This window comes from Manihot esculenta, chromosome 1 (genome assembly GCF_001659605.2).
Source record: "Manihot esculenta cultivar AM560-2 chromosome 1, M.esculenta_v8, whole genome shotgun sequence".
Classification (NCBI taxonomy): Eukaryota; Viridiplantae; Streptophyta; class Magnoliopsida; order Malpighiales; family Euphorbiaceae; genus Manihot; species Manihot esculenta.
In genome coordinates this window covers 4,320,569-4,464,405 of record NC_035161.2, presented here as the reverse complement: position 1 = coordinate 4,464,405, position 143,837 = coordinate 4,320,569, and the positions used below count along the sequence as shown (strand labels likewise).

Sequence of the window (143,837 nt, the reverse complement as noted above, 5' to 3'; positions counted from 1 at the left end):
AACTTATCTCTGTTTTGGGACCCTTTTGCAGTACCTGAGATGAAGATGAGTCAATTCAAAATTTTTGAGGATTGAAGGTTACCTCTAAGGAGTTTGAACGTTGTTTCGGAGATCCTTCTGGTAGGGCGGTCGATGGGTGGGACCATTCGGCAAGTTGCTGAAACTACTTCGTCCAGGACTTCTGGTCGACCTCCCCCCCTGTTATCTTCTTTTGATATAAATGGAAGTGGCGCAAATGCTCAGCTTATTGTTCCTTTTGATGTGAAGTACCAGTATTATTGCTCCCTTCGATGTGAAGTACCAGTATTATGTGAGACTGAGATCTGCTGCACTCAGTCAAGTCTCCAGCGATTTCTTCGAATGTGTACTTCGCGATCTCTTCGGGGCCATAGCCCGAAGACTTATGTTTTTCATGTGTGGTGCACGGCCGGCATACAATATCTGAGCTTGTTCGAATGTACCGTGCATCACATTCGGGTAACCGAACGTTTGCCCAGGGGGACAGTGAGAAATGCTTATGGGAATCAACTTGTTCAGTTCCCCTATAATAGCGGGACAGATCTTGGCCTTTTCTGAAAAACTCACATTCCGAGCTGCGAGAAGTCCTCCGAACTGAAGACTAGAATAGTAGGGTAGGTGATAATCGTAGATGATGAAGTATCCGGATATGTAAATCCTTTAAGGGTGGTCTTCCATTCTGTAATGTAGGCCTTTGTAACGTGCTGTAATGTACTTTTCCTTTAATGAAATGCTTGTTTTTCATACTTGAGCTTGTTCTTTTCTTTGTCATGGATGAAGTACTGATACTGCTCTTCTTCGTAGCTTTAGCCAACTAACTTTTGTTCCGTTTTTTCCGAGCTGAATCGACCGTATTTCGCGAACTTCTTCTTTTGGTCGATGAGCCGAGCCTCAGGCCTACTTAACCAATTTGACGGGCGGTTTACTCTTCCGAGCTTGACTAACCGACCCGTGAGCTCGGTCTTTTCTTGATGGATTGAGCTTTGAGCCTCCTTTAGCCGACCGAGCTCTCAAGTTATGTTTTCCGAGCTGGACTAATCCGACCTGTGAGCTCGGCCTTTTAATCCTTGAATTAATTTCTGAGCTCTCAGCTCTGTATGATCCCGAGGTGCTCTTGGCGCCTCTTTCCGATCTCACAGCCTTTGTTTAACGATAAATCAAATCTTATAACTTTTTAAGTGATGAGCAAGTCTGACCTTTATCATGCTCCCATTTGCTTGTACTTTTGAGTCTTTTCATGACTTGCCCCTCTGTTTCCTCGGCATTTACCATAGGGGTGGTAAAGTAGTAGGCTAAGTTGCTCTGACTGATGAGTTGGGCTTGTATTATGTGGATGGCGAATGGGCTTTTAAATGATGGGCTGTCATCGTGTACTTGGCCCTTGATAGATGTAGATAAGCCCAGCGATCATCCTTTTGCCCCTTTACCTTCTCGTCGGGTATTACCTAACCGTTGAGAGGGTAAACTTCGAGAACAATTAATGATCGCGCCGCTCCAAGACAAAACTGTTCAGATCAACGCTCTGCCTCATAATTGCCTTTATGTTCGAATTCCTTCAGTCTTTTGAAGAACTAGCTCTTGTCTGCTCTCTGTCTTCCTGCGACTCCTTCTACAGTTTTTCATCCCATCGTGTTCTCAGGTACGCTTCCTTGTTCTTCCATGGCAAGTTCAAAGCTTCTTGATGTTTTTGACCTTGAGTCGCATATTACACCTTCCAACATAACTAAGCATATTTCCCGGAGGCTCTTAGATACTCCACTGTATCTTATTCGAGCGCCTCTTCCCAATGAGAGGATAGTTCTTCCTTACCCTCCCCCTCCTGGTTTGATCGATCCCCAAGAGAATCGCCGTATAGTGTTCTTTCTAAAGCAAAGGGAATTCGGTCTGCCATTTCCTTTTTCCCCTTTCTTTACTGAGGTCTTCGAATACTTCGGGGTAACTCCTCGGATGTTATCCCCAAACTCTATTTTGTTCATGTCTTGTTTTGAGTGTATCTGTTTGGGTTGGGGTTTTACACCCACGGCCTGTCTGTTTGTCACCTTTTCCCGCCTGGTTAGGGCGAAGCAAAACTTCTATTACTTTTCCCCCCGTAATGGGTTATCTCTTCTCACGGGTTATAAGGATTCTATAAAGGGCTGGGTAGAGAATTTCCTTGTGGCGGAGCTGAAATTAGGGTCCTGCCGATCATGGGAAGTAGATCTAACGTGGGGAGAGATTTTACCGGGCTGTAACGATTTGCCCCAATTGAGTTTTATTGAGCAGGTGGGGCTGCTTCGACTGACTTCCGTTAAGAGGAAGTATGACGTCGAAAAGTGTATGTTTGCTTTAGGAATATCCGTGACACGGGTATAGTGCTTTGTCCAGTTATTCTGTTTCCTCTTTGCTCGTAATATCAGAAAATATGCTGACTCTTTGTAACTTCTTGTTTTTTGCAGCTTCTGAGGTGAAAATGGATGGCATCAATTTCCCCAAGAACTTTGACCTGTCTCGAGAGAATATGCATGCAATTTTTGACGCCTTTGGGGATGGGCGTTCGGTAACTGAGATTGCTGCGGAGCTGGCTCAAACTGCTTCCTTCAAGAAGGTCAGCCGACCTCCCGTCAAAGCTTCTTCTCGAGCTTCCAAGCCGAGCTCTCGCAGCACCAAGTCAGCTCGGCCATCTAGCCGCGGTGGGTCGAGCTCAACTTTGTCGCTTGCTGAAGGGTCTAGAGCTGCTCCAGCCTCCTCAGGGGTCGTGAGGGAAACTTCCCTAGATATTGTGGAGCAGACCCAAGTTTCTGAACAAGTGGAGCAGGGTGCTGCCCATTCTACTGAGGTGGTGTCAGGGGGAAAGTCTGAGTCCCCTGTTGAAGACAAGGAGACCTCTGGGATAGGGATGGAGATCATCGTCCTAGAGGGTCAAAGCCCAGAGGTTTCTGCTGAAGGTGCCCCTGCCCCTGTGAGGACTGAGCCTGAGGGATCTGAGGGCGTCCCATCAAAGACCGGGGGCAAGCGTCCAACCCCTTCTGGAACGCCTACCCCATCTCCTGTTCGGAAGAAATCCAGGACTGCTGCGGGTCCTTCCCCACCTCTTCCTCCCATTGGGAAGGGGAAGGGTGTTTCTGCTGTTCCTTCGTCGTCCCCTACTGACAACATTCTGGACCTGTCAGGCATTTCCTCTGAGTCTCCGGCCTCTGCTGTTGCCGCACTTCTCCGGGAGTGGATGTTCGGCGGGATAACAGAGGCTTCGGATCCTCGTCTTCTGGCCTTGACTGGTCACTTGGCCAGTTCTACCAAGGAGCAGGTGTCCTTCCAATCTCGCTCACGTGAGGAGCTCGGATCCACGATTAGAGAAATGCTTCTGATGGTAAGTTATTTTTTCACTTCTCTTTGAGTTCGCTTTGTTTCTTTTCTTGACAATTGTTCTTCCGTACTAGGTGTCGGGCCTATTTATGGAGGTGGATGCCCGTGACCTCTCTCTCCGGGAGTCCGTGGATCGCCGGATCGAGGAAGCGCGTCGCGATGAAAACCTGACTGCCACCAGCGACGCGAGGGGCCACCTGGCAGCCGCCCGGGAGCAGATCCAGTCTCTCCAAATGGAGTTGCATTCTGCGCTGGAGGCCTCTAAAAGAGCTGAGGACAGAGCGGCTGAGGCGGCAGAACATAGCAAATCCCTGGAATCAGAGCTGTCTCGTACTCGCAGGGTTCTCCAGGAGTCCGATGAGAGGGCAGCTGAGGTGGAAGCTCGTTGTGTAGAGGTTGTAAAGCAGCTGTCCTCTATGACAGCGGCCCTTCAGGAGAGGGATGAGGCTGTAAGCCAAAAAGCTGAGGTCCAGCGCCAATATGAGGCCTTGAAGGCCGATTTTGAAGGGCTTCAAGCTCACCTGAATGAGGTGAGGGCTCAGAGGGAAAGTGCCCTAGCCCGGGTGGAGGTCCTTGAGCAGGAATTGGGCACAAGTTCTGAACGTATCAAAGATCTGTCTTCATCGGCTGAAGAGTTCAACCTTCGCCAACAACAGCTAAAAAATGAAGTCAGGGCTTTGGAGCGTAAATGTTTAGCCCTGCTCGAGGTGATAAAGTATGCCGAAGGGAAGGCTTAGCTAAAGCGTGAACAGTGTATAGCGGAGTATCAGGAGTCTGATGAGCTGAAGGTTAAAATTGAACAGGCTTGTGAAGCTCATCTTCAGGACTACAAAGACTCTTCTGAGTTTAAGGAATTTGTAGCTGAGGCTTGTGAAGAACATCTTGATGAGTATAAAGCTTCTGGTGAAATGAAACAGGCTATCATTGATAAGGCCTTCCGTATGTATGTAACTGGCTACAATCGCGGTTTAAGAGAAGCTAGACAGGCTCCTGATATTCCTTTGGCCAAGCTTCGTAGGCGCGAAGTGGACTCAGATGGCGAGTCAGTGCTATACGGGGAGGATGATTTCCCTTTGCCCCGAGGAGATTCCCGGAGGAACATAGACCGGCCAGCTGAGTCTTCTTCAGGGGAATCCGAGCTAGGGTCGGAGGAAGATGATCCTGATTCTGAGAAAGAAGGCCTCCACCCTGGGTCAGAAGTTGCCCCTACTATTAATGTTGAGAGCTCTGGCCCAAGGGACACCGGGCTTCCTTCGGAGGTGACTGTAAATAGAGATAATGCAGGCGAGGGTGTTCTTACTGATGTAAGTCCTTTAAAGACTATTTATCCTCCCACCTCGCCGGAAAGATAAATTGTAACAGTCATTAATGAAATATCAGTTTCCTCTTTTTTGTTTTTCATATTTCTTGAAATTTATCTTTTGTATTTGTGATGTAAACTACATATTTTCATTCATAAGCTCTGAATTAAATTTGCGAGCTCAGCTCTTAGTTGATAGTCTGAGAGATCAAATCTCGTACCTTTTTAATGGCAACTATCATGTCTGTTTTTTGCTTTTAGTCCTTCCTTCTTGGTTGTGACTTTGTATATTTGTTTTATATAAACTGATTTAGGCTTTGATTATAGCCTTTTTATCCTCCTAAGGATTTCTTCATTTATGAGTCCTTTTGGAGAGAGCTCGGCCTTTTTTATTAGCCTTTATACCTTCAGCTTTTGAGGATGTAAGTCTATCCGTGCTGGGAGCTCGGTCTTCAGCCTTGGTGAACATAGATCTATCCGTGCTGGGAGCTCGGTCTTCAGCCTTGGTGAACATAGATCTATCCGAGCTGAGAGCGAGGCCTCTGGCTCTGTAGCTAAACTATTATTGTTAGCATCTATTTTGAGATCGGCGCTTTTTTAGCAATTAGGCCTTGCGCCTTTTTAGTAGGTCGGAATCTGACTATCCGAGCTGGAAGTTCGGCTTCTTCCTTCGTACCTTGAGTTTTTGAGAAGATAAATCTATCCGAGCTGGGAGCTCGGTCTTTTTTAGTAGGTCGGAATCTGACTATCCGAGGTTTTTTTTTTTTTTTTTTTTTATAGCTCTGGGCTCTTCTCTTTCTGAGGTTGGAATTGGATTTTATAAGTTGTCCCTGCATATGGTGTGGGGAAATTTATCATTTCGGGAGGCTCTTAAGTCCTTCACCGACCTATTTTTGGTTCCAAGAGATTTTACGGGATCCTGGTTTTCTTTGAATTTCCGGGACGACCTCGGGGCCTCGCCGGTTGTTTTTGACTCCAGGAGATCTTACGGGATCCTAGTTTTCTTTGAATTTTCGGGACGACCTCGGGGCCTCGCCGGTTGTTTTTTGTTTCCAGGAGATCTTACGGGATCCTGGTTTTCTTTGAATTTCCGGGACGACCTCGGGGCCTCGCCGGTTGTTTTTTGTTTCCAGGAGATCTTACGGGATCCTGGTTTTCTTTGAATTTCCGGGACAACCTCGGGGCCTCGCTAGTTTTTTTTTATTCTAGGAGATCTTACGGGATCCTGGTTTTCTTTGAATTTCCGGGACGACCTCGGGGCCTCGCCGGTTGTTTTTTGTTTCCAGGAGATCTTACGGGATCCTGGTTTTCTTTGAATTTCCGGGACGACCTCGGGGCCTCGCCGGTTTTTTTTTATTCCAGGAGATCTTACGGGATCCTGGTTTTCTTTGAATTTCCGGGACGACCTCGGGGCCTCGCCGGTTTTTTTTGTTTCTAGGAGATCTTACGGGATCCTGGTTTTCTTTGAATTTCCGGGACGACCTCGGGGCCTCGCCGGTTGTTTTTGACTCCAGGAGATCTTACGGGATCCTGGTTTTCTTTGAATTTCCGGGATGACCTCGGGGCCTCGCCGGTTGTCTTTGGTACTTACTTTGGGGTTTTGTACAACATTCAGGCTCATTGGCCTTACTGTCGCTTCGTCATCTCAGCTGGTTTTGTGCCTAACTGAGGCCTTGTTTCAGGGGATCTTTTTATGTAGAACGTTATTCATAAAGATAATCACATTGTATAAACAATTTTTATTTACTCATGTCTGTCAAAATACAACGTTTTTTCTTTACGAATATTTTAAGGAAAATACCTTTTTAGGTGCTGGATGTTCCAAGCGTGGGGCTCGAGGTTTCCTTGCATGTCTTCGATTCGGTATACCCCTGGCTTGACCACTTTTGTTACCTTGAAAGGTCCTTCCCAGGTTGGTGCTAGTTTGCCTGCGGCTGCTCTTTTTCCTGTAGCTTCCAGGTTTCTCAATGCCAAGTCCCCTACCTTCAAGCTTCTTTCCCTGACCTTTTGGTTGTAATATCGTGCTGCTCGTTGTTGATAAGCAGCAGTCCGGACTTGAGCTTCTTCCCTGACTTCTTCAAGAGCATCCAGGTTGCTTCTTAACTTGTCTCCATTAGTGTCCTCACTAACAAATTGGACTCGATGAGTGGGGATCTGCAACTCAACTGGAACTACGGCCTCTGTGCCGTAAGCGAGTGCGAACGGTGTTTCTTTAGTGGGTGCTCTTGGAGTAGTTCGGAGTGCCCATAGGATGCTATTGAGTTCTTCTGCCCAATTCTCCTTTGCACCATCCAGCCGCTTCTTTAATCCTTGGAGGATTGCTCTGTTAGTGACTTCTGTTTGGCCATTAGTCTGAGGATGAGCCACGGAGGAGAACTTATGCCATATGCCCATGTTCGTCGTGAAGGTTTTGAAAGTGCTGCAGTCAAATTGTCTGCCGTTGTCTGAGATAAGCACTCTGGGTATGCCAAATCTGCAGATGATATGCCCCCATACAAAATCTATCATCTTTCTGGCTGTGATTGTGGCAATTGCTTCTGCCTCTGGCCATTTCGAGAAGTATTCCACAGCCACTACTACAAATTTTCTTTGCCCCGTAGTCTTGGGGAAAGGTCCCAGGATGTCAATTCCCCACTGTGAGAAAGGCCATGGACTGGATATGCTTGCTTGAGGAGTGGCAGGGGTCCTGATGGCGTTAGCAAATCTCTGACATACGTCGCACCTCCGGACAAACTCTTCTGCTTCTTTTTTAACAGTGGGCCAATAGTATCCTTGCCTGAATATTTTGTTGGCTAATGTCCCTGCTCCCTCGTGAGCTCCACATAGGCCTCTATGTATCTTTTCCATTATCCTCGTAGCCTCTTCCGGGCTCACACATCGGAGCCAAGGGCTGGACTTCCCTTTTCTGTATAAGGTTCCTCTTATTACCTGGTAATTGGCAGCTCGAGCTGCTATCTTTCTGGCTTCGTCTTTATCTTCAGGGAGCTCACCCTTCTCTAAGTATTTTAGATAAGGACTTATCCATGTTAGGCTCTGTTCCACCTGCAGTGTCGTGTTTGCCTTTTTGAAAGCAGGTGTACGGACATGCTGTATATATACTTCATCGGGAAGCTGCTCTAGTTCTTCTCTAGACAACCGACTAAACAGGTCTGCCTCCTCGTTTTCATCCCGAGGTATCCTTTGAAACCTGACGATAACTCCCCGACCCGTAAGCTCGGCCTCTATAGTTTTCACTTTATCAAGATAGTTCTGCATGATAGGGTCCCTAGCCTGATATACTCCCGTCACCTGGTTGATCACCAACTGAGAGTCGCTATTTACTTCGAGGTCGGTTACCCCCACTTCCAAGGCTACCAACATCCCATTCACCAAGGCCTCATATTCGGCCATATTGTTGGAAGTCTTGAACTCCATCCGTAAAGCATAACATAATTTAAAGCCCTCCGGCCCTTTAAGCATTACTCGAGCGCCACTGCCCTCAGCACCTGATGCTCCGTCTACATATAGCTTCCAGCTAAATTCTTGGGAAAGCTCTCCCTCTCCCTCCTTTCTTGGTATCTCCGAGGATGATCCTTCCTTCTCCTCATTGAATGAGCATTCTGCAATGAAGTCAGCCAGCGCTTGAGATTTTATAGCTGTCCGAGGTCGGTATTCCAAACAATAGGGGCTGATCTCTACGGACCAAGCCAACATTCGCCCTGAAGTTTCCGGCCTGCGTAAAATCTTCTTTAGGGGTTGATCTGTCATCACAACTCCTTGATGGCCTTCTAGATAAACTTTGAATTTTCGGACTGCCAACAGCAGGGCATAAGCCGATTTTTCTATGTTTGAATATCTGACTTCGGTATCTCTGAGCACCTTGCTGACGTAGAAGACAGGCTTCTGCTCTCCTTCTTCCACCCTTACTAGTACTGCGCTGACTGCTTGCTCTGAGGCTGCCAGGTATATCAGGAGTTCTTCCCCTTTTATGGGGCTGCTGAGCACGTGAGGCGAGCTGAGGTATTTCTTAAGCTCTGTGAAGGCTTTTTGGCAGTCTTCTGTCCATTCAAAATTCGGAACCTTCCTCAATTTTTTGAAAATTGGCAAACACTTTTCTGCCGACCTCGACATAAATCGGTTAAGCGCCACTACTCTCCCAGTTAATCTCTGGACGTCCCTTACACAGGTCGGCTCCGGCATATTTAATATGGCTTCTACCTTCTCCGGATTGGGCTCGATGCCTTTTCCGCTTACCATGTATCCCAAGAACTTTCCTCCTCTGATGAAGAAGGCACACTTTGCTGGGTTCAACTTCATTCTGTACTGATCTAATACCTCAAATACTTCCCTCAAATCTGCCGTGTGTTGTTGGAAAGTTGAACTTTTGACCACCATGTCATCCACATACACTTCCACATTTCTGCCGATCTGGTTTCTGAAAATTTTATTCATCAACCTCTGATAAGTTGCCCCCGCATTTCTTAACCCAAAGGGCATAGCCCTATAACAGTATGTTCCATCTTCAGTTATAAATGAGGTTTTCTCCTCATCCGTCTTTTCCATTGGGATTTGGTGGTAACCAGACATAGCATCCAAAGAGGACATATAATCAAATCCGGCCGTTGAGTCGACCATTTTATTAATGTCAGGGAGGGGGTAACAATCTTTAGGGCAGACCTTATTCAGGTCAGTAAAATCTATGCATATCCTGTATTTGCCATTTGCTTTTTTAACTAACACAGGATTTGCCAACCACTACGGGTACATAACTTCCCTAATAAAACCTGCCTCTTCTAGCTTCTGCACTTCCTCCCGGGTGGCTTGCTGCTTCTCTCTTCCCACTACTCTCTTCTTCTGCTTTACAGGTTTGGCCTCGGGGAGGACATTCAGTTGGTGTGTCATCACTTTGGGGTCAATTCCCGGCATGTCCGAGGGCTTCCATGCGAAGGTCGGCGAGTGACTTCGGATCAGGGCCATGGCTTCACCTTTTTGTTCTTTGGTGAGGCCGGCATTGAGACTGAAGACCTTACTCGCTTCTTCTTCTGATAGGGAGAAGGTCTCCAGCTCTCCAACGGGCTCTGTCCGGGCTTCCTTTGTCTCATCCCTGACCTCCAAAACTTCCGAGTCAAGCGCTTCTCCGGTTGAGCTCGGTTCCGTTACTGTGGCCAAGTATACTGCCCTTGCTTCTTCCTGGCTGCCCCGTACTATCCCCACTCCTTCCTCCGTTGGGAACTTGAGTGCCAAATATCTGATGCTAGTAACAGCTTCAAAGTTGAACAACGCCGGTCTCCCCAAAATCGCATTGTAACTCAGCGGGAGCGTGACCACCAAAAACACCTCATGATGGGTGCGAGCTCTGGGCGCTTCTCCCAAGGTAAGAGCCAGCTTCACTTTTCCTTCTACGAGTACCGGTGCTCCTCCGATCCCCTTGATTGGTGCCTGGTCTCGGACTAGCTGCTCTTCCGGAATCCCCATCTGCTGGAACACTCTGTATGGCAGCAGGTTGACCTTGCTCCCGTCGTCTACCAAAACCTTCTTTACCCGATAATTATGAATGACGGCTTCAATGAAAAGCGCGTCATCGTGGGGCATCTGAATGCCCTGAGCATCTTCTGAGGAGAAGGTGATGGTCAGGGGAGAATGGTCAACGATCTGCATGACTTCCGCATTGCTGGTCTCTCCTTCCCGGTTTCTTTTCTTGCCTCGACGGCTCATCCGTCCTCCCGTTCCTCCAACAATCATGTTGATGGTCCCACTGGACCCATCATTCACTGGACCACCTCCAATTCTTCTCGGCGTCTGAGCTGCCGGACAGGGCTGAGGCCTCTGCCCCTCCGATTTCTTCACAAAATTCTTTAGGTGCCCCCTCTTTATCAACCTCTCGATTTCTACTATCAACTGGAAGCAGCTGTTGGTATCGTGGCCATGCATCCGATGATATTGACAATACTTGTCAGGATTCCGTTGGTCTGCTTCCGACTTCAAAGGTTTAGGCCACTGGAGAAACTCCTTATCCTGGACAGCCATGAGCACCTCGGCTCTGGATGCATTTAATGGAGTCGGTTTCTCCGGGACCCAAGGAGGAAGCACTCTTGGTTCAAGAACCCGAGGAGGAGGAGGCCTTTGATCCCTTCTTTCCCAGGCCTGCTTATACGGCTCAGGCCTCTTTCCACGCTTCTTCTCGTGTTTCTCCGGCCTCCCCTCCTCCGGGGCTTTCTCTTTTCCTGCCACCCCTTTGGCAAATCTACTCGTTACTAAGGCGTCATCCTGCCTTATATACTTTTCCGCCCTCTTCATCAACTCGGCCAGTGAGGTCGGAGGTTTCCTGCTCAGTGAACCAAAGAACTCGGCAGAGGTTGTTCCCTTTTGCATGGCCTCTACCGCCCTTCCTTCGTCGAGCTCGGGAATCTGCAGGGCCTCCGTATTGAAATGGGCGACATACTCTCTGAGGGATTCACTAGCTTTTTGTCTCACTGTTTCCAGATAGCTCGTCTTCCTTTCTGCCGGCACCCCGGCTACGAACCGGTTGATGAAGCGGGTGGCAAGATCTCTGAAACTTTTAATGCTTCCGGCCTCCAGGCTGTTGAACCATGCCCTCGCTGGTCCCGAGAGCGTTGTTGGGAACACCTTGCACATCAGAGCATCTGACAGAGTTTGCCACTCCATGAAGGTCTTATAGTTCATGACATGCTCTCTCGGGTTACCAGCCCCATTATAGGCCGCCATCGGCGGCATCATGAACTTCTTGGGAACGGTCTCCTGCTGCATTAACTTTGAGAAGGGAGAAGAAGTAGGCAAGGAGGTTTGACTCTGATCTTTCTTACCTAGCTCGGTTAGGAGCTGCTCTTTCAACCTTTTCAGCTTTTGGTTCATCTTCTCATCTTCAGGGCTGGTGCTTTTGCCCAAGCTGCATTCCTCCTCCTCCGTTTCAGTTCCCGTTTCCCTGGTTGTTTCGGCGGAATAGTTGTCCGCCTCCTCATTTTCTATCAACTCCCTTGCCCTCCTCCCATGGATTTGGGCCTCCGGTTCTTCTTCTTCCCTGGCGTCATGGCTGTTAGTTTGGAGGCGGTCAGGGGTGGGTCAGGGCTCATTGGTTCTAGGTTCTTCCACCACTGGGAGTGTATTCATTGGGGTGCTAAGTCCCCTCTGTTGCATTGTCTGCCCCAACCAGTGAGCAGTAGTCTGTAGCTGGAGAGCCATAGTTTGAATGTCCTGGTTGGACAGGATCATGGTGGGAGTATTCCCTGCCAAGCTTGGTGAGGGATTAAGAGGAATAGGCGTTTGGTTATTCAGCGTTGTAGGGCTAGAAAAAGAGAACTGCTGCCCTTCTTGGGCAGAGCTCAAGTCATTTGGGGTGTTAAGGTTACTTTCTTGGTGGTTTGCCATCGTGGATCTCAGTGGGTTTTGAAAGTGAAAACTCCGGTGATGAAAAGATCTCCTTCGTTTCCCACAGACGGCGCCAATTGATGATCTGAGATCCAATAGAATAGGGTTTTACAAGGGTTTATGTATTACGGAATAAAGCTTAAGTTTCCTGAGGAGGGGACTCCTCTTTTATACATTGTCTTGCTTGCTGGTGACGTGTAAAGGCCTCTCCAGGATTGGGCCACGCGTCTCTGCCATGCGGATTCGGAGGTACTAGGGTATCAGCCGCCTGCTCCATGCATAACGGCCTCTGATTCTCCTCGTGCGTACGTTTAAGCGGATCTGCCAGGCTGTCTGGTGAATATTATTCTGGATCCTGGGTTGGGCCGAGAGTCGGGCCGGACGCTAGGCCTGAGAGGAGAAAACATGCTTCGTGTGGGCTGGGTCGTTATGAGTGAAGAAGCTGGGCCGAGCCCAGTCTTGAAGGTTAAATGAGCCAGGCTTGTTGGGTATATCAGATACATGGGCCTCTATGTTATGGGCCTTTAGCTGTGGTTAAGCCCCTGGTCCGGGGTGAAAGAATCCAGCGGTCATCAAAATTTATAATTTTTTTAATATATAATAAAACTGTTAAAATTTTAAGAGAATATAGTCAGTAAGTTGTATTTGAAATTTAAAGAGTTGATGATGCGAGTTTAGTAGATCTGAAAAATATTTCTTTTGTTCAATTTGAATTCTTCATCGAATACAAAAATAAATAATAATTAAATTGAAGTCTATTCTTACTAATTATTACTAATTGTTCTTTTTATTTTACAGTATAAATAAAATTATTGTTAAATAGTTTAAATATTTATACTATACATGTTTTAATATTATAAATTTATATATTAATTAAATTTTATTATTTTATAAAAATTTAATTATATTTTAAATAAATAATGATTGATAATTTGAAATCTAAAAAATAGGGTTTACAAAGGGTTCTGTAAGCTTAGAAAAACTTAGTCCACGAGGAGGATGCCCTTCCCCTTTTTATTTGTTTTTTTCGTTTGCTAGTGACGTATAACAAACTTCTCATCATTGGACCACATCAGGCGGACGGGCTGGCCACCTTCCTTCAGGTTGGACTGATAGAGGAGATCAAGACTAAACCCAGGAGAGATCTAATCCCGGAGCCGGATAGGTTGGGCCGGTCTGATTGAGAGATCTAAAGGGAGCTTGATCTCCAAAATGAGCGGGCTAGACTCGATTCATTCGGGGGTTTAGAAGCCTTTAGATCATGAGCTGTCATTATGGGTTTGGCCTCATAACGGAATAGTGAAATCCAACTGTTAACAATGATTATGTGCGATTAAATTTATAGTTTAATAATGAATGTAAATTTTATATATTATAAGATTTTAATTGTTAAATATTATAAATATTATTCGATTTACCATAACATTTATTTATTTTAAATGAATTAAGTTTAATTTTTATTTTTTAATCGAACTAATTTATTTTTAAAATATGAAATTTATTATTAAACTTATTTTTATTTGTAAACAAATAAAAATTATCTCTTTTAAATTTGTTACACTATATATTAATATTTTTTATATTAATTAAAAATAATAATATAAATTTATCTAATCATAGCATATTTTATTTTATTTTTTATTAAAAAATTAATTTATGCCACCCATTAATTTAAAATTTAATATTATACAATATATTTATAATATATTTCTGAACTACAATGTAAAAATTTTATAATTTTATTTCTAAATATAATATATCATAAAATTTTGATTTTCAATATAAGATACTAATTTTTATATGTGATTTTTTTAATTCATTGTTTTTTTAAAAAATAATTTAATTTATGATAAAATTTCAATAAATAATATTTAAATGTAAAAAAAATATTCCATAATAAAATTTAATCAAGAATAGCTTCAATCAATTTAAATTTAAATAGACTAATAATAAAATTAAATAATTAAATAAATTTTTTTAAATAATAACAAACTATTATTATTTTTTTAAAACAAATTTTATTTTAACTTATAATAAAATTTGAATACAAATAATTTAAATATTAAGAGAATACTTTTTTAATAAAATTTAATCAACTATAATTTAAATATTAAAAAAAATTAATTAATTTAAATAAAATAATAATATAATTAAATAATTAAATTAAAAAATTTTAAATAATAATAAATTTATAATTAATAAAATATAATAGTAGTTTAAGAAGTCTTAATATTGTTAGCTGTTTCCACATTGGCAATTTCTTTATAATTAAATAATAATTTAATTTCAAACTCTACATTAATTAAGTAGGCTATCTCAGTTGACGGGTCGTCGCCCAGAGTTTTTGCAGCCAAGTGCAAGGAAGCATCCTCTTCACTGAATCAGCTTCAAAGCCTCTATTTCCACGCTATTCGTAGTCATGCTTAATTTTCGGTGACTTAAATTTTCCACGCATACACTTTCCGTCTTCAATGGGTTGGACTTTCAATCTCTCTCTTCCTAATATTTCAAGAAGCTTTGCTAATCCATTCTGCTATGGTTTACACTCCACCTGAGTCCTTCATGCAAGAAACGAATATGAGTCTCTTTATCCACTTAGCTCTCTGGTCATTGTTGGTTACTGCTGCTTTCACCACTGAAACTGATATTGCTTGCCTGAAGTCGATTAAAAATTCTCTTGAAGATCCTCTAAATATCTTGAAGTCTTCATGGAACTTCAATAACAGTACTGAAGGTTTCCTCTGTTATTTTAAAGGAGTTGATTGCTGGCACGGCGATGAGAATAGAGTCTTAAATCTTAATTTGACAAACATGGGGCTCAGAGGAAACTTTCCTCGGGGGATAGAGAACTGTACATCAATAACAGGTTTGTATCTTTCAGGAAATCAACTCTCGGGCACAATCCCATCTGATATTTCCAAAAAACTCAGATTTTTGTCTGTGCTTGATCTCTCCAACAACAACATCTCTGGTGAAATCCCTCGTAGTTTAGCAAACTGTACTTATCTTAATGTCCTTAGACTCAACAACAACAAGCTAACTGGGCAAATCCCAGCTGAAATCGGCTTGCTTAATCGGCTCAGGATCTTTAGTGTTTCTAACAATCTCTTGTCGGGGCCAGTACCTAACTTTGAGTTCGTTTTTGGAGCTGATAGTTATGCAAATAATCTAGGACTATGCGGGGGACCGTTGGATCCTTGTCTTCGTAGTCCTCCTCCAATTGAGTTCTCTTCCACCTTCATCACAGGGTTTGTGGTCGGTTACATGGTTGCTATAGCTTTGGTTTTGTATACTTGTTTTTGGCTTTCTGTCCAGAAGGGGTCAAAGAAAAAACCGATAGAGAAGAAAACCAAAAAAAGAAGGGAAACTATTGTCGGAAGAAGGATGGACATTATTAAGGTAAAACTCCTCTCTGCTCCTTTCTTTTTTGAGTAAATTAATATCAACTCCCAAAATATTTATGAAAATCAACTAATTCATTCTCATTTAAAAATCACTCGAACTAAAATATTTTTTTATTTTATAAAACTCAACTCTTTAATCATTATACTAAAAATATATGATAATTAATTTAAATTATTTATATCTTAACACAAAATCTCAAAGTTACTGTAAAATTTAATGTGTTCTTAAATTTAATGTGTATTTTATCTCTGAAAAAAATTGATTGAATTTATATTTTATAAAAATTTGATAATTTTTTTTATTTAATTTGCCAAGCAAAACAATCAGTCCAACATCTCTAGTTATAACACGAGGGTACTCTGTTTTCAATATAATTAAGAGAGACCTGAATTTTTCTACAGATTTCTACACTGGAGACGCTGGTTACCAGAATGAGTTAAAAAGAAATTTGTGAAGTAACTTCAAACTTCAGCAAACAAAACGTCATCGGTTCAGGAAACATGGGGACAATGTACAAGGCAACACTTCCAAATGGTTGGTTTCTTGCTATTAAGAAGCTACACAACTCCCAAGGTTTCATGAAACAATTTGTCTGTGAGATCATGACTTTGGGTAGATTAAGACACAGCAACCTAGTCCCCCTTATAGGATTCTGCAAAGACAAGAAGGAAATGCTTCTGGTTTACAAATACATCTCAAATGGAACCCTCTACGATTGGCTACACCATGCAAATCCCATTGACTGGACGTTGAGGATCAAAGTGGCCATTGGCATAGCAAGAGGCTTGGCTTGGATTCATTACAACCCTCATGTTCAGACAGCCCATCTTAACTTAACCTCGAAATGCATCTTACTTGATCAGAAATTTGAACCCAAGTTATCAAATTTTGGTGGGGCACTGTTCATCAATCCAAATGAAACTCAATCAACAGAGGATCACTTCATTGTGAATAGAGATTTCTGGGATATTGGTTTTGTTAAGAAGGATGTTCACAGCTTTGGGATGGTTCTTCTTGAGATTATTACAGGGAAGGATCCTGACAGGACTGTAAAATCCGTCAGCATATTTAATAGGATTCCAAAAGAATCGTTCACTGATTTTTCGACCAGTTCTTCTGGGTTCTACGATGCTATTGAGAAATGTATTGTCGGGCAAGGAAATGATGGGGAGATCTTCCAGGTCCTGAGAATTGCATGCGACTGTGTTCAGGATGTTCCAGAACGAAGGCCGACAATGCTTCAAGTGTATCGAACGTTGAGGACCATTGGAGAGAGACACGGCCTTGCTGATGATTCTGATCTTTTGTCACAAACTGAAATTGCTATGTTTAGATTTGATATGAAATAACTAAGGTCATTAATGTTTTCTGGGGATCATTCTTTGTTCCCGTAACATCAATGATATATCTGCTGTTGAAAAATATAATTTGAGGTTTAACTTTAAAGAAAAAACATAAATGAAAGTAAGAAGAAACAGAAGAAATATTTGCTGATAAATATTTTTCATTGAACTGAAATAAGGTTTAAATTCAGAAAAAATTCAACAATTTGAACTTAAAAGTAACCAACTAGATTGATTCTATAAACACGATTCTATTATTAATAAACTCCTAAAAAACAACAACATAGTTAACAACAATGGATAAGGAAAATATGAGAAAAAACAATAAAGTTGTTTTGATTTATTCTTGCAGAGTAGCTGAGGCAAATTCTTTAACGCTCCTCCTTGCTTTAATTGCTGTAAATTTCAAGCCTCTCTTGAGAAATTCAAATTTTCTTCTTGGTAAAGTTTCATAAATATATCTGCTAGTTGAAGATTAGTCTTCTAATACTTTAATCTAACAGATTCTTCCTTCTGTACGTCTCTGAAAAAAATAATTTAATATTAAAATGTTTTATTTTTTCATGAAAATGAGATTATTTGAGATAGTAATAGTTGCTTGAATATCCACAAATACTTTAGTGCATTCTTCTTGCTTTAAATTCAGATCAAGCAACACTTTTTTAAACCATAAGACTTAATTTGCAGCAGCTGTTACTGTAATGAAATCAGCTTCAATTGTGGATTGTGCAACAATCTCCTACTTTTTAGAACACTAAGAAAATACCCCTGAACTAAGATTGAAACAATAACCAAAAGTGCTCTTTATATCATCAGAAAAACCAGCCCTTAACACTATTAGAATACCCTTTCAACACATACTTCTGGTTTATACAGAATTTGATTCTAAAGTTCAATGTTCCTTTAACATACCTTAACACTCTTTTAGCTGCTCAAAATGAGTGTTAGTTGCACAATTGGTGAATCTAGATAGAAGTCTTACAACATGTAAAATGTCAGGTCTAGTTGCTGTAAGATACATGAGACAACCAACCATACTTCTATAAAAAGTTTCATCCACTTTTTTAACTTCATCATTCTTGCTCATTTCTCCTTCTCACACATTGGAGTAGTTGTTTCTTTGCAATTTTCCATTCTGATTTTTTTCAAAATCTCTCTTGTATACTTCTTTTGGCATAAGAGCACTTCATTTTGCTTTTGCTTGATTTCTATTCCCAGAAAATAAATCATTTCTCTCAAGTCTATCATCTCGAAAGTATTCTCATATCTTCTTTGAACTTCTTAACAAGTTCATCAATGCTTCCTGTAACCAACCAGCAAGTCATCTACATATAATGAAACAATAAGAAAATTGATTTTATCACCTTTAATGTAGAGAATAACTTCACTGAGGCTTTTTCTAAAATCTAGTTACAATAAATGCTCATCAATTCTACTGAACTAAGCTCTGGGCGCCTGTTTTAGTCCATATAAAACTTTCTTGAGCTGATAAACTTCATTTTCATGCCTTTAACTGCAAATCCTTTAGGTTGCTCAACATAAATCTCCTCCTTAAGAAAGCCATTCAAGAATGTAGATTTAATATCTAGCTAAAACACTTTCAAATCCTTTGTACAGCAATAGCCAACAATAATCTAATGATTTTTAATCCAGCAACACGAGTAAATATATCAAAAAAATTAACACCAAAGATTTGAGCATACCCCTTTATAACAAGTTTGGCTTTATGATTGTTGATAGAGCTATCTGCATTCAGTTTAGTTCGAAAAATCCACTTCACTCCTATGACTTTTCTATCTGCGAGTCTTTTCACAAGTTTCCAAGTTTGATTCTTCTCAATCATGATGAGTTCTTCCTTCATTGCAACTCTCCTTTTTGGCTCCTTTTCAAGTTTACAAAAATCAGCTAGCTCAAGAATAGCTATATTACAACTCTGATAAATGTCAGAGAGTGATGTTGTGCCTCTTACTGGATAATCATCCACTAGTTCATCTTCTTTCAATTGGAGCTTTGTAATTTGATCTGAAATTGATATTGTTTGTGCTTCTTTCCAGTTCCATTATTCATCCTCCATGAAATGCATATCTCTACTTATTAGAATTTTCCTTGTATGAGGCTGAAAATTTTTATAAGCCTTGGAAACTGTGCTGTAACCCACAAAAATTCCAGCTTCTTCCCTTTTATCTAGCTTATCTCTTTTAGTCTGTGGCATATAAGTAAAGCACAAGCATCCAAACACTTTAATATTTTTTAAAAAAGGTTTATAATCATACCAGACTTCAAATGGTATCTTTCCTTCCACTGCTTTTGATGGAAGCCTATTGAGTAGAAAGACAGTATATACAACTTCTGCCCAATACTCTTTCAGCAAGTATTTCTCATGCAACAAACATCTAGCCATCTCAATTATGGTATGATTCTTCCTCTCACTAGATCCATTCTGTTGTGGAGTATATAGAGCATTGAAGTGGTGTTCAATGCCAACTTCTTCACAAAAAAGATTGAATTGATCAGATGTGTATTCTTTGCCATTGTCAAACTTTAAAGCTTAATTAAATCTTATAGCCACTTTGAGTTTCAATCTACTACTTGAATTTTGAGAATATAAGATGACTTGAATCTGAGAAAATAAATCCAGCACATTCTAGTATAGTCATCAATGAAAACCATGTGATACTTACTCCCTTTGAGTGATGGAGTTTTGTGAGGTCCAATTTTCAATAGCTCTCCAGGTTGAATTCTTGAAAGGAAGCCTTGCTTGTTTGCCAAATTGATAAGTTTTGCAATTTGGTATATCAGCTTCAAGGTGAGATAGCTCCTGAACTAGTTCTTTCTTTTGTAGATTTTTTACAGCAGTATGATTGAAATGTCCTAGCCTTTTGTGCCAAATTTCTGCGTTGATCTTAGTTACAGAATAGGCTTTTTGCTCGTGCTCTAAAGGATCTAGTGTAAAGCTTTTCCCTTCATCATTAATTTGAATACATCTTTGCCTTCTACGTCTTTGATTTTACAATAATCAGTTTTAAAAACAACTTTGAAACTTTCTCAATTAACTGGCCAACACTTAACGGATTTTCATATATATATTAGGTATAAAAAGCTCTGAATAGCAAATAATGTTGAGTAATCTGTCAGAATATCTTTGACTATATCTGAATCCTTCATTTTCTAAAGTTCAAATTCTCTTATCAAGTTGAGAATACGCATTCCCTCGATCCTTTCATCTCCTTCATATTCTTTCTTTAGAAAATTTCGGATCTCAAAGGCTGATTTCATTGTCATAATCCTAACAAAGATTGATGGTGAAAACAACATCAAATAATGTTGCTCTTGCCTTTGACTTTCTTATTTTCTTCTCTTTGTGATTCTTTATCTGCACCATAGTTGGATTCCCAGGCATGGAAGGAACTTGATAGTCCTCCTCAACAGCTTCCTAGAGATCATTTGCCTCCATATGTTCCTCCATCCTTACTGCCTAGACATGATAAACTTCACCATTGAAGATAAGTGGGGCAAGTGCAGTGAAAAGAGCTTCTAAATCCACAGAAGAAGAAAAAAGATGCGTTTCTTTTTTAATTACAGGTCCCTCAAGAAGATTACTCTGATACCATTTTGTTGAAAAATATAATGTGAGCTGTAACTTGAAAGAAAAAACAAAGATGAAAGTAAAAAGTATGTTTCATTGAACTGAAGCAAGGTTTAAATACAGAAAAATATTCAATAACTTGAATCTAGAATAATCAACTAGATTGCACATGATTCCATGATCAATAAACATGAGTTTATGATTAATAAACTCCTAAAAAACAGCAACTTAGTTAACAATAATAGATAAAACAAACATGAAAAAAAATAGCAAAATTGTTTTGACTTTTTCTTGCAGTAACTGAGGCAAATTCTTCAATATCTGCTAACCAATTTTAATGGAATTTATATGAAAAACTATTAAGATTTTTTTCCCAAATGGCAGCCATTTGTAACTACAACTGCAAAGTAAAAATGTAATCAAGAAGGATGTGCAAAGTAGTCTTTTCTATGGACAAAAGGGCAATATGAGTACAATCAACAATCCTTGCTTTCTCAAGGCTAATTAGTTAATAAAACTTATGATGAGCTAACAAAAGAGGATCTTATTCTTTGGGGCACTTTCTAGTTCTAAATTGACTTTTACAACACTTGGTAAGGATCTTAAATATGCTTTTTAGCAGAAGAATAAGCACTCCTTATAGTAATGACATCATTCATTGATGGTCTCCAGTAAATGGAATCAGTCCCTTGAAGAGGTAATGGTATTGTTAGATTTATGACTCATAATTCTAATAGTATACTATTTTCTAATCAGAGTGGAAGACCTATTATTCAATAGGTGGAAACTTAGATAAGGTAGATATCTTATTATATTTTATTCTTAAGTTCGCTGAATGAGATTTCTAATCAAATTAGCACTAAAACATCTAACAATATAAATAGAAGTATAGTTGATAGAATAATAAGTAGTTGCTATTGGCTCATCATGCATGGACACCACTTGTCCTTTTTTGAAGTGCAAACAATTAGGGATGTAAATGAACTAAACTGTTCGTGAGCTACTTAGGACTCCGCTCAATAAAAACTCAATCGAGCTCGACTTGATTTCTAAATGAACCAAGGTCGAGCTTAAATTTTAGTCTCATTTAGTAAATGAGTCAAAATTAAACTCTATAGTATTCTGCTCGTTAAGACTCGTAAGCTCGGCTCATTTCTGAGTTCATAAGCAAACTCGCGAATAGACTCGCGAACAGTCTCGTAAGCAGACTGAAATTAATATTATAAGAGAAATAAACTCAAGTCCTATATATGCTTTTATGATCCAAATCTAAATTTTCTAAAATTCAGTTCTACATAGTCTAATTACATTCTTAAAACTTACATATATTCGAATCATTAAAACTTAAGAACTCGTTCTTTACAAATTTGTAAGCTTGTTTATATATATACTTATTTAACTAAAATTCATTATACATGTAAATAAATTGAACTATTTGTAAAATATTCGAAACTAAACTCGATAAAAACTCGACTTGTATAAACTCGTTTACTAAACAAGACAAACTTGAGTTTATTAAAGCTCGACTTGAATTCGAAATGAGTAAAGTTTGAATTCAGCTAAATTCAAAAAAATTTTAACAAATCAAGGTTGAACTCTTCAAAGTTCGACGAACTCTTCAAAGTTCGACGAACTCTTCAAAGTTCGACGAACTCTTCAAAGTTCGACGAACTCTTCAAAGTTCGACTTGACTCAGTTCATTTACACCCCTACAAACAATCTGGTACAAAGTGATTTAGTCTATATATGTTTGCTAACCTATGTAGCTTGGCTTTAGCAATGAGTTCTCTAATCACTACAAAAATCTGTCGGAATAGTAACGGATATTAGTAACGGGTTTAAATCCGTTACAATACAGATTTTATATTCTGTTACTAATTTTTATTATTTAGTAACGGATTAAACATTCTGTAACGACCCGAAAATCGGACCGCTACCAGCGCTAGGATCCAGATCGGCTTAAGGCCGCCGGGACCCGTAGCAAGCCTGACATGCAAACTGTAAACCTGTTTAATCCCATACATAATCAACGACATACATAAAAATTAAAACTTTTCTTTCATTCAAACACCAAACTCAACCTGATATATCACATGGCATCCGTGATGCATGAACATGCTCAAAACTGATTTATTTTCTTGAAACAATAAGAGTTCTTCTACTCACCTCTGGCTAGCTCTAACACTGACTGAAGCAGCTGACTCACTGCTGAGGTCCTCGGTTCCTCGGGTCCGAACCTACACAGGTGGACTCAAATGAGGGACCAACATACTATAACATGACTCTGAAAACATCCCCCAAAAACCCTCTAAAACACCTCAAATCATCCATGCAAGAACATGCAAAGGAAGGCTGGACAGGGCACTTTCGGCGGCAGGTTCGGCGGCCGAAAGTCCCTCCAGAGCCAAAAGTCAGGCAGGTTCAGCGGCACCTTCGGCGGCCGAAACTCCCAGACAGAGGCGAAACTCATGCATGTTCGGCGGCACTTTCGGCGGCCGAAACTCCCAGACAGAGACGAAAGTCTCCTTTCGGGGGCAAGCTTCGGCAGCCGAAGGCTGCCTCCACAAGCATGTTCGGCGGCCGAAAGTTCCTTCGGCTGCCGAACCTGGTTTCTCCCATAGTGGCAGAAACTCAGCTCTTCTATGCACATACGCCTCCCATTCCATCCAAACATGCATAAACCTATTTTACAACACACATACACAAGCATACAAGTTCCTAGGGGCTTCAAACTATCTAAAACCCCATCTACAACACATCAATCATGCATTTGCAAGCCACATTGTTCAAAAACACATCATAAACTCATAAACCTAACCATAAGCTAAACATGCCTTCTACCCCATAGATCTTTATAAAACTTACTTAAAACATGCAATGAGCTTAAGATCGGCTCTTACCTCTTGAAGATCGAGAGAGAGACGACCTAATCTTGGAGATGGGAGATTTTTAACTTCCTTGGGTCTCCAAGCTCAAAACTTGCTCAAAACTTGAAAATCTTCAAAACAAGATGAAAACTTGTGAAAATCGTGAAAGATTTGAAGGAAGAACTCAAAGATTGGTGAGGGACGGCGGAGAGCTCACCTTGGCCGAAAAGGGGGAGAAAAACTCGCCCGTTTTCTGCTAAATGACCCTTTTATAGTGGCTGGCCAGGCCACGTTCGGGGGCCGAACGTGCCTCCGCATGCATGCCATGTTCGGCGGCCGAACCTGGACTTCCCTCACTTATGCTATAATACCCGGCTAGATTCCGGCATCGGAATCCCTACCTTCCGGCGGAATCCCCGTTGGAATATGGAATTTTGATTGTAATACCCGGCTAGACTCCGGTATCGGAATTCCTACCGTCCGGTGGAATCTCGGATGTCGGAGACCTCTAGAAGGGTAGAACCATGTTTTATAAAAATGATTTCATGCATTTTAAATGATTTTAAGTGTGAATTAAATGAGTTTTTGCATGAAAATAGCATTGGAGGAAAACCCAGGTTCGGCCGCCGAAAGCCAAGTTCGGCCGCCGAACATGCATGCGTTTTGGAGGCACGTTAGGCCCCCGAAAGCATGAGTGAGGGAAGTTCAGGTTCGGCCACCGAAAGTCAAGTTCGGCCGCCGAACATTGCATGGATGCGGGAGCGCATTCGGCCCCCGAACATGGCCTGGCCAGCCACCTATAAAAGGGGCACTTAGCCGAAATGGGTGAGTTTTCTCCCATTTTCGGCCACAGCAAGCTTCAGACCTTCCCTTTTCAACTCTTGTGTTCTTCCTCTAAATCTCTTCCATTTTTCTTGAGTTTTAAACTCACCTTGCAAGTTTTGAGCATTTAAACCAAGTTTTGGAGCTTTGGGAACTCAGGAGCTCATTTTCGTGGATCTCCAAGTTTAGGTCGTCTCCCTCTCGATCTTCAAGAGGTAAGAGCCGATCTTAAGCTCCTTATGTGTTTTAAGTAAGTTTTATACAAGATCTATGGGTAGAAATGCATGTTAGGTTATATGTTGAGTTTATGGGTTATATTGATGTTTTGAACAATGTGTGTGGATTTTGTGTGTTTGAAGTGTTGTAGATGGGGTATATGCATGTTTGAAGCCCCTAGGAACTTGTATGCATGCTTTGGTTGAAAAATATGCATGTTTGGAAGGTTTGGAGACGAAATGTGCAAAGGGAGCCAAGTTTCTGCCCTTTGGCAGAAACCAGGTTCGGCAGCCGAAGGTACTTTCGGCCGCCGAACATGGCTGGGGAGGCAGGCCTTTCGGCTGCCGAAGTTGCCCCCGAAGAGAGACTTTCGTCTCTGCCTGGCACTTTCGGCCGCCGAAGGTGCCGCCGAACCTACCTGAGTTTCGTCTCTGTCTGGGACTTTCGGCCGCCGAAGGTGCCGCCGAAAGTGCCCTGTTCAGCCATTTCATGCATATTTTCATGTGATGTTTTCATGATATTTTAGGGGGGTTTTGGGGGATATATTAGAGTTATGTTTATGTATGTTTGGTCCCTCATTGGAGTCCACCTGTGTAGGTTCGGACCCGAGGAACCAAGGACCCCAGCAGTGAGCCAGCTGCTACAGAGTTTGTCAGAGTCAGCCAGAGGTGAGTGGAACTAAACTTAACCTTTTAAATTAAGAAATGAAATGCTTTTATCATGCTTCATGCATCATGATCATATTATAGGTTGTTGCACTAGAATTCACGAATATGCCGCATTGCATTGTTGTGATAGATGTTAGTGGATGGACATTAGGATGATTCATTAGCCTTCTGAATACGAAGTCCTGTGGTGCCCATAATAGGGCCGGGCAATAACTCCGAGTACGAAGTCCTGTGGTGCCCATAATAGGGCCGGGCAATACGAAGTCCTGTGGTGCCCATAATAGGGCCGGGCATGGAGTTGAGGGATTTTTGAATCAGTCCATCCGTGGTGTGATTTGTTTGCGCAGTGACGCATTTCATGATGGCATGTTTTAAATATTCTTTTTATAGTTCTACTCACTGGGCATCTAGCTCACCCCTCTCCCCTAACCCCCAGGTTTGCAGGTACGGGATAGATAGAGAAGGCAAGAAGAGGAAAAGAAAGTCATATGCATGTAATAGTTAGATTGTGGACATGACAATTGTATTATGATGAATTGTAAAACTATTCAGTATGTTATGTAATGAGGTTATTGAGGATAGAGTTGTGCTTGACCATAGTATATTGTTAATCCCTTTTTGTTTGTACATGATCTTATGTTATGATGTTTATGTAAACTAACTCAACACAGGTTGTTTTGCCTTTAAGGCTTGATGAGATCCCACAGAGGGACTATGTTATGTATATGTTCAGAGTATGCACAGGTTGAGTTAGTTGATGACAGTATGTGTGAAGAAAAGTTTAAATTTTTATGTATGTCGTTGATCATGTATGGGATTATACAGGTTCACAGGTTTTATGTCAGGCTTGCTACGGGTCCCGGCGGCCTTAAGTCGACCCGGATCCTAGCGCCGGTAGCGGTCCGATTTTCGGGTCGTTACAGAGTGGTATCAAAGCCCTAGGTTCATATGGTCGGACCTAGAGTGTCGGGCTCATAGAGGTTATAGAAGGTCAAGCACAATAGGAAAGATCATGTCCACTAGGATAGGATGTGGAGTCCTGTCTTGCATCATGATGTGAAATGCCATGATTATATGCATGTGCATTAATGATATGCTATGATATGTGATGTGTGTGATGCGGGTTCATGTGTGCCCACATGAACCATATGATGCTAATGTTTGCTTGTTATGTGCTGTTTTCAGAAAACAGGATGAGGGGAACTCGTCGATCAGCAAGATTGACTGGAGTACCACCTGAGGATGAGGGCATGAGCGCCCGTCCTCCAGCATTGCCTAGGGCAATGTCTAGCAGGTCCAACAGGGACAGAGTAGTAAGAGACCCTAGAAGGTCTCTGGATCTGGGTAGGAGCAGATCAGTCAGAGGGACAGTTCAGGGAGGAGCGTCAGAGGATATGGGGGATGATATGGACGTAGAACAGAGGAGGGATGGCAGTTTGGGAGTCAATATGTCAGAAGAAGGAATGGGAGAGTCCCAAGGAGGCACTCAGGCCTCGGGATTTGTACAGCCACCTCACTACCCACATTTCTCACAACATCCCGGGTATTCGATGGGAGGTACATCGGATTACCCTAGTTTCACCCCTTATCCCACACAGATGCCATACCCACCATACTACCCACCGTACTCTCAGTACCCAATGTATCCACCTCCACCCTACTATCCAAATCCAGAAAACCCTACCTCAGAAAATATCGCACCACCTCCACCACCTGCAGAACCAGCAGCCCCAGTTGCTCAACCTCCTAGATCTAGCTCAGCCAGTGGGAGCAAGGTCAAGATGACAGACTATATGAAGCTGGGTGCTCCCCAGTTCGAAACCGGTAATGATCCGTTCGTGTACTTGGAGCGGGTCAAGGCAATTACAGATGAGATTGGGGCTGATGACAATAGAGCCATTCAAATGGCCGGGTTCACACTCAAGTGCAAGAAGGCACGGGAGTGGTTCAAAAATTATGTGAACCCGAGAGTGGACAGCATGACTTGGGAGGAGTTTGCTAATGAATTTGCAGGATGGGCTTTCCCTGATAGTTCAAGGGAATTGAAGATGATAGAGTTCGAGCAGTTGAGGCAAACTGATGACATGAGTGTGGACGAATATACTGATAGATTTATGGAGTTGCTGCCATTTGCTGGGCAAGACCTTAGCACAGACCAGAAGAAGTCGAGGAGGTATATCATGAAGCTCCATCCCAGGTATTCCTCCTTGGTACAGTCAGCAGATAGAGAGAGTTTTCATGCCATAGTAGACATGGCTAGGAGAATGGAGGCTAGTGCTATCGTTCAGGGGACAATTAAGCAGACAGTGGCACAAGCTTCTGGTTCCAAAACTCCGGGTGGGGGAAGGTTAGATCCCTCTACCCTGAGTGCAGCAGCTTCAGGCAGTAAGAGATGGAGTAAGCCCAAGGGTAAGAAGAATAAGTTCTGGAACAAGGTCAAGTCTAGTCTGGGATTTGGGAGTGGCTCAAGCTCTGGTGCGGATAATGCAGTTTGTGCGAGGTGTGGTAAGCCACACAGGGGAGCATGTCGGTTTGGGACGAACGCCTGTTTCAGATGTGGTCAGGAGGGGCATATGGCTCGAGATTGTCCAAGAGCAGTCCCGATGGCTCAGTCCCAGCAGACAGCTTCAGGCAGTGTAGCGCAGCCAGCAGCTCCAGCCATGACTCAGGCCAGTGGCAGAGGCAGAGGGAGAGGAGCAGCCTCTTCTTCAGCGGGTTTCAGAGGTGAAGGTCCGTCAGCCCCAGCACGGATCTTCACAATGACACAGCAGGAGGCAGACGCATCCAACACCGTGGTGGCAGGTAATCTCGTCATAGGTTGTTCGGATGTTTATGCATTGATGGACCCTGGTGCATCTCATTCTTTTATAGCTCCGAGAGCCGTGGGGAGGTTAGGTCTAATGACTTCTGGGTTAGAGTGTCCTCTCTGGGTCAGTGGACCCAAGTGTGATCCATCAGTGGCAGAGTCAGTCTGTCAGTGTAGTCCAGTTTTTGTTGAGGGGAGATGCATGTCCGCCGACCTTGTGGTTCTAGATTTGACAGACTTTGACGTCATTCTAGGGATGGACTGGTTATCTACCCATGGTGCTACCTTGGACTGCAGGGACAAGGTAGTCAGGTTCAGAGGTCAGGATGGGTCTGAGGTTATCTTCAGAGGAGACAGGAGGGGTACACCTAGAGGTCTGATCTCAGCTCTTCAGGCTCGTAGGTTGCTTAGGAAGGGATGTCAGGGGTATTTGGCTCATGTGAGAGAGCTTAGCAGTCAGGTCAGAGAGCCCGCCTCGGTGCCAGTGGTTAGAGAGTTCTTAGATGTGTTCCCAGACGAGCTGCCAGGTTTACCACCTGCTAGGGAGATAGAGTTCGAGATAGAACTAATGCCTGGAACCCGACCGATCTCTATCCCTCCCTACAGGATGGCGCCAGCAGAATTGAAAGAGTTGAAGGAGCAGTTGCAGGAGCTGGTAGACAAGGGTTTCATCCGACCGAGTACCTCACCCTGGGGTGCTCCAGTTTTGTTTGTGAGAAAGAAGGATGGATCCCTTAGACTTTGTATCGACTACAGGCAGTTGAACAAAGTCACTACCAAGAATAAGTACCCATTGCCAAGGATCGATGATCTATTCGACCAGCTAGCAGGAGCGGGTTGTTTCTCCAAAATAGATCTGAGGTCCGGGTATCATCAGTTGAGGATCAGGGAAGAGGATGTGCCAAAGACGGCTTTCAGGACCAGATATGGGCATTTTGAGTTCCTTGTAATGCCGTTCGGGTTAACTAACGCCCCTGCAGCATTCATGGACCTCATGAACAGAGTGTTTAGCCAGTACCTGGATCACTTTGTTATTGTCTTCATAGATGATATCTTAGTGTATTCCAGGAATGCAGAGGAGCATGCCCATCATCTGCGGTTGGTTTTGCAGACCTTGAGGGAACATGGCTTGTATGCCAAGTTCTCCAAGTGTGAGTTCTGGCTAAGGAGCATTTCATTCTTGGGGCATGTGGTGTCAGAAAATGGAATAGAGGTAGACCCCAAGAAGGTAGAAGCTGTGGCTAACTGGCCTAGACCCACTTCAGTGACGGAGATCAGGAGTTTCTTGGGTTTGGCAGGTTACTACAGGAGGTTCGTTAAGGACTTCTCGAAAATTGCAGCTCCTCTGACCAGACTGACTAGGAAGAATCAGAAGTTTGTGTGGACCGACCAGTGCGAAGAGAGTTTCGAAGAGCTTAAGAAGAGGTTGACTTCAGCACCAGTTTTAGCTCTGCCATCTAGTGATGAGGACTTTACAGTCTTTTGTGATGCATCCCGTGTGGGACTGGGTTATGTGCTTATGCAGAATGAGAGGGTGATTGCTTATGCTTCTAGGCAGCTAAAGAAGCATGAGTTGAATTACCCCACCCATGACCTTGAGATGGCAGCAGTAATCTTTGCACTCAAGATGTGGAGGCACTACCTCTATGGGGTAAAATGTGAGATCTTCACAGATCATAAAAGTTTGCAGTACATCTTGAGTCAAAGAGATTTGAATGTGAGACAGAGGAGATGGGTAGAGCTGCTAAGTGACTATGATTGCAAGATTCAGTATCATCCGGGTAAGGCGAATGTCGTGGCGGACACCCTAAGCCGGAAGTCACTAGGCAGTCTATCCCACATCACGGCAGAGAGGAGACCAGTGGTGAAGGAGCTTTACAAGCTCATTGAGGAAGGTCTACAGTTGGAGTTGTCTGGTACAGGTGCCTTGGTCGCTCAGATGAAAGTGACACCCGTGTTTCTGGAGCAGGTGGCTCAGAAACAGCATGAGGACCCAGAGTTAGTGAAGATTGCCAGGACTGTTCAGTCAGGCAAGGACAGCGAGTTCAGATTCGACAATAAGGGGATCCTCCGCTATGGGAGTCGATTGTGTGTACCAGATGACATAGGGCTAAAAGGAGACATTATGAGAGAGGCTCATAATGCAAGATACAGCATTCACCCCGGAGCCACCAAAATGTATCAGGATCTGAAGAAAGTTTATTGGTGGCCAAATATGAAGAGAGAAGTGGCACAGTTTGTGTCAGCCTGCGAAGTTTGTCAGAGGGTGAAGCTGGAACATCAGAAGCCGGCTGGAATGCTTAACCCGCTACCTATTCCAGAGTGGAAATGGGAGAATATAGCTATGGACTTCGTAGTGGGGTTACCGGCGGCGTCCAACAGATTGGACTCCATATGGGTGATTGTGGACAGACTCACCAAATCTGCTCACTTCATCCCTGTCAGGAGTGGCTATTCTGTGGACAAGTTGGCGCAGGTGTACGTTGATGAGATAGTCAGACTGCATGGGGTTCCTGTTTCTATTGTGTCAGATAGAGGGCCCCAGTTCACCTCCAGGTTTTGGCAGAGTCTGCAGGATGCCATGGGTACTAGGTTGGATTTCAGCACTGCCTTCCATCCACAGACAGACGGACAGTCAGAGAGGACCATCCAGACCATAGAAGATATGCTGAGAATGTGTGTGCTGGACTTTGGCGGTTCTTGGAGGCAACATCTACCTTTGGTGGAGTTTGCCTACAATAACAGCCATCATGCTAGCATTGGGATGGCTCCATATGAAGCTTTATATGGAAGGAAGTGCAGGTCACCTGTTTGCTGGGAGGAAGTTGGAGAAAAGGCCTTGGCAGGGCCTGAACTAGTAGAGATCACCAGCAGGGTGGTACCCTTAATCAGAGAAAGAATCAAGACTGCTGCAAGCAGACAGAAGAGTTATGCAGACATCCGCAGAAGACTAGTAGAGTTTCAGGAGGGGGATCTGGTATTGCTTAAGGTGTCTCCAATGAAAGGAGTGGTTCGGTTCGGAAAAAAGGGTAAGCTGGCTCCGCGGTACATCGGACCCTTTGAAGTCTTGCAAAAGGTTGGGAATGTATCGTACAAGCTGGATTTACCTGCTTCTATGGCAAGAATCCATCCCGTTTTCCATGTTTCTATGTTGAGAAAATTCGTGTCAGATCCGGGCAAGGTTCTTAGTGAGCCGGATGTGGAGATCCAAGAGGATCTCACCTATGTTGAACAGCCAGTACGGATCCTAGACACCCAGATCAGGAAGCTGAGAAACAAGGAAATCCCGATGGTGAAAGTCCTGTGGAACCACCACAATATAGAGGAATGCACTTGGGAGACACGGGAGTCTATGCTCCGGCAATATCCTCATCTCTTTTAAGGTTAGCCTCCATATGTTACATGTGTACGTTATGTTGTTTGCTATGCATGTGCTAGTTGAGGAACATTCGGGGATGAATGTTCTTAAGGGGGGGAGAATGTAATACCCGGCTAGACTCCGGTATCGGAATTCCTACCGTCCGGTGGAATCTCGGATGTCAGAGACCTCTAGAAGGGTAGAACCATGTTTTATAAAAATGATTTCATGCATTTTAAATGATTTTAAGTGTGAATTAAATGAGTTTTTGCATGAAAATAGCATTGGAGGAAAACCCAGGTTCGGCCGCCGAAAGCCAAGTTCGGCCGCCGAACATGCATGCGTTTTGGAGGCACGTTAGGCCCCCGAAAGCATGAGTGAGGGAAGTTCAGGTTCGGCCGCCGAAAGTCAAGTTCGGCCGCCGAACATTGCATGGATGCGGGAGCGCATTCGGCCCCCGAACGTGGCCTGGCCAGCCACCTATAAAAGGGGCACTTAGCCGAAATGGGTGAGTTTTCTCCCATTTTCGGCCACAGCAAGCTTCAGACCTTCCCTTTTCAACTCTTGTGTTCTTCCTCTAAATCTCTTCCATTTTTCTTGAGTTTTAAACTCACCTTGCAAGTTTTGAGCATTTAAACCAAGTTTTGGAGCTTTGGGAACTCAGGAGCTCATTTTCGTGGATCTCCAAGTTTAGGTCGTCTCCCTCTCGATCTTCAAGAGGTAAGAGCCGATCTTAAGCTCCTTATGTGTTTTAAGTAAGTTTTATACAAGATCTATGGGTAGAAATGCATGTTAGGTTATATGTTGAGTTTATGGGTTATATTGATGTTTTGAACAATGTGTGTGGATTTTGTGTGTTTGAAGTGTTGTAGATGGGGTATATGCATGTTTGAAGCCCCTAGGAACTTGTATGCATGCTTTGGTTGAAAAATATGCATGTTTGGAAGGTTTGGAGACGAAATGTGCAAAGGGAGCCAAGTTTCTGCCCTTTGGCAGAAACCAGGTTCGGCAGCCGAAGGTACTTTCGGCCGCCGAACATGGCTGGGGAGGCAGGCCTTTCGGCTGCCGAAGTTGCCCCCGAAGAGAGACTTTCGTCTCTGCCTGGCACTTTCGGCCGCCGAAGGTGCCGCCGAACCTACCTGAGTTTCGTCTCTGTCTGGGACTTTCGGCCGCCGAAGGTGCCGCCGAAAGTGCCCTGTTCAGCCATTTCATGCATATTTTCATGTGATGTTTTCATGATATTTTAGGGGGGTTTTGGGGGATATATTAGAGTTATGTTTATGTATGTTTGGTCCCTCATTGGAGTCCACCTGTGTAGGTTCGGACCCGAGGAACCAAGGACCCCAGCAGTGAGCCAGCTGCTACAGAGTTTGTCAGAGTCAGCCAGAGGTGAGTGGAACTAAACTTAACCTTTTAAATTAAGAAATGAAATGCTTTTATCATGCTTCATGCATCATGATCATATTATAGGTTGTTGCACTAGAATTCACGAATATGCCGCATTGCATTGTTGTGATAGATGTTAGTGGATGGACATTAGGATGATTCATTAGCCTTCTGAATACGAAGTCCTGTGGTGCCCATAATAGGGCCGGGCAATAACTCCGAGTACGAAGTCCTGTGGTGCCCATAATAGGGCCGGGCAATACGAAGTCCTGTGGTGCCCATAATAGGGCCGGGCATGGAGTTGAGGGATTTTTGAATCAGTCCATCCGTGGTGTGATTTGTTTGCGCAGTGACGCATTTCATGATGGCATGTTTTAAATATTCTTTTTATAGTTCTACTCACTGGGCATCTAGCTCACCCCTCTCCCCTAACCCCCAGGTTTGCAGGTACGGGATAGATAGAGAAGGCAAGAAGAGGAAAAGAAAGTCATATGCATGTAATAGTTAGATTGTGGACATGACAATTGTATTATGATGAATTGTAAAACTATTCAGTATGTTATGTAATGAGGTTATTGAGGATAGAGTTGTGCTTGACCATAGTATATTGTTAATCCCTTTTTGTTTGTACATGATCTTATGTTATGATGTTTATGTAAACTAACTCAACACAGGTTGTTTTGCCTTTAAGGCTTGATGAGATCCCACAGAGGGACTATGTTATGTATATGTTCAGAGTATGCACAGGTTGAGTTAGTTGATGACAGTATGTGTGAAGAAAAGTTTAAATTTTTATGTATGTCGTTGATCATGTATGGGATTATACAGGTTCACAGGTTTTATGTCAGGCTTGCTACGGGTCCCGGCGACCTTAAGTCGACCCGGATCCTAGCGCCGGTAGCGGTCCGATTTTCGGGTCGTTACATTGATGATGCCAGAGTCTTCTAGAGGGGTAAAATGTGATTTCTAAAATGATTTTTACTGATTTCATGGTTTTAAATGAAAAAGAAGTGAGTTTTGAAAAGAAAAGACTAAGGAGGTTTTTGCCAGGTTCGGCCGCCGAAAGTGAAGTTCGGCCGCCGAACATGAGTTGGTTTTGGGAGTGCTTTTGGCCTCCGAAAGCCTTGTTTGAACAAACCAGGTTCGGCCGCCGAACCTCAAGTTTGGCCGCCGAACATGGGGGTGTTTTGCTTGCACGTTAGGCCGCCGAAGGAGGTTTGGCTGGCCACCTATAAAAGCCCCTCAGACCGAAAATGGGCGAGATTTCTCCCCATTCTCAAGCTCAGGTGTGTTCATGTCCTCCTCTAGTCGTTTTCTTGCTTTCTCTTCAAATCCTTCACGTTTTATAAGCTATATGGTTGTTTTTGAAGAGTTTTAAAGCTTGGATCAAGGTTTGGAGAGCTTGGAGACTTTAAGAGTTTGGGTTCTCCACATCTCAAGCTTTGGGTCGCACCAACCCTCGATCTTCAAGAGGTAAGTGTGGATCTATGCTTTCTTTTACGTTTCATGAAGTTTTAAGTGAGTTTTAAGAGGTTTTGATGGTTGAGTATGGGTAGATATGCATGTTAGGGTTTATGTGGGTTTTATGCCCAATGTATGATAATGTATGTTCATGTGATGTTTGTGTTGGGGTTTAAGTTAGTTTTCAAGCCCCTTGAGCATATGGGAGAGAGTATGCATGATTGGGAGAGAGTATGTGAAGTTTGGTTTGTTTTGATGGTTTTGGCCTATGTGGGTCATAAACTATCTATGTATGTCTTGATGTTGTTTTTGGAGTTTAATCAAGCTATTAAGCTCCTTTGTGCATGGTTGAGGATGTATGCATGTGTTTGAGAAGTTGGATGCTTGTTTTGGGGTGTTTGGAAGGTTTGGGAGGCTTGAAATGCACAAAGGCTGAGTTCTGGATGAACTCAGGTTCGGCCGCCGAAGGTGGTTTCGGCCGCCGAACCTGCCTGAGGATGCAGGGATTGGCCGCCTAACCTTGCCCCCGAAAGTTGGGTTTTGGCTTGAAAGCAGACTTTCGGCCGCCGAAGGTAATGTTCGGCCGTCGAAAGTGCCTGACTTTCGTCTCTGGAGAGAGAGTTCGGCCGCCGAAGGTGCCGTCGAACTTGCCTGACTTTCATCTCTGGAAGGGACCTTCGGCCGCCGAAAGTGCCCTGTCCAGCCTTTTCATGAGTGTTTTCTATGCATGTTTAAGTGATGTTTTAGGGGGTTTTTGGGGAGTTGTTTATGTATTGTTTAGAGTATGTTTGGCACCTCACTGGAGTCCACCTGTGTAGGATCGGACCCGAGGAACCGAGGTGTTTAGCAGTGTTAGCTGCTTCAGAGTTAGTCCAGAGCTAGCCAGAGGTGAGTGGAACTAACCCTTATGTTTTAAATCAAATGTTTTCAGCATGTTCAAGCATGTTCATGCATCATGAATACCATGTTATGTAATAGGTTGTTTGCATTAGAATTCACGAATATGATGCATTGCATAATACGATGATGATGATGTGGATGGATACTGGATGATCCTCTAGCCCTCAGTATGTTATGACATGATGTGGAATGATATGATATGGCATGTACGATATGATATGAGATGAGAAGTCCAGGTGTGGCCGTATCGCCCCTGGTATAGAGCATGAGAAGTCCAGGTGTGGCCGTATCGCCCCTGGCATAGAGTATGTGAAGTCCAGGCGTGGCCGTATCGCCCCTGGCATAGAGTATTGTTGACTTGTTATGGTTCGAGATTGATATGTAGAGGGCTATTGGTGACAGATTCATCCTTGAGGTGATATATTTGTGATGTGACGCATTCCATGATAGCATATGTTAAAATGAACTGTTTTCTTTTATGGTTTCTGCTCACTGGGCTTTTAGCTCACCCCTCTCCCCTAACCCCAGGTTTGCAGGGTCAGAGATAGTCAGGAGATCAGCAGGTTACGTCCATGGTCATGTTTATGTATTAGAATAGTGGTGGACATGATGTAATGTAAGGTTATGTATTGATGTAAAAAGAGATGTATTGCATAATGATATTATGTTATATGTTCAGAGTTATAGTATTGTGCTTGGCCCGAGTTGGATAATCCCTTTATACATGAGTTTTATTTCATGTCGATATATGTGTTGGACCGAGTTTGACATAGGGTATGCTGACCCTAGGGGTTCTATGAGTTCAGTCATAGTGCATACGCAGGTCATACTGGTTAAAGGTAAAGTTTTAAATGTTTTATGGATATGTTTGAGCATGTATGGGATTATACCAGCTGTACAGGATGCATAGTAGGCTTGCTACGGGTCTCGGCGGCCTTATGCCGATCTGGATCCTAGCGCCGGTAGCGGTCCGGATTTCCGGGTCGTTATAGAATGGTATCAGAGCCCTAGGTTCACATAGTCGGACCTATAATGTGTCGGGCTCATAGAGGTTATAGTAGGGCAAGCACAATAGGAGGATCATGTCCACTAGGATAGGATATGGAGTCCTGTCTTGTATGATGATGTGAAATGCCATGATGATGAGCATGTGCATTAATGCTATGATATGTATGTGATGCAGGTTCATGTGTTTCCACATGAACCGTATGATGCTTATGTTTATGTGCTATGTTATGCTTTCAGAAGTCAAGATGAGAGGAACTCGTCGATCTGCGAGATTGACTGGAGCTCCGCCAGAGAATGAGGGCATGGATGCCCATCCCCCTGCTCTGCAGAGGGCAAGATCTTGTAGGACGATCAGGGAAAGTACATCAAGAGGCCCTAGAAGGTCTTTTGATGCAGGTCGGAGGAGATCAGTTCATGAAGGTATGTCAGCGGATGTGATGGAAACAGAGGAGGATAACCAGAGGAGAGGTAGTAGTTTGGGCATGAGTATGTCAGTAGAGGATATGGGAGAGTCCCAAGGAGGCACTCAGGCCTCGGGCTTTGTTCCACCACAGTGTCCACCCTACCCGCAAGGGCCAGGGTATCCGATGGGAGGTACATCGGATTTCTTTAGCCATAACCCATATCCCACCTTTATGCCCTATCCTCCCTTTTACCCACAGTACCCCGTGTTTCCATCCTCACCCTTTTTTCCAGGTCCAGCAAACCCTAACCCAGGGGATGCTGCACCTCCTCCTCCACCAGCAGAACCAATAGTCCCTGATGTCCGGATACTCAAACCTGGTTCATCAGTTGGGGGTAAAGTAAAGATGACAGATTACCTCAAGTTGGATGCCCCCAAGTTCGAAGCAGGCGATGACCCTTTTGAGTATCTCAGAACGGTAAAGATGATAACAGATGAGCTAGGAGCAAATGACAGTAGAGCCATTCAGATGGCAGGGTTCACATTGAAATGCAAGAAGGCAAGGGAATGGTTCAAGAACTATGTGGACCCAAGGGTGGAGAGCTTATCCTGGGAGCAGTTTGCCAATGAGTTTGCAGGATGGGCTTTTCCAGATAGTTCCAGAGAATTGAAGATGATTGAGTTTGAGCAGCTAAGGCAGACGGAAGAGATGAGCGTAGAGGAGTTTACAGACAGGTTCCTAGAGCTGTTGCCGTTTGCAGGACAAGGTCTTGATACAGACCTAAAGAAGTCTAAGAGATATGTTATGAAGCTTCACTCCAGGTATTCCTCGTTGGTTCAATCAGCAGAAAGGGAGAGCTTCCATGCTATAGTGGATATGGCACGGAGAATGGAGGCTAGTGCCATTGTCCAAGGGACAGTTAAACAGTACGTGGTACAGTCTTCGGGTTCCAAAATCCCGGGGACAAGTGATGTTAATCTCTCCCCTCTGAGCGAGGCTGTCACAAAAAGTAAGAAGGGAGACAGAGGTCTCAGAAGATCAAAGAAGAATAAGTTCTGGAATCGGATAAAGTCTGGTCTGGGATTAGGAGGTGGCTCGAGCTCAGGCACAGAGGTTGCAGAGTGTACGAGGTGCGGTAGGCCGCACAAGGGAGTCTGTCGGTTTGGGACTACAGCATGTTACAGATGCGGCCAGGAGGGGCACATAGCTCGGGAGTGCCCTAAGGCAGCTTTTATGACACCGTCCCATCAGACAACTCCAGGCAGTATGGCTCAGCCATCAGTTCCAGTCATGCTTCAGGGCAGTGGTAGAGGCGGAGACAGGGGGACAGCCCCTTCTTCAGCAGGTTCCCGTGGGGAAGGTCCATCAGCTCCAGCGCGGATCTTCGCCATGACCCAGCAGGAGGCTAACACATCGAACCCGATGGGATCAGGTAATCTCACTCTGGTATGTTCTGGTGTGTCTGTTTCATGAACCCTGATGTTTCCCTTTTCTTTGTTTGCTTGTGAGCCCTTGTGAGGTTGGGTTGATAGCTTATGGGTTAGAGTATTCCCTTGGGGTCAGTGCACCCAAGTGTGATCCATCTGTGGCAGAGTCAGTCTGCCGGTATAGTCAGAGTATGTGTTGTGAGTAGATGCCTTCCAGCTGACCTAGCGGTTCTAGATTTGACTGTTTGACGTCATTCTAGGGTTGGATTGGTTCTTCTACTAGCGGTACTACCTAGTCTGCAGAGACAAGGTAGTCAGGTTTTCGAGGTAAGGATGGATCAGAGGTAGTCCTTAGAGGGGACAGAATAGGGATACCTAGAGGTTCAGTATCAACCCTATAGGCTCGTAGGTTGTTCAGGAAAAGTTGTCAGGGGTTCTAGCTCTTCAGAGAGAGTATAGCAGTCAGGTCAGAGAGCCCGCCTCAGTGCCCATTGTTAGAGAGTTTTAGATGTTTCCCCAGACGAGTTCCCAGGACTATCACCTGTCAGGGAGATAGAGTTTAAAATAGAAGTAATGCATGGAATTGGACCAATCTCTATTCCTCCCCACAGGATGGTATCAACAAAGTTTAAAGAGATGTAAGAGCAATGGTATAAGTTGGTAGTTAAGGGTTCCCATCTGACTGAGCACTTCGCCTTGGGGTGTTCCAGTATCGTTATGAGGATGAAGGATGGATCCCTAGGACTTTGTATCGACTACAAGTCATTGAACAAAGTCACTACCCAGAATAAGTGTTTGTTACCTCAGATCGACGGTCTATTTTAAGCCAGCTAGCAGGAGCTAGTTGCCTTTCCAAGATAGATCTGAAGTCCAGGTACCATCAGTTAAGATCAAGGAAGAAGATGTACAGAGAGCAGTGTTTAGAACCAGATATGGGCACTATGAGTTCCTAGGAATGTTGTTCGGGTTAATGAACGCCCCTACATCATTCATGGACCTCATAAGCAGAGTTTTAGTCGGTTTCTGGATCACTCCGTTATTGTCTTCATTGACGGTATCTCGGCGAGTTCCAGAAATGCAGAAGAGTATGCCCATTATCTGAAATCAGGATTGCAGATCCTGAGAGAACATGGCTTGGATGCCTAGTTCTCCAATGTGAGTTCTGGTCGAGGAGCATATCCCTCTTGGGTCATGTGTGACGGAGAAAGGAAAGTGAAGTAGACCTGAGAAAGTTGAAGTTGTAGCCGACTAGCCCAGGCCCATGGTAATGACAAAGATTAAGAACTTTTGGGTTGGGCAGGTTACCTAATGGAGGTTCATCTAGAACTTCTCTAGAGTTGCCGCTCCTATGGCCAGATGAATCAAGAAGAACCAGAGGGTTGTGTGGTCTACTCAGATTGAAGAGGGCTTTGAAAAGCCAAAGGAAATGTTGATGTCAGCACCAGTGGTAGCTCTGTCCGCCAGTGATGGAGATTTCACAGTGTCCTGTGATGCGTCCCGTGAGGGACTAGGTTGTGTGTTAATGTAAAGTGGTAGAATGATTGCTTATGCTTCTAGGTAGCTGAAGAAGCATGAGTTGAATCATCTTACACACGATCCAGAGATGGCAACGGTAATACTTGCACTCAAGATGTGGAAGTGGTACCTGTATAAGGTATGTGGACAGATCCTTACAGATCGAAAGAGCTTGCAATACATCTTGAGTCAAGGGTGAAGAACATGAGGTATAGGAGATGGGTAAAAAACTGCGTGGTATTCGCGACTTCAAGGTTCGGTATATTCGGCTGAGGCAAATATTTCGATAGATGCCCTCAACCGGAAACCACTTGGCAGCTTACCCCACCCCTTAGTACAGTAAGAAGAAGGCCAATAGTCAGAAGATGAGAAGAATCAGAACTGCTGTGAGTCAGCAGGAGAGTTATGAAGTCGTCCGCAAGAGGCATGTAGAGTTTCAGAAGAGAAGAAGAGTTTTGTCAGAGTGCGCAGCGGAAGCGAGTTGAGGTTTGCTGGAGGTGTCTCCTAAAGAGAGGGTGAGTCGTTATGGGCAGAAAGGTAAATTAGCTCTCAGATACATTGGACTCTTTGAAATCCTGCAAGGGATTTGGGAATGTATCCTACGAGTTAGATTTACCCACTTCTATGGAAGAGATCCATTCGTTTTTCCATGTTTCCACGGTATATGAGTTCGTGTCGGATCCGAGTGAGGTTCTTAAAGGAACCAGAGGTGGAGACCGTAGAGGATCTCACCTATGTTGAGCAGCTAGTACGGACCGCCGACACACAAGTCAGAAAGTGTGGAAACAAGGAAAACCCGATGGTGAAAGCCCCTTAGAATCACCTAAAGATGAAAAGTACACCGGGGAGACCGAGAGTTTATACTCCAGCAATGACCGTGTCTCTCTTTTAGAAGAGAGGTTTTTAGGTTTTGCTTGCTTGTTGCTTGCTTGCTTATGTATGTTAGATGCTATGTTTGACTTGCCTGTTTGTTTGTTTGAACATTCGAGGATGAATGTTCTTGAAGGGGGGAAGAATGTAATACCCGGCTAGATTCCGGCATCGGAATCCCTACCTTCCGGCGGAATCCCCGTTGGAATATGGAATTTTGATGATGCCAGAGTCTTCTAGAGGGGTAAAATGTGATTTCTAAAATGATTTTTACTGATTTCATGGTTTTAAATGAAAAAGAAGTGAGTTTTGAAAAGAAAAGACTAAGGAGGTTTTTGCCAGGTTCGGCCGCCGAAAGTGAAGTTCGGCCGCCGAACATGAGTTGGTTTTGGGAGTGCTTTTGGCCTCCGAAAGCCTTGTTTGAACAAACCAGGTTCGGCCGCCGAACCTCAAGTTCGGCCGCCGAACATGGGGGTGTTTTGCTTGCACGTTAGGCCGCCGAAGGAGGTTTGGCTGGCCACCTATAAAAGCCCCTCAGACCGAAAATGGGCGAGATTTCTCCCCATTCTCGAGCTCAGGTGTGTTCATGTCCTCCTCTAGTCGTTTTCTTGCTTTCTCTTCAAATCCTTCACGTTTTATAAGCTATATGGTTGTTTTTGAAGAGTTTTAAAGCTTGGATCAAGGTTTGGAGAGCTTGGAGACTTTAAGAGTTTGGGTTCTCCACATCTCAAGCTTTGGGTCGCACCAACCCTCGATCTTCAAGAGGTAAGTGTAGATCTATGCTTTCTTTTACGTTTCATGAAGTTTTAAGTGAGTTTTAAGAGGTTTTGATGGTTGAGTATGGGTAGATATGCATGTTAGGGTTTATGTGGGTTTTATGCCCAATGTATGATAATGTATGTTCATGTGATGTTTGTGTTGGGGTTTAAGTTAGTTTTCAAGCCCCTTGAGCATATGGGAGAGAGTATGCATGATTGGGAGAGAGTATGTGAAGTTTGGTTTGTTTTGATGGTTTTGGCCTATGTGGGTCATAAACTATCTATGTATGTCTTGATGTTGTTTTTGGAGTTTAATCAAGCTATTAAGCTCCTTTGTGCATGGTTGAGGATGTATGCATGTGTTTGAGAAGTTGGATGCTTGTTTTGGGGTGTTTGGAAGGTTTGGGAGGCTTGAAATGCACAAAGGCTGAGTTCTGGATGAACTCAGGTTCGGCCGCCGAAGGTGGTTTCGGCCGCCGAACCTGCCTGAGGATGCAGGGATTGGCCGCCTAACCTTGCCCCTGAAAGTTGGGTTTTGGCTTGAAAGTAGACTTTCGGCCGCCGAAGGTAATGTTCGGCTGCCGAAAGTGCCTGACTTTCGTCTCTGGAGAGAGAGTTCGGCCGCCGAAGGTGCCGCCGAACTTGCCTGACTTTCGTCTCTGGAAGGGACCTTCGGCCGCCGAAAGTGCCGCCGAAAGTGCCCTGTCCAGCCTTTTCATGAGTGTTTTCTATGCATGTTTAAGTGATGTTTTAGGGGGTTTTTGGGGAGTTGTTTATGTATTGTTTAGAGTATGTTTGGCACCTCACTGGAGTCCACCTGTGTAGGATCGGACCCGAGGAACCGAGGTGTTTAGCAGTGTTAGCTGCTTCAGAGTTAGTCCAGAGCTAGCCAGAGGTGAGTGGAACTAACCCTTATGTTTTAAATCAAATGTTTTCAGCATGTTCAAGCATGTTCATGCATCATGAATACCATGTTATGTAATAGGTTGTTTGCATTAGAATTCACGAATATGATGCATTGCATAATACGATGATGATGATGTGGATGGATACTGGATGATCCTCTAGCCCTCAGTATGTTATGACATGATGTGGAATGATATGATATGGCATGTACGACATGATATGAGATGAGAAGTCCAGGTGTGGCCGTATCGCCCCTGGCATAGAGCATGAGAAGTCCAGGTGTGGCCGTATCGCCCCTGGCATAGAGTATGTGAAGTCCAGGCGTGGCCGTATCGCCCCTGGCATAGAGTATTGTTGACTTGTTATGGTTCGAGATTGATATGTAGAGGGCTATTGGTGACAGATTCATCCTTGAGGTGATATATTTGTGATGTGACGCATTCCATGATAGCATATGTTAAAATGAACTGTTTTCTTTTATGGTTTCTGCTCACTGGGCTTTTAGCTCACCCCTCTCCCCTAACCCCAGGTTTGCAGGGTCAGAGATAGTCAGGAGATCAGCAGGTTACGTCCATGGTCATGTTTATGTATTAGAATAGTGGTGGACATGATGTAATGTAAGGTTATGTATTGATGTAAAAAGAGATGTATTGCATAATGATATTATGTTATATGTTCAGAGTTATAGTATTGTGCTTGGCCCGAGTTGGATAATCCCTTTATACATGAGTTTTATTTCATGTCGATATATGTGTTGGACCGAGTTTGACATAGGGTATGCTGACCCTAGGGGTTCTATGAGTTCAGTCATAGTGCATACGCAGGTCATACTGGTTAAAGGTAAAGTTTTAAATGTTTTATGGATATGTTTGAGCATGTATGGGATTATACCAGCTGTACAGGATGCATAGTAGGCTTGCTACGGGTCCCGGCGGCCTTATGCCGATCTGGATCCTAGCGCCGGTAGCGGTCCGGATTTCCGGGTCGTTACATATGCCTTCGGGGGCCTAAGGCACACCCGAAAAGCTATGTTCGGCGGCCGAACTTGAGGTTCGGCGGCCGAACCTGGGTTTTCCTCCAAGGTTGTTTTCATGCAAAAACTCATTTTCCTTTTTACTTAAAAACATCAAATACATTAAAACATTTTATGAAAACATGGTTTTACCCTACTAGAGGTTTCCGACATCCGAGATTCCACCGGACGGTAGGAATTCCGATACCGGAGTCTAGCCGGGTATTACATTCTCCCCCCTTAAAAACATTCGTCCCCGAATGTTCCTCAACTAGCACATGCAAGTCATACAACATATCATACACATAAAACACATGAAACATATAAGAACTAACCTTAGAAAAGATAAGGGTATTGCTGGAGCATGGACTCCCGTGTCTCCCATGTGCATTCTTCCAAATTGTGATGGTTCCACAGGACTTTCACCATCGGGATTTCCTTGTTTCTTAGCTTTCTGATCTGGGTGTCTATGATCCGTACTGGCTATTCAACATAGGTGAGATCCTCTTGGACCTCCACATCAGGCTCACTAAGAACCTTGCTCGGATCTGACACAAACTTCCTCAACATTGAAACATGGAAAACCGGATGGATTCTTTCCATTGAAGCAGGTAAATCCAGCTTGTACGACACATTCCCAATCTTTTGCAAGATTTCGAAGGGTCCGATGTATCGCGGGGCTAGTTTACCTTTCTTTCCGAACCGAACCACTCCTTTCATTGGAGACACCTTGAGCAATACCAGATCCCCCTCCTGAAACTCTACCTGCCTTCTGCGGATGTCTGCATAACTCTTCTGCCTGCTTGCAGCAGTCTTGATCCTTTCTCTGATTATGGGTACCACCCTGCTGGTGATCTCTACTAGCTCAGGCCCTGCCAAGGCCTTTTCTCCAACTTCCTCCCAGCAAACAGGTGACCTGCACTTTCTTCCGTACAAAGCTTCATATGGGGCCATTCCGATGCTAGCATGATGGCTGTTATTGTAGGCAAACTCCACCAAGGGTAGATGCTGTCTCCAAGAACCGCCAAAATCTAGCACACACATTCTAAGCATATCCTCGATAGTCTGGATGGTCCTTTCTGACTGTCCGTCAGTCTGGGGGTGGAAGGCAGTACTGAAATCCAACCTGGTACCCATGGCATTCTGCAGACTCTGCCAAAATCTGGAGGTGAACTGGGGCCCTCTATCGGACACTATTGAAACAGGAACCCCATGCAGCCTGACGATCTCATCAACATACACTTGCGCCAACTTGTCCACAGAATAGCTACTCTTGACAGGGATGAAGTGAGCAGATTTGGTGAGTCTGTCCACAATCACCCATATGGAGTCCAATCTATTGGACGTCGCCGGTAACCCCACTACGAAGTCCATAGCTATATTCTCCCATTTCCACTCTGGAATAGGTAGCGGGTTAAGCATTCCAGCCGGCTTCTGATATTCCAGCTTTACCCTCTGACACACTTCGCAGGCTGACACAAACTGTGCCACTTCTTTCTTCATAGCTGGCCACCAATAAACCTTCTTTAGATCTTGATACATCTTGGTGGCTCCGGGGTGAACGCTGTATCTTGCATTATGAGCCTCTCTCATAATGTCTCCTTTTAGCCCTATGTCATCTGGTACACATAGTCTGCTCCCATAGCGGAGGATCCCTTTGCTGTCGAATCTGAACTCACTATCTTTGCCTGACTGAACAGTCCTGGCAATCTTCACTAACTCTAGGTCCTCATACTGTTTCTGAGCCACCTGCTCCAGAAACACGGGTGCCACTCTCATCTGGGCTACCAAAGCACCTGTACCAGACAACTCCAACTGTAGACCTTCCTCAAAGAGCTTGTAAAACTCCTTCACCACTGGCCTCCTCTCTGCCGATATGTGGGATAAACTGCCGAGTGATTTTCGGCTTAAGGTGTTTGCCACAACATTCGCCTTACCTGGATGATACTGAATCTTGCAATCATAGTCACTCAGCAGCTCTACCCATCTTCTCTGTCTCAAGTTCAAATCTCTTTGACTCAGGATGTACTGTAGGCTCTTATGATCCGTGAAGATCTCACATTTAACCCCATAGAGGTAGTGCCTCCACATCTTGAGTGCAAAGATTACTGCTGCCATCTCCAGGTCATGTGTGGGGTAATTCAACTCATGCTTCTTCAGCTGTCTAGAAGCATAAGCGATTACCCTTTCATTTTGCATTAACACACAACCTAGTCCCACACGGGACGCATCACAGAAAACTGTGAAATCCTCATTGTTAGCTGGCAAAGCTAACACTGGTGCTGACGTTAACCTCTTCTTAAGCTCTTCAAAACTCTCTTCGCACTGGTCGGTCCACACAAACTTCTGATTTTTCCTGGTTAGTCTGGTCAGAGGAGCTGCAATCTTTGAGAAGTCCTGAACGAACCTCCTGTAGTAACCTGCCAAACCCAAGAAACTTCTAATCTCTGTCACTGAAGTGGGTCTAGGCCAGTTAGCCACAGCTTCTACCTTCTTGGGGTCCACCTCTATCCCATTTTCTGTCACAACATGCCCCAAGAATGAAATGCTCCTCAGCCAGAACTCACACTTGGAGAACTTGGCATACAAGCCATGTTCCCTCAAGGTCTGTAGAACCAACCTCAGATGATGGGCATGCTCCTCTGCATTCCTGGAATACACTAAGATATCATCTATGAAGACAATAACGAAGTGATCCAGGTACTGGTTAAACACTCTGTTCATGAGATCCATGAATGCTGCAGGGGCGTTGGTTAACCCGAACAGTATTACAAGAAACTCAAAATGCCCATATCTGGTCCTGAAAGCTTTCTTTGGCACATCTTCCTCTCTGATCCTCAGCTAATGATACCCGGACCTCATATCTATTTTGGAGAAACAACCCGCTCCTGCTAGCTGGTCGAATAGATCATCGATCCTTGGCAAAGGGTACCTATTCTTGGTAGTGACTTTGTTCAACTGCCTGTAGTCGATACAAAGTCTAAGGGATCCATCCTTCTTTCTGACAAACAAGACTGGAGCACCCCAAGGTGAGGTACTCGGTCGGATGAAGCCCTTGTCTACCAGCTCTTGCAACTGTTCTTTCAATTCCTTCAACTCTGCTGGTGCCATCCTGTAAGGAGGGATAGAGATCGGTCGGGTTCCAGGCATCAGTTCTATCTCGAACTCTATCTCCCTAGCAGGTGGTAAACCTGGCAGTTCGTCTGGGAACACATCCAAAAACTCTCTGACCACCGGCACCGAGGCGGGCTCTCTAACCTGACTGCTAAGCTCTCTCACATGAGCCAAATACCCCTGACATCCCTTCCTAAGCAACCTACGAGCCTGAAGAGCTGATATCAGACCTCTAGGTGTACCCTTCCTGTCTCCTCTGAAGACAACCTCTGACCCATCCTGACCTCTGAACCTGACTACCTTGTCCCTGCAGTCCAAGGTAGCACCATGGGTAGATAACCAGTCCATCCCTAGAATGACGTCAAAATCTGTCAAATCTAGAACCACCAGGTCGGCGGACAAGCATCTTCCCTCAACAAATACAGGACTACACTGGCAGACTGACTCTGCCACTGATGGATCACATTTGGGTCCACTGACCCAGAGAGAACACTCTAACCCAGAGATCATCAGACCCAACCTCTCGACGGCTCTTGGAGCAATAAAAGAATGAGATGCACCAGGGTCCATCAAGGCATACACATCTGAACAACCAATGACTAAGTTACCTGCCACCACGGTGTTAGATGCATCTGCCTCTTGCTGTGTCATTGTGAAGATCCGTGCTGGAGCTGATGGACCTTCACCTCTGAAACCCGCTGAAGAAGAAGCTGCCCCTCTCTCTCTACCTCTGCCACTGGCTTGAGTCGTGGCTGGAGCTGCTGGCTGCGCTACGCTACCTGAAGCTGTCTGCTGGGACTGTGCCATCGGGGCTGCTCTTGGACATTCTCGAGACATATGTCCCTCCTGACCACATCTGTAACAGGTTGTCGTCCCAAACCGACATACTCCCCTGTGTGGCTTACCACACCTTGCATAAACTGCATTATCCGCACCAGAGCTTGAGCCACCTCCAAATCCCAGACTGGACTTAACCTTGTTCCAGAACTTGTTCTTCTTCGACTTCCTAGGGCCTCTGTCCCACTTTTTACTCCCTGAAGCTGCTGCACTCAGAGAAGAAGAGCCTGGGGTCTTAGAACCAGAAGGCTGTGCCACTGACTGCTTGACTTTCCCCTCGATGATAGCACTAGCCTCCATCCTCCTAGCCATATCCACTATGGCATGGAAGCTCTCCATATCTGCGGACTGAATCAAGGAGGAATACCTGGAGTGAAGTTTCATGATATACCTCCTTGACTTCTTCTGGTCTGTGTCAAGAGTTTGCCCTGCACTCATTTCCTCTGTCTGCCTTAACTGTTCAAACTCAATCATCTTCAATTCTCTTGAACTGTCAGGAAAAGCCCATCCTGCAAATTCATTTACAAACTCCTCCCACGATAGGCTGTCCAACCTCGGGCTCACATAGTTCTTAAACCACTCACGGGCCTTTTTGCATTTTAATGTGAACCCAGTCATCTGAATGGCTCTACTGTCATCTGCCCCTATCTCATCTGTAATTGTTTTGACCCTCTCAAGGTACACAAACGGGTCATCTCCGGTTTCAAACTGAGGAGCACCCAGCTTCATATAGTCGGTCATCTTGACCTTGCTCCCACCAGATGAGCTAGGCTTAGGCACCTGGGTTGCTGGAACTGAGGGTTCTGCTGATGGTGGAGGAGGTGCAATATTTTCTGAGGTAGGGTTTATTGGATTTGGATAGTAAGGTGGGGGTGGATACATTGGGTATTGTGAATATGGTGGGTAGTAGGGTGGGTATGGTATCTGTGTGGGATAAGGGGTGAAGCTAGGGTAATCCGATGTACCTCCCATCGAATACCCAGGATTTTGTGAGAAGTGTGGGTAGTGGGGTGGCTGAACAAATCTCGAGGCCTGAGTGCCTCCTTGGGACTCTCCCATGCCCTCTTCTGACATGCTAACTCCCAGACTGCCATCCCTCCTCTGCTCTACATCCATATCATCCCCCGTGAACACAAGGGGACAAATCCTGCCCAGAACCCGTGAGGGTGAAGGGATGTTAAGAGCTGTTCATACGCCAGTGGAAAGCCCGAGGTGGCAGAGGCCAGGCGAGGGATAGCCCTGAGTGTGAACGGTAACAGTGCCGGGGTTCACGTCCGGGCTGTTACACCGAAAGTCCCTCCAGAGCCGAAAGTCAGGTAGGTTCGGCGGCACCTTCGGCGGTCGAAACTCCCAGACAGAGGCGAAACTCATGCATGTTCGGCGGCACTTTCGGCGGCCGAAACTCCCAGACAGAGACGAAAGTCTCCTTTCGGGGGCAAGCTTCGGCAGCCGAAGGCTGCCTCCACAAGCATGTTCGGCGGCCGAAAGTTCCTTCGGCTGCCGAACCTGGTTTCTCCCATAGTGGCAGAAACTCAGCTCTTCTATGCACATACGCCTCCCATTCCATCCAAACATGCATAAACCTATTTTACAACACACATACACAAGCATACAAGTTCCTAGGGGTTTCAAACTATCTAAAACCCCATCTATAACACATCAATCATGCATTTGCAAGCCACATTGTTCAAAAACACATCATAAACTCATAAACCTAACCATAAGCTAAACATGCCTTCTACCCCATAGATCTTTATAAAACTTACTTAAAACATGCAATGAGCTTAAGATCGGCTCTTACCTCTTGAAGATCGAGAGAGAGACGACCTAATCTTGGAGATGGGAGATTTTTAACTTCCTTGGGTCTCCAAGCTCAAAACTTGAAAATCTTCAAAACAAGATGAAAACTTGTGAAAATCGTGAAAGATTTGAAGGAAGAACTCAAAGATTGGTGAGGGACGGCGGAGAGCTCACCTTGGCCGAAAAGGGGGAGAAAAACTCACCCGTTTTCAGCTAAGTGACCCTTTTATAGTGGCTGGTCAGGCCACGTTCGGGGGCCGAACGTGCCTCCGCATGCATGCCATGTTCAGCGGCCGAATTTGAGGTTCGGCGGCCGAACCTGGACTTCCCTCACTTATGCCTTCGGGGGCCTAAGGCACACCCGAAAAGCCTGCATGTTCGGCGGCCGAACTTGAGGTTCGGCGGCCGAACCTGGGTTTTCCTCCAAGGTTGTTTTCATGCAAAAACTCATTTTCCTTTTTACTTAAAAACATCAAATACATTAAAACATTTTATGAAAACATGGTTTTACCCTACTAGAGGTTTCCGACACCAGAGATTCCACCGGACGGTAGGAATTCTGATACCGGAGTCTAGCTAGGTATTACACATTCGTTACTAAATCTGTTACTTAATAAAATTATTTATAAATTTAATAACGGATTTTGAGATCCGTTATAAATCCGTTACTAAATTAGCTAAAAATTAGTAACGGATCTCAATCCGTTAATAAATTTGTTACTAAATCGGTTATTAAATAAATAAATTAAATAAATAAAATAGTAACAGATTTAATAACGGAATGCAATCTATTATATAATTAGTAAAGGATTTAGTAACGGATTAAATCCGTTACTATTTTTTTAATAAAAAAATTGATTTTTTATTTTTTAAAATTCCAAATTTTCTTTTTAAGTTAGTAACGGATATAATCTGTCACTAAATTCGTTACTGATTCGAAAATTAGTAACGGATTCTATAATCCGTTACTAAATTTTAGAAAATAAAATACCGCGCTTTTATTTTAAATTCCCGCATTTTTATTTCTAATTTAGTAACGGAAAAAATATGTTCCTGATTCCGTTACTAATCTAAAATTAGTAACGGATTAAGAAATCCGTTACTAAAATTTGGAGAATAATACCGCCTTTTTATTTTAGTTCGCCCGCATTTTTGTTTAAATTTAGTAACGAATTTAATCCGTTACTAATCTAAAAATTAGTAACGGATTAAGAAATCCGTTACTAAAATGTGGAGAATAATACCGCCTTTTTATTTTAGTTTGCCCGCATTTTTTTTTTAAATTTAGTAACAGATTTAATCTGTTACTAATTCGCGTATTTATACACTCACCTATTTTATCTCCATTCACTTCATTCATTTTCTTTCTCCCCATTTTATTTCCATTCATTTCATTCATTTTCTTTCTCCTCTTCTCTCCTCATTTCTTCATTTCTCCCTTATCTTATTTTTTTTCTTAATTATTAACTCCATTTTTTTTTCATTTTCTTTCATTTCTTTCAATTTTCTCTTCAATTTTCTTTCATTTCCTTCAATTTTCTCTTCAATTTTCTTTCATTATTGATCTTCCTTTTATCACTTGATTTTTGTTTTATTTTCTCTCATATTTTTTCTTTCATCTTCTTCTATTTTCTTTCATTTTCTCTTCCACTTTCTATCATTTTCCCTTCCTTTTTCTTTCATTATTCATTCATTTACTTTCTTTTCTCTCATATATATACTCTAACATTTTTTTTACGTTCTTTTGTATATCTTCATTTTTTCTTTATTTTTCTTCATTTTCTTCATCTTTCTCTCATTTTCTTTCTTTTTTCTATTTTTTCTTCCTTTTTTCTCATTTCCTTTAATTTTCCCTTTTTTCTTATTTGCTCTTTATTTTTTTCATTATTTTCTTTTATTTTTTTTCTTTTGTTATTTTCTCTTTTATATCTCATTTTTTTCTATTCTCTCACATTTTTTCTTTTTTAAAATTTTCTCATGTAATTTTATAATAATTTTCTCATAAAATTAATAAAATTTAAAATATTAAAGTTAATATTTAATATAAAATACAATGAAAAAATTAATAGTTTACCATAATTAAATTATTATCTAATTTAAAATATAATGAAATAAATTAATTCCATTTCAAAAAAATGAAATAAATTAATAATTTAATATAATTTTTTAAATATTTTTTAAAATTAACAATAGATTTAATAACGGAATATAAATTTAATATATTTTTTATTTTTTATTTTATCAAATTAGTAACGGAATAGTAACGGATTTCTATCTGTTACTAAATTTAGTAACGGATGCAATTTATTTATATATTTTTAATTTTTATTAAATTAGTAATGGATTTGAAATCCGTTACTAAATTTCATTACAAATCTATTACTAAATCCGTTACTAAATCAGTAATGGATTGCTAATCGGTTACTATTGTATTAGCAACGAGGTTCATAGTAACGGATTTACATCCGTTACTAATTCGTTATTAAACTGGTTAGTAACGGATTTTTCATTGATTAGTAACGGAAAAATCCATTACTAATCCGGAAAAATCTTGTAGTGTAATGAAATGATAGTAAAAAATTTTATATGTTTTGTTCGAATATGCAAAAAAAATATTAGAGTTTAAACTTACGTATCGCTATTATTACCACACTAAAATGCAGAAGAAACCGAAGAGATGAAGACAAGTACACCAAGTAAAGATTTATCCACATCAATTAAGCTGTAGCATTTGCAATAACTCGATATTATTTTTTTTTATGAAACAATTTAAAAGTTTATTTCACTACAAAAAAGTTTTTTTAAAAAAATAGTTATGATATTTTATTGGTGAAAAACTGATAATTTAATCTAGTTAGTAATTTAATCGTGAATATTTTAGATAGTCGATAAACAGTCTATAATTTATTTTTATTTTTTTTGAAATAGGGGGTTGGGGGAGTCGAACCTCAGACCTCTCAGGTCTATCAGGATGCACTTTCCACTAGACTAAGCCTCGGAGTGCAGTCTATAATTTATTTTATCAATAATTTTTTTATATAATTTAATTCGTAAATATGTATACTCATTATTTTTACTTAGTGTTTATGTTTAAACTAAATGATGCTAGATAGCCTTCTAAGTCTTTGGTTGGACAATACATGTTTCGACAGTGTGAAGCCCATTCCTCATTGGTGGAGAAAGTGTGAATTTCTAACTTATTTTTTATAATCCGTTTATAATTTATTTCTAAATTTAACGCTAATTTGTTGAGGAAATTAACAGCCTTCTAAAATATTTTTTCATGGAAAATATTTTTTAAGAAAATATTTTTATATTTTTTTAGTATTTAGGATATTTAAAATAATTAATCAATAAAAAATATTTTTAATAAAAAATTAAATTATTTTTCACATTTTAAAAATTTTACTAATATTTATATATATAAATTTATTAATATATTTTATTTTTTAAATTAAAATTAAATAATAAAAAATAAGTTATTTCAATAAAAGATATTTTTTTAAAAATATTTTCTGCAAAAAATATTTTTTAAAAATAAATTATTTTTCACAAATAAATAAATTTAAATTTAGAGTCTGTTTATTCGTGAAAAATAAATTATATTTAGAAAATATTTTATATAGAAAATATTTTTTAATAAAATAATTTATTTTTTATTGTTAAAATTTAATAAAAATAAAATATATTAATAAATTTATATATAAAAATCTTAGTAAAATTTTCAAAATGTAGAAAATAATTTTTTAAAAAGAAAAAAAATTATTTTTTTATTAAAAAATTTGTTTTATTGATTAAATTTTTTAAATATAAAAAATATTTTTCTATAAAACAAATGTAAAAATAAACGCGTAGAAATTAAACATTTTGACTATTTCAATATGACAAAATTTTCTTTTGGACATTATTTCCAATTTGAAAGCTTGTGGAAATTCTTGCAACGTTGTTTATAAGCTTGACTCTTTTATGTATATATGTACATGTAAAAGTCAAACATTAAAAATGACCCAAATAAATTTGCCATTAATAACAATGCTGAAAAAAAAATACACTAAATGAATGAAAATGAAATATTTTGACTATTCCAATTTTAGGATCATTGATTTTGGGCGTTTATCTATTTGGAATTAAATTGAATAAACGGAAATTTAAAATTTTAATTTTTGTAAAAATTAAATTAAATTGGTATTGAGTAGGAATTAATTTAAATTAATTTAAATCTGATTCAGTTTGATCCGTTGATTTTTTTAATAAATTTTTTTATTTTTTATATTTTATTTTTAGTATTTTAAAATTTAATTAAAATATTTCAATCTTATTTATACTCTAATCTTTTTATATTATCAAAAATAATATATTATTTCTCACTAATCAATTTGATTCGATTTTATCGATTTTTTTTATTAAAATCAAACTAAATTAACCGAAATTTTTTAAAATAAAACTCCAACCGAATTTTTAAATTAATTTGATTCGATCGATTTTTTTTATTTTAACTGAATATTACTCGCCTCTAAATATTATAGCAACATTTTCTATATGTTTTGACTGTGGTTGTCTTAATTTTTTTTAATAACATTTTATAAGTTTATAGTTCAATTTATAATTAAAAAATGTAAATTAAGAGTAGCAAGTTTTTCATTTTAATAATTATAAGTACTAAATTTATAAATTGATTTTATTAAATAAGTTGTTATATTTTCTTATTTAGTTTGAAACTTCCACTATATATTAATTTAATTTTTTTTTACTAATTTTAATCATTATTGTGTTTGTAACTATTTATTATCAAATATGTCAGACCGTTTATCAGACGTTTATAAATATTTTAGAAAGTATTTAACTTAACTTATAAAAATTAGCTTACAAATATTAAGTGATTTAACTTAATTTATAAAAATTAACTTATAAATATTAAGATCTTGCACTCACAGATTTAATCTAATGGTAAGTATATCTAAATAAATTTGAGAGATCCGTTAACTCTCTCAATTTTCGATCCCCAATTTAAATATATATATATATATATATATATATATTAAGATCTTGTTTGGTTTACTTAACTTTTAAAAATCAGCTTATAAATATTATCTATTTCCAACGCCCTTGGTGGAAAAGTCTGGCGACGTTTTTTAGGGGCTTGACTCAGTAATTTCAGAATGTTAATTATAAATCATTCTCATGATCAACTATCAAATCATGAATTCCTTGATTCTGCTAATTAATTTCTGCTGGAGCTGTGAGATTCAATATGGTTTTTCGCTCTTTTCATTTCCTTGTTTTCTCTCATTTCAATCCTACATGCAATTATTGATCTCTAATACCTTGTTTTGATGCAGTTTCTTTCCATACTTTTCTGGTCATTGCTGGGTTCTTTTACTGCAGCTGTGGCTACTGAAACTGACATTTCTTGCTTGAAATCTATCAAAGCTTCGTTGGAAGACCCTTTTGGTTACCTGAACTCTTCATGGGACTTCAGCAACAATACAGAAGCATACATTTGTAGATTTGCTGGAGTGGATTGCTGGCATCCTGATGAGAGCAGGATTTTAAATCTCAGGCTCTCTGACATGGGGCTCAGGGGTCGTTTCCCTCTGGGGATTCAGAATTGTACAAGCTTAACAGGCTTAAACCTTTCAAATAATCAACTTCAGGGACCAATTCCATTGAACATCTCTAAAATAGTACCATTTGTTACAAGCCTTGATTTATCCTCCAACAATTTCTCCGGTGAAATCCCATCAAATATTGCCAATTGCTCTTATTTAAATTTCCTTAAACTAGACCACAACCGTCTAACAGGTCATATTCCTGAAAAAATTGGTTGGCTTCCAAAGATCAAGAGCTTTAGTGTCAGTGATAATCTATTATCAGGGCCAGTGCCAAATTTCGTGAATGTTACAGTTTTAGCTGACAGCTACGTAAACAACGTTGGACTTTGTGGAGGGCCATTGGAAATTAGATGCAGAGTGCATCGTCCGAGGAAATTTGATTATTCATTTAAAAGTGGATTTGCGATTGGCTACGTTGTTTTTGGTGTTTCAGTTGCAGCTGTGCATATGTCGTATTGTGTACCTTGGTTTAGCGTTGGGAAGAGAAACAAGATGATCACAGTTGCAGCTATGGTTATGTTGATAATCAGGAGGAGAAAGAACAAGAAAGTAGATGCTGATCAACTGAGTGGAGGGTCAACTGTGGACTTCCTTCTGCAGACACAGGTTCTCTTTCTTCCACACAACCCATTAATCTGTTTCACATTTGAAAAAAATTACTATTTCGTTCTATGATATAAAAAAATCTATCAAGTTAATTTCTTGAAAAATTACTATCAGGTTATTAAATTTTTTAAAAATTAATTAGTTAATTCCTACTTTAAAATCACTTAATTAAAATATCCTTTTTTTAGTCATTCTATACAAAATTCATCTTTTAACTGTGATTGGAGAAAATATATAATATAAATATTTAAAATTATTTGAACTAAATAATACATATAATTAATATTATAAAATCTAAATAGTATAAATAATTCAAATAAATTAATATTTTTTTATTAAGGGATTAAAGAATTAAATTTTATAAAATATTAAGAATATTTTAATTAAATATTTTTAAATAAAGATGAACTAGTTAATTTTTTTATAAATTTGAATGATTAAATAATGAGTTTTTTCATATCACACAAACTTCATAGCAAAACAATTAATGGTTAAAATTAATGGGATGAATAATTAGTAAATTTTTTTAAATTTTAAAAATATTTTAATATATTTTTTAAGATCAAGAACAACTAATAAAGTTTTTTATTACATATAAATAGTAAATTTTTCTTAAAATTTTATTTACACAAAGTTCAACATTAATCTAGCAAATCCATCCACAGATTTCTAGCTCAGAAAAGTACGTAACCAGGATGAATTTCAGAGATCTCAGCACAGCTACAGAAAATTTTAGCCAACAAAATATTATTGGAGTGGGACAAATGGGGACCATGTACAAGGCAGCCCTTCCCAACGGTTGGTCTATTGCAGTAAAAAGATTATTTAATCCTCAACACTCAGACTTGGAAGAACAGTTCACATCAGAATTGAATACATTAGGCAGATTGAGACATCAAAATTTACTAACACTCCTTGGATTCTGCATAGAACCAAAGGAAAAGCTTTTGGTTTATAAATATATCTCAAATGGAAGCCTTTTTGATTGGCTACATTCAACGGATGACAAGAAGAGGATTCTTGAATGGCCATTGAGGGTGAAAATTGCAGTCGGTGTAGCTAGAGGACTGGCATGGCTTCACCACGGCTGCTGCAACTTTTGGGTGGCACATCTGAACATAAGCTCAAAAATCATATTACTTGATCAGAATTTTGAACCCAAGTTATCAAACTTTGGGAAGGCAATGCACATAAATCCACAAGAGATCAATTCAAGCAGGAGTTTCTCTATGGACATTGAATTCTTGGAGCAGTGTTTTCTCAAGGAAGATGTTTTCAACTTTGGAATCTTGCTGCTTGAGCTAATCACAGGGAAGAATGCTACTTCTTTAAAGAATTCGGATGATGGAAGCTTGGATAAATGGATAAGTGATGTTTCGTCAAGCTCTTTTTGTATGTATGATGCCATTGATAAACTTGTTATAGGGCAAGGACATGATGGTGAGATTTTTGAGTTTTTTAGAGTTGCATACAAGTGTGTAGTGGGACTTCCAGAGAAGAGACCGAACATGCTTGATGTGTATAATGCAGCAAGGATAATTGGAGAGAGATATTACGTTGCAGACAATTCCGAGATATCTGAGCAAGCAGAAATAAAGTGTTGATCCTGAAATAAAAGAGATGAAACTGAAGCTGATTTGCTTTTTTATCTATAGTATGGAAAAATCAATTGATCTTTCAGATTTAAAAAATATATATATTAAAATATTTTTAATATTTTAAAAAGTCTATTAATTAGATCTTTCATTATTTTTAATTTTAAATAATGTAAAAAACTCTAAAATGCCTCTAATATAAATGGATTAATTAATAAATTTTTTAAAAATTTAAAAGATCAACTAATAAATTTTTTAAAATTATAAAATTAAATAGTAAAATATTTGATGATAAAATATAAAAGAGCTAACTACGAACTTTTAAAAGGTCGGAGATATTTTAATGCATTTTTCACGACAACTCATATTATTCACTGGTTTATCTGTTTTATTTTATGTTTACGTATGATACGCTATTCAGCATGTGCATGAAATCATTCAAGCAATCACTTTTTCTTTCTTTTGAATCAAGAGTTTCACAAATAGTTAATTTAATTAATTATTTTAATAATTTTTTTATTTAGAATAAATAAATTTAATTTTTTTAAATTAAAAAGTTTTCATTTAAAAAAATTAAAATCTTACATAATTTAGTAAGTATTTATTTAAAATTTTTTTTCAAGAAAATCAATCATACTAAAGGAGCGGTATCAGATTTATAACTACTAAGGGATTACAAATAGAAAATTACATGCTAGGAGGATTCTTATACATGTATTCCCAACATGACCCTTAGACATGTATTCCCTTTTAACTCTTTATTTGGGAGAAAGTTTTTCTAAAGTAATGGAAGATTTTTTAAGATTTAAAAATATTGAATCTTCGTATGTCTGTCTTTGCAGTACTATATCAATTTTCCATCCTCTACTCCATATGTCCTATCTGCCCATATCTGCCATTTCTTTGTAATAGGCCCTGTAATCTTAGGAATTAGAGTCATTTCTACTACAAAATCTGTTAGAACTTGTATTTTCATTTCTCGATATATATCTGATGTCATAAGTTGACAGTATAACCGACCAGCGCCTGTATAGCACCTTTTGCAACGGATAATTAATCCTTATCTCAATAGTATAAGACTCAAAGTATGGTTGAAACTTTATTACTTATATCATGACCACAAGAGCAAGCTTATCCAGCGGTAGATAATTTAGCTCTGATCCCTTTAATATTTTGCTAGAATTCTATTAATTATTAATTAAATGGAAAGAGGAAACCAATCTTTATTACTAACTCATTTCAAGTAATTAAAAAATGTTAAAATTCTATTTATTTGATTGATTATTTTTCTTAATTTATTAATATATGAAAACTATTTTTTTTCTTTGTTCAATTAAATTAAAAAATAAATTTCTAAAATATAATTCATTTAAACTAAATAAAGTAAACCAATGAATAACTTAAAAGGTTTAAATGTCATTTTACTTTTCTTAAAGACATATTTTTCTTTTAAAAACTATCTCGAAAAAATTATTACACAGTATAAAAAAATTTATTAATTTATTTTTTAATTTTAAAAAATATTAAAATATTTCTGATTAATTACTCTATTAATTTTAATTATTAATTATTATAAAAAAATTTAAAATATTTTTAATACGAAAAAATTAATTAATAAAGAAAGGCCCAATAGAGTATTAAAAAAGTTTAAATATCTTAAAAATTTAAAACTTTAGCGTTTTTATCGATTTCAGCCAAATTTTTTTTATTATTAATTTTAATCTAATTTAAAATTTTATTATTAATTTTAATCCATAATCAAAATTGAAATTGAAAATTGCTGATGTAGCAGCTGACATACTATAAATATTAATATTTTATTTCTATTGTTGATGTCGTTAAAAATTTTGTAAAAAACCTAAAAAAATTTTATATTTATCAATTATAACCCAATTTCAAATTATTATTTTAGTTATAGTCAATTGACTAATTTTAACTAAAATTATTTAAAATTAATATTTTTTTACTTAGTACAATAAAAAATTAATATATTTATTTATTTATTTAATATAATTTATGATTTTTTTTTCTTTTTTCTCTTATGTTATATTTTTTAATATATTTATCAATATTAGTTGTGAAATAAATATAATATTTTATAATTAAAAGTATTATATTATTTAAAATATTATTGGTAATAACTTTTACTTTTCCTCAAATTTATTATTTTTCCTTAAAATTTAAGTAAACATACATAACTAATATTTTATATTTATAAAATATAAAATATTTTTGAGTTTTAGAATAAACTGTAATTATGTAAAAAAGAAAAGTTAACTTATATGGTAATAGAAAAATATTAAAATAGATATATATAAGATTGTCTTTAATTTTTTATTATTTTCAAGAAATGGCAGCAATCATATATTTTTTATTATTGTTAATTATTTTATGTTATTTGTTATATTTTGTATTTATATTTTTTCTAAAGTATTGTTTCCCGTAATAACTGGGATATATTTTGATGTATGAGATTTAAAAATTATCTTGGTTTAGGATGTATTTTAATAAACTTGATTTTTGTTTCTCACTCGTTTCTTTTTATTTACTTTTTCTTTTATTTTTTAGTAGTATGTAACCGTTATGCTATACCCGTACCCCTTTTATTATATTCGCACTGGCAGTGTGTATGTATATATTGTCTCTTTTTTGCTCGTCAGGCAATCATTCAATTCCATCCAAAGGCAATCATTCAATTCCATTCAGCGCTACCTGAACACGATCCCAGGCGTTACGGGGTCTACTTTTCCATGGAGGTTATTGGGTATTCATAGCTAGGATCCCACAGGTAAATCCATATTCAGTCCAGTTTTCCTAGACAGACCCTGAATCCATAGGAGGCTTAGAGCGCGTATTGGGCCCTCATGAAACTTAGACCCGAGCGTGTAAAGCCCAACAGTCATCGAGTGTCCCTTTACCCATTCATTAATTATTTTATGATTTATGAGGGATAAATTTTGAGATCCAATTATTACCATACGACTCTAGAAGGATTCTGTCAAAGCGTTCTTTCTCTGCTTTCTTCCATTTCAAATTTGTGCATTTGCTCGTTGCTCTATCTTTTGTGCTGCTTCTGCTATCTTGCCCTCTTTCTTCTCTGTAATTTTTAATCTCAGATCCAAGGTACATTTCACTCTTCTCATGGCTTCTACTAGGATCCCCGATGTGGTTGGTCTAGTCTCTTCTATCAATCCTTCTTCTTTTTCTAACTAATTTTCTTATGACCTTGCTAATACCATAATCTTCAAGATTAGGCTCCCTTACCTAATGAGCGCATAGTTCTGCTTATTCCACCACCGGAAAGCCTCATAGATGCCCAGCAGGGGCGTAATTTGATCTTTTTTGTAAAATAACATGAGTTTGGGCTTACCTTTTCTTTTACCCCTTTTTTCATCGAGGTCATCCGGCACTTTAAGGTGACCCCTCGAATGTTATTCCCTAATTCTATCTTGTTTATATGTTATTTTGAGTCCATTTGCTTATGTTGGGGTTTTGCCCCTTCCATCGAGTTGTTCTGTACTTTCTTTCGTTTAGTTACTAACCACGGGTTCTATTGATCGCATTAGCGAACCTTTGGGCAGACATTACATTTTTCACAAAACTCTCCGGCTTCTTTCTTTACTATCAGCCAGTAATATCCCTGTTGAAAGATCCTATTTGCCAGTGTGGTTGCTCCCTCGTGAACTCCACAAACTCCTTGGTGTATCTCCTAAACTATTCTGGATGCCTCCTTCGGCTCTACACACCTTAGCCACAGGCCGGATCTTCCTCTTTTCCTTCCCCTCCTACTTATACGCCCCCATGTTCCTCCTATAATCATATTGATTGTTCCACTAGAGCCGTCATTTACTAATGCTCTTATCTGGCTCTTGGGCCTTTCACCGTTTGCTCCTTGCTATGGCCTTTTCCCTTCCAACTTCTTCATAAAATTTTTGAGATTGCCTCTCTTAATCAGCCTCTTTATCTCATTTATTAGTTGATAGCAGTCATTCATGTCGTGGCCATGCGTCCTGTGATACTGGCAGTATTTTTCGAGGTCCTTTTTATTTACGTCAGTTCTCAGGAGCTTAGACCACTGCACATAGTCCTTATCTTAAACTACTACGAGTACCTCAACTCTAGATACATTCAGGGTGTGACATCAGCAGGAACTCAAGGCTGATAAGGTCTCTATTCATTTCTCTCCTATTAGTGTTTGTTTCGTGCCTCTAGGTCTCGATTCTGCCTTCTGTCATCCCCAGCTCTTCCCCTTTCTTTGTCATCCCAGGAGAACCGGCTAGTGGTTAAGGCTTCATCCTGCCTTATGTACTTTTCAGCTCTCTTTATTAGCTCTGACAAGGTGGTAGAGGGCTTCCTGCATAGCAATTTGAAGAATTCCGAGGAGGTCGTGTTTTTCTGCATGGCCTCTACTGCCCTTCCCTTATCGAACTCAGATATTTGCAAAGCTTCTTAATTGAACCTGGCTGTAACGACCCAAAAATCCGGACCGCTACCGGCGCTAGGATCCAGGTCGGCATAAGGCCGCCGGGACCCGTAGCAAGCCTAACATTCATCCTGTAAACCTGTTTAATCCCATACATGATCAACACATACATAATAATTTGAACTTTTCTTTACATTCATTCATCCTTTCATTCATTCACCAAACTCAACCTGTGCATGCACTATACATAACATGATCATAAACATTAACTCCTCTTTGGAGTCTCAACAGTGCCCCAATGGGGTGACATCACATATATTGAGTTTGGTTACATAAGCATCATTAAAATCATGTACTCAAAGGGATTAACAACATACTAGGGTCAAGCACAACTATGAACCTCAAAAGATCTCATTACATTACATTTCTATACTAAACTTATACATAACTGTACTCAATATAACATATCAACATTTATCATGTCCACACTAGCTATTACATGACCATGACTTCATTACTCTTGCTGACCTCCTAGTCTACCCTGTACCTGCAAACCTGGGGATTAAGGGAGAGGGGTGAGCTACTAGAGCCCAGTGAGCAGAATAATAAAACATAGCATTTAAAACATATGATATCATGGAATGCATCACAACACAAACATTTCACATCAAGGATGAACTTGTCACCACTTAGCCCTCCATACAGTCTAATCATGCCAGGGGCGTAGTGCAGGCACACCTGGACTTCCATAGCATAATATACATATCCAATCATGCCGGGGGCGTAGTGCAGGCTCACCCGGACTTCCATAGTCTGTCATATCATACCATATAAGGGCTAATGGATCATTCAACATTCATCCACATCAACAACATAATGTGCAATGCGACATATTCGTGAATTCTAATACAAGCATCCTAATGTATCTCATGGCATTCATGATGCGTGAATCATGCTAAAGCGTTCATTATTTGCTTTGAAAACATAGAGAGTTATTCCACTCACCTCTGGCTAGCTCTAACAAGACTCGAGAGCAGCTATCTCACTGTTGGGGTCCTCGGTTCCTCGGGTCCGAATCTACACAGGTGGACTCAAATGAGGGACCTAACAAACATGAACATGACTCTAAAATACTCCCCAAAAAAACCCCCTAAAACACCTTAAAACATCCATAGAAAACATGCAAAGGAAGGCTGAACAGGGCACTTTCGGCAGCAGGTTCGGCGGCCGAAAGTCCCTCCAGAGGCGAAAGTCATGCAGGTTCGGAGGCACCTTCGGAGGCCGAAAGTGCCCTCTAGAGACGAAAGTCCATTTTCGGGGGCAGGCTTCGGCAGCCGAAAGGCTTGCCTCACAGACAGGTTCGGCGGCCGAAAATCCTTTCGGCTGCCGAACCTGGTTTCTCCCAAAGGGCAGAAACTCAGCTCTTCACTGCACACTTTCCTCCCAAACCTTCCAATCAAGCATCCAACTCAACCAAAACATGCATACACACATACATCAACACCTAGGGGTCTCAAACTATCCTAAACCCCAACTACAACACATCAAACATGCATATCCAACACACATTGTCCATATAATCACATAAAACCTAACAAAGCTCAACTAACTTAAACATGCATTTCTACCCCATGAATCAACTTAAAACTTACTTAAAACATAAAATGAGTTCAAGATCGGCTCTTACCTCTTGAAGATCGAGAGAGAGACAACCTAAACTTGGAGAACCAAGGGAAAGAGCTCCTGAGTCTTCCAAGCCTCAAAACTTGCTTTAATGCTCAAAATCTTCAAAACAAAGTGAAAACTCATGAAAATCATGAAAGATTTGAAGGAAAGGACTCAGAATCGGTGAGGGATGGCGGAGAACTCACCTTGGCCGAAAATAGGGAGAAAAGCTCGCCCATTCGGACAAGGAGACCCTTTTATAAGTGGCTGGCTAGGCCACTTTCGGGGGCCTAACGTGCCTCCGCATGCATGCCATGTTCGGCGGCCGAACATAAGGTTCGGTGGCCGAACCTGGACTTCCCTCACTTATGCCTTCAGGGGCCTAAAGCACTCCCGAAGTGCATGCATGTTCGGCGGCCGAACCTAAGTCTTTCTCTCAAGACTATTTTCATTCAAAACTTAATTTCTTTCTTGATTAAACTCATGAAATACATTAAAACATTTTATAAAAACATGATTTTGCCCTTCTAGAGGTTTTTGACATCCGAGATTCCACCGGACGGTAAGAATTCCGATACCGGAGTCTAGCCGGGTATTACATTTGTTTAGTGCCTCTAGGTCTCAATTCTGCCTTCTGTCATCCCCAGCTCTTCCCCTTTCTTTGTCATCCCGGGAGAACCGACTAGTGGTTAAGGCTTCATCCTGCCTTATGTACTTTTCAGCTCTCTTTATTAGCTCTGACAAGGTGGTAGAGGGCTTCCTGCATAGCAATTTGAAGAATTCCGAGGAGGTCGTGTCTTTCTGCATGGCCTCTACTGCCCTTCCCTCATCTAACTCAGATATCTGCAAAGCTTCTTAATTGAACCTGGCAATATATTTTCTCAAAGACTCATTTCTTCTTTGTCTGATAGTCTCCAAGTAGCTTGTCTTTTTCTCTAGAAAGACTCTAGCAATGAATCTGCAAATAAATACGTTGGCTAGCTCTACAAAATTCCTGATGCTTCCTGACTCAAGGCTGTTGAACTAAGCCCGAGCTGGTCCCGTCAAGGTGGTTGGGAAAACCTTACACATCAAGACATCAAAATGAGTTTACAACTCCATGAAAGTCTTATAGTTCAACACATACTCTTGAGAGTTCCCTGTCCCGTCATAGGCTGCCTAAGTTGGTATCATGAACTTCTTTAGTATTGTCTCCTATTGAATTCATTTTACAAATGGTGATGAGGTTGGCAATATAGGACTACTGTTGTCTCGGACCCCCAACTCCATCACTAGCTGCTCTTTTAATCTTTTCAGTTTCTAATCTACATCAGTGTCTTCCCTTCTAGGCCTCTTTTCTAGGCAGTAACTTATTTTCAGCTCTTTACTTCTTGATCTCTTTACAGGTTCAGAAGAGTAGCTCTCTGCTACGTCATTTTCAATGAGCACCCTTGCTATCTTGGCCCTTATCCAGACTGCTGGTTCGTTTCTTCGGCTTGCCTCCCCATCTCTTTCTTCTATCCTCTTACTACTTTGTTGGGGGATCTGGTAGTTCAATATGGGTTGAGGCTCGTTGAGGTTGAGCCTTTCTACTATGGGTAGTTTGCTCAATGGGGTATTGAGCCCTCTTTGCTGTAACATCTGGTTTAGCCAATGGAAAGTATTTTGTAGCTGGAGGGCCATGTTTTGAAGTTCTTAGTCAAACATGGAGGTTCGAGACATGGTTTCGGTTGAGCTTGGTAAGGGGTCTAGTAACATGGGTGGCTGGTTTACCGGTATTGTCGGGCTAGAAAATGAGAACAGTGGACCCTCTCCAGTCGAGCTCAGGTCGTTCGAGGTGATTCCTATATGGTTTTCATTGTTGTTTGCCATGTGGATCGCAATGGGTAAATGGGAATGAGAACTTTAGTGACGATAAAATCTCCTTTGTCTCCACAGACAGCGCCAATAGATGTCTGAGATACAAGAATATGTTTAGACTTAGGGTATATTTTGTTAAGTTTGATTTTTGTTTCTCACTCGTTTCTTTTTATTTCTTTTCTCTTTTATTCTTTAATGATGTGTCATGTGTCCTATGCCCGTACCCCTCTGCCATATTCTCGCTGGCAGTACATACATATGTACTGTACAATTTTTTTCTCTCAGATGACCATTCAATTCTATCCGGCGCCACCTAGACACAATTCCAGACATTACGGATCTGCTTTTTTATGTAAGTTATCGGGTATCTAGAGCTAGGATCCCACAGGTAAATTTGTATTTAGCTTGGTTTGTCTAAACAGACCCTAAACTCCGTAGGGAGTTTGGAGCCGCATATTGAGCCCTTATAAAATTTAGGCTCGATTCTTCTAGTTTGGACTGTCTTAGGCCCGAGCGTCTAGAGCCTGACAGTCGTCATATTTTAACAACATTAAACAAACATAATTATTAACTAGTTTAGCATTAATACCTGCACTGAGTGAGTTTCAACCAGTACTTAAATGCACATACTACTTGTGAACCATTTTGGAATACTTATACTTAAATACTTATGATAAGAATGGTCAAAAATTGTAACTCAAAAATTGTAACTATGAGTTACTACATGTTTTATTTGAAAAGAAAATATAATATATTAAGTTAAAATTGAGTTGTACTAGCATAATGTATTATATAGTGATAAATTATATTTACTTAGTTTACTTAGTATAATATATATAAAATAAATAAATATATATATATATATATATATTAAATTTTTATTATATTAAATAATAAAATATTAATTTTAACTAATTTAAATTAAAATTAATTAATTGATTATACTCGAAATAGAATCTTAAAATTAGACTATAATTAATAAAAATATTAAATATTATTTTTTATTATAAAATTTTTATTTAATTCAGCAATAATGATTAAAATATTAATATTCATGTTTTATCAATCGTTATAGAAATAATTTTCAATTTTAATTATGAATTAAAATTAATAATAAAATTTTAAATTAAACTAAAATTGATAAAAAAAATTAATTAAAATAGATAAAAAGCACTAAAATTTTATTTTTTGAACATTTAAGTCTTAAAAAAAATCATAGCGAGTGCCAACTGAATTAATAACAGAGCCCTTACTGGAGTGGGTATGGACGTGACGTCATGTCCATAACTAGACAACGCTAGAAAAGTAACAGAACGAAATGAGTGGTGGTACTGTCGGTGATCATCTGATCAAAAAAGAAAAAAACATTATCATCAATATTGCTAGAATTATTGCATCCTGTGAGCCCCACCTAATAATGCACGTTCATCGACTCGTCAAATGAAGTCATGACTGTAAATATATAATCCAACCCCAGAAGGCCAACCCAAGATCATCATCCATAGCAGAGATTGAAGAAGACTGATCAGTTAACCCAGAAGAGTCAAGAGGAGATTATGGCTGGTGAGGAAGAAGCAGTGAGCAACAAACAAGTGATATTCAAGGATTACGTGAGTGGTTTTCCTAAAGAATCAGACATGTTCTTAACTACAACTTCCATCAATCTCAAAGTACCAGAAGGCAGCAAAGCTGTTTTGGTGAAAAATCTCTACTTGTCCTGTGATCCTTACATGCGAGGTCGCATGTCAAATCTCCCACCTGAAGATCCCAACTTCTCTTCCTTTCAGCCTGGTTCTGTAATATCCCCCTCTCTCTCTATCTCTCTCATCTTCGGTCTTTGTTTTTCAATGTTTTATTTGTTCCATTGATGATGAGTATGTAAAATTTTTACACTGAAACAGCCGATACAAGGATTTGCAGTGGCTAAGGTGGTGGATTCTGGGCACCCAGACTTCAAGAAAGGGGAATTGGTATGGGGAGTAATGGGGTGGGAAGAGTACAGTCTTGTAACAGCTCCTGATCAGAGACTCTTTAAAATCTACCATACTGACGTCCCCCTCTCCTACTACACCGGACTTCTTGGTAATCATGCCTCTTTCTTCACTCCATGTTTGAATTAACTTGGTTTTTTTTTTCTAGTAAATTTCGTCCGTGAGCAAGATCTCTGATCCTTCTATAACTCGATCGGTGATGGTTCTAAAAGTGTAATAAGTGAAAAAAAAAAAGTGAATAATAAGATAGATTTACATACCTGGAATTTACCCATATTTATATCTGTTAAAAGTTCAATACTTGACAAGATTTGAGATCGTGATAGAGTTTGGTTGGACAAGAACTTCATATTTGACTTCGTTTGGATCTCCTGTTTTGTAGTAATTATATTTGAATTACGACTCAACTCATGGTTTTGGGTGGGATGTCTCTATGAATATTTTGTTCATTTTGGATTTCGATTTTTTGGATTTCGATGAGAATATTAATATGAGTTAGTATTTCACCCAATCAGGAAGGTTAGTCGAATCAAGCTATGCTTGGCCTATCTAATTTTTATTAGGCCAGTTTTCTTTAATTGTTTAGTTCTAGTTGAATTATAGACATGTGTCCTAATCGTAAAGAGTCTTATAATCTGTATGTTATCAATGGGTTATCCGGATCAATTACTAAGTTTTTTAGTTAAGGATGATGTATCGTAATTGGGTGTATATATGGAATTTATTAATATAATTATGTTTATAAAAAAAAAAAAAAAGAAAATTGTTAATACTGACAGGCATGCCATGATTTAAAAATTATGAGAAATCTTATTTGAAGTAATTTGCTTAAACTCGTTTTTTCTTGGTTTTACAGGCATGCCTGGCATCACTGCATACTTTGGATTAACAGATATTTGTTCTCCCAAGGAAGGAGAACGTGTGTATGTTTCAGCAGCATCTGGTGCTGTTGGCCAGCTTGTTGGGCAGTTTGCTAAGTTGATGGGTTGCTATGTTGTTGGAAGTGCTGGAAGTCAAGAAAAGGTTAGCCACTAATCACTCTTTGAATACAATAAATAACTTTTTTTTTTTCATTTAAGTCTCATATCATTAATAATCATGTTATTTTCCTTATCCGATTTGTCAATGAATTATTGGAGATTAGATGAGTTTATTATAAACACAGATGAGCTCTTATTGTTTTGGTTGTCCCATACAAGGTTGAACTATTGAAGGACAAGTTTGGCTTTGATGAAGCTTTCAATTATAAAGAGGAGCATGACTGGAATGCAGCTTTGAAAAGGTCAGTCTGTGTTACTTAGCTATATAAAACCTTCCTCTCAAGCTTTATCAATTTTGTAGGATCCTGTAAAAATCTTAAGACTCATGATAATTTCCAATTCTCAGGTATTTCCCTGAAGGCATAGACATTTACTATGAAAACGTTGGAGGTAAAATGCTCGACGCAGTGCTTCTGAACATGAGACCCCACGGCCGCATTGCGGCTTGTGGAATGATCTCTCAATACAATCTGCAGCAGCCTGAAGGAGTGCACAATTTGACGAGCATTATTTATAAAAGGGTGAAGATTGAAGGATTTGTGTCTTTTGATTACTTCAGCCAGTACTCAAAGTTCTTGGACTTTGTTGTGCCTTCCATTAGAGAAGGGAAGATTACTTATGTGGAAGACATTGCTCAAGGCATTGAGAATGCTCCTGCTGCTCTTGTAGGCCTTTTCAGTGGCCGCAATGTTGGGAAACAAGTTGTGGCAATTGCTCATGAGTGATTTGCTTTCTTTTTTAAGATCATCAAGCTGCAGATTTTATGACCCATATCTTATATGGGTTAGTCACTTATTTTGAAATTTGTATGTCTTTACATTTGTCTGCAGTTTACGCTTTGTTTGGATAAGAGATGTGGGAGGAGAATAATAATAAATTTTATTTTTCTTCGTCATGTTTGAGTATATAAAAAATAAAAATGAAAAGGAAAATAAAAATATTTTACCTTGTTTGAAAATGAGTGAATGGGTGAAATTTTTTTTTATTATTACTTCTTATGGACAATATCTAAAAAAATATGAATAGAAACAAAAAGCTTATTTATATAATTTCTTACTTTCATCTGTTGCCTTACTCTCCTATTGAGAGCGATAATTCATAGGCGAAAATAACAAAACTTTTTCCTTTCTCCCGAGAATTTTACCTCTGCTTTCCAAACAGGTGAAAGCATCTTATCAAGGTCACTTTCCACAAGTTATTTTCTTTTCTCCCCATTTTTTTCTTATCCAAACAAAGTCTTAAAAAATCAAAATACATGATTTAAATTATTAGCTTTTAAAAAAGTGAAAAAATATATATTAATTTTAATATGACCCATAAATAAAAAAATTAATTTATTCATTCTGATTTGATTTAAATTTATATATATATAACCAACGCATTTAATATTCAACAAAAATTGTCTTATTTATATGTATTTTTTTCTAACGGGAGAATATATTTTTTTTTAAATAATTTTGCTTCATACAAATTTTAAAAAAATGTTTTTTTTATCAATTATAAATATATTTTATATTATAAAATTAAACTTTAATTTATTGATGTGATGGGTGATAGCGACATTTGCAGCCCCAGCAAGTTATCTCTAAAAGAATCCTCCCGGGAGAATGGAAAAGTTCCGAGCAGAACGCCAGAACCTATGACCTGAGTATACCCTATCATATGTCTTATTAGATGTCTTATTCAGGTGAATATATGGTAGATTTAATTTAAAATTAAATTAAATTAATTTTAATTAAAAATTAAATTAAATTAAATCAATTTCATTTGATTTAATTTAATTCGTTTAAATTTTTATTAAATTTTTTATTTTTTATATTATATTTTTAATCTTTTAAAATTTAATTAAAATATTTTAATTTTAATATAATTTAATTTTTTTATATTATTAAAAATAATGTACTATTATTATTAATTAATTTGATTTAATTTTTTTCACATCAAAATTAATTAAATTAAAATTTTTAAAATTAAAAATTAAATTAAATTAAATTAAATAAAAAATAAATTAAAATTTTAAATTAATTCAATTCATTCAATTTTTTAAATTTAAATTAAGTAACGCTTATTTTTAATTTTACTATTCAATTAAATAGGAGTAGATATTCAATTTTATTTAAAAATTTATTAATTAATATATTTACATCGAAATATTTTAGATTTACTTGTAAATTAATATAAAACTAATTAATATATTTTTTAAAAAATTTTAAAAATATTTTAATATATTTTTAAAGTTAGAAAAATTAATAATTTTAAAAATATTTTAATATATTTTTAAAGTTAGAAAAATTAATTAGTAAAAAATTAAATTGTAATTTTTCATATTTATATATGTATTTATTTTCATTTTTAAGCTTATGCTTATGGGTATAGATATCGACAAATTTATATACTTTGTTGGTACCCATTTGCACTCTCATAGTATTTATTGAAACATTTTAATTTTTAAAAAAATAATAACTTATATTATAATTCCTTATATTTCCATTTCAAAAAAAAATCCTTATATTTAATAAAATCTACGGTTTAATTTTTATATTTTAATAAAAATAATTTAAATTCTAAAATTTTTTCTATTAATAACATAGTCCTAATGATAAAATTTACTATTAAATTATAATAATTTATTTTTTTAATTTCACTTTTTATAATAGATTAAGACTTTTAATTTTAATAATTTATAATAATTTAATTTTTATAATTTTAATATTTATATAATTTATTTTTTTTAATTTAAATTGATTAAGGATAAATTTATAATAAAATAATTATTCTATTAATAAAATAAAATTTTAATATTAAATTTATTTTTTAAATTATTAAATATTATAAGTTTTATAATAAATACATAATTTTTATTTATATAATTACACTTTTTATGTAATAAATTTATTATTAGAAATATAAAAAATCATTATAGTGAAATTATAAAACAAATAAGTAACTTTATCTTAATGTAATAAAAGATTTAAAGTTGTTAATTTTATATTTTTATTTCACATACAATTATTAATTTTAAATTTAATTATTCATTAATAATTTGAAAGTTATAACAAATTTTTTGTCATTAATTATTTTATTTATAATTTTTAAATAATAAAATTATTATCTATAGTAAAGATGTTTAAGCAAATTCGAGTGTTTTCCTCCCTTCTCATATTAATACATAATATACATTATGGATAAACTCTAAAAATTAATTTAAATAAAATTAAATTAGATATAAAAATCAAATTGAAAATTTATGATAATAAATTTATATTATTTTATAGATAATCCAAATAAAGAAAAAAAAAATTTTTTGTGTATATATATATATATATATATATCTCGTTATGCATATACGTTATTTACTTTTTAAATATAATTTTCTATTGGCTTTATATAATATAATAATAATAATATATTATATTTAGAATAATTTACAGCATGATCCTGAGATTTAAGAAAATTCACAATTTAATTCTTGCTATTTAATGGTAAATAAAATTATCTTTTAAGTTTTTATTTTAGTAACAAAATAGTCTTTTTATTAATTTTACTAATCATCTCAAAATTAAAGAAATTAAATTATTATAAATAGTATATTATAAAGATTAAATTATTAAAAATTATTTTTAAAAAATTAAATTTTTATAAAATGTAAAATTTAAAATATTAAATTTATTATAGTTTAATAGTGAATTTTAATGAAAGAATTATTTTATTAATAGAAGAAAATTTTAAAAACTAAAATATTTATTATTAAAATGATAAAAATTAAATTATAGATTTTATTAAATTTTAAGATCTATATTATAAATTACTCTGATATGAATAGCTAATGAATTTTAATATTCTATATATTATCATAATACCAAAGTATCAATATATATAACCCACCAGATTTAAGAATTCTAAATAAACTAAATATCATTTCCCAATTCAAATATAATGTTTCGAACGGTTTGTGAGTAGAATATAAATGGATTATTTGAATATAATATTTTAAATTTATTACAATAAATGATTATAGCGGCTAATGCATATAAAACTCAGTCGTTTACTTTGGATAGAGCAATTATTGAAATAATCATAACAGATTTTACAGCAATAAGTTATCAAAGAAAGTATCCAGCTGAAGGAAATCTAAAAAATAGTCCAGTTCAGAATCGGAGTCGACAGTGTCATCCAGTACGTCATCCTCCAGTAAAAATCTGACATATTCTACTTGCAACAGCAATGAAGATGAATATGTGACTTTATTTTTTGTTTTATTTCTTCTTTTTCTTATGTTTATTTTTTAAAAGATTTTTTCATTTTTTTAATTGAATTTCTATACATATTAGATTTATATTACTAAAATTATTTTGTTTTATTATTTGCTTAATTGAAAATCTCTTTTTTCAGTTTTTATCACATAGTCTGTTTTAAAAATATTTAATTTTAAAATTTTATAAATCTGTTGTTTATCTATTTTAGAAATTTATCATTCATCAATTGCTTTAACGAAAACAACAATTTGAAAATCCAATACCCTATAGTAAAATGATATATGGACAATTAATAAATATAATTCAAAAGAATGGTTTAAAAATTTATTAATTTTTTATTTATAAAAAATATTTATTATTTAATAAAATTAGTAAGTATATTATATTTTACATATAATTAGTGATTTTAAATTTAATTATTTATAATTTGAAAGATATGTCCTACATATTTGACATATATTTTAATAAATAATTGATCAAATAAAATATAAATACTTTTATTTTGGTAATTTTTATGAATTTTATATAGGAATGCAAAGTATAGAAAAAAGAGTCAAAATTAAAAAAGAAAATATATATTATGTGCAATGGCTGAACAGATTTAATGGTAAATAATTGCTCAAATTTCTAAATAACTTTTCGAACAACTGGATAAACATATTTGATTTGGAAAAAAAATTAGATTTTTCATTTAAAGTATTTAAATCGGTCCAAATCTCATGAGATTTTCTCTAAAAGATCAAAAAATATCTGATCTCTAAAAATCAAATCAAAAAGATTATTTTACTAAAAATATTTAAATTAAACTCTTTAAGAAGAAATTTCAAAAAAAATTCTCTAAAATTTTGCTATGTAAAGCCCTTTTTAATAATAGCAGCTCATCCTCTCTTTTTGACCTAATTCTTTTCTTTTTCTTATGTTTCCTTGCAGTTATATATTCTTAATTTCTCTAGTTTTACTAATTTTTTTAGTTTTAAATTTTATTATTCAGCTTTATTTTTTTAATATTTATATAATTTCAGTTCTTTATTGATTAAGGTTAATTAATAAATATTTCCTAATTAATTTATACCTAGAAAGAGATTGATTATAAAAAATATCTTTTATAACTAAAACCAATTTATTAAAATGAATAAAAATATTTTTATTTCAATGAATAATTTTCATAATTAAAATGAATTCATTCTTCGACTGAATTTTATTTTTATTAAGTTTTCTTCACGTTTATTATTTAATTTTTACTTGATTATTATTTTTTAATTATTTTATTTTTACTTTAATTTCACTCTCTATCAAAATTTCATTTTTATTTTTATTGTTTGTTTTCTTAATTATTAATAAAAAATTTTAGTGTCAATATCCTGTAAATACGATTGTAAATTAATCACCGATTATTTATCATTAATTATTTTATTTTTAATATAGTGAAAATTTATTATTTGTAAAGTTTTACTATTATCAAAAAATGTTAACTCTTGTTTATTTTGATATTTTTCTTCATACTAATAAAATTTTAATGATTATAAATAGAATATTAATATGTTAAAATTATTTTAAATAATAAAATAATATAAGAAAATAAATTTTATACATTTAAAATAAATTACTATCAAATTCTTGAATTTTTATAAAATTAATTAGTTCATACCTATTTTAAAATTATATAATTAAAACATCTCTATATTTTATAAAATTCATCTGTTAAGTTATTTTATTAAAAATATGTTATTTATTTTGAATTATTTACATTATTTAATCTTATAGTTTTAGTTATAAGTTTAGTTTTTATAATTATAAATATTTATATTATTAAATTATTTGGCTAAAATTAAAATATATTGACTAATAATTTTTTAGATAAAAGAATTAAAAAGTTTAATTTTGTAAAAATATATATACGCTTTTTAATTGAGTAATTTTAAAATAAAAATAATTAATAAATTTTTAAAAAATCTAGAGATTTAATAGTAATTCTCTTTATATTTTATTAAATAAAATATTAATTTTTAAATATTATTAGCAAAAAGTATTTGATTATTAAATATTTTATATATAAAACATCTGCTTGTACTATAGTGAACATAATATTTTAGAGATAAACTATTAATTGTTAATTTTATTATTAAAAAAATTATTATTAATGTTGAGTTCAAATATATGTTACCAAAAGTAATGTAAAACATTTTTTTTTATTTTAGTTAGTTTTTTTATTTTAAATTATAATAAAAATATCATTAATAAAATGTTAAATATTGTTATAAATCTTTACTAATTTTATTTTAAATAAAACATCAACATAAATATTCAATCAAATTAAAATTTTTTTAAAAATATAATATTTTAAATAATTTTTTAAAAAAATTAAAAACGTGGACGAGTGGAAGAATTTTCTTTTAAGTGAGAAAAGACATTAAAAAAGAAAAATCTGCAGTAATCTGACATGAACAGAAGAAAAGAGCTCCAGAACCACAAACAAGGATAGAAAGATAACAATGGCAGGGGGTGGTGGAGAGCTGGTGAGCAACAAGCAGGTGATTTTCAGAGACTACGTCAATGGTTTCCCTAAAGACTCGGACATGTTTTTAACATCTGGTAATATAAACCTCAAAGTCCCCGAAGATTCTGATGGGATACTTGTCAAGAATCTGTATCTCTCCTGTGATCCCTACATGAGACTCTTAATGAATCATATTCCTAGTCAGAGCGTTTTCACTGCCTACACCCCAGGATCTGTAAGCCACCTTTCTACTCTCTTTTCCTTAGAAAACTTTGGAAAATTTCCAATCTTTTGGGTAAATTAATTATTATAAATTGCAGCCAGTTACTGGGCTTGGAGTTGGTAAAGTTTTGGATTCAAAGCACCCAGATTTCCAAGAAGGTGACTTAGTTTGGGGAACAATTGGGTGGGAAGAGTTCAGTCTTATTACAACACCACAAGGCTTCTTTAAGATTCAGCACACTGATGTTCCTCTTTCTTACTATACTGGAATTCTTGGTAAAGTCCTAGAAATCACAGCTGCACATCAAATCTCAATATTTTTTTTCTTTGATTTAATTTCTTTTTTATTTTTTTATAGTTTCATGTTTATTTTGCTCTGCTACTCTCTGTTGAAGTACATTAGACTGTACTTGTGTCTCAGCAATATTAAAAAATTCATTAATTAATTTTTTTATTTTAAAAATTTAATTTTTTTTTAATTTAATTGTTGAATATAGTTAATTTAACTGCTAACTAGTAGCTAATAAATTATTCTAGTTAATATATTTTAAATATTTGATAAATTATATTTAATTGTTATGATTTATATATAAAATAAATAATAAGGATTATATTAATGAAATTTATATAAAACTATTAATTTATTTTCAATATGTGTTAATAATTAAAAATAAAATTTTAAATATGATTATTTTTCATGTACATATGTAATTTTTATTTTATAATAATGAATAATTATAACTATTATTTATAGTATTTTAATTTATCTATTGTGTCCTGTAATTTTTAATATTTAATTGATGTAAAAATTAACATTAATAAAGTTTTAAAAGAATATTATAGTTTAAATAAAAAAATTTAATAGCTGGGTTTAATTATTTATTTATTTTTTTTAAATGTAGGGATGCCTGGATTGACTGCATATGCTGGGTTTTATGAGGTTTGTGCTCCCAAGAAAGGAGAATATGTTTTCATTTCAGCAGCATCAGGTGCTGTTGGTCAGCTTGTTGGCCAGTTTGCTAAGTTGATGGGTTGTTATGTTGTTGGAAGTGCTGGAACTCCTCAAAAGGTTTTTAAATTTCGATATTATTATTATTTTTCTTTTAAATGAGAATCGGGAAAATCTTCAGGTGCATTTATCACAGACTAAATTTATAAATATATTTACAATTTTTATCATTACTAATTTTTTATATTACTTGTTCCGGAATATCTAGGTTGATTTATTGAAGAACAAGTTTGGTTTTGATGAAGCTTTTAATTACAAAGAGGAGCCTGACTTGAATGCTGCTTTAAAAAGGTTATCACGTAAATAAATCTCAAAATTATTACATGCAATTGAATAATTAATCACTTTTCAATTACTTCAGATACTTCTCTCAAGGAATAGACATCTACTTTGAAAATGTTCGGGGCAAAATGCTGGATGCTGTGCTTCTCAACATGAGGATCCATGGCCGCATTGCTGTGTGTGGAATGATCTCACAGTACAATCTTGGTGAGCCTGAAGGTGTCTGTAACTTGATGTCTATTATATATAAACGAGTGAATATACAAGGATTCGTAGCAGCTGAATATTATCACCAGTTTCCTAAGTTCTTGGAGGTTGTCTTGCCTTACATCAGACAAGGAAAGATAACATATGTGGAAGACATTGTTGAAGGTCTAGAGAATGCTCCTGCTGCTCTTATTGGTCTTTTTCGCGGCCAAAATGTTGGAAAACAAGTGGTTGTAGTTGCTCGTGATTGAAAAAAAAGCACACGTATGCTGTATTTTTTATATTATTTACTATTTAATTATATATATTATTTAATTATTATAATTTTAAATATTTAATTTGTTTCTCTAAAATAAAATAAATTAATTAATAATTATTAAAATAAATTAAAAGGTTAATTTTATGTAATACGTACTAGTTGATAATTTTGAATTATAAATCAATTAATCAATTTTTTAAAAATTTAGAAATTTGGTATCCAAAATTATTTTTACTAATTTTATTTGATAAAAATTAAATTAAATTTTATTTAAATATTATTAAAAAAATTGAGGGAAAGGACGGTTGTGAAAGTTCCGCCTCACCAACAAACAATTTTTTCCGTGTCGTCACTCGCTCCCTCTACTTCGTTTTCGACTCGCTGTCTATAGCTTTGTTCACATTTCCTCTGCTGTGTTCTGATCAAAGAGAGAGCTATTGAATCAACAATGGAGAGTGATGATGGTGAAGTAGTGAGCAACAAGCAGGTGATTTTCAAGGATTACGTGCCTGGTATTCTTCAAGAATCAGACATGTATATCACCAATTCTACTATCAAACTCAAGGTCCCATCTGATACAAAGGCAGTTCTTGTCAAGAATCTCTACTTGTCTTGCGATCCCTACATGAGAATCCGGATGAGAAGTTTACAGGGCTCGTATTTCGCGCCCTTCAATCCTGGTTCGGTTAGTCTACTCAGACCCATTTCCTTTTTATCACTTCCTCCTTTTCTTTCTTAAGAACTTGATCCTTTTCTTAGATGGTTTAATTTCTTAAGAGTTTCACAAATTTCATTTCTATTTTGAATTAATTTTAGAGCACTGCGGAAGTAATTTGCAGAATTATTAGTTCCCAAGAGTATCGGCATAATTCAATTCAGAAATTAACTGGGTTTGTGTGCTTCTATGGTTGCTGGATAGTCATGAACAAGATTGAAATAGAGTGTCTCTATGTATTATAATTGAGAGAATTCATATGGATCACCTCGATTTTTAGGAAATTCATTAGTTCATCTATATTTTAAAATCACTGGATATCACTGCTGTATTTTGAAAAATCAAACTGTTTGTCTGTTAACTTAAGAGAGTAGGGATTAAATAGTTAAATAATATGTATAATTAAAAATATAGAGACCAAACAATATAAATATTCAAGGCTATTAAGTATTAACGGTTCTCTCTAATGATTAAGGAGTTGGATTTTATAAAATATAATGATTGATTTTGAAATAAAGATGAACTAGAGAATTTTTTAAAAACTCAGCGATTTGGTAGTAATTTATCCATTATAATTTATAATTTATAATTTATTAATTAAAGTTTGTGTTTGTCTCAAAGTTTGTTTTCTCACAAAATAATAAAATTTAGTGATTTTGAGATGTTGAAACAACATGTGCAGCCTATAACTGGGCGAGGAGTTGCCAAAGTTGTCGATTCAAGTCATCCAGACTTCAAGAAAGGTGACTTAGTGTATGGAATGACTGGATGGGAAGAGTACAGTCTCATTGCAGCAACAGAGAGTCTATTTAAAATTCATGACAAAGATGTTCCCCTTTCTTATTATCTTGGAATTCTTGGTAATCCTTTCCTTCCCTCCAACCCCATTTCTTCTCCTCTTTTTACAGCACATTCATTGATCAGTGTTGTTGGTGATAGATTGGAAAAGTTGATGATTCACTGGCAGACCAAAATAGTGTATCTGGGAACCTTGATCTGATTAGAACTTTATAATGATTATGATGATGTGTGATTTTTTTTTTTTAATGAGAATCATGATATGTGATTTAGTAGAAGCAAAGGCAAATTTATTCAGCTTTCAGTTTCCACTAAAACTTTCCTGCATCAAGGTAGTCTGGAGGTTAAGCTATAATTTATGTGAGTCAGGAGAAATATCTATTATTAGCGAGTAATAGATTGGAGATTGTGTAGTACTAGTCATAAATTGGCTGTAATTAAATCTCACTGAACACAATAACAGATGACAATTTTCTAGAAGATATGTGATCTTTTATGTTCATCTGAAACAGGATTTCTGAATGAGCCAAAATCCTTACATTGTTATTGCTAATTTGCTATTGTATGAGCCATGCACTCTTTTTTCCCTTGGCACTAATCAGAAAAAAAGAAAAAAAAAATCGAATGAAACAAGGAAAAAATAACTTGCAATTGTTTAAGGGATCAAATAAGTAAACAATCAATACTGAAGAACTGAATTCTTTCTTCCAAGCATGAGAATTAACAAAAGAGAAATCAATTGAATTGAATTATTGTAAATTTCTTGATTCGAAACTTAGGGTAAAGGTTCATTGCAAAGTGAAGACAGAGTGTGCTCTGTGAGTAAAGAGACAAAGCAGTGTCAATCAATAAAATTTCCTGCCTTATAGTGAGATAGGAACTTCTTCTGCCATAGCCCATATGATCAAAGCTCATACATTGATTTTATACTTTATAGGTATGCCTGGTTTGACTGCGTATGCTGGTTTTTATGAGATATGCTCTCCTAAGAAAGGAGAGTATGTCTTCGTTTCGGCAGCTTCTGGTGCTGTAGGACAACTTGTTGGGCAGTTCGCAAAATTGTTAGGTTGCTATGTTGTTGGAAGTGCTGGAAGCAAAGACAAGGCGAGCATCTTATGAATATTCTACGCGGTTCTATATTCTGTGCATCTTATGAATATTTGTCTCATGGATAATTATCATCTGGTTATAATTTGCACACTGAAGTTCATTAACTTGCTTTTTCTTTTCGTCTCACTGTAAGGTTGATCTACTGAAGAATAAGTTTGGGTTTGATGATGCCTTCAACTATAAGGAAGAGCCAGACTTGAATGCAGCTTTGAGAAGGTTAGTTGCAAAAACTTTGCCAAACCGAAATCTTTATATGGAGCCTTAGCCAAAGAAAATTTAAAAGGAAACAAACCTGGATGCTGCTTTAAAAGAGTTTCTGTGATTACATTTACAAGTTTAAAGCCTGAATGAAGACATCCTATCACTCCCTTGGCAGGAACAACTGCCAGTTAAAAATTTATGATTTCATTAAATTTCTTTTTAGAATTTGTTGTTTTACCGGCCTGTTTAACAATCGAGATACTCTCTGTACATTTAGGACACAAACTACTCTAATTGTCCTTTCATATCAAGCTATTTGTTGTTAAAATCTGATCCAATACTACACTTTTTGGCAGGTACTTTCCTGAAGGAATAGATATATACTTCGAAAACGTTGGAGGAAAGATGCTTGATGCAGTGCTACTCAACATGAGGGTCCATGGACGGATTTCTGTTTGTGGAATGATCTCACAATACAACCTTGAGCAGCCTGAAGGTGTGCACAACTTGATGCTTCTTGTCATGAAACGAATTCGTATGGAAGGATTCATGGTTGCTGATTATACTCACCTGTACTCAAAATATCTGGAAATGGTCTTGCCTTTAATCAAAGAAGAGAAAATTGTTTATGTTGAAGACACAGCACAAGGCATTGAGAGTGGCCCATCAGCTCTAATTGGTCTCTTCGCTGGCCGGAATATTGGGAAACAGGTGGTTGCAGTTGCTTCTGAATGATTTACTTCGTGGGTAATACTTCTAATAAACCCAGGATAAGTTGCTGAGCTTTTGAGGATGTATTGCATGATTATGGTTACTTTGTTAAATGAAGGCTATAAATTTCAGAACAAGCATGTGTTATAATATATCTTTCATTTTAACAGCTTCTGGTGCAAGTAACCAGCATGTTGTGTTTGTGCAGTGTGTGAAATGCTCCTCAAGAATTATATGCTTGAGGATGAACAGTATTAAGTTTAAATAAAAAAATAAATTTAGAAATTAGTTCGGTTGGATTTATTTTTTAATTTAGCTTTAAGCTTAGAGGTTAGATTGTATTTTTTAGGACTTGGAAATCCTTGTCCTTTTCTTTTTACTGAACCTTTCACAAACCCTTGAATTGAAATTTTAACCAACACAAATTTTATTGAACCTTAAAATATAAACTGAATTGAACTGAAATTAAAAAGGAAATTGAATTTAATTAAAATATTTAATCGGTTATTGAATAAAACTGAATTAATCGTTGAATCCACTTCTGAAAAGAGATAATGTGTTATTCATACAGATTATAAACACTCTTTTTCAAAATTAAAAAGTTTCTTTATTTAACATGGTATTAAAGTTCCTCGATATTAAACTTTCGTAAATATGTTACGTTTATAAATATATTATATATCAATAAAGTTTTAAATGTGAGGAATGTGTTAGAATTTTACTTTCTAGGTGTAAATATATTACGTTTATAAATATATTAAATATCAGTAAAGTTTTACATGTGAGAAATGCGCTGAATTTCACTTTCTTTGAGAAAGGTGTAATATAACCCCTATATGATCATAGGCACTCCTCTTGATCTAGCTTTATGTAGCACTTTTTCGTTTGGACTAATTTTTTAATTTTTGGAGTATATTGAATCTCATATCGATTTAAGTTTTGAAGTGAATGGAGCGTATTAAATTTGAGAAAAGGTAATACAACCTCTCATATGAACCACACTCCTCCCTTAATCTAACTTTTGCGAGTTAAAACTAATTTTGAGTGTGTTAAGCTTCACCCAAATTTAAAAAAATAAAACTATATATACTTTATATTATTAATTAATTAATTATGTAAATAAAAAATATAATAATCTTTTATTCATGAAAATAATAATTGTCACTTATTTTAATAAAATAATAATTACAAATTTGAAAAATTATAAAAACATTAATTATAAATAATATTTTTAATTTTAATTATTCATATTATTTAACTTTTCTAAATTTTAACTATATTATTTAATCAATTTCACCATGACTAATACAAGTTTTAACATTTTATTTGTTATAATAACTAAAGGTTTTGATTGTATAGAATATAAAAATATTTTAATTAGAGTTATGAATTCCAATAGCAAAGTAATTATTTAAAAAAAAAAAAATACAAGAACCTGATAGTAGTCTGTCCATTTTGTTCTTTTTCTCCCTAATAATTTCTGCAATAAAAGGTGAAACTGCTGAAGAACAAGTGAAGGTTCGATGAGGCTTTCAACTAAAAGGAAGAGCCAGATTTAGATGCAGCTCTTCAAATGGTTTGAAACAAAAAATACTATAAACACATTCTTTTACAAAGATGTTTGCAAACTCCAGCTAACTTCTGTAAATTCATCATCAATGAGAAAAAGGAATTAACATAATTTGAAAGGAGCAGGAGAAGGAAGAAGAAAGCCAAAAAAAATAGGGCAAAACTGAAACCTAATAATAACAGAGACTCACCACCCAAATTCACAAACTGCTTCTAATTATACCTGGTCTGTCTTTGCCATTGTCTTTTGTATGTGCAACCTCTCAGAAATTGCATCAGCAGTGCAACACAAGCCGTACCAAGTCCTGTCATCATCACATCATATAGGAAAAGAATAGCCCCGGAGGTATTTGGAATCCACACCTGACTCTCGCACCAGTGCTATTCGCCCTGTTCTTGCCACCTAAAGAAGATTTGAAACGTCATAAAAATTTCAGAGGCAATGAATCACTGTTAATGTAGTTCCAGAAATGCATAGAGCGCTCAGATAAGAACAATGCAAAATTGCTGCTCATTGCTCTTGTTGGACGAAGGTGAAAAATGCTACCCAATAATCTATGGCATTGGTTTTGGTTATCAAAAACAAAACATCTACAACTTATTCATTGCAGTTAGACCTGACTATGGTAAGAACTGGGATCAAACCGGACAAACCAGAGCTCAAAATTCCAATCTGGCACAAAGGGCCAGTCTTAGTCCCTTCTCTTGAACCATCAAGAGAATCGCACTCTGGTATGATCACTTACCACTTTAAAAAAGGCGAAATCTGTATTTACACTCTTGTATTATTTGACATGTATCCACAAGACACCTGAACTAAAATTAAAATTTATTTAATACCTAGATTTAAAAAAGAAAAAAAAATTATAACAACTTAACACAAATTAGTCTCATCATTGATAATTTTTCACTAAAAAGGTAAAAAATGGTCCCACTTATTACTTACTGTGCGCTAAGTTTTGTGGAATGTACTCTAAATTTTCATAAAATTATAGAGTTACTCTCACATAACTTTGGCAATTTATAAAAATTTAAAATATATTCAGCAAACTTAAAGTGCAATCAGCATTACTTTTTACTTTTTTTTCTAACAAATTATTGATGTTAGTATATAGTATTCTAGTGTATTAAAGAATATTCTAATAGGTTCTAGTATATTTGATTAGTAGTCTATAGGTCCTAGACACTCTATAAATAGGTATCTTGTATATTGTAGACTTACCAAGATGGTACCACAGCCATTTACCTAGCTTCTTCTCTTCTCCCTCCCGAAATATTTCCTCACAATGAGAAATGCCAGAGAGCAGCTCTGCTAGGTCACAGGGCCAGTCACAGAGCCATTTGGTTCCGACGATCTCCAAAACAATCATGGACGATACCTTGGCGCTGCAAAATTCAGATAACCCGGCGATGGTTCTCGTCTCTGTTCAATTAAACAAAATTAATTACAGAGAATGGAATTGAGCGATGAAAATCACTCTCGGTGCGAAGAACAAACTCGCGTTTGTGGAAGGGAAACTCCTGAGGACGGATCTGAAGATTATGACAGATGGAGGCGATGCAACTATACGGTGACATTATGGATCCTCAATTCTATTTCGAAGGACATTGTCGAAAGTTTCCTCTATGCCACCACTGCTCGAGATCTCTAAGTCGAATTAGGAAAAACGATACGACGAAAGCAATAGACCGATGATCTATCAAAATCAAGGGAAGAATAGCGTCGATCTCCCAAGATAATCTCTCTGTGACGACATATTACGGCAAATTGAAGCAGCTGTGAGACGAATTGGCCAACATTGTGCCGATATCTCCATGCAATTGCAGATCAGAGAAGCAGAAATCCACAATGCAGATCATCTGATGCAATTTCTGATGGGGCTCAATGATAGTTTTAATCAAGTTCGTAGTCAAGTAATGCTATGTAGAGTCTCAAAAGGAAGTCCATCCAACCTCACAGTACACTGAGGTAGCTGCTTTAGTTGTTCGATCTTAAGGCAACAGGCGAGATTATAGGAACTATGAAGCGAGGAAGGGCCACTGTGAATACTACAATTTAGATGGACATACACGAGCTGAATGCTTCAAATTGATCGGCTATCCATAATGGTTTAAGAACAAGAACAAACAATTCACCAATCCAGGAGCATTCAAACCGAGGTACACAGTTCACATCTCACACGCTGAAGATCACAATGTAGAATCAATCCTAGAAACACCACTGGCAGGTGCTGAATCGATCGTTATCACCGAATTAAGCAAAATAGATGAAGTTAATACAAAGCTCGAACTACTACGGCAGGAAATGAGAAGGCTGGTCAAAGGTAAAGCGGTTGCTATAATAAATACAGTTAATTCGCATTTAGCCTACTCTTACAATCCAACCAATTATTCTGGTAATAACTTCAGCTCCTTCAATCATAAAATTTCTTTAGTTTTTGCTTCTTGTGCTATGGTAACCGGAACACAGATATGGATCATTGATACTGGTGCATTAGATTATGTCACACCATATAAGCATCATATGATATCTATATGTTTTGCATCTACACCAGTAACAGTGCATTTGCCAAATGGCTCTTCCGCAGGTCTCACACATTGAAAATGTTGCTTTGCACACACATATGAAATTAATTGATGTTCTCCTTGTTCCTTATTTTAATATGAATCTTTGTCTAAATTGCTTAAACATACCAACTTGACAGTACAGTTTTATTTATCATGTTGCTTCTTTCAGGACCAAAAGAATATGTCCATTATAGTTGTTGACCAAATAATAAGTGGATTATATATTCTAGACAATAATAGTTTTTCTATTTCCAATATTCAGTCCTTTGTTGACTCTGTTTGTAATAAAGTTGCTTCAATCTCACTATAAAAGTTGCAGAGTTTTAAAAATGTATAAAGAAACTACATTTTTTGCAAATTTCATAATAAAAATTCCTTTCTCTATTCTTCATGCTAGATTAGGACACTTTTCTTGTCATAAAATATCCCATATACCTGTATTTAAGCAGTTTATTGACACTAATCACACATGTGCCTTACGTCCTCTAACTAAAATGTCTAGATTGCCCTTTCACAAGGGTAATCCCGGTGCATATGGATTTATAGAGATCATTTTCTATTCAATCTGTCACTGGTGCTAGATTTTTTTTTAACCATTATTGATGACAAACTAGAGCAACTTGGACCTATATGCTTAGTTTAAAGATCAGACATATTATGTTTTGACATCATTCAATATGTCAATACACAATTTGGAGCAAAAATAAAAAATATAAGATCCAACAATTGAGGAGAATTTCTTAATAAAAGGCGAGCTTCTTTGTTTTCTTCGCACGGCATTGTCCATCAAACTACTTGCCTTTGTACACCCTAACAAAACAGCACAACAGAAATTAAACATAAGCATCTTCTCAACATAGTTACGACATCTAATTCCAAGCTCAATTTCCAAAACTTATTGGTCTGAGTGTATAATGGCCGCTACCTACATCATTAACAGAATACCAGTCAAAACTTTAGGTTGGTTAACTCCCTTTGAAGCCTTGTTTCATAAACCATCCAATTATGATCACCTAAGAACCATTGGTTGCCTATGCTTTGCCATTAATCACAACCCTCAAAAAGATAAATTTGATCCTAGATCTACCAAATGTATTCTCCTTGGATACTCCACTACTCATAAGGGATATAGATTACAAAACTTAGACACAAAAAAAATCTTTATCAGTAGAGATATTCTTTTTCATGAATCTGTTTTCCCTTTCCAACATCATCCTTCTCAGGAGCCTTCTGTTTCAAATCCTTCCTATCAATTTGCATGATAATGCATCAAGTTCTTTCTCTAATTTTCAGGCTCCAACACAATCTGATCCTTCCTGTCAATTTGCCTGATGATGCATCAAGTTCTTTCTCTAATTTTCAGGCTCCAACACAATCTGATTGTGCATCATCAAGTTCTTTCTCTAATTTTCAGGCTCCAACACAATCTGATTGTGTTACTCAATCACATTCACAGGAACAGGTCATTTCTCCTACTCTCCCTTTAAGAAAGAGCACTAGAATTCACAATAAACCATCTTGAATGCAAGACTTTATTGTGAATCATTTATCCACTACTTCTAACTTTGATTTATCTGTTCACTTTACATCTTCACATCAAACTTATCTTAACACAATTTCTCACATTCATGAATCTTGCACTTTCACTCAAGCTTCAAGCAATCCTAATTGGGTCGAAGCCATGCATCATGAGCTTTTAGCTCTTGAAAAGAATGGAACCTAGATACTTACCGATCTTCCAAAAGTTAAAAAGGCCATTGATTCCAAATGGGTATACAAGGTTAAGACTAAGCCCAATGGGGAAGTTGACAGATATAAAACCCATTTAGTGGCTAAGGGGTATAATCAAGTAGAGGGATCAGATTTTAAAGATCGTTTTTCTCCTGTAGCCAAAGTTGTTACCATTCAAATTTTTATTGCCTTAACTACTTCTAAAAATTGGCCTATCTTTCAGTTTGACATTAGTAATGCCTTTTTACATGGTTTTCTTCTTCCTGGAAGAAAAAGTACACATGCAGCCTCCTGCAGGTTATTCTAAAGCTAGTCCAGGACAAGTTTGCTTATTAAAACGGTCACTTTATAGTCTAAGACAGGCTTCTCGGCAATGGAACTTGGAGTTCACGTCCTTCCTCTAGTCCTTGGGCTTTGTTCAATCAATACATGATAATTGCCTTTTCACACGGGATGACAATGGTACATTTACTATTATGCTTATCTATGTAGATGATGTGATCATAGCTAGCAATTTTGTTTGTCATTGATTAGACTAAATGTGCTTTACATTGCAAATTTACTATTAAAGATGTTGGACATTTGAAATATTTTCTTGGATTAGAAATCGCCAGATCTGCTTCTGGTACTCTTATCAGTCAGAGGAAGTTTGTCTGACGTTTTAAGTGATACCGGAATGTTACATGCTAAGAATGCTTCTACTCCACTACCCAAAGGTTTGAATCTTGATCCTTCTACTGGTGATTTACTTCATGAGCCTAATAAATATATGCAACTAGTTGGCAAATTGCTATACATTAATATTACTAGGCCTGAAATTAGCTTTGCGATTCATTATCTCAGTAAGTTTATGTCAAGTCCTAAAAAGCCCCATTGGCATGCCGCCTGTCTTGTCTTAAGATATCTCAAGACTTATCCAACTAAGGGATTATATTTTTCTGCCACAACCAACTTGTCAAATCTTTCAGCTTATTGTGATGCAGATTGAGCCACTTGTTTCTTTTCTAGGCAATTTGTTACTGGATTTTATATTTTCTTAGGAGATTCCCTTATTAGCTAGAAGACCAAGAAACAGAAGACAGTTTCTAAATCCTTTGTTGAAACTGAATTTTTTATTAGTCTATAGGTCCTAGATACTCTATAAATAGGTATCCTGTATATTGTAGACTTATTTCAATATACAGTACAAAATACAGATCAGATATTTTTCATTAAACCAAGAATTGATAATATAATTAATTTGTGTTTAATTATTATAATTTTATAAGTTCAAGCATTCAATAGATCTCCATTTTATTCAAGAGTTCCATGCGTTAATCCCAAATTGTATATAGTATAAGAATGTATTTAGCCATTTAAAAAATATTGGGAATCCCACACTAGAAATCTATTAAGAGTTATTAAAGCACAAAGCACACAAGGCATTAAAGGGTCCTGAGGCCTAGAAACAATGTGCAGGCACATGCCTAAATAAAGTGAGACTCACAAATCAAATTAAAAAAAAAAAAAAAAATTAAATAACCAAGAACAGGACCTAACTGACATACTAATATTTCTTTTCTTTTAGACAAATATGGTATATAATCAATAAATATATTACTTAAATAGAATGATAATGACTTTCAAAAAAAAAGAGAGAGAGAGAGAGAAGCAATATCATAGTATTATAATATCATAGCATACTTCAAAAATTTAACACACAGCGCATGGTGTAGAGAGTCGAGAGCTGGAGGAGCAACTAAGCAACCATCATACAACCATTGCTTTTTTTTTTTTTTATATATATTTATATAAGTTTGCGGCACAATTGGATTTTAACCCTTTCTTAAAAAGCCTAATTTTTGTGCATTATATTTTAATGAATAATTATACATTCTTCAAATACATTATCTTTGTGTTAAAAGAATGTTATTTAAGATGATACAATTTAATTTTTTCTTAAGCTTAAATAATACAACTCTTTTTTTTTCCAGCATGTAGTTTGAGCTGATATGAAACCTAATTAGCCCTAATCCTAAACCAAAATAAGAACTGGAACCAATAATAGCCTCCAGCTCAGATTAGCACCAACAGACACGTTGGAAACTGGGACCCAGTGGTGCAGCTCAAGTACTTCCAAGCCACAGCCCAGAACTGGACAGTGTCCCAAGTTACTTAGTGGTCTTGGTGAAACTTATCACGGCTGCTAAGAGATTATGATTGGCTAGGCCAAAAACAACAGATCAAGCATCTGAGAATACTTTGAAATTCCCCATGAAAGATCTAAGATTTATGAAACAAACCTCACAAATGCCATAAGGTTCCAACAACCTCTGCAGTGCAACCATCTTGTCCAAATCTCCTGTAAGCTGGAAGGCATTGAAAGCAAATTAATCAGCTTGGGATAGAGAATAATCCAAGAAAGCAATGAGATTGGGATTTAAACATACAAGAAAATATCCTCCCACAACCATGGCAATTCAAAAGAAGTGGAGGCAACAAATGGAGGAGTCAAAATCAGTGTTTTGAAAAAACCAGATTGGACCAGTTCAACCAGAACTCAGGCCACTGACCTGTTCAGTCCAGTCCAATTCATTTTTTTATTTTGAGCTTTTTCACCTTAAACTCACTAAAATTTGACTTCAAAAATTTTTTGAATTATTTTTGACCCATCAAACCCATCAATAAACCAATCCAGTTTTAAGACAACATCGTAACCACCAAGAATCTTATCAGCTACCATCAAAAACAAAAATAGGTGAAGGTTGCCCACCTCAAGGGTTATTGTGTGGTCAGATACATCAACTGCTCTTGCCCTAAAAATGCTGGCGATGTCAAGTACATCTCGTCTAGCAGCAGCATTCACAGCAATCTTTATCAACATCAATTCACGTTCAGCAAATGGCAAGTGAGTAAGATCCTTAACCTGAAAGATTAACCATATGTTACACACTTGACAGCTTCAACATAAACACTAACAAATAGAGACACCCTTGTATTGAAATTTGAAACCATTATATGCTTCCTAACATCTGAAGAAAATAAACCATTTGATCGAACAATGTGATTCAGAAAAGCAAGAACAGGAAAAATTTTCAAGAGTATTTCGATGAGGTTTTCTGCTTGAATAGTAAAACTTTTGGCATTATGATTGTTAATACAAGATTTTTCTTTCACAAGCTTTTCATTCATTAGTCACAGACAACACAATGAAAACAAGAGAATTTAATATCCATTAGAATATGCAACAGAGTTAATGAGTTCCTATCAACATTATATAACGTCTACCATGATAAATCATTCTTCTTAGGGTTTTTCCCACCTCATGAAGTTCTATTAGCTTATAAAGTTGCTGCACCAACTTGCTTATTGATTCATCTGTACCAGGAACGACAGTTGTTATTCGGGAGAGGCCCTCAGTTTCTGCATGGCCAACAGCCAAACTCTGATGCAAGTGAAAATAACAGAGCAGGTTGAGCTTTTTTTTAATATTGTTATTGGTGGAGTTGAGAGAGAGAGAGAGAGAGAGAGAGAGAGAGGAAAGATGAAAAGCTCTGAACACACCTGAATGTTATAACCCCTTCGAGCAAATACTCCTGTAACTACGTTAAGAACTCCAGGAGAGTCATTCACCAGCATGGATAGAGTGTGAGATCGAAGTCCAGTTGTCTGGAATATTTAACCAAGTGAATACATACCACATATTAATCTAATGTAAATGTAAGCACTAATGCCCCAGCACCATCTATGTCCCACTGGATTAAAATTTCATAAAGATAGAAAAAAGTTTGTGCAGTTGAACCCACCAACAGTTGGCATAAATATGCAACCACAAAAAAAAAAAGAAAAAAAATATCTCTAGGATTTAGCATCACATTACGTCACAAACTCCAACCTTAAATCACTGGCTGCCCCGCTGTCCCTTCCACTCGGAATAAAAAGCCTTAAAATAAGAAGAGTTTTGTCAAACAGAAGTTCTATATAGAAATAAGCTTACATCATCTTCATTGAGAACTCCCCAATGAGCATCAAGAACTTGAGTGACTGTAAAGCTATCAGATGGCTCCACTGGATAAACGTCCCCCTAGATTGACAGAGAAGAAAAAACACATAATTTATTAATATAATCATAACAATGAAGCAAATATGTGAATGAATGTAGGAAGTGCATTTAACCATAAAATAGACCAGAGATCATACTGAATTTTTGTATTTGGATGTACATCAGATTAAAGTTCTTAAATGAACATGACTAAAATATAAAAATAAAGTATATAACCCATTACAAATTTACAATAGCACAAGGAAACAACATCTGCCACAAACACAATATATCTTTGACAAGATATAATTGTACAACTTAATTAATTAGCAAACCCTTGGTTGCCATGGTGAACAGTGCACAATAAGCCAATAAACATATAGACCAAAAGGTAGATAAACATCCATGCAATTGTTAAATCACGTTAAAACTCATTTCAAATTACTACATAACAAGATATTAAATATAATTAGTATAAGGTAATGAAACCAGCTTAGAGAATGCAATTATTTCCATCCCACCCAATTGGGCTCTGTCAACACCACCCCAATCCAATTTGAAATTTGGATGGGTAAATTTAGGTTGCCCTATTGATACGAGGAGGGAATAAGCATCTCTCCTAAGCTCACTACGTGCCTAAGACACTTAAGTCTATGAACATGGCCTCGACACCAAAGGGTAAGAGGTCATCCATGATTGCAAAGCTCCACTTGGGCCTTTGAAAGGTTAGTCCAAGCCCAATGCATCTATAACCACCCAAATGAAGCATTGCCAACTCCACTAGGTGCCTTAAGCCCTTCAAATGAGTGTCCTATGGCTACTACAAGAGTGCCTTACGGCCCTTGTCTCCTGAAGCCGACTTGGAGCATTTAGTACCCAATTGAGCACTTAGTACCCAATTGAGCACATAACTAGGAACTACTTGTCGGACAAAGGAATTAGTACAACTACAACCACGAGGCATGGATCCCTAGTTAATTGATACCCGTCACTGACATCTTTAGAGTATAAAATGGACAACTACCAATTTATGTCTATAGCAGAGAAAGGTCTCGTGTAATGCATGTCCCTATCTAATGACGCCTTCAACTTATCCACTTGCTATGACAAAACACCAAGCGGCTCTCTTTTGGACAAGAGATATTATGACATATTCGCTTATAGAAAAATAGAGTAGTTTTATAAAATAATTTTCTAAAAAATTGAAAAACAGAGTTTCATATTCCTATGTATCAATTTTCCACATGAAGAACTAGAAACTAGTTTTTTAGTTTTACAAAATTTAGCTAAGATTTGAAAAAAGCTTCTAAGTTGTTTCCACTATGTTTCCTTTATAATAAAAGTTGTATTTTCTAACTACTTTCCATTATAAATATTCTATAACAAAACTTTTACTAAAACATTTTATAACTAAAGTTAAATAGTTATTTAAAAATATTTATTCAATAATTATATTATTATAAAATAAATGAATAATACATGATAAAAAATTTTAAAAGTAAAATAACTAAGCTTTTAAATATAAGTAAAAAATTTTAAAAGTAAAATAACTAAGTTTTTAAATATAAGTTTTAATTATTTATTTTTAATTATGAAAGTTTTGAATTAGATAATAATTTTTGTGTCATTGATAGGCGAACACGTCTATGTTTTTCTATTTTTTAATAGGAGATGAAAACCAGAACTTTCTTAGAAATTGCAAATTTTAAAAAAAAAAATTGTTTTCCATAAATAAACACACTCTACATAAACCTCAGAAGATACCAAGTACAAAAATATCTTGAGACTCATAGACTCCCAGCATTTACTTCATCTCTCTTATTTATTCACCTTGAAACCATGCCACTAGCTTAAGTATCAGAGTGTTGAGTAGGGAAGCCCTATTTGGTTCCTTGACCAGTGCTTGTCTTATAAATCACTTCCAACCCATTCAGAAAATATCATTTCAGCTCCAAAAGTAGTCACTAGCGCTACTCACTCCTAAGGGTCATCTTGAACACCCTAGAGGTCAAACAAGCCACTCCTATATTCAAATCCACATAGTGGTGGCACCCATCCAAAGGCTCACTAGATCTCAGCTCATGATTTTGCTAAGGTATATTTTCACATTAAATCTTTAGCCCACATAAATATGTATACTTGTTTTTCTTTGAAGATATACCATTTATTTATAGGTGTTATTGGTCAATTTAACATCTATTACTTAGTATTATTCTTTCTTCATTAAATATTAGCTAGTGATATTTAAAATATAATACCAATGCATAAAGGATTTAATAATAACATATAAAATATGATTTCAATAATTTATAAAATTATAAAAAAATAAAATAAAATAAAATGGAGATTCCTACCCATGCTATCTGCCCAATTTTTTATGTCCCCACCCCAGTTTCCTAACAATGCAAGGATGAGATAATGAAATCATTCCCTCCCTGAACGCATTGCCATTCCAAAGTTTATTATGCAAATGCAAGATGTAAAGTCAAGTTCAAATATTCAAAACCCTTGGTCAAACACTTGCCACTATTTATGTGGAAAAAACTAAATGTTAACATCCAACACAATGTTGCTCATGCTCATAAAAAAGTGAAAAGAACATACAAAATCTTCTAGAAGAAAACAAGAGTTGATAGCTTAAAGAAGTGCATACCCCTGCAGATGTATCTTCACCAATGACTGCTTTGCTTTTAGTCCCCAAAAGAGCATCATCCAGCCTTGCTTCTCCAAGATCAGGATATGAAGCAGCTGAAAATCGCCAAAAGGGAGCACATTCACCCATTTTTTCCCTTCTCAATGCAATCTATTAAAACCAATAGGTATGGATATTAGCACCAAACTTGTATTTGGGCAAAAACCGACATGACTACAACTAATGAAAAGAAAAACAAAAACACGACCTTTCCAGTTCTTGCAATTTCTTTGATTCCAAACTTGCTTAGGTTTCTCTGGACGGCAACGATCTTCCCTGGATCTCCAGTTACCTAAACCAAACACATAATATGTAACTTGTTCTTTAGGAATTTTGTACATTTCACACAGACAATTGAACTTGACAAAATAATTGAATTTCAATCAACAAAAACACACTAGTCTCTTCTGAAGTTAACAAGAATATAGTATGAATCTATTTCTCATATATCGTCCCAAGTCAGCCAAATCCCAAATGTTAGCAACTTGATCACCCCATACATTCAAGAATGCTAATTTCACATATATTTGTAGTTACTAAATTCCCCCAACCTTGTTGATTCTTCAGCAGGACAATATATTCTCCAAGGATCTTCATGCAAGTGCAGCCAATGAAATAAATAAGTAATTGATCCTAGCATGATAGTCTACAAAATAATGGACACAGGAATGAAAATGGGGAAGCTCCCATTATATATTATTCCAAACCATTAAACCCAGAGCACTGTACTAAGTTCCTTATTAATTTAGAAACTGCAACAAACAAATACATACCAACAGGATCAAGTTGTAAACTGATAAGAGACATAAGAAAGTTTGAACGAATGAAGTTAATAAGAAAATGCATTCAAGTTTTTTCGTAAGTATATGTAGAAACATTAGCAATTTCCATAGCATTGTTGATTGAAACTCTTTAAGGCATATAAAAATTGGAAAACAACAAAAAGTATACTCTTTCATAGCCCAAACCACATGAATTAAGATAAAACTACTGTAGTACATAAGAAGTACATTGTATATTTATAAGCAAAATTCATTTGTTTGCATATACATTTTAAATGTTTGTAATTCTGCAAACAAGGAGTTCCCAATTCCTTTCACTTGTCTCAATGACTCAAGCAGGGCATTAAACCTTAATGGTTCAATCTTTTTCTGCTTAACTTTTTCATCCACCAGATTAAAGTTCAAAATATCTTCACCTCAATTGTTAAAGAGTGCTCTGAGATATCCACAATTTTTGCTCTGAAAATGTCCACCAACCACATGATCTGAAGATTAAGTCAAGAAAACAATACGTAACCAGAGTTAGTGCACGATTCATTTTGAACTCATGAAGGATATTGATGCTTAATGACCACATTATTACCTCAGCACGGTATTTAGGATCTGCATTCACTTTTATTAGCATTAGCTCACGTTCTACCTGTGGCTCACTTGAGAGATCCTCCACCTAGGTATCACATTCAAAAGTAAGAATGGGGAATATGGAATTGACTAGCACAAAGGCTAAAATAAGGCACCAACTGAAAATCCCCAATTTTTTACACATCAAAGTAGAATCTTAGAATCCGTGATTCAACTGGTCCAAAAGAATTAAAGGAAATCTAAATAGTAAATACTGAAAATTGTAAATTAATGAAGAAAAAACTCTTAAAATAGTACAAAATCCCTTCATGACTTAAAAGACAAAATTTTGGAATCGAGAGTTCAGGATGATATTGAAACCTTCAAAACATTGACTAATTTCTGAAGTTGCTCTACAACTTGTTGTAGCACCCTGTCAGTTCCAGAGACAACTATGGTGAAGAGTGCCTTGTCCTTGTTTAAACCAACAGCAAGGGACTCAATGTTATACCCCCTCCTCGCAAAGACCCCAGCAATCCGATTAATCATCCCACTTTCATCCCCCACAAACACAGAGATTGTATGCCTCCTCACCCTGAAGTTATAAAGCACATCAAACTAACCAGACCGACAACAAAACTCATTTAAAAAAAAAAAAAAAAGTTAACTGGGAATTTGTGTATCACAAAAAACTTCGGTTTAGCTGATTTTATGACTAAAATTGATTTAATCAGTCTTCATTTTGAAATTCGCGTTTGATTAATGAACACAAAAGTAATCTTTCAGAAACATTTGAGACAAAATGTAAAAATCAAAAAGCTTCACATACTTTGAAATGGGCAGAGAAGGAGCAGGGCCATTAGCGGACAAAGAAGTGTTAGAGATGTTGCTACGATTATCAGCCGCTGTAGCAGAGACAGTGAGTTTCCTTGGATGCTGATAGTGGTCAGAGGTGGGTTTAGAGAATGTTAAAGAAGCAGGTTTTGTACTTGAGAAGCATACACGAAGAGAAGAGTTCGAAGCACAAGAACGAGAACGAGAAGGAGAGCGATCTAGGTAGTGAATCATTGTGGAACAAGCTGGAGATACAGCCGCCATAACAGAGAAGGAGGAAACTGAGCTCTGAAAATGGAGGGGATGCAGAAAGCCAAAATGAGACCGTTTCTCGTATAATAGCTCTATTTGGTGACGTGTGATTTGTGAGTGTATCCATTTAATTAAAAAGGAATTAATAGAATTAACTATTTAATTTATTTCCTTTCAAAAAAAACTATTTAATTTATTTATTTTTAAAAATAATGATATTATATAATCATTATATTATTTAAAATTAAAACATACATTCCAGATTTTTTAAAAATCAATTATTTGATTAATATATTTTAATTTTATCAAATTAAAAAAATTATTTTTTTAATGAATGCATTTTCGAATTACCGCACTCAAAATATAAGAAATAAATTATTAGATTTAAAAATTGAGAGAAATATGTATTAATTTTAATTTAACGAAATGAAAATATAAAAATTAAATTATAAAGTTTAAAATTAAGAGTAATTTTAATATATTTATGAGGTTTAAAAGTAATTTTCCCATATATGATAATGGTGACTTGGCTTTACAGCTTTGCAAAGGCTCACCAGCCAATACTCCACGTTTACAATACATTTCTTCTCACCTACTAAGCCAAGCCCTATTTCTCTTCTTTAATTGTCTCTCTCATAATTTATGACAAAGAAAAAACGTGTGCTCTTTTTTTTTTTTCCAAATGAATATATTATTGTTCTTACTAGGATTTGACTCTATTTGATCCCATGCTTTGTAAGAATTTTATCGGGCTAAAGTATGATTATTTTGTATTTAATTTAAATTAAAAAAATTGATTGAATTAAATTAATTTAAAATTTTAATTTAATTTTTTATTCATTTCGATTTGATTCGATTTAATTTTTAATTTTAAAATTTTTAATTATTTCGATTCGATTTGAATTTAATAAAAAAATTAAAAAAATCGAATCGATCTGATTAATAATAATAGTATATTATTTTTAATAATAATATTGAGAGGTTAGATCATATTAAATTTTAAATATTTTAATTAAATTTTAAAATAAAAAAATAAAATTTAAAAAAAAATATTAAAAATTTAAATCGATAAAATCGAATTGAATTAAGCCGTTTCGATTCGATTTGATTTCTTATCAAAATCAATTTAGTTTGATTTTTATAAATACTAAAATTTTAATTTTTAATTTATTCAATTCAATTTTATTTTAAACTAAATCGATCAAATACTTATTATGTCGAATATTTGAGTATGTTTAGATTTATGGATTTCCTTCATTATTGATGTAAGTACTATGTTAAGTAGTTTTACTTTCATCTCAGTAGATTATTTATTTTATTTTTTAATAATATGATTTAATTATTTTTTATTTTTTAAAATAATATAAAATTTTATAAAAAAATTAATAAATTATTAAATATTAATAATAAATTTTAAATAAGTGAATAAATTGATTTAATTATTTTCTATATATAATTTTTTATGTTAACTGATACTTACCAACAAAAGGAAGAAAATAAAAATAAAAATTGCAATGCAGCAACGTTTAAAATATCATTTTTAAAATTTTTAATTTTTAGTATTATAAATGTTTTTGAAAATTAATATAATTTAATTTAATTTTTATAAATACTACATTTTAATTTTTAATTTATTTTAATCGATTTAATTTTAAATTAAATTTACTGAATAGCTGCTTTATGAGTGATGAACAACTGTGTCAAAGCCTGATCTATTCTCCAATGAGAACCTGGCTGCATAGATTACATTTGAGCGTGCTTGATTCGCTCATGAGCAGGAGAATTCGAACTAATCCTCAAAGCGTTGGCGTCGCACCAATCCTTCAAGCAATGGTGGGCACTAGAAATTACTTCCAAAGCCTACGATTTCTGGAGAAACCCAACTGCCACATGATAATACTCAACACGCCACCTTCTGCAAGCCATTTGGACATGAACTCAATGAAAATAGCGGCAAGTTAGTCATGATCCAAGTCGAAGCTCACCTGCTCAATATGCCAGCAATTTTTAGCTTAGGGACAAGCAAAACAAACATGGCTAATAACCTTGGTGCCCCCACAAAACAGACAGTTTTCACGTCCCAACCTCTTGCAAGAAGCTTTGCTTTTGCAGGGAGAATATTTTGGCAGCCTCTCCATTACACAACAACTCCTTAGTCATTAGTATGCATTAAACTCTTTCGCACGTTGAGTATTGAGTAAATCCCTATTAGAATAATATTTAGTTTTAAAAATGACAAAGAGCTTGAATTTTACGTTAGATTTGAACCGAGTCTATCTTTTATTATCGACGTCTAATAGAGATTCACGATAAACTTTTGAAAAGAGAATTTCGAAATGTATACGAATTTTAAAAGTGTGACGAGAGTCGTAAATTTATCATAAAATTTAATATGAAAATTTCAATATTTATGGATCAATTTTATATTTTAATTATTTTTTTAGATATATTTATAATTTTGTATATTAAAATTTTATTTTTAATTAATTTTTTATCAATTTTTTTTTAAATGAGATTAAAAATTGAGATAATAGATTTATTTGGATGCATGTAAAGAAAAAGGTGAGTTGCTACAAATTAATTAATAACATGTTATTTCTATTTTATTTTAATATTAATTAGTGCGTTAGGTTAATAATAAGAGTTAATTAATGAAAATTTATAATATTTCAAAACCGTTTAACAAAATATATGTTAAATAATATTGATTTTTGTGTTTTAATTTTACAAATATTTTAGTTAAATCAAAACAAAAACATATTTATAATGGAAACAGTATATCTTAATTTTATTATATATTGAACATTCAAATGTAAATATATAAGAAATTATTAAAAACTTATTTTTATTAAAAAATCATTATATAAAAATAATAAATAAAAACTTATTTTTTATTAAAAAATTATTATATAAAAATAATAAATGAATTATGATATAATTTGTTTAAAATTCTTATAAATAACTTATAATTATAAAAATTTAAGTTAGGATAATGTATTTATTTTGGTTTGATTTGATTTTTAATTTTAAAATTTTTAATTATTTTAATTTAGTTTAATTTTAATTATAAAATAATTAAAAAAATTAAATCTAACTGATTCGTAATAATAATATTTTTTTATAATATAAAAAGATTATATAATAATTAAAATTGAAATATTTCAATTAAATTTTAGAATATTAAAAATAAGGTGTAAAAAATAAAAAGCATATTAAAAATTCAACCGATTAAATGAAATCAAATTGAATTTAATCAAATCGGTTCGGTTTAATTCAATTTTTATCTAAAATCAATTTGATTTAGTTTTTGCAAATACTAAAATTTTAGTTTTCAATTTATTCGATTCAATTTGATTTTAAACCGAACCAGCCGAATGCTCATTCTTTATTCTCGAACACTTCAAGATGCAAATTTCTTTATAGAGACTTCTCTAGTTGATGGGTTAAAAGAGATTAAGGTCTTCCATTTAGCTAACAAAGATGATATGTTTATAAATCAATTTTAAAAGTATTTCAAATTTAAATTCTATATAAATAAATTTTAAAAGTGTTTTAAATTTAGATTCTATAATATTAAATTTAGATATCATATATTATTTAGTTCAGTCGATTTTGTTAGGGATATGAGCAATTTTAAGATACGCATGTTATTTCATCATTAACTATTTTCACTTATCACATCTTCAAACCCATAGTTGATTTAAGCATGAAGATTTTACTCATCAAACTACTTAATACTCTAAGATCCAAACTCATCAAAGCTCATGAGAGAAGTTAGTGCAAGGTCACTTCTGTTTAGTTCATTTGGAAAAGTCAGCATATGGTGCTGTTATCTAGGATGCATCAGGACTTTTTTAATTTAGTATATGATCCAAGTATGGCAAGAATTCTAGGTTCATGAAAGATTCTTCTATGGTTTATTAATCCTGAAAGCCCAAATACTCGATGGGCCAAAACTTAAATTTCTTATCTGAAATCTCCGTCAAATTTTAATTTAAATATAACTCTTATAAAATATAAATTTTAAATACAATCAAACACAGCGGGATACGGAACGATTAATTTTAAATTTTAAAATAGACTTGAATTAAATTTAATTTATACCATCGACATCTGATAAAGACCCACGATAATTTTTTGGAAAAATAATTTCGAGACGCATAACATTTAAAAGTGTGGCAAGGACCGCAGGCATATCACAAAGTTTGAGCGAAAATTCCACCGTTTATAGAGTCAATTTTATATTTTAATTATTTTTTAAAATATTTTTATAATTTTACATATTAAATTTTTTTTATTATAAATATACATTCTTGACTATTTGATACTTATTTGTCTATTATTTTTATTATATCGTATAACCAAACGATATTGATTAAAATTAATCAGTTTTAGCCCATCAACTAGACATAATTTTAAAATTCTTAACGATATCTAACCAAACTGACTGTGATAAAAGTCCTTGTCAAATTAGATCTTAGGTTGAGTGTATAGAATAATCTATTAGCCATAGTTTTAGAAAATACCTACTATGTTAAGTTTTTAAAGTTTTTTTTATTTAGTCTCTATATTATAACAGAACTTTTTAGTTCAACGTTCAATTTTAAAAAATACATTAAAATATCTCTAAGATTTTTAAAAATTTACTAATTAGTCATTCTATTAGTTTTAATCGCTAAGTGTTTTACTATTTAATATGAAAAAACTCACTATTTATTGATCTATCAGTCTTGTAAAAATATCTATCCGTCTCATAATTTTTGTCTATTTTGTTTTTTCATACATTTTAATAAAGATAATTTTTTTTAAACTTTTCAATTATATACCTCTTAAAAATATTAAATTTTATTAAATAATAAAAGATGTTTTGAGAGATTATTTAAAAATAAAGTAAAATTAAATAAGGTTATAATAGGCAATTTATATATTATTATAGAGTAAAAAAGAAAAATGAATAATAATTTTGAGGCATTTAAAAAAAGAAAAAATAGACAAAAATTATTATATGAAAAGAGTATGTAATTCTTTTATATTGAGGATATTATAAGCTTTTCATAATATTTAACTGCTAAAATTAACTAAGGGACTAATTATTAGATTTTTTTAAAACTTTAGGAGTTTTAATGTAATTTAAAATCTAGAGACTAACTGGTGAGTTTCTATACAATAAAAAGACTATATAGTAATTTTTTTAAAAGTTTTTATTTTATTAATAAAATTTATATTAAAAAAGAAATTAACATATTTTCAAGTAAAATAAAAATATTCTAAAATTTAAAAAATAAAAAGGTACTTTAAACTAAGTGATGAGTGAAATTCACAACTTTACAAAATCATTACAAGTAATAGTCATAAGAAGAGTATCACATTCATAATAATCAAATATTAAGCCTCAAAATATTTATAATTTAATTATTATTTAATTAAAAAGTAATTTTAAATGTAAATATAAGCAAATAAAAATAAAAATAAAACTAAATTAATTCTACAAAGTGTAACTATACACAGAAACAATTAATATGAAGCATTAGAGTATATGAATTTTACTAACTTGATTTAATTAATTAATACTAATTAAAAATTCATTTTTCATAAAATATATTTATGAAATTGTATATACAATTACCATAGAAAAAACTTACAATATAAGGGTTTAAAAAGATTTTAAGTGTTAATTTTCTACATCTTCTAATTCTGAAAACTTTCAAAAAGCTTTTTCAAATTAACTCTCCTAAAATATTTTTTTATATTGAAATCTAAAGTTTCAGTGTAACAATATTTATTTATTTATTTAATTAATTAAATAAATAAATTATAATTATAGTTCAAAATATTAACCAACATACTATATAAATTTTAGATAATTTTAATTAAATTTTTATTTAATTAATTAAATTAAAATCATAATTCTTTTAAACAATAATTTTATGTCAATTTCAATTTATATGTAATTAAATCCTACTTAATTTTACTTTTAGTTTTATTTTATTATATAATTAATTAATTAATTTGAAAGTCAATAATATTATCTAAAAATATATTAAAACTATACAGATATTTGAAATATCAAAAATAGTTTGATTTAACTTTTCGGTGCATATTTCTCAGTATAATTAATATTTTTTATCACAAATATCTTTTAGTTGGCTTTTTATTTTACACATTATTTTTAGTATTTTAAAGTTTAATTAAAATATTTGAATCTTAATAAGGATTTATATATTATCAAATCGATATAGTATTACTAATTAATCGATTCAATTTTTATTTTATTTTTTTTAATTAAAATCAAATTAAATTGAAATCTCTAAAAATTTTAAAATTAAAATCAAATTAAAATTTTAAATTTATTTAATTTAATTAATTTTTTAAATTTAAACGGAAGACTAATCACACTTCCTTTTTATTTACATAATTTTTAAATCTATTTTCTATTTATCCAAAATAATTCACCTAAATTATCTAATACTCTTTCAACCAGTTATATAAATCTATATCATTTCTTGATGTTACCGGTATGAGACATGGCCTATTAATTAGGAAAAATTATTTTTTAATCTATGAGATTTAACATAATTAACATTTTTGTCTCTCTATTTTGACGATCCAACACTTAAATCCCTCACTTTCTCTTCCGTTCAAATTCGTAGTCCTTCCATCCAAAATAACCGTTTGATCAAAGAGTCAAAGATGAGAGGTGATAATTTTTTCCAAAAATACCATCTTCTCAATACGAAATTCCTATCTTTTTCTCTTTCATATCTTCTCCATTTCCTTTTATCTATTGTTAATTCTCCTTTTTTTTTCTCTCTCTCATCTTTTTTCTCCCACATATTTTCTCTATTTTCTTTTGACATTGTTGATTTTTTTTTCTTTTTCATTTTTTCTCCTTTATATTTTCTCTATTTCTTTTTGACATTATTGACTTTCCTTTTTTTTTTTTTTTCTCTTTTCTATCTTTTTTCTCCCTGAAGTAATATTTGAGAGTTGCAGAGACGGTAGGAGTTATGATGAAGAAGAAGAAAAAAAAAAAATCTACAGAAGAAAAAGAAAAAAAATCTACAGTAAAGAGGCATTGGGTTTGGGTTTCGTGATTTTAAAATAGCGAGACTTTTAGTGAGAGCCAATTTTATCAATTCACGTGTCTCAAACGACTATTTTAGACGGAAGGACTATAAATTTGGACAAAAGAGAAAGTGAGGGACTTAAGTGTTGGGTCGCCAAATAGAGGGATAAAAAGTGTTAATTACGTTAAATCTCAGTGACTAAAAAGTAATTTTTTTCTATTAATTATATGTTAATAAATAAATTATTTTATTAAATTTATCATATATTTAGCTGTGATACTAAAAGAAAAAAATTATAATAAAAATATTAAAATTTTATTTGTTTTAAAAAATATTTTTTTATAATTTAGATACTCATGAAAATTAATAAAAGAAATTTTTTGTTAAAAAAAATTCTATACCTTGATAATCTTATTATATATAAGTTTATTCATATTTTATTTTTAAATTAAAATTAAATAATAAATATTAAAAAATATTTTTTATAAAAAATATTTTATATGAAAATATTTTTCAAATATAAATAATTTTTTTTGCAAATAAACTGGACTAAGTTAATTCTTCTCATCAACACTTAAAAAAATCTCTAATTTTCTTTCTTTTCTCAAGTCTTCTTCCTCGAAGAACTAGTCCTCAGTTTCTGCCGACAAGTGGTTTACCTTGCCCAGAATCTCTTCCTCGCCTGGGCCATTGATTGTCCTCTTCCTCCCGGGGCTGTAAAATATATTTTTTCTTCTAATTTATAAAATTATTATAATTATAATAAATTTAAATTCATAAAATTATAATTATTTTTGAGCCGACATTACCTTTCATTTATTTATGGATAAACTGTAATTTAGTCCCTCTAATTTAGTGAAATATAATATTTTGTCCCTCTATTTTAAAAAATTATCAATTTAATCACTGTAAATTTTAAAACTATGCCATTAGTCCTTCCATTAGATTTTCAGTTAAGTCACCGTTAATCTTCAATTTATAAATTCTGGAGTTTCAACGAAAGAAGTAGTAACTTATGCGATAGAAGTTGTTGGTGCTCTTACATGCTTTTGTAGCACTCTTATGGGTCTCCCGAAAAAAACTAGTGTAGCAGCTCCAGTTTCTGTACCTGCAATTCTTGCTAAAGCTCTTTCCACTGCTGCCGCAAAACCCACTGCTTCTTCTAGCGAAACTTGTTACAGATCTGCTGCTTGGTGGCTCTTTGAATGCCCATTTCCCTTCTTTTATAAGGGAACAAGATGTTGGAAAGGCTGCAGTCGTAGCTCTAATAGTCAAAGCAGCTTTCTCCGATTCACCTGCACCGACCATCAAACCTGAAAGGATTATGTTCAGGGGACTGCTGCCCCCCTCCTTCCACAAGATACATCTTGTGCCTATGTGCAGCTATAACTATCCAAGAAGACACTCGAAACTGAAAGGAAAAAAAAAAATTCACCCAATGGACTGCCAAGCTATAAGTCCCATGACCCAGGAGCTGGATTTTCCTAGCTCTAAAGCTTCTTATACTCTTGAATAGTCGGAATGTTGCTACTTGTGTCGTACTCCTCTATTGAATCAGTTAGTCTTTTAATTAAGATTAACGGTGATTTAATTAAAAATTTAACGAAAATGATCAATGGCATAATTTTTAAAAATCACAACGACTAAATTGATGATTTTTTAAAATAGAGAGATGAAAAGTTATATTTTATTAAATTAAAGAGAATAAATTGTAGTGTACTCTTTATTTATTTTTGTAGAGAATCACTTTAAATTTAATAACATGCGCTTTAACGTACTTGAAGAATTTTGGCATCGGTCCGTGACCCCTTGTTCATGGTCAATGATCAATTGTTTTGGAAACGATCAAAAGCCAAAATCTCAAAGTCAAACTGATCAACTGTCAAGTAAGAAACCGCCGCCCGCTTTTTCCACTTCCAGATCAGAATAAACCCGGATCTACCTTTTCAATGATTTTTTTTTCTGAGTTCCAATGATTTAAAAATAAAAAATTTATTATTTAATTTTTATTTTATAAAAAATTAATTAATTAATCTATAAATTTTTTAAAAAGTATATTAAAAATCTTTTTAACATTTTTAAAATTTATTAATTAATTTATTTTAATTTTAATGTTAAGTATTTTATTATTTAATTTTTATAATTTTAAAAAAATTAATAATAATTTTTAATTTTTAAAAAATCTACTAATTAATTTATTAATTTTATAAAAATCTATCATTTAATTTTTTTAATATTATTTTTAATTTTTTTAATATTTAACTACTAAAATTAATAAATTTTATAAAATTTTAATATATTTTTTAAAATCAAAATAACTTGTGAATTTTTTCATTGAAATTAAATAGTAATTTTAATTTAAAAATTTAACGGCTCTCCCTCTTCTCCTTCCCTTGCGCCTCGCTCGGATCTCAGAACCCATTCCATTCATCGATTCTTAGACCCCAGACAAAACTTTCCTTTCTTTTCCTTTCCTTTCCTTTCCTTCCTCTTTCTCACTCTCTCTCCTTCCATCGCTCGCATCGAGAGCTCATTTCTCCTCCAGAGACGCTCTCGATCCATCGAGCAAACAATCACCTTAGGAAGGAGACGTTCTTCTGCTATGTACTTAACAAGATTTCTCCGATAATTAATAATAACAACAAAGATAAATAAATTTCCTGTTTGTTTTTCTTTTTCTTGAATCGAAAGATCGAGGAATATTATAAGAATAACCAAATTCCGGAGGAAAATTCAAATTAATGGAAGGAATAACAACGCAGTTGAGGAGAGGAATCTCCCGCCAGTTGTCGACGGGGTCATTTCGGAGGACCTTAAGTAGGCAGCTTTCTAGGCAAACTTCTCTCGATCCCAGGAAGAGAAATTTGAGATTTAGCTTTGGGAGGCAGTCTTCGCTGGATCCTATTCGGAGGAGTCCTATTGATGATGAGCAGTTTGCGGTTCCGGAGAATCTCGACACTACAATGCAACTGCTGTTTCTGGCGTGCAGAGGAGATGTGCATGGCGTTGAGGATTTGTTGAATGAAGGAATTGATGTTAATAGCATTGATTTGGATGGGAGGACTGCGTTGCATATTGCTGCTTGTGAGGGACACTTGGAGGTTGTCAAGCTTTTGTTGAGTAAGAGGGCTAATATTGATGCTCGTGATCGCTGGGGGAGTACGGTAATGTTCTACATTTTTTTTTCATGAAATAAGGAAATGAAAAACCCTGAACAATATGATTCCATTTCTCGTTTGGATTGCAACGAGAATCTAATTTTGGTTATTAATTATTGGAATTGAATGTCGGGTAATTGGAGACATTGGAGAATATCTTGATATATGATTCCATTGAAATGATCTTCGTTTGGACAGGCATGTGCTGATGCTAAATATTACGGAAATGTAGAAGTGTACAATTTTTTGAAGGCTCGAGGAGCCAAAGCGCCGGTAGAATATCTTCTTTTTTTTTTTTCCATTTCCGTTCTTGAGCTTGCTATTATTATATTGAAGGTACGACAATTTTTGTTTATGTTTCTGTTATTATTTTAGAAAACCAGGAAGACCCCAATGACTGTTGCGAATCCTCGAGAAGTCCCAGAGTATGAGCTTAATCCATCAGAGCTGCAGGTTCGAAAGTGTGACGGGATCTCAAAAGTATGGTTCTATTCCCTTTATGTAAACTATGCGTGTTTGGGGGAAGTTTTGAGAGCAAGTTTAAATCTTAACTATGATTTGCTGGTTTCTAATGCATTCCTGTCCCTGTTGTTCACGATAATTTTAATTATTCATCCTTCGTTATTTTGGAACTGGTTTTGTTGGTACTTGGCAAGAAGTTCCAGGAGGCAAGATGCTTTACCTGGCCATTTAAGTGGGTATGCATTATTGTCTTCAGCACATATAGTGACAGATAAGGGTCGTCTTTCCTCGATCCCACTGACACGATTCATGGACTTCAGGGATTAAGCTATTTACAATGAACTCATTGTTATGCCACTCGCCTTTTCCAAATCACCTATTATTTTCTCTCCTTTTCTTAGGCGTTTGACAATGTTATTTCTTGTAGGATATTTTTCATGTTGAAAGGGATTTAGTTGTTTCTTAAAAGGACTGGGCTTTAAGTTTTCTTTAAAATGATGGGTTTTTTAGTGTAGCAAATGGGAATGCTAATTAATATCCCATTGTCTCTGTCCTTCTGGATAATTATAGCTTAAGTACTTAACTTTGATATTCTTTGTGGATATTTTATGCAGCAGGGAACTGATTTTGTTATGCTTCATCTGATGTCTTATCTGCATTATTAATAGATATTTTCTATAGCAGGGATCACATCAAGTGGCCAAATGGAATGGCACCAAGGTTAGCGTAAAGATACTACACAAGGATACCTATTCAGACCCTGAGAGCATGTATGTGCTCACATTCCTTTCCTTTCCTTTCCTTTTTTATTTGTTTTAAAGAATCATGCAAGTATTCTCTCGTTTCTGATGTTAGAATTAAAGATATTGGTTTATTAATGTCCTATTTAGATTTCAGTACACATATTATTCCTTTGCAGCAAGGAAAATTATCTATCCAAGGTCATTTGACTACAAAAACAACAATAAATCTGAACTCCAGACTAATTGGGACCGGCTATATGAATCTTGTTTCACCATTCATATCTAAACATTGTAAATTTGTTGTTATTACTTCTCTCCGTGTTCTTTTAGGACACCACTTTCCTTATCATTCCTAATTTTGTTCATTACAGTAGTACCAGCATCTATCTTAACATTCACATTTTCTACAAACACATCTTATGTATTCATCTTATCTTAGATGTCCAATACTCACTACTGTACAACATATATGACATGACCGTAGTTATGACCAATTTGATTTTTTGGTTTTCTATGTCCAATTTATTTTGTTTGAGTAAAATTTGAAAAAATAATAAATTTATTTTGTAATAATTTTTATATTTTGGAACTTTTGTTGCTAGTGTTTGTATGCGCTTACTTGGATTTTTCTCTTCCAAGGAATTCTGGAATTTACTATTCATGGCTTTAAAATTGCTTCTAATTTCATCCTTCTCTTCCTCTTTCTCTCTTCTCCTCTCCATTTTCTTCTTCTTCCTCTTCTTTGTTTGTGCAACAGAAATGCTTTCAAACATGAGTTAACCTTATTAGAGAAGGTCAGGCATCCTAATGTGGTTCAGTTTGTTGGAGCTGTTACCCAAAATATACCCATGATGATTGTCTCGGAGTATCTTCCTAAAGTAAGCCCCTCTCTCTAATGTGGATGTTTCCTAGTTTGAAACCATGGAAAAATATGGATACTGCATATTCTAATTTCTAAGACAATTTAAAAGCAGGGACTTGATATTAAATATAGGAAATGAAAAAATTCCATACTAAATCTAGTGTGACTATTTTCTGACTTTGATTTGCTATTAGTTATTAACATTTGATGGAAGCTATTAGTTGATTAGTTCCTAACCTTGATGGAACTTATAACCCTTAAAATGTTTACGTGGGCCTTATTGCCAATTATTTTTTTGGTAAATTTGTAACAAATTATTTTTATTGACCCTAATAGATATAACCTTATTGCATAAAACTGCTTTAAAAAGATTGTTTGATTTCATGATAGGTTTTTATTATTCATCTGAAAAAAAAATTCTACTTTATTATTTGCTCAGAAAATTAAGTATTCTGGTGTTACAATGTTATTTAGTTGAATTGTGAGTGCATTGGAGCAAAATATCCTGAATATGATTGGATAAATTAAAACTTTGCTTTCACTCTCAAATGCTTTTAAAATATATCTTCTTTGTGTTGTAGATTTCCTTATAAAAATCATATTTTGGATTCATTTGATTGACTTAGGTCCATAGTAGGTGTCTTTTAGAATAGTTTCTTTCTTGGTCCAGTTATGGAAAGCGAAAAGCTTCAGGAGGTGCAATACCTTGATCGAATGGTTTAAAGATTAATTTAACGGTAAATTTTCTGCATCTCAGGGTGATTTGGCAAGTTATCTTCACAAGAAAGGGCGTCTTTCTCCATCCAAAGCTTTGAGATTTTCTCTTGATATTGCTAGGCAAGTGCACTTTAGAATTAAAATGGAGCTTTCTGGATTAATGAAGTTAGAATAATCACTACAACAGAACAACTATTAAAGCCTTGAAATGCTTGTTCTATTTTACACTGTCAATGATCTCCAGATGCTTGGTTTTTATGATGTCTTGATTTGCTGTACAGGGGAATGAACTGTCTTCATGAATGCAAGCCGGATCCCATCATCCATTGTGATTTAAAGCCAAAGTAAGATAAGCAAATGCAAAAAGTTAATCTACTTGTAAAGTGAATTTTAATTTTACACATTTGGATGTACATTTCTTTAATATTTCAAATTTTGGTAAGGTGCCAGAAATATTTTGCTGGATAGTGGTGGTCTGTTGAAGGTATCTGGGTTTGGTTTGATAAAGTTGTCAAAGATTTCAACTGACAAAGCTAAAGTAGCACCGGGGACTCCCATTGAACCTTCAAGTAAGTTCTTACATTATATGAACTGAAGTTAAAGCACTCTGAATTATAACTACTCTCACCAAAGTTCATACTATTGGTGAAAAACTAAAAACAACAGATATTCTGGACTGGAATTCAAGTAATGGTGTTGCTTTGTTGGTTTGTAGATATTTATGGCGCACCTGAGATTTACAAAGATGAAATATTTGATAGAACTGTGGATGCATACTCTTTTGGTATAATTTTGTACGAGGTGCATTTCTTTTTTTTATATATTTCTTAAGTATTGGCATGCTTAGTAGCATGATTAAGATTCATCAACTTGAATTAGCTTATTACATCCCGTACTGATATGTCATGCAGGCTTATTATATTAGCAGGTTGTTTAATAGTAGGAAGTAGGAAGTAAAAGCTAAACTCTCTTTTTCCCTTTTCTTGTATTTCTTTTGGGCTTAGATGATTGAGGGAGTGCTGCCTTACCATTCCAAATCTCCGGAAGAGGCTGTAAAATTGATGTGTTTGGAGAAACAGAGACCACCACTCAAGACAAAATCAAGAAGTTATCCTCCAGATCTAAAACAGTAAGTTTAACTTTCAGTAAAAAAGCACATTCACTCTGGGTGTTATTCTTTTGCAAGTTGGATAGAAGTTAATAAAATAAGGTCACCATAAAACTGTGATAAGAATGTTTAGCTGGAAGGCTACTTATTCTTCTGATTATTCTTTGAATTCTAAATTTGAAACATTTCTTAAATTTTTAGTTTTTTGAATTTCTGTTTTGAATTATATTTTGTTCTAGTAGTAACCTGTTCCACAACCATGTCATTACCTCATGGATTCTTAACCACAAGAATGCCTGTCAAATTAATGCTGAGCAGGTAGGGATTATTGCCTTAAGCCAGTTAATAGGATAAGTGCTGAAATTTAGGTGAGTTAATAATGATCTTTATCATTTCTCCCCATTAGAGGGACTGCGGTTCTGTAATATTCTAATATTTTTGGTCCTCTATGTTCTCTAGAATATGAGGGCTTTAGAGCTTCAAAGAAGGTTATACTTTGAGTTTTTTCTTTTTCTTATAATTTAGTGTTTTTTTTTTTTTTGAGAATTCTTATAATTTAGTTATTGAGGAATTTTAATTTGCATATGTTTGTGAGCATGCATGCTACAACAAAATGACTAAATATTTGATTACTTTGTATGTAAAGCTTTGTACTGAAGAAGGAGTCTAATGGTTTTAGAAGCAATCTTGATCTACATGCAGGTTGATTGTTGAATGTTGGCATCCGGAGCCTGTTGCTAGGCCAACCTTTTCTGATATCATTGTACGGTTGAATAAAATAGTTGCCCAGTGTTCAAAACAAGGATGGTGGAAAGACACTTTTAAGCTTCCTTGGTATGTTTCATTACCAAATCACTTTTATATTTTGTTCCATCTGTTATTAACAAAAGAAGCCATGGCCAAGGTTCTTGACTTGGATCTTCTACATATCCTAGTCAAACACTTCTGGAGGGTTTGTTAAACAAAATTCCATGTCCATAGCTCTTCTGTACCTCCCCTATAGACTATTAAAATTTTTTCTACTAAATTTGTATTAATAATCTATTGGATGGAGCGTCTACTTGTTTTAATGCGAGTGAAGCCCCCGGCCTTAGGGGAAGCAGAGAAACTGTGAAATGACTTAGTTTGTTGGTTATTGGTGTTGATGGCTTGGAGAACTTGAAAGCACTGAAGATTATTGTGAGTGTCTCGTGCTCTCATATAAATACATATGGTTTGAGAGCTAGAGAGCACTCTTGATGGTCAGAGTTTGTTAATGTGTACTGAGAAGAGCAATGAGTTCTATGTAGTAGTATGTGTAGCCAAACCACCAAAATTTTTATGTTTGATAATTGAAATTTCGCAGCTTTGATTTTCAAAAAATGTAGTACGCAATTACATAGAGATTGGAGGATAAGGGGAAAAAATGACTCCATAGCTAGAATTGGCAACAGCCTAAATCCATTTCTGCTAAAGAAAAGGAGAGAAAATGGTAAACTGAATTGAAAGTTGAGACTCCTTTGTCTTAAAAATTAAAATCTAATCAAAATACAAGCTTCGCAACATCTCCAAACCACCTCTCAGAAACTCTGTGCAAGAGATTGATGCTAACTGACCTATTGAGTCGTCTTGTCATTCAAACTTTGGCATGCCTTGTTAAATTTATGTTTAAATAAGTTTTGGCAATGATCTTGTAATGATAAATCATAGATACTGCAACCACAGAGGCGATGAGTGACAACTGTGCTTTTCTGTGTTCTAATTCACTATTGATGGGATGATATGCAGGAAGTAAGAGGCAAATCAGTTCCAGTCAAAGAAGTGCAACAAGATAAAGTTGAGAAATTTCCATAGCCTTAACAGTTTTGGAGCTTCATGTACACTATCCTAATTATAAATCAAATGGATCCTGGGCATTAATTGGATTGAAAATCAAAATGAGCTTTATCCCTTGTTTTCTGTTCTCTTAAGGAGCTGCAACAGTTCCTTTGTGTGTATAATATGTGCAAATGCTTGTTTTTTTGGTTGTTTATGTTCACACATACATTTTAAAAATTATTTTTTGAAAATGGAAGGCAAAAGGGTCCTTTGTTGTAATGCATTTGGGTGCTATTGGTAACAGTGAATGAAAATGATATACTGTTTATGATGAGTAAAAATAAGTTTGTTCAAATATAATGCAGTGCTACTGATTGGCTTAAATAGAGTAGAGAATGGGAATTATTAGTTTAATTGAGAAATTTGCATTTTTTTACTCCAATCAGTGAATGAGCTGAGCATTCTCTTATTGTCCCTATGAGTTCAATAATAGGCAAGAACTGGTGGGTGTCCATTGCCTTAAGACAGAAAATTGAGATTTCCCTTTTTGTTCAAATTGGAAAAGGGTGTGCAGTTTAGGGTTCTTGAAACAAATTAAACTTTCTATATAATGTGATTCAGTTTCTATAGTTTCTATATTTTAATGCTAACGATCTGACTCAAATTGATTTAAATAAATTTTTATTTATTTTTTCACTTAAATAAAAATATTATTCGTTTTAAGCCAGTTATATATAAATTTTGCAATATTTCTTTTCTCAATCAACGGGAGACGGGATGCTATTGGTGTTATTTTTACGGTGCTAAATTAAATATAATTACTAAAATATATCGAACCTTTAAGTATATTGGACCTTTTAAGTACTTTGATTTACTTATTCCATATATTATCTCAATCTATATATAAATATTTACTCATAAATTTACTAATTTCGTATAATTTTTTAATTCAGCGTGACTATTATAATAATAATAATAAATTAATAAAAATTAATCTAAATAATGTTTAAATTTTTTTTTTAAAAAAACAAAATTATTTATTATATTAATAAAAATCCATCAAATCGAAGAGAGATATCATCTCAATCAGAGAGACGAACACAAAGTATGAGTTGCTAGAGTGGCGACGAACCCATTTAACAGAAATATCAATTTTAGACTCTAACACAAATTCAGTTCAGAAATATCTAATCTCTTGCAAACAATCCATACTTCTGAACTGGGTTTGATTCAGTTCAATTTGATCGATTTTGCAAACGGTTCACTTGTAAATGGTCCACTTGCAAGCAGAACCGATCTGATTCAGTTTGATTCAGTTCAATTTGGTCGATTTTGATTTTTAATAAATTTTTTATTTTTTATTTTTTACACTTTATTTTTAATATTTTAAAATTTAATTAAAATATTTTAATTTTAATATGATTTAATTTCTTTATATTATTAAAAATAATATATTATTATCATTAATCGGTTCAATTCGATTTTTTCAACTTTTTTCTGATCAAAACCGAACCGAATCAAAATAACCAAAATTTCTGAAATTAAAAATCGAACCAAATTGAATTGAATAAAAAATTAAACCAAATTTTAAAATTAATTCAATTCGATCAGTTTATTCGATTTAAACCGAATACTGCTCAGCCCTGCATCTCGTCCCATAGACAGTTTTTCATTGCTGGTCCACTAGTTTTGCAATAATAAAAACTAATCTAAATAATTTTTCAATCCATCTTTTAATTTATCCAAAATAATTAATTTAAATTATTTAATATTATTCTAGTACACCTTATATTATTTATTTCCCACATTACTTCTAGTCTTTTCTTTGTCAAACATTAATTCTAGTTATTGATTTTTTTATCCATCATTTTGGTTTAGTCTACTACAACAAATATAAAATAAAAAAGAAAAAAATAATGAACTCCAACTTGATAATGTTTTATAAATCTCCTGAATAATGTGATTAATAAAAAATAATGTTATTGTAATAAAAAATATGTATTTAAGGATTATTTTATTATCAAATAGAACTCTAAAAACTGTATTATAATTTATCGTTAATTTATATAAATTTAATTTAATATTTTTAGATATAATTATGACAAATCAAAAGATTATTTAAAATTTAAAAGCATGCCACTATAAAAACCTCACTATTTGGAGAGAGGTCTGGTTTTTCTTAGGGTTTTGTTCTCATTTTTTTTTGGAGTTTTTTTTCAATTTCTGAACCGTTTCGAAAGGTTTTTTTTTATAAAAAAATGTGATTGAAAGAGTAGAAATTGAGAATTCTCATATTTATTTAAATACACTTACTATCAGACTAAATCTATATGAGTGCAAATGTCTCTTTATTATGTAGTTTTAATAATATAAGGAGATTTAATTCTAATCAAACTTAAAATATTTCTATTGAATTGTAGGACACTAAATATGAGATATTTAAAAAAAATCATTAGAAAGATAGATCAAACTAAAACGAATCAAATTATTCAATTGATTTTATTCAAATTGATTTCTCTCTTGATCAATTCAATTTTCATAAAATACTTAAATTTTAAATTTTAAATTTAATTAATTTAATTTAATTTTAAATTAAATCGATCCAATTGTTATTCCGGGAGAAAAAGTTTTTAGCCTCTGTTTTTCGGCTTTAGTTTGGTTTCTTAGAATGATTTATTTTTTTATTTAATTAAAAAAAATTTTTTTAACTAAAATTTTAAATATAAAAAACAGAAAATATGATAAATATTTTTTTAATAAATATTTTCGGTGAAGCGGAGCGTAAATGACAAAAATAATCAGAATCTAAAACCTAAGATGAGAAAATTAGAATGCATAAACTGTTAATCCATGCAAATTTCATTAAGACTATCAAATAGAAATTAGCTAGGCAAAGGTTTATCTAGATCATTAAAGCCTTTTTCGTTAATTTTATTTGTAAGTATTAAAAAAAAAAGTAAAATATTCTTAACTGCATTTATTATTAGACTTTTTAGATATGAAAAACTTTTTAATATATGTTTTAAAATTGAATAACTAATCAATGTGTTTTTTTTATATTATAAATATTAAATAATAAATTTTTCTTGAAAAATATATTTCTAATTTTTTTTTTAAATTCAGTTGTCATCGTTGAAATATATAATTACAGATATAAAATGGAGTAAAATTATTATTAAATTCCCATAAATATGAATTTTCCTTATCTTTTCTAAAATCTAACTAAAATATTTCTTAAATTTTCTAAAATTACATTTTAATATTATAAAAAAGTGTTAGTTAATTTATTTTATTTTTATAATTTCAATCATTCATAATATTTAATCATTATAGGAAAAACTTGACTAACGTTTCTCTTAATAGAATTTTATATAAAAATTAGAGTTTAATTCAAAAAAACGATCGTTTCAACTGAAAATTTTTAAATTAATTTTAAAAAAACTACAATGACTTAATAATACTACTATAGAAAGCTAAAATATTATATGTTTTAGCATATAAAATCATCCATTTATAATTTTTATAAAATTTTAAATATATTAACAACGTCATTTATAAATTATTCTATATATTCAATATTTTTATTTTATTCACATAAATAAATTTATAATATATATTAATTTATTGTCAGATTTGATAAAAAATTATATTTTATATTAATAATATTAAATAAAATAAAATATTATATATTTTATATTATAATTTTTTATATTTTAAATTTTTATTAAACTATAATATTTGTATAAAATAGAATAAAAAGTAAATAATAGAATTAATAAAAAAGTTATTGTTATATATATATATATTTTAAGGGCTATTTTATTAGTGAAATAAAATTTTAGAGACTATATTATAATTTTTTTTTATAATTTCTTAAATTAATTTTATTTTTTGGTTATAATTGAAATAAAATGAAAATTTTATAATTTTATTATCTGAAATTTAAACTTTTAAATATAAATATGAATTAATATAAACTTTTTCATTTTTTGATTTAATAAATCTTTTAAAGAATAATTTTATTTAGTTAAAATTAATTAAAATAAATAATTAAAATCAAAATAAATATAAAAAAATTAACTTTATTATTTATGATTTTAAGATTATGATATAGATATGAAAAGTAATAAATATTTAAATATTTTTTTAATATATTAATTTAAAAATAAATAATTTTAAGAATTAAAAAATGTTGATGGATAAAAATTATGTAACGGAAAAAGTACGGAAATAATAAGATGTATAAAAATTAGAAAATAAATTAATTTTTATGAAAGTGAGAGAGAACTAATCTATTTCTTGACCTAGATATATCTAACATACAATTAAGCTAATCAGACGGTTCATATTAAGTTACAGTCGTGCACCTGCGACACAGAGGATCCCCTTTCCCCCTCCCCTTCTAAAACCCCTTCTCCTTAATATAAAGAGCAGCCATCTTGTTCTTTGTAATTTCTTTTCTCTCAAGTCTTTCTATTTTACCAACTTCCTCTGATTGATTCATCTCCCGATCACAGGCACTGAGTTTCTTATTTAAGAATTGTAAGTATGTTGTGCTGCTTTCGGTCTCCTCTGTTTGCGGTTTATGTTGAAACTGAAAATTATAGTGAATTTTTTGCGGTTCTGCACATTTCTGTTTGGTTCCTGGGAATGTTTTCTGTTAGTATGATTCTCTCGTTCGCTATTCATTTCTGAAAATTACTGCTTGTATGGATATTGCTGTTGTGTCCTTTTATTTTGATATATATTTTTGTTAGATCTCTTTCTGTCTCTTTTTGCGTTTGTCGTTTATATTCAATTGCTTGCCTTGCCCCTTCCCCAGTAATCCACCAGCCAGTCTTTGTTGAAGCTGTAATCTGTAACGTAGCATACAGATTTTTGTTTTGTCTTTTTTGGAAAGAGCCCTTTATTTTTTATAGTCTTCTAAATTTAAGTTGACCTTTTTTTGTGTTTGATTTGATGAAGTAACGTGGCATGTTGTTTAATTGATAAAAAGTGTTTCTGATGATTATAATGGTCACGGAATAATAAGGGTAATGATATGATGGCACAAATGTGGAAAAGAAATCATGATTATATTGTTTGTTTTATTATGGTTTGGTTTATATGCAAAAATTTTGACATAAATGATAATTAGCTCATATAACTTTTGTAATGACCATTATGTGCAAAAAACTGCTAACAGCCAACGATGATGACGACCACCACCACTGGTTATTTCCCCACCAACCACCATCCGTCATCACCACCTAGCCTAGGTACCACCCACCTAGCCATCACCTGGTCGCTACTCACTGCAGCCATTTTCTCTTCCTGGTTATCCCTTCACAAGTAAACCAACTATCAAAATAAAATTATCATTACATCACATGTTGTATATTTTTCATTTTATTTTGTGTGTTCTAACCAAACATGAGAATGGTAGACATTTACTTTGTATCATTCATTTCATCATTACAGTACATTGTGCCTTACTAAGTAGCAATAAGTTTTTTGCTTTGCAATATGAAGTGATGTGAACAAAAGTACAAAAATAGTATTCTTTATGAAGTTTGCAGTTTGTTTCTTTTTGGTATATATTATTTTGTAGTTCTTGATAATATCTTTTGTGAATCTTTTATTTGCCAGAACAAGTAAGTGGTTGGCTATGAAAAGTGAATATATTTCTCTGTGAGAAGGGAAGTATCTGCAAAATGGCTTCTAGGGCAATTTTAAGACGGAAGAGAGTGATTTCTGATTACTTGAATGCCTCAACTCGCACAATTCAGAGTTTCCAATGTCTTGGTCATGCAGCTCCGAAATTGGATACACACATATATAATGGTACTACGAGCCAGTCGTCTTCAGATGTTAATTATGCAAAAGAATCGGAAAGAAATTTAGCGGCAAGAGCAGGATTATTTGGCTTTTCCAGAGCAGGGCAGTTTAGGCATGGATTTTACAATACCACAATTTTGGGTCATGGACGTGTGCAAACAGAGTTGGTTTATCCAAGAAGATTGATGTTACTTTCTGTTCGTGATGCATCAACTGTTACAGCAAAGCAACCAGACTTGGGCAGTGATGATGAGAACAATGAAGAAATAGTTGCTAGAAGGAGAAAGGTAGCATCTCCTGAAGAATGTGATCAAGCTGTTGAAGGTTTGAGCACTGCAAAAGCCAAAGTGAAAGCAAAACGCTTGCATGAATCTCAAAAGGTTGCTAAATCCATTTTACAAAGAACGTGGGCTATGCTTCTGGGGATTGGTCCTGCTTTCAGGATGGTCGCTTCTATGAGCAGGTTAAAGCCTTTGCATCAATTTTGTTCTTTTTCTTTATTTTTTTTTAAATTAATAATTGGCTGCAATCAGTGTGCGATTTTATGGATTGTTTGCTATTTTTTCTCCAGGGAGGACTGGGCCAAGAAACTTTCTCACTGGAAACATGAATTTGTCTCAACATTGAAACATTACTGGTTAGGTTGCAAGCTTCTATGGGCTGATGTGAGGATCAGTTCAAGATTGCTATTAAAACTTGCTGGTGGGAGGAGTTTATCCAGAAGGGAGAGGCAACAGCTTACCCGTACCACTGCTGACATTTTTAGACTAGTGCCCTTTGCAGTCTTTATCATTGTTCCATTCATGGAATTTCTGCTACCAGTATTCTTAAAATTGTTCCCCAACATGTTGCCATCAACCTTTCAAGATAAGATGAAAGAGCAGGTACAGGTTTGATGGTTGTTGTCTTTGCATTATAATTAACTGATGTGATGTTGTTAGTGTCTTTGTTCTCTTCTTCTATTGCAGAGGTTCAAGTATGGAATCTTACTTAGTATTGATAATGAGGGGAAATTAAGTCTATATAGTAGATTTGGCATCACAAAAATCAAATCGTAAAAAAAGCTTGTGCATGGAACCTCTATGTGTGGTCACGATTCTCATTCTGCAATGTTATAACCTGTGCTCATATAATTATGTAGTTGCTGCTATGCTTTAGTTGTGTTTGAACATAATATTTAAAATTTTGTGCTTGGATAGTTTTTTCACACAACTATGTTAACTAACAAGTCCAAGTTTGGCTTGTCAGCTCATGGTTATGCCTGGTCAAGTTCTGGTTCATTTGGGAAGCTTGACGTAGAAAAGCTGAAAAATGCTGATGCTTGCTCAGCTTGGCTTTATTGTGATTGTTTGCTGCCGTACTCAATATGCATGAGGACTCTGTATATCTGCACTTGTTCTTTATTTGTCTTGTCTAAACAGGTTGTTTTTTTCTTATCAATTGTACGAAATGTAGGAAGCACTGAAAAGGAGGCTAAATGCAAGAATAGAATATGCTAAGTTTCTTCAGGATACTGTCAAAGAAATGGCAAAGGAAGTCCAAAACACACGAAGTGGAGAAATCAAGAAAACTGCTGAGGATCTTGATGAGTTTCTGAACAGGGTAAGAATCAGCAACAATATCCTATGTGTGTATTTTAGCTATCTTTTCCAACTTTTGATGTTTGATTTAACCAACACAAGATTGTATAATGATGCAGGTTAGAAGGGGTGCAGGTGTTTCTAATGAGGAGATTTTGGGCTTTGCTAAGCTTTTCAATGATGAGCTAACTTTGGATAATATTAGCCGGTTGGTTGCTTGTGATTGCTTGTTTACTTAAGGCACCTTTCTATTTTTTCTTGGTAATAATATGTGCTTTGTCAAGTTACATGTTTGGTTTTTGCTTTTTTTAGGCCTCGCTTGGTCAGTATGTGCAAGTACATGGGAATCAGCCCTTTTGGAACAGATGCATACTTGCGTTACATGCTTCGTAAAAGACTCCAAAGGTGAGAGAGGGTTATTCAATTTGGGTTGCAGTTTTGTTTGTGCATGGCTTATGTTGAAATTGTGCCTAATCTAAGGCACTTGTGCTCAATTTGATAGCTTGTGTAGGCTGCTTTGTCAATTTTGAATTGGCTCAAAGAGAAATGTTTGGTTGTTTTACATTGTACCACCTTCAGGGGAAGTGATATTTATTCTTTATACTTAATTGGCATGGACTCCAAAGTATATGACTGATTGAAAGAAGGCATCCTCTGCCTTCTTCTTTCCTAAGCCTCCTTTTTTTTTTTTGTGTGCGTGCGTGCGCGAGCTACCTTAATCTCTATGTTCCTTTTTCTTTTGTGATTGTGTTTTACCACAAATTGATGAATGTGGTTTGCTTTACCTAAGTTCCTTTCCGTTGGCTAATTTATAGGAACAAAATTCTGTTGTTGTATTTGAATATTGATCATCCTATGTTTCTTATAGGATCAAGAATGATGATAAGTTGATCCAAGCAGAGGGCGTGGAGTCTCTTTCAGAGGCCGAACTTCGTGAAGAATGTAGAGAGCGAGGCATGCTTGGGTTGTTATCGGTTGAAGAAATGCGGCAACAGGTTGGGTTTGGCCTTTTTGCTTGTTTGTTTCCAGATTGATTGTCTTGGATCTAATGCCACTAGGTTTAATATGATATTTGCTTGTACTGATTAGCATAAGTGTAGCTTGTTGCATGCTTCATGTTGCAGTGGTAAATATTACATTGGTGTATACTTGTGTTGAATTGTGAACGTCCATTCCCTCCTTCATAATTCCTTACTTCAAGCATCTTATGCTGTCAATATGGTAAAAATCTTTTTACAAAAGGATTTCAATTGGCATGATGCAAATATGCAAGATCATGAAACGTTATCAATTACTAAAAATAGTACATAAATTTTCTTGTCTTGTTACATAATTTCAAATTGGTTAAGGTTTGAAGCTGACGCCCTATGCATTATTCTGTCAACTTCTTGACTTTTTATATACAGCTTCGTGATTGGTTGGATCTGTCTCTCAATCACTCTGTTCCATCTTCCCTTATGATCCTTTCAAGGTAGCCTGAAGTTCTCTATTATCTTGTTTTTGTGCCACCTTTTTTTAGTTTTAATTTTTTTGTTATCATTTAAAATTTCATCCCCGTCTGTATACTTAATTTTCAATTTCTAAGTTTTCTGGTTTGAATCATATGCAGGGCCTTTACTGTCTCTGGAAAAATGAAACCGGAGGAAGCTGTTCAAGCAACTTTGTCTTCTCTGCCTGATGAGGTTGTCGATACTGTTGGTGTTACAGCATTGCCATCAGAGGATTCTGTTTCAGAGAGGAGGAGAAAGCTGGAGTATCTTGAGATGCAGGAAGAACTTATCAAGGTTGAATTTGGTTGTGTTTAGAACTTTAGATTGATGTTCTTAGCAACATAGTAGACTTCTTAATTGCATTTGAAAATCAAGAGAATACTTTGTGGTGTTCTATCAGGACTGTTTTATAGTTGGATATTTTAGTATGTATTTTGGTTGACACTGTGTGGAAAACAGGATAATTTGAATACTGGTCATAAAATCTTAATATGGTCATATGATAACTTGATAAGTCTTAACCTTGGGTTCAGGTATGATCTTTGTGCTTCACTTTTTCAAAAAGGAGTCTCAAAGCATTTTTGACAATTGGGTTCATCTTTTCAGTTACTTAAGTTGGTGTTGTATTGATAATTCACAGGAGGAGGAAGAAAAAGAGGAAGAGGAGCTTTCCAGGATAATAGAATCTAAAGTTAACGAAGAGGATGTGGCACTGAAAGAGATGATTACACCAACAGCACTTGAAGCACAAGAACAAGCTAGAGCAAGAACATTGGAGAAACAAGAGCAGCTCTGTGAACTTAGCCGTGCACTTGCAGTTTTAGCTTCAGCATCTGTAAGAACTGGGGAGTTTAGAAATTTTTGTTGATGAAGGTTTTTAGACATTTGCAAGTCCTCTTAGGTGGCATAGGTCCCAGTTCTCGTTTGATCCATTTGGTTTTCATCAAAGTCAACTGTTGAAATATTTTAAAATGAAAATCAGTTTTGGCCTGAGTTGGACCAATCAGTTCCTATTCAAGGCCAGTTTGGTCAATATGGGTTTGGTTAGTTTCAGTTCCTTTTTAAACTGGACCATGGTCTGATCTACTCTCAAGTATTGGAGGATTGGGTCCTAGAAAGTTGTTGGTCATCCTTGCTAATTTTTACTTCCATTTGTAAACTGGAATTGGGTCCTAGATTCTTGTTGGTCATCCTTGCTAACTTGTACTTCCTTTTATAAACTGGAATTGGGTCCTAGAAAGTTGTTGGTCTAGGCCTTGAATCCATGCTAATTAACTGGGACTTAAGGCTGGATCAATTAAGTTTTATACGGTTAACCTGTATACAAGCCCAAGCGTTTTGGATGACGTTTCCATTTTTTTAAGAGATCTAAAAGAGGAATTTTAATTGTCTTTAACTCTTCATAATTAGTCGTTTAATCTTCTCTGTTTTTCAATTTCTATTTTGTTCTAATCTTGCAGTCAGTGAGCAGAGAACGTGAAGAGTTCTTAAGCCTAGTTAACAAGGAGGTATTTTGAACATTGAATATCTACATTCTGCAGCTTTTATTCTTGATTTTTTTTCCTTCTATGCTTAATATTTGATTTTGTTTATCTGTTTGGGAAGTCAACTGGCATGCTCTCTAGGTACTAGGCTTACTTTTAGGCTTGGCAAACTTCTTAGTTTTCTAATAGAGAGTATGTGTTCAGATAGAGCTTTACAACAGCATGGTAGAGAAGGAGGGTACCGATGGGGAAAAAGAGGCCATTAGGGCCTATAGAGCTGCCCGAGAGGAAAATGATCATGCTTCTGAAGTGAATGAGCGTGACAATGTTTCTTCAGCACTAATAGAAAAGGTAAGACTTATGGATTCCATTGCCAATTTACCATTTCATCATCTGTTAGCAAGTTTTTGTTCTTAGCTGTTTTTAATTGTTTTGGTCATTAATCAAACTCCAGGTTGATTCCATGCTGCAAAATCTTGAGAAGGAAATTGATGATGTAGATGCCAAAATTGGTAACCATTTGCGACTACTAGACAGGTGCATCATATTTTATTTTCTTTCATCTTTTTGGTTGTTCTCTACTCACTAGAACTCCAAAGATCTATAGAACTCTAAAGTGAATGCCACAAATTGTAGTTAGCCCTCTCTTGCAAGGGGTACTGCATAATGTTATAGAACACAGTGTGCTTCTTTGTAGCATGAAAGTAAGTGTGCTGGCCATTAGGAGATTTGGCTGTTGATGACTGTTATGCACAAGGAAGCAAAGAAATTACAAGGAACCAAAATGAGGAATGCCTTGGATTGGCATGAAATTTTTTTAACGTAGGAATGGTCTCTGAAGCATATATTGGAGTGGGAAATTCATTGGCTCAAGTTTGGTCCTATTTGGCTTACCAAGAAATGGAATTGGAATAGGAAAACAAGTCATTTAATCCAGGTCTCTTTGATTAGTAGCATTTAACAAAGTAGCGCTTTAATTTCTATTTCACAAAGTGATTTTAGGATTCCAATAACAAGGATCAATATTTCATTCCAGGTTTGCTCTATGGATCCTTAAAGATGTTAGAAGTTAGTGGATTTTATCATTGTTGAACAAATTTCTTTTTGAAATGCCATATTTTTGCACTGCATGTTGAAAAAAAAAAGCCTATCCTACTTCGATATATTTGAAAAAGAAAATGATATAATAATTGAAATTCTTCATACTTGGTGTTGCTGAACTTCCCATGCTTGAGGACACCAATGGAATGGAATGAAAAGTGTAACGTCAAGATCTTCTATTTAAAGTTGATATTGCAAGTCAAGCTGATTAGAATATTCAAAAGCCAGTTTCTTTGGTTATCTTTCAGGCATTAATTTGGAGGAATCAATTTCCTGTTTAGCTGTGTGTTTTATTTCTCTTTTTAGAAAAATTACTACTTAGTCTCTATGGTATGGAGAAATTCACTGCTTGGTCTATTGGTTTTGAAAAATGCATTAAAACGTTCCTAATGTTTTAAAAATTCTACTAATTAGTCCCTTCGTTAGTTTTAGTTGTTAAATATTGCAAAAAAGTTTGAAATGCCTCTGATACGGAGGGACTAATTAGTAAATTTTTTAAAATTTAGAGGACCAACTAATAAGTTTTTCAAAATCATAGGGACTAAGTAGTAGAATACTTAGCGGCAAAATTAATGGAGAGACTAAGTAGTAGACTTTTCAAAATATTAGGAATGTTTTTAGGGAATTTTTTAGTGCATTTTCTAAAATTGAAAGATTAATTAGTGAGTTTTTCTGTACCATAAGAATTAAGTAGTAATTTTTTCTCTCTTTTTTTTACTTCTTCATTTTCTTTATTAAAATTACTATCCTATATATTTGTGGATTATTTGACATGCACTTCAATCTATAATTATAGTCATATCATGCTTAAAATAATGGTCATTGCATTTTATGACCAGCATCATGTAAATATTTCGTGGGTCCATGATTCATACTGCCGTTACTTAATGGACATATAATAAAGGTGTAGGTAACATCTGTTATTCTTTGTCTGTTTGGTACCATATTATACAATAAACTGTAGTTAAATCTCTTATAAGTACTTAAACCGACTTATTTCTATTGTCTAATGCTCAATTCTTTACAAGATAAAATTTGGGCTTTCTTAGGTTTCTTTATTTTTCGCAGAATGCAAATTAAAAATACAAGTTAAAAATACTAGTTTAGGTTCTCATTTTATTGTATATTCTATTCTATTTATTTATTTTTACAAATTCTTTTGGATCCATGGCATTCCTTTTGGTAGTGACATGAAGGTGAAACTTCGAAGCTCTGTTATTTTTTTTGACCTAGACTGATAATTCAAAAATATATATTATGACTCAGTTATTTTTTTTTGCATGTTATGATCATATTCCATTGGATTCATTCAGGTTTTCACAAAATCTTGCACATCTATTCATTTATTTATAAATGGCCAAATACATAATTTAGCCTCTTATTTTTATACAAAAAAGTCAGTCCGCATCTTGACTTTTTTGTTGTTAACTGTTGACACCCAGTTTTTATCAAAGTGCAGCTATTTCATTCATCAACCTTATAATAATATATAACTGTTATAACTTTTTAATCCATGAACTTTATAATACATTACTATGAAACCCTTGAAATTTATAAAGTGTAACTATTTAACTACTGAAAATTCTGAGTGCATGTAACTAATGTTTGTGCACACGGGTTAAATAATTGCACTTTTATAAATTTCAAGTGTCAAAAGTTAATAACAAAATGTTCAAGGTGCCAACTGAGTTTTTCTGTAAAAGTTACAGGTTAAATTATATATTTGGCCTTTATAAATAGCTGCTGTGGTGACAATAACATTATATTGTTGTTTGTGGCTTGCAGTTCTATTACATGCTATACCAACTCTACTTGTGGCTACAACTGCTACTTCAAATTTAAATGTATGGTTCATATTGTTATATTGTTTTTTATGCAGGGATTATGATGGCAAAGTTACACCTGAAGAGGTAGCAGCTGCTGCTATGTATTTGAAGGATACATTAGGCAAGGAAGGTGTTCAAGAACTCATCAGCAATCTTTCTAAAGATGGAGGTCAGCCGATCATTCCCACTCCTTCTTTCTCAATCTGTTGTTAATGTTCATACGTCTGCATGAGTTTGTGCATGCTTCAACATTTATTTTTCGTTCTCAGAATGATAAGCCGTACTCCAAAAACATGATTCTTTTTTTCTATTTAGAAAGATTTTGATTGTTGTTTAAAATGATAAGTGTATCTGTAGTTGATACTCAGATTTACAAAACAAATCCCTTTTAGCACAGATAAGTTGACAAGTGAATAGCTCCCTTGACTAGGAGAATTTGAGATCTAACAACGGATGTTTTTGACTCGGTGGCTTAACAAGTTGCTTGTCAAATTGTGAAAAAACTTATTTAATATGTAAAGTTGGAAAGGGAGCACGAGGGCTTGGAAAATCTGGCACTGCATTTTTTTTTCTCCCTTGTCATAATTTTTGTTGTTCTAATATGAAGATTTTGTCCAATCGAGCATTATATTTGTTTACCCAATGTGACATCTACTTCCATTAAATTCATTGAACAGATGGGAAGATTCTTGTTGAAGACATTGTCAAATTGGGCAGTCGGACGGAAGATGGCAACACTGCGGAATAGCTGAAACTGGATATTTGATATGATTTTTCATTATGGAATTGTCCTGATAGTAGTACTTGGTACCTAATCGGGGCTTTAGTTGCCTGATCAAGAGCATGCTGCTAGATCTGACAAACATTCTTTGAATGCTTCATGTTCCTGCTGTCAATTTCTCTACCTTGGTTTCTATACTTAGGTACTCCTTGGGACTCGTACTCATATACACACAGCTTTAGATACTCCTACCATTCTGATGAGATTTCACATTGCATATTTTTACTAGTGTTGTAAAAATTAATGGTGATAAATAATATATACGTATACAGAAAAGAAATTGAAGCCTTGATATTGGCCATATATTCTGTTGTGTAATATGTAATTATTGGAAATTAATTTCTATTGAAAGATCATTTTTGCCCCTGATGTCTAAAGAAGTCCAAAATTAAGTTTTTGATCAAATTAATCAAACCTTTTGATTTAAGGTTCACTCAATTTTTGGTTAAAAATAATAAAATAATAATTTCTCTAATCATTTATCAATAAAATATTAATTTTGATATTTTTTTATATGAAAGATTATTCTAAATTTTAGTTAAGATACAAGAAGTGTGCAAATAATTTCAATTTAAATATTTATTATTCTTATTATTTACATAGCATTTCCATGACAATTTTTATTTTTAGATATCTAAGTACAAATTATGATTGACTGGACTTGTTTACTAGTTCTTTAACAAATTCATCTATGCTCTTGTCGGAGCTACCACCTGTATCTACCGCTTCCTCAGCCAATTTCTTCCATTTGTCTGAATTTTTTCTAATCTCATTTCCTTTCTCTCCAACAATAATTTCCTTAATACAAAGCTCTACCTCTTCTTTTGAAACCAATCCTTTCTCATCAACCTTTGCTCTAACCCCCACCTTCCAAACATCGGCAATGAACTTTGCATTGGTTGATTGATCTGTCCATTGTGGCATAGCAATCATTGGAACTCCCAAGCTTAATCCTTCAAGCGTCGAGTTCCAGCCGCAGTGTGTAATAAAGCACCCCACAGCCTTGTGTGCCAGAACCTCCAACTGAAGGCACCATTGAACAACCAATCCCTTCTCTGATGTCTCCTCTACAAAGTTACTTGGAAGCTTTTTTTCCTCTGTTTCTCTGACTACCCACAAGAAGTATGTGTTGCTTCTCTTTAAGCCCCAAGCAAGTTCTGTCATTTGCTCTTCTCCCAGCGCAGCTGCGCTTCCAAATGACACAAAAACAACTGAGCCAGTTTCCTTGGAGTTTAGCCACCCAATGCAATCGTTATTGGATTTCAGAAGGTTGCAGCCATAATCTTTATCATCTTCTAGCTGTTTTCCGATGTAAACTGATGGAATTGTTGGCCCTATTGCCTTGATCTCCCTTAGGCTTCTCATCCAATTCATTGCCTGACAGAAATCAGCAAAAAATTTTCAGTGCCACAGAAGAAGTGATTTAAATTCACCTATTGAAATCTCACAGAATTATCGGGTGCACCTGAAATTTTAGTACATCTTTACGCTCATATAAATGTGTGATTTCTTAAATTATGAAAACAAATGTGGGTGACTGAAAACATTAGATAGTGTTAGGGATTAGCAATATTTCGGTTCGATCCCTTTCAAATATAAAGAATTCGGTTATTTCAGTTTTAATTGGTTCAATTCAATAGTGAACTGAATTGGTCAATATTTTATATTTTATCTAATTTCACACGTTATTTTAAAAAAAAAACTTACAAACTTACCTGAATTCGATCTATATAGATGAATGTGAATTTCTCCGTGAAAAATTCAAATGAAACCTACATTCATGTATTTTGAGTTTATAATAGACTGGATCTATCTAAAAAATTTCTACACTGTTTTAATTCATTGGTATTGGATTATCTTGAGGGTTAAAAAGTAGCGTGTTCGACCCAATCAAAATCAATGGTAAAAAAAAATTATATGATATTATTTGTAGGGTATGTAACAAGTCGGTTCAGTTTCAAACCGAAACGAAAATTCTATCAAACCAAATTATATGATATTATTTTTGAGTTGTACGTTTGTACCTCTTCTTCCAGGATGTTGAAAGTGTTGAAGAAGATCCAATCAACTTCTCTGAAATTAGAAAACTGACTGTATAATACGCTTAACACCTGTGGATAATCCTTGGTGTTGTAAACAAATGAAGGTAGTTCATAAGTATCTAATTCCGGCAACCCAGGCAGGGACACGGACGGCTGCTCAACGGGAATCTTGAGCTTTCCTTCATTAAGATGATAGTAGATGGCGCAAACGGCAATTGACTGCGTAAAAAATGAAGCTCCGGCGACCCCAAGCTCTCTGGCTATGTCTAGAACCCAAGACATGGCTGAATCATACACAATGCAACTTACTGGGGACCCATCTTTTGTTTGTTTGGCAATGAATTCTGGCAAATTTGCAGAAACAGAATCTTGCAAGTTTTTGAAGAATGAGCCATGTATGCAGTTTGAATTATCGGTTTGAGGAGTAAAGGAAATGGTCTCTACTCTGATAGAGGAAGATGGGATCTGGTGAAGCTCGTTGGTTATGAAGACGAGTAGTGTTACTTTGAGTCCTTTGAAGGCTAGTCGCTTGGCGAATTGGATCAATGGGTTTATGTGACCTTGAGCTGGGAATGAAACAACTAATACGTGAGTCTTGCTGACGATTTCTTGATTATCGGCCATTTCTTCAAAGCAAAATGAACCCAGCTCCTGATAGGCTTAGTTATATGTATGTATCCAGTATGTATGTATGTATGTATATATATGCATGCAATGGATGGACGCATAAGAAGTGGATGGTCTCCTTAGCAAGCTTCTTGTATCCATCCATTGTTGGTCTCCTTATGTTGAGATGTATATTTACCATCCAACAAAATTTGGCTTAATCAGGCTTGATGGCGGTTGTCCATTGACCTAATTCAATCCTTTTTTTCTTTTTGGCGAAAGATGGAAAGCCATCAATCTACAGAGGACAGTATATCACGGGAAGGCTAATTGCCATCAATCTATAGATATTTTTAACCAACTTGGCTATTTTATTATTATTATTGTTATTTTTTAAATTGCATATATAAATATATAGCCCTTCAAACTCGACTCTGTACTCAGCTATATATTCTAAATATCTTCTTTCAGATTTGGTTTGGAATATTCAAATTAACTACGTATTGATTTTATCTATTCACGAATTATTTTGTTCGATTTTAAAAAATATATTAATATATTATTGATATTTTAAAAAATTTATTAATTAATTTTTCATTAATTTTAATTATTAAGTATTATAAAAAAAATTTAAAATATTCTTAATACGAAGTCTTTTAAGAATGAGAGAGTAATTAAGCAATTTATTAAAATCATAAAAATTAAATAGTAAAATTGTGATAAAATTAATAAAAAGATTAATTATAAACTTTTTAAAATGTAAATAATATTTTAATATATTTTTTAAAATTTAAAAATTTACTAATAAATTTATTTATACTAAAACTAAATAATAATTTTTTCTTTATAAAGGATGGAATGCTAGAGGTGGTTTCTTGAATTAGATTTAAATTTTAAGAGAAAATAAATTGAATATGAATTTATTTTTAATAAATTATTATTTAGCTTTTAAAAATTAATTTTAATGGTTAAATGTATATTTTAACTCTTTTTAAATGAAAATATTTGCATTATACAAAGATATAAATTAATTCATACCTAACCGATTAAAAAATTCAAGCTTTTGAGCAAGGGAACTTCAGATTACTTAATTACCAAAAAGGATTTTCAAAATTTATTGACTAAAAAGGTTATGATTTAACTTTTATAATATTAAAATATTATATTAATTTTTAATTATAAATATAATTTATATAATTTTAAAATATATATATATTAATTCTCTGAATGTCTGTATTTGCCAAAAGGTCCTTGTTATTTGTTGGTATCAGAGCTATTGGGTATACAATTAAGAATCCATTTTAATAATTGTGAATGAGTTTTGAGTATATCGACTCAACCCGTTTTTAGTCATTGGTAGGCGTCTTTTAGGGTAGAATAGACAGTGGCCGCGACATAATTCATAATTAAGAAATGAATCCTTTTTTGTGTAAATCGGCAAGTACAGTAAAATCAGATGATTCAGAGTATTCAGAAATTAAAAGAGTGATAAATAAAAATGAGTTGATATTGGAAGACTTTGTAAAAGTCATAGATGAGTGAGAAATTCCTAAGGTAGATAAGAAACATATTTATAAAATTCCAAAGTTAAATATTTTTAAAACAGATTATATGATAAAAACTAAGAAAAGAGATTTTCAGTTAAGTGAACCTTTTGAGAAAATAACTATTTTATTAGCAAAGACATTAAATCACCATCGAAGTAAAAAATACAAATATATTCATATAGGATTAATTCAAATAGGTATAAAACCTTTAACTAGGGAAGGATTAAACACTAGTATATTAGTAGTAGTTAGAGATGCAAGATTTTTAAATTTTCAGGATTTTTTATTAGAATCTATAGAAACCAGTTTAAGTGAAGGACCGATATCTTTTGAGGTATATCCAGATATGACAATATCATTAAATGATTTAAATATTTTAGAAAGTATAGTCTTAGAAATTAAAACTCATAATTATAAAATAAAGTCAGGATATATTCCGATAGCATTAATATATAAAATTCATTATAAAGCTATGAATTCGGCCTTTGGAACTAAATATAAATTACAACCTAAATTGGAAAAAACAAGATTTTTACAAACAGATTTGACTAAAACAAATTCTGTAATATCTAAAACAATTCAGTGGAAATATATAACCTTACCAGAAGAATAGATATTAGAAGGTATAGTACTTCCTCCAGAACAAGAAAAAGTAAAACTAAATACAAGTTTAAGTAAAATAGAGCAGTTTGAAGATGGTAAAGTATCGTTAAAGTTTAATAGAAGCATAAGCAATAGATATACATGGTCATCATCTTCAGTAGTAACAGAAGATATAGCATCAAACCTACCTTTAGTAATATATGCTACATATAAAGGAGATGAACCTAAACATGTAATCCAGACTATAGTAAAACCCAAATTTTCTATATCAGATATTCCAGATAGACACCTTAAAATGAAAAGAGTAGATTATAGTTCTTCAGTTCCCTAGGCAATATATAATCCAGTAGAGAATTATTTAAATCAGCAGGCTGAAATAGCATCTTCTTCACCATCATCACCATCAGCATCTGCTATAACAGAAAATATAAATAATATAAATAGGGAATTAAATGTTCTTAGTAAAGAGAAGATTGAAAAGAAATTTTTAAAAGAAATAACTAAGACAAAAAATTTAAGAAAATTAAATAAGATTGTTAAAGAAAATAATTTTGAAAAATTAAAAGAAGAATATCTTGAATATGTTAGTAAAATACGAAAAATAAAATTTTTTGAGTGGTTTGAATTAAAAAAGACAAAAAGTATAAATCCAATAACGGTAAGAGATAAAAGGCCAAAATGAATTGTAAATGATAAAATAATTCAGAGTGATTTTCCACCTAAGACGATTAGTAAAATAATGCATGAAGAAAATGAAATAATTTGTGCACCATATAAGATAGCTAAAGAAAATGATACATATAAGAAGGTCATAGAGCAGAATAATTTTAGTAATACTAGTTTAATATGTATAGGTACTCCGTTAAAAAAGATAGAAAAAATTTTAAAAGAAAAAAAGGTATAAATAGAAGAGAAAAAGGAAATAAAACTGCATATTTTTAAACTTTATTAAATATCTAGCTCAAGTCAAAAGGAATTAAAAAATAATAAAAATGAATTTTTACAGAGTTTAAGAGATCAGTGAAGTAAAATAGAGTCTTCAGAGTCTACAAAGAATGTAGCTCCAGAAACACCTCAGTCTAGAAATATAAATGTAATAGAAGAAGAGTTAGAATTTGAAACTGAGCAAAGTCAGCCAAAGACGGATGATATAAAACAACTTGAAATAAATCCCATATCACATAGAGAAATAGTAAGCAAAGCACCAGATCTAGGATTATTAGATAAACCAAATAATACTTCTCAGTTTTAAGTATAATGCTTTGACAGTCTATGAATGGAATATAGATGGATTGTCTGAGTATAATATTTTAAGTTTATTACAGCAGATGACTATGGCAGCTAATGCATATAAAACCCAGTCTTTTGCTTCAGATAGGGCAATAGCTGAAATACTTATAGCATGTTTTACAGGACAATTAAAAGGACGGTGGGATTACCATCTAACAGATATGCAGCAATTAGAAATTTTAAGTAAATAGTGAAGGTGAACCTATATATAACGAATTAGGAGAAACTATTCAGGATGCAGTATCAACATTAATTCTAACAATTTCATTACATTTTATAGGAGACCCATCGCACTTAAAAGATAAAAATGCTGAACTATTGAGTAATTTAAAATGTAAAAAATTAAGTGATTTTCAGTACTATAAAACCACATTTTAAACTAGATTAATGTTAAGAGAGGATTCAAACCAAGATTTTTGGAAAGAAAAATTTCTAGCAGGACTTCCTTATTTCTTAGGAGAAAAAGTCAGGAATAATATCAAACATTATTATGGAAACCCAATACCTTATAGTAAATTAACATACGGACAGATAGTAAGTATAATCCAAAAAGAAGGTTTACAGATTTGTCATGATTTAAAATTACAAAGAACTTTAAAGTATGAAATGCATAAAACTAAACAGGAATTATTATGATTTTTTTGTAAATAGTTTGATTATGGCATAGGTCAGGATAAAAATTGTAATGGTCAATGTTCTAAACCTAAACCAAAGAAATATTACAAGAAGGATCAGTATTATAAGAAGAAATATACAACAAAACCTAGTAAAGAAGAATACTATAAAAAGAAAAATTATAAACCTTATAAAAAATATAGAAAGAAAATTCCAGTAAATAAGACCCAGATTAAAAAATCATTTAAAGATTTAACATGTTATAATTGTGGAAAGAAAGGTCATACATCTAAGTTTTGTAAATTTAATAAAAAACTAAATGAGTTAGATTTAGATGAAGAAATAGTAAATAAAATTCAGGAATTATATATAATTCAAAAAGTTCAGAATCAGAACCCATAGAAAGTGGAAACCAGATAGATGAATTAGGAACTAGCTCGTCAGAAAAATCAGTAAATGTTTTGACAAAAGAACAAAGTTCATTATTAGAATTAATAAATAATATAGAGAATAGTACTACTAAAGAAAAATTTCTTAAAAAATTAATCAAAAGTTTTGATGAAACAGAAGAAGTTAAAAATATTGTTCCTAAAGTAGAAAAACAAACTTATGATTTAACTAAAATATTAAGTAAAAATAAAAAACCTAAAGAAACAGTATCTATAGAGGATTTACAAAAAGAAATTAGAATAATAAAGACTGAAAAGCATCAGGAAGGATTCAAAAAGGATAAAATTTTTAGAAGAACAATCAATTTCTGAATCATCCTCCTCATCCGAAGAAGCAGAAGAGGAAGGAAATGGACATAGTAAAATAAGTCAATTAGAAAGTGAAGAAGTAGATAATAATTTTATACTATTATTACAAGAAATAACTTCTAGAAAATATTTAGTAAAATTAACAATTAAGTTATCAGAAGACTTTAAGATAGATACTATAGCATTGTTTGATACATGAGCAAATTTAAATTGTATAAAGTCAAGTTTGGTATCTAAGAGATTTTGGCAAGAAACTAAACAAAAATTAAAAACGGCAAATCAGACTAATCTAAATATTCTAGGAAAAACAGAGGCATTAATAGTAAATCGGGATTTAGAAATAAGGACTGTATTTTTATTATCTCAGCAGATAAATCACATGGTAATATTAGGAACCCCGTTTATAAATCTAATAACACCTTACACAGTAAAAGATAATTGTATAGAAATTAAAATGAAAAATAAAAAGATTAAGATGGATTTTACAGAAAAGCCTAAAACAAAAAATTTGAATCTAATAAAAGCATATTCCATTGGGACAGTGGAAATAAATTCAATAATAAAATATAGAATAGAGGATTTAAAAAATTTAAAAAATAATGTACATCTAACTAGGATTAAAAATCAATTAGGAAGTGAAATTATAAAAAATAGAATAGAAAAATTAAAAGACTATATGGAAAAAGAATTATGTGATGAGCATCCAAATACTTTTTGGAGTAGGAAACAGCATATAGTAGACCTACCTTATGAAGAAAATTTTGATGAGAAAACAATTTCTACTAAGGCAAGACCAATTCAGATGAATTCGGAATTAATTGAACATTGTAAAAAAGAAATAAAAGAATTAGAAGATAAGAAGTTAATAAGTAAATCTAGGAGCCTTGGTCCTGTGCAGCCTTTTATTTTAATAAAAATGCAGAAATAGAAAGAGAGACACTTAGGTTAGTTATAAATTATAAACCATTAAATATAGCATTAAATGGATTAGGTATCCTATCCCTAATAAATAAGGTCTTTTAAATAGGTTATTTAATGCAAATATTTTTAGTAAATTTGATATGAAGTCAGGATACTAGTAGATTCAAATTCATCCTAAAGATAGATATAAAATAACATTTACAGTTCCCTTTGGGCAGTATGAATAGAACGTAATGCCTTTTAAATTAAAGAATGCTCCATCAGAATTTCAAAGAATTATGAACGATATTTTTAATCCTTATTCAAAATTTTGTATTGTTTATATAGATGATATTTTAGTTTTTAGTCAAAATATTGAAGAACATTTTAAACATTTAAAAACTTTTTGTATGATCATAAAAAAGAATGGTCTAGCGTTAAGTAAAACTAAAATGAATTTATTTCAAACTAAAGTTAGATTTTTAGGTCATTATATAGAGCAAGGAATTATTCAGCCCATAGAAAGGATAATGGTTTTTGGAGATAAATTTTCAGACGAAATAACTAATAAAATCCAGTTACAGAGATTTCTAGGATGTTTAAATATGTTATTGATTTCTACCCAAATTTAAATAGAATGATAAAATCGCTTCATGATAGGTTAAAAAAGAATGCAAGTCCTTGGAGTGATGAACATACTAGTATTATAAAACATATAAAATCATTAGTAAAAGAAATCCCATGTTTATATCTTCCTAATCCAGAAGTGTAATACTCGGCTAGACCCCGGCATCGGAATTCCTGCTTTCCGGCGGAATCTCGGATGTCGGAACCCTCTAGAAGGGTAAAATCATATTTTATGCTTTGAATAAAGAAAGAAATTGAGTTTTGAAAGAAAAGACCAAGGTTGGAAAAGCCAGGTTCGGCCGCCGAACGTTGGTGACTTGCGGAAGCTCTTTTGGCCTCCGAAGGTGGTCTGGCCAGCCACCTATAAAAGGCCTCTTGTCCGAAAATGGGCTAGTCTTCTCTCTCTATTTTCGGGCAAATGTGAGATTTCGCCCTCCTTTGGTTGATTTTGAGTTTTTTCCTTCAATCTCTTCAAGTTTTAACAAGTCTTAACTTGGTTTTGAAGATTTTGAGCTAAAGATCAAGTTTTTGAAGCTTGGAGACCCGAAGCTCGATTTTTCCCCATCTTCAAGTTTGGATCGCCTCTCCTCTCGAGTTTCAAGAGGTAAGAGTAGATCCTACTCTTCTTTCATGTTTTTAGTGAGTTTTGAGGGGTTTGAAGGGTGTTGGATGCATGTTTAGAGTAGTTGTAAAATGTTAGGGTTTATGTGAGTTAAATGATGAAATGTATGTTATTGTATGTTAAATGTTGATGTTGTTGGGGTATAGGGCAGTTTTAAGCCCCTAAATACTTGAGGATGTGTTTATGCATGATTTTGAGTGGTTTGGTTTGAGTTTAGATGTAATACCCGGCTAGACTCCGGTATCGGAATTCCTACCGTCCGGTGGAATCTCGGATGTCGGAGACCTCTAGAAGGGGTAAAACCATGTTTTTATGAAATGTTTTAATGCTTTTGATGATTTTAAGTAAAAAGAGAATGAGTTTTTGCATAAGAACAACCTTGGAGGAAAGCTCAGGTTCGGCCGCCGAAACTCAAAGTTCGGCCGCCGAAACTCAAAGTTCGGCCGCCGAACATGCATGCGTTTCAGGTGAGCCTTAGGCCCCCGAAGGCATAAGTGAGGGAAGTCCAGGTTCGGCCGCCGAACCTCAAGTTCGGCCGCCGAACATGGCATGCATGCGGAGGCACATTCGGCCCCCGAACGTGGCCTGGACAGCCACTATAAAAGGGTCCCTTAGCCGAAAACGGGCGAGCTTTTCCCCATTTTAGGCCAAGGTGAGCTCTCCGCCGCCCCTCACCGATCTTTGATGTTTTTCCTCTAGATCTTTCAAGTTTTTCATTTGTTTTAACTTTGTTTTGAAGATTTGAGCCTTTGAGCAAAGTTTTGGAGCTTTGAGGTTCAAGAACTCAAATCTCTCCCAACTCCAAGTTTGGTCGCCTCTACTCTCGATCTCCAAGAGGTAAGAGTCGATCTCTAGCTTATATTATGTTTTAAGTAAGTTTTATGAAGTTCATGGGGGTAGAATGCATGTTTAGGTTATAGTTATGTTTATGGGTATAAATGTATGTTCATGAACAATGTGGCTTGTAATGTGTGTGTGATGTGTTGTAGTTGGGGTTTAAGGTAGTTTGAGGCCCCTAGGAGCCAATGTATGTATATTTGCATGGTTTGGATGAGTTATATGCATGTTGGAATGGAAAGGAGAAGTTTTTGTGCAAGGGAGCCAAGTTTCTGCCCTTTGGCAGAAACCAGGTTCGGCAGCCGAAGGACTTTCGGCAGCCGAAGGACTTTCGGCCGCCGAACATGGCTTGGGAGGCAGGCCTTTCGGCTGCCGAAGTTGCCCCCGAAAAGAGACTTTCGTCTCTGTCTGGGACTTTCGGCCGCCGAAGGTGCCGCCGAACCTGCCTGGGTTTCGGCTCTGGAGGGACTTTCGGCCGCCGAACCTGCCGCCGAAAGTACCCTGTCCAGCCTTCCTTTGCATGGTCTTGCATGGATGTTTTGAGATGTTTTAGGGGGTTTTTGGGGGATGTTTTTAGAGTTATGTTATAGAATGTTGGTCCCTCATTTAAGTCCACCTGTGTAGGTTCGGACCCGAGGAACCGAGGACCTCAGCAGTGAGTCAGCTGCTTCAGTCAGTGTCAGAGCTAGCCTGAGGTGAGTGGAATAACTCTTATGCTTTTAAATAAATAAATCAGTTTTGAGCATGTTCATGCATCACGGATGCCATGTGATATTTTAGGTTGTTTGCATTAGAAATCACGAATATGTTGCATTGCATAATATGTTGTTGATGTGGATGAATGTTGAATGATCCATTAGCCCTCATATGTTATGACATGTTGATATGATATGGAAGTCCAGGTGTGGCCTGCACTACGCCCCTGGCACTATGTAAGAGAAAGACCGGAAGTGGCCTGCACTACGCCCCCGGCACCATGGAATATGTATGTTATGTTATGTTATGTATAAGAGAAAGACCAGGTGTGGCTTGCACTACGCCCCTGGCATGATTGGAATATGTAGAGGGCTAAATGGTGACAAGTTCATCCTTGATATGATTAGTTGTGATGTGATGCATTCCATGATAGCATGTGTTTTAAATGCTTTACTATTCTGCTCACTGGGCTCTAATAGCTCACCCCTCTCCCAAATTCCCCAGGTTTGCAGGTACGAGTTAGACAGAGAAGTCAAGAAGAGTAATGAAGTCATATGTATGTAATAGTTAGAATGTGGACATGACAGATTGTATAATGATGTATAGATACGTAACGTAAGGATATTGAGGTTAGAAGTGTGCTTGACCATAGTATAATGTAATCCCTTTTTGAAACATGATCTTAATGTTATTGATGTCCATGTTTAGCCAACTCAACACTTGTTATGCCACCCTTTGGGGGCATTGATGAGATCCCACAGAGGGGTCAAGTTATGATTATGTATATGTTCAGTGCATGCACAGGTTGAGTTTGGTGTGTGATAGAATGTATGAAAGAAAAGTTTTAAATTTTTATGTATAATTGTTGATTATGTATGGGATTAAACAGGTTTACAGGTTGCATGTCAGGCTTGCTACGGGTCCCGGCGGCCTTAAGCCGATCTGGATCCTAGCGCCGGTAGCGGTCCGATTTTCGGGTCGTTACATTAGAGGTTTTGGATGGCTGGATGCATGTTTGTGGCTTGGGTTCTGCCCTTCTGGAGGACCCAGGTTCGGCTGCTGAAGCCATGTTCGGTCGCCGAACCTGCCTGTGGAGATAGTTTGGCCGCCTAAACTCGCCCCTGAAAGTTTAGACTTTCAGCTTTGGAGGGGAGTTTCGGCCGCCGAAGGTTGGTGACTTTCGGCTCTGGACAGACTTTCGGCCGCCGAACCTTGCCCCCGAAAGTGCCTGACTTTCGGCTCTGGAGGGACTTTCGGCCGCCGAACCTGCCACCGAAAGTGCCCTGTTCAGCCTTCCTTTGCATGTTTTCTATGAATGTTTTATGATGTTTTGGAGGGTTTTTGGGGAGATGTTTAGAGTCATGTTAGTGTATGTTTGGTCCCTCATTTGAGTCCACCTGTGTAGGTTATGTATGCTTCAGAGTCTTTTCAGAGTCAACCTGAGGTGAGTAGAATGGATATTTATGTTTCAAAGTAATTAAATTTTGAGCATATTCATGCATCACGAATGCCATGAGATATATTAGGTTGCTTGCATTAGAATTCACGAATATGTTGCATTGCATAATATGATGTTGTTGTGGATGGATATTGGATGACCCATTAGCCCTTGATATGGCATGATGATGACGATATGGTATGGAAGTCCAGAGGCCCATTCTACGCCCTGGCAAGATGTAAGAGAAAGACCAGAAGACCCATTCTACGTCCTGACACATTGGAATGTTATGATATGTTATGTTAAGGAAAAGACTAGAGACCCATTCTATGTTCTGGCACTGTTGGATTATGTAGAGGGCTATTGGTGACAAGTCAATCCTTGATGTGAATTGTCTGTGATGTGATGCATTCCATGAAAACATATGTTTTAACATATTATTTTACTATTCTGCTCACTGAACTCTAGAAGCTCATCCCTTTCCCTTAACCCCTAGGCTTGTAGGTTCAGGATAGATCGAGAGGTCAGCAAGAGTAAAGGCATAGTGTATATAATAGTTAGTTGTGGACATGAAAGATATTGTGATGTAAAGTATTGTACAACAATGTTATGAGGTTTAGCATTGTGCTTGGCCCTAATGTAATGTTAATCCCCTTTTGTACATGATCGTTATGAAATGTTTTAATGTTAAGAAATGTTAAACCAAGCTTGATGTTTGATATGTTGCCCCATTAGAGTATTTGATGAGGGCTCTAGTGTGGGGTTTTATGTTTATAGTTATGGTGCATGTACAGGTCAAGCTTGGTAGATGAAAAGTTTAAAATTTTTATGTAAATGTATGATCATGTATGGGATTTATCAGGTATGGCAGGTTGTATGTTAGGCTTGCTACGGGTTCCAGCGACCTTAAGTCGATCTGGATCCTAGCGCCGATAGCGGTCCTATTTCGGGTCGTTACAAGAAGCTTTTAAAATTTTAAAAATTGATGCTTCAGACATAGGATATAGAGGAGTCTTAAAACAAATAATAAGTAATAAAGAGAGGATAATCCAGTTTACTTCAGGACACTGGAATTCGTTTCAAATAAATTATTCTACTATTAAAAAAGAAATTTTAAGTATTGTTATATGCATAAATAAATTTCAGTCTGATTTATTAAATCAAAAATTTTTGGTAAGAATTGATCGTAAGTCAGCAAAGGATGTATTAAAGAAAGATGTTAAAAACCTTGCCTTTAAACAGATTTTTGCTAGATGGCAAGCAATTTTAAGTATTTTTTATTTTGATATTGAGTATATTAAAAGTAAAAATAATAATATACCAGATTTTTTGACAAGAGAATTTTTACATAAAAATGGAGAAAAAGAAGAATAAGCAGAAAGAAGTAAAATCCAGTTCAAGCTCAACCCCTAAAGCTCTTTCAAAGCACTCGAAAGACCTCAGTAAAACCCTCAAAATCCAAGATAAAAGCCCATTAGACTTAAGAAAATGGATCGAAGAATTAAGCCAATCACCGTAGGTCATTAAAGCAATACAAAATATGGCGTCTTCCTCGGGAGACTTAGGTATGACTTCTAAAACTAAAGCAATCGTATCCGTTCATGGTACGACTAGTCTGTCTCAAACGGTAGACAGTAAAGACTCATCAAATCCGTTGAAGGCTCTGGGTTTGCCAAAAATCCAATCTTCCTATGGATATAATACTGGTTTTCATAAATGGTTTTTAAAGCATACTTCAGAATTTGAAATTGAAGTTGAAAATGGTTTTAATGATATAAATGCATGGGAAATAATTAGAAAATATTATCCTGAGAACTGGTATTTCGTGCCTAAAGATCTTTTAAAACCTCAAGATTATTATAATAGTATTTTGGAAGAAACCGGTTCAGTTAAAATAAAACATAATTCTGATAAAAATCATAAAGAGATAACAGCGTACTCCTCTATTCAAATAAAAAGGGTTATACATCCAAAAGATTGGCCAGCCCCAAATTTATATACTGCACTAACATTTAAAAATTTAAAAAAATATTGTACTTCCTATAATTATTTTGATTATATTGATGCATGGACAAATATTTTCAGTATTCAAAATCCTACCACAACTCATTCGTGGTTAATATATTTTGACCAACAAAGCATTAAAGCAACCACCAGATTTCCAAATTGGTTTTTAAAATGGTAGCAGTACAGAGGTATTACTGAAGATATTCTATCTCAGGAAGTACTTCATGTATATTAGTATTTTAAAAGTAATTATAAGCCAGTCCAAAATAAAAAGTATATCCCTCCTTTAATGTATTTTTGTATAAACTTTTTTATTCCTTGGGTATACCAGTGATATTTCGATTTTCAATATATAACAGTATTAAATATTCCAGTTATAGTAAAAAAGCATAAAATAAAATGGTGGTGATCCTTCAGAAACTCTACCATGGAAGAAGTTGTAAAAAATTGGATAATAAAGAGAGCCCAGTTTCCAACTATCTCTTATACTGGTAAATTAACATTGCAAGGAGAACCCTCATTTGGTGCCCAGAAAGCCCAATGTCAGGCCTTGTTAGCAGCAGCTAAAACTCCCGAAGAATATAAAATGATTTGTCAGCAAATGTTCAATCATCTTATTTCAAGAGAATCAGTGAAAAAGGAAGAGATAAATCAAACTTCCAGTAAAGAATCTTTAAAAAAATTCTCTGGTAAAAAAGCATCAAAGAAGACACTCAGCAGAAGAAAGAAATAGTCCGAAAATGGAGTCGACAGCCTCATCCAGCAGGTCATCCTCTAGTAAAAATCCGACATCTTCATACTGCGACAGCAATGAAGACGACTGCTATGGAGTTTTTCCACCGGTAAAAATCAAAAGTAAAACAAGCAAAAGAAGAGATAAACAGAAAGTAAAAGTAAAAAAGGAAAAGAAAGAAAAGCTGAAGAAGAAAGGCAAGAAAAAGAAGGACACCTCATATTCGTCCTCATCATCAGAGTCAGAGTAAAGACAGAAATAGTAAAAGACGTAGCAGACAAACTATTCATCAGCAGTAAAAAGGAGCAGCAGTGGCAGACAAACTATTCATCAACAATAAAAAGGAGCAGAAGTGGCAGACAAACTATTTATCTACAGTAAAAAGAAGCAAACAAATTACTATTCATGAACAGTAAAAGACGTGTGAAGAAACAATAAACTCGTGAAGAAATAGTTCGGATTTTTTCTATAAAAGGGAGCCTATCCCCTTGTGAAGGCACACATCTGGATATAACTCCTCTCTCTGTATTTTCTCTATCTTCACACTTCCTCTGTAAATCATTTCTCTTCCACTTATTTCTTTACATTTCTCAGAAATTCTGTAAAAGGTTTCAAGTTTTGTGTAAAGTAAGTTATTTCAGTAAAATATTTATTTTTGTTTATATAAATTGAAGACCGTGTTGACGGCACCTTTCTCTTCTCCCTCCACAATTTGACTTAATTTTGGGGATCCCAGGTTAAGGTTGCAGGAACCCTAGCCTTAAAAATCGACTAATAAATAGTTTTAATTTGTTGTTTAAATATGCTCTGTGGTTGCAGTTTAGTCTGATTTTTCACATCATGAAGACTGTATGTTGTATTTATTTACAAATTATATAGGCCAATGACTCTAAGAAGCTAGAAATATAACTCTCATTAATGCCAATGACATTTTGAGGCTAGAGTTATATTTTCCATCTTTTGTGTTATATTTATTTTAAGTATATTTTCTTAATGTTTGCCTGAATAATTCTCTGAATCTCTGTGTTTGCCAAAAGGTCCTTTGTGTTATATTTATTTTAAATATATTTTCTTAATGATTGCCTGAATAATTCTCTGAATCTCTGTGTTTGCCAAAAGGTCCTTTGTGTTATATTTATTTTAAATATATTTTCTTAATAATTGCCTGGATAATTCTCTGAATCTCTGTATTTGCCAAAATGTCCTTATTATTTGTTGTAAATCTGTTCCTTATCTACCTTAGGAATTTTCCACTCATCTATGACTTTTACAAAGTCTTCTAATATTAACTCATTTTTATTTATCACTCTTTTAATTTCCGAAAACTCTAAATCATCTAATTTTACTGTACTTGCCGATTTAAATAAAAAAGGATCAATTTTTAATTATGAATTATGAACTATAAAAGAATTATCTGCTGAACATCATATATATATATATATATATATATAACAACCCTTTTATTTGTTTTCTAAAGAAAATAAAGATTTCCTAATATTTTGAAGAGTAATTACATCATATTTGAGTTAATTTATGTGTTTTAAATAGAGAAATTTCGATTTTTTTATATTAGATATGCTGAGTTAATTTGCGTATTTTAAATAGAAAATTTTCAATTTTTTTATATTAAATATGCTGAATTAATTTGCGTGTTTTAAATAAATAAATTTTGATTTTTTTATATTAGATATGTTCCCCCTACTGTTGTTTAGAGACTTGTCTAGCAATTTAGATAAGTCTAAGGATGGTAACAGATCGATTATTTTCGGGTACCGATCCGACCGAACCCTAATAGAACGGATTTGGGTAGTTATAATCGGGTTTGGGATGGGTTCGGATTTTAAAAATAATACCCGTTGCGGGTTCGGATCAGATTCAGATTTTATGTATAGGGTACCCACCACCGGAACCCGTTTATATAAATAATTAATTTAATATAAAAAATATATTTTATAATAATATTTATAATTTTTTTTATATATTTTTATTTAAAAATTTAAATTTAAATATTCTTTAGAAATATTAAATTTTTTAAATGAAAATTATTAATGAGAAATATTTTTTATATAAATTATTAATTAAAATATATAAGATTAAACAGGTTCGGGTTTTATTCGGGTAATAATAATCGGATTTGATACGGATTCGGATAGTTTAAATTAATTTTTAATCGAGTTCGAAACGGATTCGGATATTACTAATATAAATCGGGTTTGGGTTCGGATAGTTTAATTTTCGCGGATACCCTACCCGTTTACATCCCTAGATAAGTTTTTTGATCAAGTCTTTAATCACGATACATAATTAATTTTTTTAAGTTTAATTCAATTTTATTATTATTTATATCATTATATAAAATTTATAAAATTATTAAAATAAATAATATTTATATTTTATTTATCTAAATATTTAATTAAAATATATATTGAATATACCCCACGTTAACCAAATAATTTAATTTTAAAAAAATCAATAACTCAAATGAATAAGTAGGAAAAGAAAAAAAAGTGTGATTGGGGTGAAAGGAGAGGTTTCTGCTTTTGTCGCTTACGTGTAAATGATAATTAATTAATTGACAGGGGATAGCCGATCGGCTAAAGAACAATAATTCAGCGCGGAGGTAAAAAATTGAATGGAATTAAATAAATTAAAAATTAAAATTTTAATATTTATAAAAATTAAATTAAATTATTTTTAAATAAAAATAAAATAAAATAAAATAAATTTAATTTTATTTTATTTAATTCATTGATTTATATTTTTAATAAATTTTTTATTTTTTAAACTGTAATTTTAATATTTTAAAATTTAATTAAAATATTTTAATTTTAATTATAATTTGATATTATGATATTCAAAAAAATAAAATTTACAGTGGCCGTGTAAGATTGAAGGGAGAAGAAATTTCTTTTTCTTTTTATCTCTTTTTTTTTATCTGCTAATGGCATTTAACCGCTTTTCTACTATAGTGTCACTTGTACTTGTCACTCAAATTCGTATCTACGGGTGTGTTAAAATTCATTTCTATGCCATACAACCATTTAATTCCTCCTGCACGCATGTATTCAGGATTATGAGTATGAGGTGACTTGGCCTGCTCTCTTTCCTTTTGTCATGTCACTGAGTCAGATTTCCTTCAAATAGGCTTTACGTGTGAAATATCCCGATCTGACTCTCTTGATCAGGCTGAGATGCGCGTCATGAGGCTGGTTCTCCTTGAGAAGGGCTGCACATCGTGGGGCTGATTCTCCTTGAGAAGAGCTTAATGGGTCTTGGATCTTTATTCTTTTTTTAGATTCGATCTCGCCCCCGAATAAATGAAATTCAGCAATGATCACGATATAACATCTTTATATTATTAAAAATAATATATTATTAAAAATAATATATTATTATTATTAATCGATTTTATTTAATTTTTATTTAATTAAAATTAATTAAATTAAAATAAATTAAAAATTAAAATATAATTAAAATAAATAAAAAATCAAACTAAAATTTTAAATTAATTTCATTCGATTAATGTTTTCAATTTAAACCACCTGCTCACCTAAATAAAGCTGCTGAATTGAAAGTTGAATTAATTGGGAAATTAATGAGACGAAATTGGCTATGTAAGATGAAGATATTCATGGAGAAATCACAACCTCAAAATTACAAACACATCATTATATATAAGGAGGCACGTGTGTTGGATGTTACCACTCATATATTTCCAAATTAATGCATGTATAATTCAGATATGTATTCATAAAAAAAAATAACTGATCAAATTTTAAACGCAGTAGAATTCATATAAAATTTAAATTGGATTTACTTATTTATTACTTAAATTCATTATAAATCAAAATTTAAAAAAATTATATATTTTAATATAATATAAAATTAAATTATAATTTAATCATTTAAGAAAAATTATTGGCAATAATTAATTTTATTATATATCATTTTCATTGAATCGAATTTAATTATATTAGTTAA

General features: G+C 34.9%; 8 protein-coding genes and 1 pseudogene across 12 annotated transcripts; 7 read left to right on the top strand and 2 right to left on the bottom strand.

Moving 5' to 3' along the window:
• Positions 1 to 14,397: 14,397 nt before the first annotated feature.
• On the top strand, positions 14,398 to 16,852 carry LOC110622942 (annotated as a pseudogene).
• Positions 16,853 to 53,701: 36,849 nt separating this feature from the next.
• LOC110623156 (probably inactive leucine-rich repeat receptor-like protein kinase At5g48380) lies at positions 53,702 to 56,355 on the top strand. Its single transcript, XM_021768079.2, has 2 exons — positions 53,702 to 54,712; positions 55,378 to 56,355. Exons 1-2 carry the CDS (start codon positions 53,828 to 53,830, stop codon positions 56,314 to 56,316), a joined length of 1,824 nt encoding a protein of 607 aa, XP_021623771.1. The 5' UTR covers positions 53,702 to 53,827; the 3' UTR covers positions 56,317 to 56,355.
• Positions 56,356 to 65,694: 9,339 nt separating this feature from the next.
• Positions 65,695 to 68,160, top strand: LOC110630518 (NADP-dependent alkenal double bond reductase P2). The gene is made up of 5 exons (XM_021778051.2): positions 65,695 to 66,030; positions 66,136 to 66,316; positions 67,082 to 67,248; positions 67,425 to 67,507; positions 67,612 to 68,160. Exons 1-5 carry the CDS (start codon positions 65,791 to 65,793, stop codon positions 67,988 to 67,990), a joined length of 1,050 nt encoding a protein of 349 aa, XP_021633743.1. The 5' UTR covers positions 65,695 to 65,790; the 3' UTR covers positions 67,991 to 68,160.
• A 5,779-nt stretch (positions 68,161 to 73,939) lies between these two features.
• LOC110620755 (NADP-dependent alkenal double bond reductase P2) lies at positions 73,940 to 76,062 on the top strand. 2 transcript variants are annotated; one of them, XM_043953983.1, is made up of 5 exons: positions 73,940 to 74,253; positions 74,339 to 74,516; positions 75,143 to 75,180; positions 75,458 to 75,540; positions 75,611 to 76,062. In XM_043953983.1, exons 1-5 carry the CDS (start codon positions 74,014 to 74,016, stop codon positions 75,987 to 75,989), a joined length of 918 nt encoding a protein of 305 aa, XP_043809918.1. In that variant the 5' UTR covers positions 73,940 to 74,013; the 3' UTR covers positions 75,990 to 76,062. The 2 variants fall into 2 exon arrangements, with proteins under 2 accessions (XP_043809918.1, XP_021620298.1); XM_021764606.2 differs by having other exon boundaries at positions 73,942 to 74,253; positions 75,143 to 75,309.
• A 182-nt stretch (positions 76,063 to 76,244) lies between these two features.
• On the top strand, positions 76,245 to 79,820 carry LOC110626053 (2-alkenal reductase (NADP(+)-dependent)). Its single transcript, XM_021771793.2, has 5 exons — positions 76,245 to 76,682; positions 77,395 to 77,572; positions 78,448 to 78,614; positions 78,754 to 78,836; positions 79,178 to 79,820. Exons 1-5 carry the CDS (start codon positions 76,446 to 76,448, stop codon positions 79,554 to 79,556), a joined length of 1,044 nt encoding a protein of 347 aa, XP_021627485.1. The 5' UTR covers positions 76,245 to 76,445; the 3' UTR covers positions 79,557 to 79,820.
• Positions 79,821 to 80,946: 1,126 nt separating this feature from the next.
• Positions 80,947 to 94,638, bottom strand: LOC110626109 (acetolactate synthase small subunit 2, chloroplastic). 3 transcript variants are annotated; one of them, XR_006349968.1, is made up of 13 exons: positions 94,286 to 94,638; positions 93,838 to 94,051; positions 93,479 to 93,562; positions 93,312 to 93,380; positions 92,322 to 92,405; positions 92,075 to 92,224; positions 89,377 to 89,463; positions 88,944 to 89,048; positions 88,702 to 88,824; positions 88,153 to 88,305; positions 87,683 to 87,748; positions 81,325 to 81,504; positions 80,947 to 81,012 (listed from the first exon to the last, which is right to left on the bottom strand). XR_006349968.1 is itself a non-coding variant. In XM_021771858.2 (12 exons), the coding sequence occupies exons 1-12, from the start codon at positions 94,552 to 94,554 to the stop codon at positions 81,421 to 81,423; spliced, it is 1,488 nt and encodes a 495-aa protein (XP_021627550.1). In that variant the 5' UTR covers positions 94,555 to 94,638; the 3' UTR covers positions 81,189 to 81,420. The 3 variants fall into 3 exon arrangements, 1 of the variants encoding a protein (XP_021627550.1); XR_006349967.1 differs by lacking the exon at positions 80,947 to 81,012 and adding an exon at positions 81,035 to 81,173; XM_021771858.2 differs by lacking the exon at positions 80,947 to 81,012 and having other exon boundaries at positions 81,189 to 81,504.
• A 9,380-nt stretch (positions 94,639 to 104,018) lies between these two features.
• On the top strand, positions 104,019 to 110,812 carry LOC110623502 (integrin-linked protein kinase 1). 2 transcript variants are annotated; one of them, XM_021768481.2, is made up of 12 exons: positions 104,019 to 104,773; positions 104,966 to 105,040; positions 105,143 to 105,247; positions 105,914 to 105,999; positions 106,730 to 106,850; positions 107,592 to 107,671; positions 107,833 to 107,895; positions 108,002 to 108,120; positions 108,267 to 108,352; positions 108,556 to 108,680; positions 109,362 to 109,493; positions 110,427 to 110,812. In XM_021768481.2, the coding sequence occupies exons 1-12, from the start codon at positions 104,351 to 104,353 to the stop codon at positions 110,431 to 110,433; spliced, it is 1,422 nt and encodes a 473-aa protein (XP_021624173.1). In that variant the 5' UTR covers positions 104,019 to 104,350; the 3' UTR covers positions 110,434 to 110,812. The 2 variants fall into 2 exon arrangements, 1 of the variants encoding a protein (XP_021624173.1); XR_006350454.1 differs by lacking the exon at positions 110,427 to 110,812 and having other exon boundaries at positions 108,267 to 108,335; positions 109,362 to 109,384.
• Positions 110,813 to 114,876: 4,064 nt separating this feature from the next.
• Positions 114,877 to 124,904, top strand: LOC110624659 (mitochondrial proton/calcium exchanger protein). The gene is made up of 15 exons (XM_021769883.2): positions 114,877 to 114,998; positions 116,085 to 116,736; positions 116,845 to 117,157; positions 117,729 to 117,875; positions 117,973 to 118,061; positions 118,166 to 118,258; positions 118,722 to 118,848; positions 119,260 to 119,324; positions 119,463 to 119,637; positions 119,984 to 120,178; positions 120,804 to 120,851; positions 121,032 to 121,178; positions 121,282 to 121,364; positions 123,808 to 123,923; positions 124,432 to 124,904. The coding sequence occupies exons 2-15, from the start codon at positions 116,150 to 116,152 to the stop codon at positions 124,500 to 124,502; spliced, it is 2,256 nt and encodes a 751-aa protein (XP_021625575.1). The 5' UTR covers positions 114,877 to 114,998; positions 116,085 to 116,149; the 3' UTR covers positions 124,503 to 124,904.
• A 276-nt stretch (positions 124,905 to 125,180) lies between these two features.
• On the bottom strand, positions 125,181 to 127,634 carry LOC110630233 (mogroside IE synthase). Its single transcript, XM_021777626.2, has 2 exons — positions 126,560 to 127,634; positions 125,181 to 125,912 (listed from the first exon to the last, which is right to left on the bottom strand). The coding sequence occupies exons 1-2, from the start codon at positions 127,199 to 127,201 to the stop codon at positions 125,181 to 125,183; spliced, it is 1,374 nt and encodes a 457-aa protein (XP_021633318.1). The 5' UTR covers positions 127,202 to 127,634.
• Between the last annotated feature and the right edge of the window lie 16,203 nt (positions 127,635 to 143,837).

What these genes read in the sequence shown, in the direction of transcription:
- LOC110620755 (XM_021764606.2), top strand. Translation starts at nt 74,014, where the DNA reads ATGGCAGGGGGTGGTGGAGAGCTGGTGAGCAACAAGCAGGTGATTTTC. An exon ending in CTGCCTACACCCCAGGATCT is followed by an intron (nt 74,254 to 74,338) that starts GTAAGCCACCTT and finishes TATAAATTGCAG; the next exon opens with CCAGTTACTGGGCTTGGAGT. An exon ending in TTACTATACTGGAATTCTTG is followed by an intron (nt 74,517 to 75,142) that starts GTAAAGTCCTAG and finishes TTTTAAATGTAG; the next exon opens with GGATGCCTGGATTGACTGCA.
- LOC110623502 (XM_021768481.2), top strand. Translation starts at nt 104,351, where the DNA reads ATGGAAGGAATAACAACGCAGTTGAGGAGAGGAATCTCCCGCCAGTTG. An exon ending in GTGATCGCTGGGGGAGTACG is followed by an intron (nt 104,774 to 104,965) that starts GTAATGTTCTAC and finishes TCGTTTGGACAG; the next exon opens with GCATGTGCTGATGCTAAATA. An exon ending in CTCGAGGAGCCAAAGCGCCG is followed by an intron (nt 105,041 to 105,142) that starts GTAGAATATCTT and finishes TTATTATTTTAG; the next exon opens with AAAACCAGGAAGACCCCAAT.
- LOC110630233 (XM_021777626.2), bottom strand. Translation starts at nt 127,201, where the DNA reads ATGGCCGATAATCAAGAAATCGTCAGCAAGACTCACGTATTAGTTGTT. An exon ending in TCAACATCCTGGAAGAAGAG is followed by an intron (nt 125,913 to 126,559) that starts GTACAAACGTAC and finishes GATTTCTGTCAG; the next exon opens with GCAATGAATTGGATGAGAAG.
- LOC110626109 (XM_021771858.2), bottom strand. Translation starts at nt 94,554, where the DNA reads ATGGCGGCTGTATCTCCAGCTTGTTCCACAATGATTCACTACCTAGAT. An exon ending in CCTTCTCTGCCCATTTCAAA is followed by an intron (nt 94,052 to 94,285) that starts GTATGTGAAGCT and finishes TTATAACTTCAG; the next exon opens with GGTGAGGAGGCATACAATCT. An exon ending in GAGTTCTCAATGAAGATGAT is followed by an intron (nt 89,049 to 89,376) that starts GTAAGCTTATTT and finishes TAAATATTCCAG; the next exon opens with ACAACTGGACTTCGATCTCA.
- LOC110630518 (XM_021778051.2), top strand. Translation starts at nt 65,791, where the DNA reads ATGGCTGGTGAGGAAGAAGCAGTGAGCAACAAACAAGTGATATTCAAG. An exon ending in CTTCCTTTCAGCCTGGTTCT is followed by an intron (nt 66,031 to 66,135) that starts GTAATATCCCCC and finishes ACACTGAAACAG; the next exon opens with CCGATACAAGGATTTGCAGT. An exon ending in TGGAATGCAGCTTTGAAAAG is followed by an intron (nt 67,508 to 67,611) that starts GTCAGTCTGTGT and finishes TCCAATTCTCAG; the next exon opens with GTATTTCCCTGAAGGCATAG.
- LOC110626053 (XM_021771793.2), top strand. Translation starts at nt 76,446, where the DNA reads ATGGAGAGTGATGATGGTGAAGTAGTGAGCAACAAGCAGGTGATTTTC. An exon ending in CGCCCTTCAATCCTGGTTCG is followed by an intron (nt 76,683 to 77,394) that starts GTTAGTCTACTC and finishes CAACATGTGCAG; the next exon opens with CCTATAACTGGGCGAGGAGT. An exon ending in TTATTATCTTGGAATTCTTG is followed by an intron (nt 77,573 to 78,447) that starts GTAATCCTTTCC and finishes TATACTTTATAG; the next exon opens with GTATGCCTGGTTTGACTGCG.
- LOC110623156 (XM_021768079.2), top strand. Translation starts at nt 53,828, where the DNA reads ATGCAGTTTCTTTCCATACTTTTCTGGTCATTGCTGGGTTCTTTTACT. An exon ending in ACTTCCTTCTGCAGACACAG is followed by an intron (nt 54,713 to 55,377) that starts GTTCTCTTTCTT and finishes ATCCATCCACAG; the next exon opens with ATTTCTAGCTCAGAAAAGTA.
- LOC110624659 (XM_021769883.2), top strand. Translation starts at nt 116,150, where the DNA reads ATGGCTTCTAGGGCAATTTTAAGACGGAAGAGAGTGATTTCTGATTAC. An exon ending in CATTTGCGACTACTAGACAG is followed by an intron (nt 121,365 to 123,807) that starts GTGCATCATATT and finishes TTTTTTATGCAG; the next exon opens with GGATTATGATGGCAAAGTTA. An exon ending in CAATCTTTCTAAAGATGGAG is followed by an intron (nt 123,924 to 124,431) that starts GTCAGCCGATCA and finishes TTCATTGAACAG; the next exon opens with ATGGGAAGATTCTTGTTGAA.